General features: G+C 45.4%; 1 protein-coding gene and 31 non-coding genes across 32 annotated transcripts; 31 read left to right on the top strand and 1 right to left on the bottom strand.

Annotated features, from left to right (window-relative positions):
- Nucleotides 1–36346: 36346 nt before the first annotated feature.
- On the top strand, nt 36347–36428 carry trnal-aag (transfer RNA leucine (anticodon AAG)). Its single transcript has one exon. It is a non-coding gene; the product is annotated as a tRNA-Leu (tRNA).
- Nucleotides 36429–38053: 1625 nt separating this feature from the next.
- trnal-aag (transfer RNA leucine (anticodon AAG)) lies at nt 38054–38135 on the top strand. The gene has a single exon. It is a non-coding gene; the product is annotated as a tRNA-Leu (tRNA).
- Nucleotides 38136–39760: 1625 nt separating this feature from the next.
- trnal-aag (transfer RNA leucine (anticodon AAG)) lies at nt 39761–39842 on the top strand. Its single transcript has one exon. It is a non-coding gene; the product is annotated as a tRNA-Leu (tRNA).
- A 1625-nt stretch (nt 39843–41467) lies between these two features.
- Nucleotides 41468–41549, top strand: trnal-aag (transfer RNA leucine (anticodon AAG)). The gene has a single exon. It is a non-coding gene; the product is annotated as a tRNA-Leu (tRNA).
- Nucleotides 41550–43160: 1611 nt separating this feature from the next.
- Nucleotides 43161–43242, top strand: trnal-cag (transfer RNA leucine (anticodon CAG)). The gene has a single exon. It is a non-coding gene; the product is annotated as a tRNA-Leu (tRNA).
- Nucleotides 43243–44887: 1645 nt separating this feature from the next.
- On the top strand, nt 44888–44969 carry trnai-aau (transfer RNA isoleucine (anticodon AAU)). The gene has a single exon. It is a non-coding gene; the product is annotated as a tRNA-Ile (tRNA).
- A 3307-nt stretch (nt 44970–48276) lies between these two features.
- On the top strand, nt 48277–48358 carry trnal-uag (transfer RNA leucine (anticodon UAG)). The gene has a single exon. It is a non-coding gene; the product is annotated as a tRNA-Leu (tRNA).
- A 1625-nt stretch (nt 48359–49983) lies between these two features.
- Nucleotides 49984–50065, top strand: trnai-aau (transfer RNA isoleucine (anticodon AAU)). Its single transcript has one exon. It is a non-coding gene; the product is annotated as a tRNA-Ile (tRNA).
- Nucleotides 50066–53372: 3307 nt separating this feature from the next.
- trnal-uag (transfer RNA leucine (anticodon UAG)) lies at nt 53373–53454 on the top strand. Its single transcript has one exon. It is a non-coding gene; the product is annotated as a tRNA-Leu (tRNA).
- A 1625-nt stretch (nt 53455–55079) lies between these two features.
- trnal-uag (transfer RNA leucine (anticodon UAG)) lies at nt 55080–55161 on the top strand. The gene has a single exon. It is a non-coding gene; the product is annotated as a tRNA-Leu (tRNA).
- Nucleotides 55162–56786: 1625 nt separating this feature from the next.
- trnal-uag (transfer RNA leucine (anticodon UAG)) lies at nt 56787–56868 on the top strand. Its single transcript has one exon. It is a non-coding gene; the product is annotated as a tRNA-Leu (tRNA).
- A 1625-nt stretch (nt 56869–58493) lies between these two features.
- On the top strand, nt 58494–58575 carry trnal-uag (transfer RNA leucine (anticodon UAG)). The gene has a single exon. It is a non-coding gene; the product is annotated as a tRNA-Leu (tRNA).
- A 1606-nt stretch (nt 58576–60181) lies between these two features.
- On the top strand, nt 60182–60263 carry trnal-aag (transfer RNA leucine (anticodon AAG)). Its single transcript has one exon. It is a non-coding gene; the product is annotated as a tRNA-Leu (tRNA).
- Nucleotides 60264–61887: 1624 nt separating this feature from the next.
- Nucleotides 61888–61969, top strand: trnal-uag (transfer RNA leucine (anticodon UAG)). Its single transcript has one exon. It is a non-coding gene; the product is annotated as a tRNA-Leu (tRNA).
- Nucleotides 61970–63594: 1625 nt separating this feature from the next.
- Nucleotides 63595–63676, top strand: trnal-uag (transfer RNA leucine (anticodon UAG)). The gene has a single exon. It is a non-coding gene; the product is annotated as a tRNA-Leu (tRNA).
- A 1625-nt stretch (nt 63677–65301) lies between these two features.
- trnal-uag (transfer RNA leucine (anticodon UAG)) lies at nt 65302–65383 on the top strand. Its single transcript has one exon. It is a non-coding gene; the product is annotated as a tRNA-Leu (tRNA).
- Nucleotides 65384–67008: 1625 nt separating this feature from the next.
- trnal-uag (transfer RNA leucine (anticodon UAG)) lies at nt 67009–67090 on the top strand. The gene has a single exon. It is a non-coding gene; the product is annotated as a tRNA-Leu (tRNA).
- A 3332-nt stretch (nt 67091–70422) lies between these two features.
- On the top strand, nt 70423–70504 carry trnal-uag (transfer RNA leucine (anticodon UAG)). Its single transcript has one exon. It is a non-coding gene; the product is annotated as a tRNA-Leu (tRNA).
- A 1625-nt stretch (nt 70505–72129) lies between these two features.
- On the top strand, nt 72130–72211 carry trnal-aag (transfer RNA leucine (anticodon AAG)). The gene has a single exon. It is a non-coding gene; the product is annotated as a tRNA-Leu (tRNA).
- Nucleotides 72212–73836: 1625 nt separating this feature from the next.
- On the top strand, nt 73837–73918 carry trnal-aag (transfer RNA leucine (anticodon AAG)). Its single transcript has one exon. It is a non-coding gene; the product is annotated as a tRNA-Leu (tRNA).
- Nucleotides 73919–75543: 1625 nt separating this feature from the next.
- On the top strand, nt 75544–75625 carry trnal-aag (transfer RNA leucine (anticodon AAG)). Its single transcript has one exon. It is a non-coding gene; the product is annotated as a tRNA-Leu (tRNA).
- Nucleotides 75626–77250: 1625 nt separating this feature from the next.
- On the top strand, nt 77251–77332 carry trnal-aag (transfer RNA leucine (anticodon AAG)). The gene has a single exon. It is a non-coding gene; the product is annotated as a tRNA-Leu (tRNA).
- Nucleotides 77333–78948: 1616 nt separating this feature from the next.
- Nucleotides 78949–79030, top strand: trnal-aag (transfer RNA leucine (anticodon AAG)). The gene has a single exon. It is a non-coding gene; the product is annotated as a tRNA-Leu (tRNA).
- A 1625-nt stretch (nt 79031–80655) lies between these two features.
- Nucleotides 80656–80737, top strand: trnal-aag (transfer RNA leucine (anticodon AAG)). Its single transcript has one exon. It is a non-coding gene; the product is annotated as a tRNA-Leu (tRNA).
- A 1624-nt stretch (nt 80738–82361) lies between these two features.
- On the top strand, nt 82362–82443 carry trnal-aag (transfer RNA leucine (anticodon AAG)). The gene has a single exon. It is a non-coding gene; the product is annotated as a tRNA-Leu (tRNA).
- A 1625-nt stretch (nt 82444–84068) lies between these two features.
- trnal-aag (transfer RNA leucine (anticodon AAG)) lies at nt 84069–84150 on the top strand. The gene has a single exon. It is a non-coding gene; the product is annotated as a tRNA-Leu (tRNA).
- An 11839-nt stretch (nt 84151–95989) lies between these two features.
- Nucleotides 95990–96061, top strand: trnaq-cug (transfer RNA glutamine (anticodon CUG)). Its single transcript has one exon. It is a non-coding gene; the product is annotated as a tRNA-Gln (tRNA).
- A 1022-nt stretch (nt 96062–97083) lies between these two features.
- On the top strand, nt 97084–97155 carry trnaq-uug (transfer RNA glutamine (anticodon UUG)). Its single transcript has one exon. It is a non-coding gene; the product is annotated as a tRNA-Gln (tRNA).
- A 1947-nt stretch (nt 97156–99102) lies between these two features.
- Nucleotides 99103–99174, top strand: trnaq-cug (transfer RNA glutamine (anticodon CUG)). Its single transcript has one exon. It is a non-coding gene; the product is annotated as a tRNA-Gln (tRNA).
- A 1023-nt stretch (nt 99175–100197) lies between these two features.
- On the top strand, nt 100198–100269 carry trnaq-uug (transfer RNA glutamine (anticodon UUG)). Its single transcript has one exon. It is a non-coding gene; the product is annotated as a tRNA-Gln (tRNA).
- Nucleotides 100270–102216: 1947 nt separating this feature from the next.
- trnaq-cug (transfer RNA glutamine (anticodon CUG)) lies at nt 102217–102288 on the top strand. Its single transcript has one exon. It is a non-coding gene; the product is annotated as a tRNA-Gln (tRNA).
- Nucleotides 102289–116899: 14611 nt separating this feature from the next.
- Nucleotides 116900–120562, bottom strand: LOC137301974 (probable G-protein coupled receptor 139). Its single transcript, XM_067971690.1, has 2 exons — nt 120466–120562; nt 116900–117795 (listed from the first exon to the last, which is right to left on the bottom strand). Exons 1-2 carry the CDS (start codon nt 120560–120562, stop codon nt 116900–116902), a joined length of 993 nt encoding a protein of 330 aa, XP_067827791.1.
- Between the last annotated feature and the right edge of the window lie 22003 nt (nt 120563–142565).

Below are 142565 nucleotides of genomic sequence, written 5' to 3'. Positions count from 1 at the left end.
ATGGAAACAGTTAGCATTGATTCATCAGCGAGGTTTCTTTCAGAAAATAACATTTTGGGTACAGTAGATGAGTAATAAGAGACATGACAGACGGTCAGTGTAACATGCTTGGGAGGGTAAAGGTGATTTTGGATATATGGTTCTCAAAATTTTCCAAACTTAGGGCTTTACTCGCCTCTTGTCTGGGTCTGTGTACATTAATTGATAGAGATTGATTGCTATGATTTTTCGCCATCTCCATTATTGTTGTATCATGCGACTACCGGGAAGGTAGAAGCTGCACTCGATGGAGCTTGGCGTTTTTTGATCTAGCAATTCTTATGTTCCTATACTCCTATCTCTTATGTACATTGAAACATTGGATGGGCGGGATTGATTTCTGTCATTGTATAGATGTTCTTAATGCCTTGAACAAGTGACTATCGACAATGTATGAGCACAGACAATGGGTGTTGTTAGCTCACTATTCCATTCAAAGGGCACCAACGATTCCACCAATCCTCTTCCTCCCAGGGCCCTATTGTCCCTTCCCCATCTCGGGGCATTAAAGCCAGGCATCACCCCAGCAGCTGACGCACACACGCCGCAATTCAAACATGCAAGAATCTCACCTTTTCCTTCCCCCGCTGGCTCAGGTGTAGGTGAGGCCCTTGTTTTCCGTTTGGTTACTTTTGTAATCATTCGAAACTAAGTTTCTGTTTTTAACCATATTTAATTTGATCGCGTTGCTTCACTTATTTGCCGATTAATTGTTCTGATTACCAAGCCCGTCATAGTTAAAATAATCGGATTCCATCACTGGAAGCAGAGCAAAGATGCAAATTTCATACCGCATTTCAGGTTATTGTGAAAAACATTAATGTCCCTGTTCTGTAACCTTATCTTTTATTCCACTGGAAACGCATCAAATTAGTGTTTTTCCTGAGTCTGGTGAATCATTTCCCTATTTCCGTCTTGTTTACAGTTAACGTGATGACGATTGTGATCCTGTCTCGGGGAAAGTGCGGTCTCTCCAAATGTGTCACTCGCTGCCTGGTGGCCAAGGCAGCGGCAGATCAACTGGTCGTTATCGTGGATCTGATATTAAGGCAGGTTCCGATTGCTTATTGGGACGAATTTAGATTTCTTTGGCACGTTGGACTGTGTAATATCCACGCCGTCCTGCTCTATGCAGTCACGGATTGTTCTGTCTGGTTCACGGTCACTTTCACCTTTGATCGATTTGTGGCCATTTGTTGTCAGAAGCTGAAAACTAAATACTGCACCAAGAAGATGGCGGCTGTGGTTCTCGGAACAGTGACTGTGCTGAGCGGCTTGAAGAACATTTTCTGGTATTTTCTGAATACAAATGAATATTGGCTTTCTAATACTCCCTGGTTTTGCCGCGTGAAACCTGACGTCTCTCGTTCGCTGGCCTGGGCGGTTATTGAATTATTCCATTCCATGTTAACCCCGTTTATTTCATTTCTTTTGATTGTACTGTTCAATATATTAACGGTCAGACACATTTTAGTGGCCAGCAGAGCTCGCAGGAGAATTCGGGGTCCGAGCAGTGGGGAGAGTTCCAGTGACCCAGAGATGGAGAACCGAAGGAAATCCATCGTTGTACTGTTTGTTATATCTGGGAATTTAATCCTGTTGTGGGTGTTGTTCATGGTGTGTTCAATATTGAGACGGTTGGATTATTTGGGATATCCTGTTCCCCTGCCCACATTTGTACGAGAAATCGGCTTCATGCTCCAGCTCCTGAGTTGCTGCACGAACACTTTTATTTATGCAGTGACCCAAAGGAAATTCAGAGAGGAGTTGAGGAATGGATTGAAATATCCCCTCGCAATGATGGTCAAATTAATTAGATGAGAAGACCTCACACTTTCTAACTTTATCATGTAATTTTTGTTTCATGTTCATATCTCTTCACATTTCCTGAAACATATCACAATCTGGTCCAGTCTTAAAGGTAGGTTAATGTAGCCATTCTTCACGAGATAGGATACAGACATGATCTCTGTCGAGGACGGTTTTACCATATATTGCCCAAGAGCGGTTAACTGCTTTAGACAGTCCTGTGCTCAGCTCACAATCTGGGGTGTTTTGGAAATGACCCCTTGTTGTGATTATTTCCCAAAAATAATCCAAGTGAACAATGTCCGGTCAGACAGGGGATGTTTAGTACCTCAGTGTTGATAAGTTTTTCTAATCTCTGCCAATGTTGGAAGGAAGACTTTTTGGATGTCAAGATAGACACCAGAAAACAGTCAAGGCATCAGGTGGACTGTGGAGGTTATTAATCTGTGCAACGTCACTGGGACAAAAAGAGAAAAATAATCAATGTTTCTAGATTATTTCCAATCAACCCGTGCGCCTTAGTCTAAGTGTGTTACATTTATTTACCAGTTTCCGTGCGGATGTTGAACTGATTACATCGAATGTATTTAATCGTGTTCAATGTTCTGTATCTTTTACCTGTTGTTGAATAAAGCAGATTGTGAATGGATCTCAAAGACATTTCGCCAAGTGATAAATTGGTCCACCGTTGCAGAGATTGTAAGAGGACAAAGATATCGCTCGAAGATCAATATTGCTCCACTTCCGGGACCCGGTAAAGCACACTCCCGTGTCCCGGCACTGGACACTGAACCATCCCAGTACAGCACACTCCCCGGTCCTGGCACAGCACACTCCCGGGTCCCTGTGTTGCACACTTCCGTGTCCCGGGACAGCACGCTCCGGTGTCCAGGTACAGCATACTCCCGTGTCTCGGGACAGCAAAATCCTGGATCCAGGTACAGCTCAATCACGGGTTCCGGTAGAGCATACTCCCCGCTCCCGGAAAAGCATTCTCCCGTGCACCGGTACAGCAAATTCCCAGGTCCGAGAACAGCACACTCCAGGGTCCAGGTACAATACAGTCCAGAGTCCTGGTATGCACGATCCCGGATCCAGAAACAGCACACTCCCAAGTCCCCTTCCGGCAAACTGCCCGAGTCCGGTACAGCATGGTCCCGGGTCGCAATATAGCACACTCCCAGGTCCCGGTTTATCACACACCGGGGTCCCGGTATAGCACACTCCTCTGTCCCTGTACACCACACTCCCATATCCCAGTTTAGCACACTCATGTCTCGCGGTACATCATATTCCAGTAGACCACAATCCTCGTCTGCCCCATTGAATTTTCGGCACTTAACTTATATTTATATCCTCTAGTTACCAACTCTCCTACCGGTGGAAACAGTTTCTCCTTATTTAGTCTATCACAATCCCTCATCATTTTGAACACATCTGATCAACCTTCTCTTAACCATCGATGCTCTCAGGAGAACAATCCCAGCTTTTCTATCTCTCCACATAACTGAAGTCCCTCATATCTGGTACCATTCCAGTTGATAATACAATTGGTATTTTCCAAAAAGAATCCATTTATTATTGTTGCCCTGTGGACCCTTAGGTTCCTCCAGCCTACGGTGTTACAATAACAGATGAGAGTTTTAAAGCAGCGTTTTAGTGTTACTTGTTTATCGGGGGGAGTGGGGCGATTGGCGACAATTGATTAGGTGAAATGGCAGGCAACAGGTCTTGAAATCTGAAGAACCAAATATACGATTTCTATATTCGTGAAGCAGATATACGTCCCTTTGAACTGTCATGTCGGGAAATTGGGAAGGAAAAGATGCAGCCTGGTGTCATGGTGCAAACGGGTGAAACGACTCAGCTTAGAGTTAATGATCCGCAGAAAGGTCGAGCGGCCTTTTCCAGTTCCCGTGTGGGAAAGGTTTAGCGTTTTAACCACTTGATAAAGTGTTCTTTTTAATTGGTTCTAAACAATGAGAAAATGTTTGTCACAAATGAGAAGATGTGGAACTCATGGGTTATCTGTCCATGTTTCCTACATCAGAAACAGAAACAAGGATTCTCCTGAACACGTTTCTGGGAAATTTGAAAAGGGTCCCTGACGTGTATTTGGACTCTGAAAATTAAGAGGCCACAAATGAAGCGGTTTGATAAAATTCGAATGGGTGTGTGGAGGCTCGTGTTGAGCATAAAAGCTGGAATCAATCAGTTGGGCCGCGTGGCCTGTTTCTCTGCTGTAAATTCTGTGTATTCTTTGCAAACGTGGCGCTGAAATATCTCCGTCTCCAAAGTGAAATGATTAACGAGGCAGTGAACTGACAGTCATCGGTCAAGTCCTTTAAAACAACAACTTGCTTTTGTATATCGCGCCAATAACGTAGTAAAAAGTCCCATGGCGCTTCACAGCAGCGATTAGCAAACATTATTTGACACCAGACCACATGAGGAGATATTAGTACAGGTGACCAAAAATTTGGTGAAAGTGATAGATTTTCACGAGCATCATCAAGGAGGACAGAGAGCTGGAAAGGTTTAGGGAAGGAATTCCAGAACTTATGGCCGAGGCAGCAGAAGGAAAGCCACCAGTGCTGGACCGAAGGGAATTGGGAATATACAAGAGGTCAGAATTGGAGGAACTGACAGATCTCGAAGTGTTGTAGGGTAGGAGGAGGTTACAGATTTGGGACGGGCAAGGCCATCGAGGGAATTGAAAACAACAATGAGAATTTTAAAATTGAGGCTTTGCCGGAACGGGAGCCAATGCAGGTCAGCGAGCACAGGGGTGATGGGTGAACGGGATTTGGTGCGAGCTAAGATACCGTCAGCAAGAGTTTTGGATGAGCTCTATTTTTGGGAGTGTGAAAGGTGGGAGGCCGGAGAGGAGAGTATTTTAGTCGCCGAGTCTGAAGGTAACAAAGGCATGAATGAGTATTTCCGCAGCAGATCAGCTGAGGCAGGACTCTCGGCCAGGAATATTATGGAGCTGGAAGTAGGCAGTCTTCGTGGTGGAGCGGATGTGGGGTCGGAAGCTCGGCTCAGTGTCAAATAGGATGCCAAGATTGCGAACAGCCTGGTTCAGCCTCAGGAGAGTGATAAAACAGCAGACAATTTCTCTCCGTCCGGCCAAGACGCTGCATTGTCAACTCTGGTGAGCAGCTGAGAAAATGGCTTTGTTCTCTGATCAGCACTTTTACCAGAAACATTTGGAGAGTTAGAAAGACAACTTGTATTTGAAATTTGCCAATTGAGTGGTTAATACTGAGTTCGGTTGGGTTGATCTGATTTTTTTTCTCACAAGTCTGATACTTTTTAACACCCACACTCTCACTTCAATCACCATCCGGGTGGGTGATAGAATACAGAGATATTCAGCGCTACAAATCTTTCCGTCCTGTCACTTACTGAAACTCGGCAACGATGTTAACCTTTTCAGCCTCTCAGATACGGGTGTCGCCAGTTGCATCTTGTTCAGCCCGAAGCCAGGGTGATTTTACCGCCACTGAAGTTCACCACTTTCTCTCAGAGAGAGCAACGAAATAGGAAGGAGCAGTAAGAAATTCTCGATTGGTGCAAAAGCAAAATAGTTGCTAAATGTGTAGTTGCAGCGATTCTCTTTTGTCCACTTTTACTCAGTTCAGTAGAAGCACCTTAAAAACAGTCACACTCCACAACTAAATGTACTTCTCCTTTATATATTATCAGCATTATATACCGTATTGCCGACATTACAACCGTGACTTCACTTCAAAAATGTTTCATTTTCTGTAAAGCGCTTTGAGATATCCTCAGGTCGTGGAAGGCGCTATATAAATGCAAATTCTTCCACTCTTTCTTTTACTTCACACACGTCTATTTATTAAGCAAACATCTATCAAAACTCAACGCAAAAATTTGCAGCCCTTCACTTTCATCAAAATTTCCAATTCCGGCATCAATTGGTCAGGCACGGCATATCTTAGGGAAACTTTTCGATTGTAGCCCATAAGCTACAAGAGGAATTTCGGCTTCTTCAGAGTGATTGCTGAGAATGTTGATTCGGAAAATCAAACGGAGCCAAGACTGTGACCAGTTTGACGGCGGAAATTCTCAATCCCCAATATTGGTCCTTCGTCACGGCATTTTACTACATTTTCAGCAAGGAGTCCTTCTCAGTCATGTATCGAGTTACATCGAAACTACAACACAGGAAGAGGCCATTCAGCCCAACTGGTCTATTCATGATGCACACGACCCTCCTCCCTCCTTACTTCATCTAACGCGATCAGGATACGCTTCTATTCCTTTCTCCCTCATGTGCTGATCGAGCTCCCCCTTAAATGCATCTGTGCGATATGCTCAACTCTTCCTTGTGGTCGTGCGTTCCACACTATTTCCATTCTTTGAGTAAAGAAGTTTCTCCTGAATTCCCGATTGGATTTATTCGCGACTATTTTTTATTGATGACCTCTAATTTTGGACATGCTCAGAAACCCAAACCCCTCAACCTTTTCATTTCTGGAGAAAAGTGAGCCAACCTGTTCAGCCTTTCCTGATAAGGATGTGCTCTCATTTTTGGCATCATCCTTGTGAATCTTGTTTGCGCCCTCTCCAATGCCTGTATATCCTTTCTATAGTATGGAGATCATAACTGTGCACAGTACTCCAAGTGTGACCTAAACCAGGTTCTGTAGAAGTTTAACATAACTTCTTTGCTTTTCAATTCCATCCCTCTACAAATGAACCCAATTCCTGATTTACCCTTTTTCTGGTCTTATTAATCTGTGTTCCTACTTTCCGTGAATTGTGCATCAGTGCCCCTTTATTCCGTTATCCCATTTAGACTATTATTAATTAAGCAATATGTGGCCTCCTTAATCTTCCTATCAAAATGCAACATCTCACACTTATCTATATTGAAATTCATTTTCCAATTACATGCCCATTCTGCAAGTTTATTAATTTCCTCTTGAATTTTAATGCAATCTTCCTTTGTTTTAACTATCCCTCCCAATTTGTTGCGGCCCGAAAATTTTGAAATTTTACTTCTGATTCCCGAATCCAAATAGTTAATGTAAATTATGAACAACAATGGACCCACCAGCGATCCCTGTGGAACAACACTGCCGACCTTTGCCTGTGTGAGTAGCTACCCTTAACATCTCTTCTCTGTTTCCTGTTTTGTAGCCAGCTTGCTCTCCATTCGACTACCTGTACCCTGACTCCACATGCTCAGATCCTTGGCCATGAGTCTGCAGTTCGGCATCTTATCTTCTGATGTACCACATTTGAATATCAGCAGATATATCTCAAGAGCACGTTTCCTCACAGGGAGCAGTTCCACAAGTTTGTGTGTGTGCATACGCATGTGTGTATGTGTGTGCTTGTGCGTGCATGTATCTGTGAGCATTTGTGTGTGCCAATTTGATTGTGTGGATGCGTGTGTATGTGTGGCACGTATGTATGTATGCGTGAATGTGTGTATGCGTGTTTTTGTGTCTCGGTGTGAGAGCATGCATGTGAACGCGTTTGTGTGTGTATGTGTGTCTATGTACCTGCTTGTGAGTGCACATCTGTGTGTATGTGTGCATGTCTGTGCGTATGTCTGCGTATGTGTGCGTGTATGTGTGCAGGTGCTGAGAAAGGAGCCAGGATTCTTTGAATAGTGTTTGCTCAACGCAATCCGTGCGTTCTTTGCATGGTGTAATGGTGAGCACTGTGGACTTTGAATCCAGTGATCCGCGTTTAAATCTCTGTGACACCTGTTTTGAGTCGATCTCTATGTTTCCCATATCAAAGAAGACACTTTTTACAATGTGGACACAGGTTGATTCTCGAGTTCAACATTCAAAATTCCTCCCGCCACGTGAGCAGTTACTGCAATCCACGTAATTGGAGTTTTAGTCCAGCGCATTGCGCAATGACGGAATGTTTCCTTGCAGTGAATGTTAATTCTTAAGTTGAAAGGATCCATCTCGGCTCATTATCTGGAATTGTTCTGTTCTCTTTCTTTCTTCCCTCATTGAGCTTCCTGCTCTTCTGGGCTTCATGTGACAGGCGCAGCAGAACCTGGTTTTCGTTCAGTTGAAGCGCTGTATAAGACAGATTTCCTTTCCTGTCGAATCATTGCCGATGAAGAATATTGGAAAATGTCAAATGATTTCTCTTCAAATGCCAGCTGGTGCTCACACTGTGCCATTCCTCTCAGGCTGGATACTTCATTCCAGGCCGATTGATGCCCATTCGAGTCCTGCAAAGAATGGACGCTTTTATTCGTACAGCCGATGGGAGCAATCTCAGTCAGCGAAAATAAACATCTGAAAGCTGTTTTAATCTGCCTTCAAATAGAACTGGCAAGAATAGAACTGAAAATACCGACCAGAACTCACTGGCCCAGAGTGCAAAGGTTCAAATGAAAATGTTCAATGTTTATTGTTCTCCTCTTGTGAAAAGTTCCGAAGCTTTCTTACTTCAAATGACAAAAAAACATTCATGGACTTGAGAATACCTACGAGGTGCCCCTCCAATGAAATGCATATGTAGTAAGCTTTCAGTAGCTCAATAAGATACCTCCACAACAAAATGGCAGTATGGTAAACCAAGGGTTAATATAAGTGGCCCATTTTGCTAGCTAGAATTAGAACAATGAGCTTTTCAAATGAGCTTATCCTTGACCATTCGTTTATGTTATTAATTTCCTGTATGAAAATGTATGCTTTATTATGAATCAAGCAAAGCGATATGATAAGCTGAATTCTGGGGTAAACAGGTGTAGGGAGTGTTGTTTTGCAGCTACTTAATGAATGGATCCTTATTTCGGACAAGGTCGAAAGACATCCCAGGCCTGAGATAAGTGAGACTCCCTTTCCTGTGACCTACGTATGAACAGGTATCACCTGTGAGTGGTCGGTCATTATGTCAGTTAGTATGGCTTGCCCAGACTCAGCTTATGATTGGTTTTAACCCCTTGCTACTCATGTCCCTCCCCACTCTGAAAATGTATAATTGTGTGAACTTTGACTGTGTAATTTGCCTGTTCTATGAGATTGACCAGACTCTGTCACGAGTTGAAATCAATTCTATCGATGGGTCAGCTGCAGCTAATAAAATTGTGTTAAAACTTTCAAGTGTATTCGCTTTCAGCTTTTGCTGAACCAGACTGAGTGTAAAGAATCCGGTATCGTCATTTGGGGGCTCGTCCGGGATCTCAACGGTCGATCACCGAGAGTTCGCGGCGTAAGAGACGAATTGTCTTGGACACGGACGAAGGAGAAGGCGCCCCGGGTGAGGAAACACTTCTTTACCACTCCGGCTTTCCTAAATCTGTCACGTCTGACGACGAATCGTCCCATCGCTAACTCTTGCGTGGCGTCCTTACGAGATTCAGCTTGGTACTCAGTCTGGCGAATACACGGATATAGGTTAGTAATTAATATCACTAAGGTTCAGTCGGCGTACTGAGGGAGTGGTAATCAACACACCACTGGGTCAGGCTTTGATTTCCGGGTGATTGAGTATAAACCGAAACTCTGAAGCGGTAGGTCAGTGATCAACAAACATCACTGAGTCCAGTTCGCGTTCCTGGTCATTGAAAATAAACAGGAAGTGCGAATACGGTGCGTTAGTGATCAAAATATCACTCGGTTCGAGTTCCTGGTGATTGGATATAAACAGGACCTTTGAACACGGTGGGTCAGTGATCAATATCACTAAGGGTTAGGTTTCAAGTCTCTGGTGATTTGGTATAAACCAGTACTTTGAATCCTTGGGGATTGGATACAAACAGGAACTGATTGCTTGTGCTGATCGACTACAGAAGGAAGTGCCTGTCACACACCCCGCCTTAGACTGGTTGTTAAGAGAGGAGATCCTCCACGCGAATTTCAGGACCCTGAAGTGGGTGTAGGCACAAAGGGCACTTAGGATTGTGAGGCACAAGCAGTCAGGACCATCATTAAATCCAGTAAGTAACTGGGTGGCGACATACGGTCGCGTTAACTAGTTGACTTGACTGGGTAGCGACCAATACAGTTGTGTTAACTGGTCGACTAAGGGTAACAAAACAAGATAAGATGGGTAATTGTTTGGATGTCACTACGGAACCGGGAAGTCCCTTACAAATTTTGTGTGAAAAATATCCAGACAAGGTAAAACAATTAAGACAGTTGTCAGGGGGGCTGAATAAAAGACTGGGCAATGAGGAATGGCCATTGGGGGGCAGTAAAAACCTAGATGCCGTCACTGAGGCTGAAGAACTAATTTGGAAAAATAACGGAGGTAAACCAGCCAAAGGGTTAATTGCTTTATGGAAACAGTACTGTCAGGAATTGAGAGGAGCGTCAGTATCAGCCAGCTGGCAAGATAACGCGTTAAAGTTAGGAATAGGACTCACTGAAGGAGGAATAGTTAAGTCTGTACAACTCCTAGAAAAAGAATGTGCTCATGCAGAACGGGAGTCTGAAAAGACTTCGGTCGAGTCCAAAACACTTGATAGGAGTGGATTACGTAATCCAATGGTTGGCATGGCTTTGACCGGGGAAGACGATGAATTGGATGAATGGAACTTCAGGTCCCATGTAACTCCCCAGGGTCCTAGTGCTCCTCCTGCATACAATAGCCTCTATCCCTCAGCAGCTCCGAGACCGGTTGTTCAAACCGCTGTCATAACGCCTCAAATTGTTTCCCCAGTCTCCTCCCGTACCAGAAGTCAAACTAAGGGCTTATTGGCTCCAATTTTTAAACCCTCAGCCAACCCACCTAGTTCCGGACAGCAGCTGAGACTGGACAGTCAGGGACTTAGATACACAGACACGAGAGAGCCGGGTGACGACTTGATATCACTCGACTCAAGACGTAATACTGAGACACTAGTTAGATATGAACCGACCCCTCGTCAGTTACCAATGAGACAGGTGCCGAACCCCGCCTATGTCGCGGCTAACGCCGGAGACGCTGACAACCCCCAAACGATAAATGTGTACTGTCCATGGAGACCCCACGAAATAATGGCCATTCTAACCGGGTTACCGGATAGAAAACAAGCACCTACCTCATTCGTGGACTTTCTTCGGACTACCATTTCCGTCTATAATGCCGAATCAAGGGACTTATGGTCGCTAATACAGCAAGTTTTAACCCCTGCTGAACGTACTAAATTCCTAGCAAAGTTGACCTATCAGAATCATGCCGCACTGGTGGAACAGGTAGCAAATGATGAACACCGCCGGCAGCGTCTTTTTGCTGCCCTTAGTGCTATTCTACAAAAACCAGTTGACATAACCAAGATCTTAGACACCAAGCCTAAAAAGGGAGAGGGAGCAGAAGAATATTTGGAAATATTCTCTGAAATATACCAGAATCACTCAGGGGATGTAGCATACCGTGACAAAAAGGACTCGCCACAGTACTGCGCTATGCTATTGAACTGCCGACCGAGTCAGGTTGCTCAAGCAATTAAGAATAATAATAATATGAACTGGTCAGAGAATACTCCCACCCAGATGAATAGGGCAGTAAAATACTACTGGACGAATAATAAGCACCGGGAAGGTCAAGCCCATGTTAGGGTCAAGACTGAGTATGTGATGAAAAAGGAAGAGCCAAAACTCATAACAGGATATCAGATGGAGCCTCAGTCTTGTGTCCCAGGATGGGTGGACAGGGAAGGGAATGGATATGTTACACATCCTAACGGACCAACCGCCCCTATTTATGGCCCACCCTATGTTCCCCCGAGACGTAATTCTGAACCGAGAAGAGGAGGAGGGAGACAGACAGGGTCAGATGGCTGTTTCAATTGTGGTCAGCGGGGCCACTGGAGCAAGGAATGTCCCTCCGTAGACAACAAAGAGGGGAACAGATGCAGGGGCAGCGAAGAGGAGGTTGGCAAGGGAGTCAAGGACGAGGAAGATATACGGACTTTTCCCAAAATAATCCCTACCCCCAGTATTGACGAGCTAACCTTGTGGTGAACGCGATCCAGTCAGAACAGGAGCCCGTTCTGTCATTAATGATCGAAGGAAACCCACATACATTCTTGGTAGACACCGGAGCAACTATGTCATCTGTCCGATCGGAGCTCAATCTCCCTGAGTCCGGGGAAAGACAGAGTCTGTCTGGTTTCCAGGGACAAGTGAACCAATACCCGATATCTAAACCAGTGGAAGTATATTTTGGAAATGACTCAGTAAAACACCAATTTATAATCACAAATGGACCAGACTGTAACCTCATGGCGAGAGACTTGCTCTGTACATTTCGCCTGAGCATTGAGTGCGGGGACGAAGGACTGACTGTGAAACCATGGGCCCCCAAAAGGCAGTTTTATGTTTCTATCACCCCACAATGGTGGTCTCTAGATTTTAAGGATGAGGGTCCCCTTCATGTAAACTTGGCTTACGATATGAGTGGGAAGAATAAGGAATTGGAGTACTTTTACCGAAGCTATGTAGGAACGGAATGGGAAGTTATCCGTCGAGCTATGGTTACAAGACCAGAAGGGAGAGCAGAGTATGTTGAGATCCCCTCAGAGTTATGGAAGGAAGCACCTATTACAGGTTACATCGCTCGACGTGCTGCAAAAACAATGGGATGGGATCCAGGATACTTTGAAATAAAAGGAGCCCCACATATCACCCGGGAGGTGAATTACCCGCACCATGCGAGGAATCTAGGACCCATGGTAAATCGGGCAGTCAAACAAGCTGATCCAAATAACCGGCAGAAGCAGATCCTGTCAAATGGCCGGACTATTCTGTTTTATCAGACACCAAAGGTTAAAAGGGCACAATTGCACCACCATGTGGGCAAAGAAAAACCAGAATATGTCAATCCGCAAGTGTGGGCAGAGGACCCCACACTGGTAGGATGCGTTAAGATGACTCCTATTCATGTGGCCCTGCAGGACAATGTTGCATTACCCTCTATTCGACAATATCCACTAAAGCAACAGGCAATACCAAGCATTGACAAACTGATCGCTGGATTATTAAAGCAAGGGATTTTGATTAAATGTCAGTCCCCGTGTAACACGCCCATCCTTGCAGTTCCGAAGCCAGCGAAACCAGACCAGTACAGATTAATACAGGACTTACGATCTATTAATGCTATTGTACAATCGCTACACGCACTTGTACCCAATCCGGCCCATATTCTGGCTCAAGTCCCGGCAGCAGCTAAAATCTTTGCAGTAGTTGATCTCCAACATGCCTTTTTCGCCTTGCCGCTAGACCCATCTAGCCAGTATCTTTTTTCCTTCACTTACAAGGGACAGCAATATACGTGGACCCGACTGCCACAAGGCTTCGTTAACTCCCCAACGTTGTTTTCTGGATGCCTACAGGAGCAATTACAGACATTGACTTTAAAACAAGGGTCTGCACTGGTCCAGTATGTGCACGATCTGTTGATAGCCAGCCCTGATGAGCAGAGTAACCGGGAAGACACTGCCCAACTGCTAAATCACTTATCCTCGCTGAGGTACATAGTATCCCAGTCGAAAGTACTGGTGGCCCAACAGAGGGTTAAGTTTCTTGGCGTCTTTCTCTCAGCAATTGAGCGAGGCTTAGAAAGAAGCAGGATTGAACCAATCTGTCAATTCCCTGTACCTCGCACTGCAAAGGAGGTACGGCAGTGGATGGGAATGGTAAACTATTGCATACAGTGGATCCCTAATATTGCCTTGGACACTAAATTATTAACGCCATATCCCAACAAAGAGGGCGAATTTCAACAAGATTCCGAAGCTTTAGAGGCATTCAAGAGATTAAAGGCAGCTTTGTCACAAGCACCCGCATTGGGGAGACCCCTGTACGACAGACCCTTTCAGTTGTACTGTACTATCTTCACTGATTGCTCGACTGCTGTTCTGACTCAAAAACATGGAGACAAGCATAGACCGGTGGCGTACTACTCTTCGAAGCTAGACCCGGTAGCACTGGGACATCCAGTTTGTACTCAGATTTTAACGGCCATTTACAATAGCCTGCAGTCGGCTGCTAATCTGACTTTACAACAGGACATCACTGTATACAGTTCACACTCGGTAACTGCATTATTAGGCCAGCTGCAGACTCAACATCTTACCATGGCTCGACAGAATAAGTATGGGATATATCTGCTGAATAATCCTAAGTTGCAATTTAAACATTGTACTACCATCAATCCAGCATGTTTTCTCACAGAGCCACCCCTTGAACAGACTGATCCAGGACACGATTGTTTATCTTTGATTAAGGAAGACACCTCTGTCAGAGACGATCTGTCTGATGTCCCAATAAAGGATCCAGACTTAACTATGTATGTAGAAGGGAGTGCCTCTGTTGGTTCCTTTGGGGAGAAACTTTCGGGATATGCAGTCGTGAATCAATACCGTGAAACTATTGAATCTGCTGCTTTTGAATTTCCATATTCTGCCCAACAAGCGTAACTGTTTGCATTAATAAGAGCCTGCATTTTAGGAAAAAACTTGAGAGTGAACATCTGTACAGATTCGAGATACGCTTTCGGGGTAGATCACTATTTTGGACAATTATGGAAAAACAGGGGATTTCTGACTTCTGCAGGTACGCAGATTTCCCATCAGAAGTTAGTCTCAGATTTATTACAAGCCCTTATGCTACCAAGACAGATCTCGGTTATGAAATGCAACGCCCACACGACAGGACAGACCTCAGTAGATATAGGGAATAGATATGCTGATCGGGAAGCAAAGGAAGCGTCCCAGACACAGAGGGTGGTTGTCCCTAGAATGATGAGTCAGACTAAAAGCTCAAACAAGAGCAAGTCTCCCTCTGAAAAACAAATGCCAACCATCCAAGACGTCATTAAATTACAGGTGGACGCTCCTGGCTGTGACAAGCAATTGTGGGAACAACTTGGTTGTACTTATGACTGTGTATCTAAATTGTGGGTCACCCCTGCGGGGCAGACTTGTATGTCGGATGAATTAGCAGTATGGGTTATTGAATGTGTACACTTTGCAACTCATTGTGGGGCCAAAGCTGCAAGCGATACACTGCTGGCCACTTGGTGTCATCCTAGGTTGCAAGCCCTAGCCCAGGGCATCAGCAGTCGTTGCCTTATTTGTCAGAAACACAACCCTGGAAAGGCAGTGTCTTGCGAAAAGGGAAAAACCCCTTGACCTGAAGGTCCCTTTGAGACCCTCCAAATGGACTACATTGAGCTGCAAAGATGTCAGGGTTATAAATATGTTTTAGTTATTGTTGATGTATTTAGTAAATGGATAGAGTCCTATCCGACAACGGATAATAAAGCCTCCACTGTTGTAAAAGTTCTGATGAAAGAGATCATTCCTAGATACGGAATCCCAAATCAATTGAGTTCAGATAACGGCCCTCATTTTGTAGGCCAGGTGAATAAGGAATTCTGCACCCAGATGGGCATCAAACAACAGCTACATTGTGCCTACAGGCCACAGGCCGCTGGGTTGGTTGAACGTGCTAACCAGACTTTGAAAAATAAACTGGCCAAGCTGCAGGCTGAGACTGGTACTACTTGGCTCAAACTTCTTCCTATAGCCTTATTTCAGACACGTACTACCCCGGCTGGGGCAATGCGGTTAAGTCCTGCTGAAATTATATACGGTAGACCCCTCAAGACCCCGTGGAATCAAAACGTTCTGAAGACTGTCCATTTTCACCACATGACAACAGACAACAGAAATGACTAACTATGTTTTGTCATTAACTAAGGCATTGAGAAGCCTTCACTCTCGGGTACGAGCTGCCTACATCGAACTTCCTCCTATAACCAGTCCATCTAAAATCGAACCGGGAATGTATGTGTTAATCAGGAATTGGACAAGGAAAGGACTGGAACCTCGTTGGGAGGGGCCCTATCAAGTCTTACTCACCACCCCTACCGCTGTGAAAGTAGAGGGGAAGAGTGCTTGGGTTCACCTCCACCACTGTAAAACTATCAGTCCCACGTTTTAAATTTAAAATGCTAACTTCTCTTTTCTTTCAAGAAATCTTTCCGATACAGGTGTCGTGACCAGCCATGAAAGCCTTACTACGGATCTCCCCTATTCTACTCTGCTTCACCCTGGGAGTGAACAAACAGGATACCTGTCAGCGCGACCAGCCTGAACGCATATACCACCTATGCTCAGGAGACGTACTTCGATGCAACGACCCAGATGGATTCGAAATATGGAACGTCACCCAGGTGGACGCCTCTACCGGGCTCTTGCGGCAGCCCTCCCGGACGCTGATATTGGGAGCACAACAAAGGAACAGTCACTTACCATGTTATCGGACTAAATGCAAATTTGATTTTGTTTGCCACCGAAACGAAAGTGAATTCCCAGCCCCAGATCCATGCTCTAAAGGAGGGATCAGGCGCTCCGTGACTCGGGTGTCTCGGGGACTGTGTTTGAATACTTTTCTCTGTATGTCTCATCTCTATGCCCAAAGCTTAAACATGTCCTCCTGCTGGGTGTGCTCCCATATCCCTACCCATTCCAAGGGAGTTATCCCTCTTAGGCCGATTCCCCTAACTTCCCCAGAAATGGCAGAATGGGTGATAAATCGGAATGAAACTGACGGGAACGGTATTAGAGACAATGGGTATGTACGAGCATACGATTTAACAGTGCCAGTTCCAGTGGGGGAGCAATGGAGAAAATACACCAACCACACCAAGTGTGGGATCAAATTTAAGGGGTGGTACCAACCCAATTACAATCGTACCTATAAGCCAACATTCCTGATGCTCACCAACACGTCAAGGCCTCAGGGGGTAATATGCCTGTCTAAAAACACCACGGGTGGACAGGTAATGGGATGGAGCAGATGTACTCAATACATCAATGTGACAATATACGCCAGCCCCAGTACCATCCAATGGACCGGCTGCGGAAATGGGTCAGTATTGCAGCACAGACTCCGGGGGGTGGGGAACAACCTCTGGGACCTGACGGGGTGTCCCCCATTCACGGAATTGCCCTCCAATCTGATAGCCTACAATGGTACGTATTTCATATGCGGCCATAAGGCATACCCATGGTTGCCTCAGAAATGGAATGGGTCCTGCTTTTTGGGATATGTGGTACCATACATCCATCACTTGCCCTCCCTAGCAGATCATCGCCATTACCGACTCAAAAGGGAAATCACAGAGACAGAACGATACTTCGCTATTTTGTTCCCTGGGTATGGGGTGGGCAGGACAATCAAGGAAATTCGGCTTATCGCTTCCGTCTTAGAACAGGTAGCTAATGAAACAGCAGACGCACTGCAGGACATTAACGCCGAAATGATAGCCATGCGTACAGTGGCCTTGCAAAATCGCATGGCTCTCGACTATCAGTTGGCCGAAAAAGGGGGAACGTGTGCGCTGATTGGATCAGAGTGCTGCACCTGCATACCAGATAACTCAGAAAATATAACTAATCTGGCTAAGCACATACGGGACGAAGTAAAGAAATTACGCCAAACCCCAAGGGAGGGTTGGTTAGACTGGCTTTTCGGTACCTCATGGGGAGCGCATCTAGTGCATGGATTGGTTATCCTAATTGCAGCAATACTCATTTTCGCCATAACCGTTCTTAGCATCAAAATTGTCTGCAAGATAGCCATCAACCAAATCCGAGTAGAGACTTGACCAATCAGAACTGTTGATTGAGCAAAGATTAGTTATCATAAATGATAAAAGGGGGGAATGAGAATACCTACGAGGTGCCCCTCCAATGAAATGCATATGTCGTAAGCTTTCAGTAGCTCAATAAGATGCCTCCATAACAAAATGGCAGTATGGTAAACCAAGGGTTAATATAAGTGGCCCATTTTGCTAGCTAGAATTAGAACAATGAGCTTTTCAAATGAGCTTATCCTTGACCATTCGTTTATGTTATTAATTTCCTGTATGAAAATGTATGCTTTATTATGAATCAAGCAAAGCGATATGATAAGCTGAATTCTGGGGTAAGCAGGTGTAGGGAGTGTTGTTTTGCAGCTACCGAATGAATGGATCCTTATTTCGGACAAGGTCGAAAAACATGCCAGGCCTGAGATAAGTGAGACTCCCTTTCCTGTGACCTACGTATGAACAGGTATCACCTGTGAGTGGTCGGTCATGATGTCAGTTAGTATGGCTTGCCCAGACTCAGCTTATGATTGGTTTTAACCCCTTGCTACTCATGTCCCTCCCCACTCTGAAAATGCATCATTGTGTGAACTTTGACTGTGTAATTTGCCTGTTCTATGAGATTGACCAGACTCTGTCAAGAGTTGAAATCAATTCTATAGATGGGTCAGCTGCAGCTAATAAAATTGTGTTAAAACTTTCAAGTGTATTCGCTTTCAGTTTTTGCTGAACCAGACTAAGAGTAAAGAATCCGGTATCGTCAGACTAATGATTCGAGACCGAATGCTTTATCTGCTGCCTCCCGGTACACGGAACATTGTCTGAAGTTTCGGCCCATTCTTTTCCCAGTTTAAGGGAGTGAAGTGTCTGATCTGCTCTGCTAATTACGGTAGAAAAATCTCGGGTAAATTTGTCACCTCTGAGTGATTCATTGGGGAAGTTTGAGAACATTTCTTAAAGCCTCCGGCTCACTCAGAAACAAACCCAGACACACGGATTGACCCAGAATTAACCAGAGATGGTCACAGGGTTAAACAGAGCCGAGATACAGGCAGTGTTTCGAAACACGTGGAAATAGAAAAGAGAAAGAGAAGGACAAAGCGATTTGATGACAAAAACTTGACTTAAACCCTAAAAGACAGCAACAAGAGGCTGCTAGCGTTTGCAATGACCGGATGCGGTGTCTCGGATGTACTTCAGGGCTCCATGCCTTAGTTGCTTAAAAAGCCTGTCTAATGAGCAGGAGTTCCTGGCATCAAATCCCAGGGGGATCTCATTCTTTTCACCTTGGTTCCATTTCCCTATTTGAGACTTTTAAGCGAGGGCTTTGAGATTCTTCGGAATTCATCAAATACAGCGGTGCCAAACTGCACCTTTAATGTGCGGACAGAATGTATGAAGTAAGATGCTGGAAATCTGAAATAATAAGAGAAACTGCTGGAAAAACTCATCAGGTCAGAGAACGTCTGTGTGGAGACGAACGTGGGATAACCTTCCGGCGAAAGATAATCGATTGAAAAATTATTCTACCTTCCTCCTTTCACAGATGCTGCCTGACCCGTTGAGTATTTCCTGCATTTCCTGTTTTTATCTCAGGGAATGAGTCGACGACGTGTGTCGAGTATCCTCCGCTGGAGAAGTGATTTTACAAACTCAGTTACTTACACAGGATCACAGTGACAGGAGGACGCCATGCAGTCCCTCTGGCCTGTTCCGTCATTCAATCATATAATGGCTGATCTGTACCTGAACTCCATTTAGACGTTTTCAAGCCATTTCCCTTGATACTCTTACCAAACAAATCTCAATTTATCGCATTCTTGAACATTTCAATTGAGCCAGCATCCACTGATTTTCACTGCCATTTGTGTGTCCAACGTGCTTCCTGATATCACTCCTGAACGGCCGAGCTCTAATTGTAAGAATTTGCTCACTTGTTCTATATCGCTGCACCAGAGCTAATGGTTTATATGTAACTACCCTATCGAATCTCTTCACCAGTTTAAACGCCGATTAAATGGCCCTCCCACCGTATAAACTCAAGGGAATACAAGTCAGCTTTATGCAACCTGTCCACATAATTTCCCCTTTTGTGCCCACGTATTCAGTTGAATCTGTGCTACACTCCCTCCAACCCTTCCTGAGTTGCAGTGCCCAAAACTGAACGAAGTTCTCCAGATGGAATATGAACAAGGATCTGTTCATCTGAAGCATCATTTCCTCACTTTTGTTTTCCAGCCGACTTAAGATAAAGGCTTTCACTTCATTAGCCTTTTTGATTGCTTTTTGTACCTCTATAGCAGCTTTTAATGATTTGTGTTCCTTGACACACGAATATCTTTACTCCTTCACACTTCCTAGTCTCTCGCCACAAAGAAAATATTTAGATTTTTCTTTCTTGGATCCAAAGTGGATGACCTCACACTTCCTCAAATTAAGCTCCATCTGCCATATTTTTGCCCACTCTCTTTGTCTGGCAATGTCCGTTCGTAACTTCCTGCTCCAATCTACACACGTTACCATGCCTCCTAATTTAGTGTTACATGAAAATTTGGATATATAACTCTCTATTCCTTCGTTCACCGCCATTTGCCACATTCTGCCAATCAGAATGCATTCATAGAATCATAGCATCATAGACTGATACAGCACAGAAGGAGGCCATTCGGTCTTCGTGCCTGAACCGGCTCTTTGAAAAGTGTCCAATTCGTCTAATTCCCCTGTCCTTTCCACAAATTTTCGCTCGTCAAATATTTATCCAATTCTCTTCTGAAAGTTATTAGTGAATCTGCTTCCACCACCCTTTCATGCACTGCGTTGCAGATCATAACAACTCGCTGTTTTAAAAACAAGTTCTCCTCACCTCGCCTCTGGTTCTTTTGCCAATACTATCAATCTGCGTCCTCTGGTTACAGGCCCTTCTGCCTCTGGATAAAGTTTCTCCTTATTTGCTCTATCAAAACACTTCATGATTAAGAACACCTCCATTAAATCTTCCCTTTACCTTCTCTGCTCCAAGAGAACGGCCCCTCCTTCTTTCGTCTATATACACCGACTCTCTGTCTCCTACCTTTTAACCAATTACGAACATATTTCACAAGCTTACCTCCAATTCCATGCACTTTAAATTTCGCTACCAATCTCTTGAGAGGAACCTTATCAAATACCTTCTGGTATTCCATTTGGACGATATAAGTGGATATTTTGTATTCATTCATGGGATGTGGGAGTCGCTGGCAAGGCCAACATTTATTGTCCATCCCTAAATGTCCTGCTAATAAATGGGGAATAGAGAGGAGACAATGAGACAATAGGCGGGAGTCCAAATTTAAAGCCAGAAGTACCGGAGCAGGGTAAATTTGATGTAGGTATGGTGGAGTCAGCTTGGAGCATCGACAAACTGATGTCCAGTTTCGGAGGCAGGTGGGGAGAGCGAGTGAGTCCAGAAGTTATTTGAAGGGAAGAGTAACAGAGGGGGCATTGCTGGAGGTATTTCTGTGCGAATGAAGAGCTAGGAGGTGTGCACAACGAATCACGGGCAGAAAAACAGTGGGGGAATTGAAGGTCATTAGAAGATGAAGAAACGGCGGAGAAATTGAATGTGGCCCAGGGACTGAATTTATAACCAAGAACCAGGAACTGAAGCAAAATAAAGATAAAAAATAATAGTAGGACCAGTAGGATAGTCATAAGCTCAGCAGCTATTAGCAGTGGTGGAAGGTGGGCATCAATCACAGCAGCTAAGGGTAACAATGCAATCCAGTGCATTCAAGTGCAGTCCAATGGAGTGGCGTCGTCTTGAGGTCCAGGAAATTCCAGGAATTTGGAAGCCAAAGTTGAGCAAAGAACCAGTGCTCACTGATTAAAATAAAGAGCAGACATGGTCGGGGAGTGGGCCCAGGTAACTTTATAGTTGCAGCTTCAACTTGTAGTTCGGGCTAAAATGCACCCACCATCAAACTCACCATGGACTACTCCTCAGAATCGGTTTCTTTCTTGGACACACGAATCTCCATCAAAGACGGGCACCTCAGCACCTCACTCTACCGCAAGCCCACGGACAACCTCACGATGCTCCACTTTTCCAGCTTCCACCCCAACCACGTCAAAGAGGCCATCCCCTATGGACAGGCCCTACGAATACACAGGATCTGCTCAGACGAGGAGGAACGCGATGGACACCTACAGACGCTGAAAGACGCCCTCGTAAGAACGGGATATGACGCTCGACTTGTCGATCGACAGTTCCGACGGGCCACAGCGAAGAATCGCATAGACCTCCTCAGAAGACAAACACGGGACGCAACCAACAGAGTACCCTTCGTCGTCCAGTACTTCCCTGGAGCGGAGAAACTACACCATGTTATCCGCAGCCTTCAACATGTCATCGATGACGACGAACACCTCGCTAAGGCCATCCCCACGCCTCCACTGCTCGCCTTCAAACAGCCACCCAACCTCAAACAGACCATCGTTCGCAGCAAGTTACCCAGTTTTCAGGAGAACAGCGTCCACGACACCACACAACCCTGCCACGGCAACCTCTGCAAGACATGCCAGATCATCGACACGGATACCACCATCACACGAGAGGACATCACCCACCAGGTACATGGTTCATACTCCTGTGACTCGGCCAACGTTGTTTACCTCATACGTTGCAGGAAAGGATGCCCCGGAGCATGGTACATTGGCGAGACCATGCAGACGCTGCGACAACGGATGATCGGACACCGCGCAACAATCGCCAAACAGGAGGGTTCCCTCCCAGTCGGGGAACACTTTAGCAGTCAAGGACATTCAGCCACCGATCTTCGGGTAAGCGTTCTCCAAGGCGGCCTTCGAGACACACGACAACGCAAAATCGTCGAGCAGAAGTTGATAGCCAAGTTCCGCACCCATGAGGACGGCCTCAACCGGGATCTTGGGTTCATGTCACGCTACACGTAACCCCACCAGCAAAAAAGGGGAAACAATTTATATGTTTTTTAAAATTCTCTCTCTCTCTCTGTGCCATTTTGAGTTTCTTTCTGCCTGCCTGTGTAATAGACACAATGTATATCTAGTGTACTGGGACGTGCTGTTCTCCGTGACTGGCCTGTTTGAATAACAACGACACCTTTTGATTGGTGTGATGCTGTCCCAACATAGTATAAGATGTGCGATTTGAGAACCTTTTCATTCATTCATCTGATGAAGGAGATAATCTCCGAAAGCTTGTGATTTTAAAATAAATTTGTTGGACTATAACCTGGTGTTGTAAGATTCCTTACATTTGTCCACCCCAGTCCATCACCGGCATCTCCACATCATGCCCACCAGAAGAGCCAGTGAACGTTAAACAGGGTAAGAGAGGAGATTTGGGGAGAAAGGGATTCGGATGGCAAAGGATGGCCAAGCATCGTGTTGAACAGCAAAGGAGCTCTCCATGGAGCTAACAGCCGAGGAGCCATCTTAAAACTGCCATCTTTATATTTAAATATGGCAATCATCGAGGGGATAAGAAATAACTTGTCCAGAGTAAACTGGACTGCGCTGTTAAAGGGGAACCATGCAGACCAAGGTAGTAAGTATTCATTTGATTATTTGTATAATCCAAAACCAATACACACTGATAAAATGCAAAAACTCTCCTTGTGTAGTTAAGCAACCATGACCAACGGATGAATTAAGAGGCAGCATCGAGCTAAAAGAAAAGTCTTACACAAATACAGGAAAAGTGGAATGGGGGAGCTATAAAAAGCATCAAAATGATACAAGCAAATTAATAATAGGTGCATGAAGCTTTTAGAAACGAGAATGTGGGACAAAGTTAATAGTCGTTTGGACAAGTGTGGATTATTAAAGGAAAACCAGCATGGGTTTGCTAAACTTGATTGCGTATTTTGATAAGGCAAACTGGAGGGTTGATGAGGGCAATGCGGTTGATGTTGTGTTATGGACTTTTAAAACGCGTTTGATAAAGTGCCACTTAATAGGCTTGTAAGCAAAATTGAAGCCGGTGGAATAAAAGGGGCAGTGGCAGCATGGATCGAAATTAGCTAAGTGATAGGAAACAGACATTGTGGTGAACAGTTTTTTTTCGGACTGGAGGACGGTAGACAGTGGCGTGTGAACGGATGGTAGAAGCAGAAACCATCAGCTCATTTATAATACGTGGATGTGCACCTGAAGTGCAGCGACCGACAAGGCTATCAACCAAGTGCTGGAAAGTGGGACTAAGCTGCGTGGCTCACTTTCGGCTGGCGCCGTAAATATTCTATGATTCTACATTCCCCAGGTGTCGTTACTAGGGCCATTGCTTTATATATATATATATATATATATATATATAACTAACTGAAGGCTAGAAACAGAATCCATATGGATTGAAACAAGAGGTAAGAAGGGATCGATCATGCTAATAGGGGTATACGACAGACCACCTTATCGCGGAGAGGAGGTGAAGGAAGAAATATGCAAGCACATTTGTGAAACGAGTAAAGGACATAGAATAATAAGGATGAGAGATTTTAACAATCCCCAGATGAACTGGCAAGAAGAGGTCGGTGAAGTGATACACGGAATGGAGTTTTTACAATGTGTGCTGGACTCCTTTCTTACCCAGTCTGTAAACAGCCCAACAAGAGAGGATGCACTGCTGGGTCTAGTAATGGGAAACGAACAAGAACAGAAAATAGAAGTAAGTTTCCGGGTGCATCAAGGCAATAGCGATCACAACATAATAAGGTCTAAGTAAAGATTGTGAAGCACATAAGTAAGTCAAAGACCATCATGATGAATTGGAAGAACGCACGTTTTCAGGGGATGAGAATGGAAATGGGAAAAATAACCTGTAAAAAATACTGATAAACAAAACAAAACGAACAGAAGTGGAAAATGTTTAAAAATGGTGATATATGGAGTCCAGGAGAAATATATCCTGCTGAAAAACAAGAAAAACCAGCCAGTAATGATACACCATGGAAGAAGAAAGGAATAAGTGCTCAACTGAAACTAAAAAAGGAATACACGAAATACATAGACAACAAAGGAGAGGATGACAAAACGGATTACGGAACAGTCAGGGAAAGGGGATTAATAACAAGCAGGAAGGCAAAGAGAATCTACAAAATTGAATTATTAAGCAATATAAAAATAAATAATTAAGTATTCTACGGACACACAACTGGCAAAAGAAAAATCGGATAGACATAGGGGGACTAAGGTATACACACGATCAACTCACAGGTAATGACAGCAATATGGCAGAAACATGAAATAATTACTTTGCCTCAGTATTTACCAGGGAGACTAACATGGTTAGGATGATATTAGAAGAAGAAATAAAAATGTAAAAAGACATTTAAGATAGAAAGGGGGGAGTTAATTGAAAAACTAACCAAACCTAGAGAGGATACAATCCCTGTTCCAGGTGGATTTCATCCGTGCATCGTAAAAGAAGCAAGGCAAGCAATAGCAGAGGAGCTATTGCATATATATTGAACAAATCATTAGAACAGTGTATATTGTCAGAGGACTGGCAGACAGCTAATGTGATTGCTAAATTTAAAGATGGAAATAGAAGCAGTCCAGGGAACTATAGAACAATTAGCTTAACTTTGATGGTAGTAAAGATAATAGAATCTTTTATTCAAAGATGTAATAGAAAAACATCAGGAACTTAAAATATAAAAAAAGAATAGTCAGCAAGGATTGCAAAAAGGAAGGTCACCTTTGACCAACGTTAATGAATTCTTTGAAGAAGTGACAGAAAGGGTAGACAAGGATAACGTCGACGATGAAACGTATTTGGATTTTCAAAATGCCTTCGATAAGGTACTGCATAGTAGAATCATGACTAATGTCAGAGCATGTGGAGTCAGGGCACAAGTAGCAGGAAGGGTAGCAAGCTGGCGACAGAAAGCAGAGAGAAGGGTTAAAGGTAGTTACTCAGGTTGGCAAAAGGTGGGAAGTGGTGTTCCGAAGGGATGGGTGCTGGGACCACTGATGTGCACCAGTTAAATAAACGAATTGTACTCGGGAATCGGAAGCACAGTTTTAAAATTTTCAGATGACATCATATTTTTTTGGGGGTGGGCGGGGCTGTTATCGTTAATATAAAGGAGGACTGCAACAAAATGCGGGAAGACATTAATAAAGTTGCAGAATGGGCAAGTAATTGGCAAATAAATTTCAATATAGATAAGTGTGAGATATTACATTTCGTTATAAATAATAAGGGGCTACATACTGCTTGGATAATAAGAGTCTAAATGGTCAGAGGCTGGGTATTCTGCGGCGAGTGACTCACCTCCTGACTCCCCAAAGCCTTTCCACCATCGATAAGGCACAAGTTAGGAGTGGATTGAATACTCTCCACTTGCTTGGAATAGTGCAGCTCCAACAACACTCAAGAAGCTCGACACCATCCAGGACAAATCAGCCCGCTTGATTGGCACCCCATCCACCACCCTGCACATTCACTCCCTTCACCACCGGCGCACTGTGGCTGCAGTGTGTACCATCCACAGGATGCACTGCAGCAACCAGTCAAGGCTTCTTTGAGGGTACCTCCCAAACCCGCGACCTCTACCACCTGGAAGGACAAGAGCAGCAGGCACTTGGGAACAACACCACTTGCACGTTCCCCTCCAAGTCACATGCCATCCCGACTTGGAAATATATCCCCATTCCTTCATCCTCGCTGGGTCAAAATCCTGGAACTCCCTCCTTAACAGCACTGTGGGGGAACTTTCACCACACGGACTGCAGCGGTTCAAGAAGGCGGCTCACCACCACATTCTCAAGGGCAATTAGGTATGGTCAATAAATGCCGGCCTCGCCATCGAACGCCCCCATCCCATGAAGGAATAAAAAAAGGATAGAGGAGCAGAGTGATCTGGGCGTACAGATGATTAAAGTAGCGAAGTTGGTTCGTAAGGCGATAAAAGAGCAAACCAAGAATCGGGGTTTATTTCTAGAGGGATGGAATTGAAAAGCAGAGAAGTTATATTAAATTTGTGTAGAACCTTGTTTGGACCATACTTGGAGTATTGGGAAAAGTTCTGGTCTCCATATTATAAAAAAAGGATATAGAGGCATTCGAGAAGAGGCAAAAAATATTTAGTGGGATGAACGGAAGCATACCGACAACTGGACAACGAGGTATACGACAGACGGTTACCCGCAGATCCAAAGAAGGAACACACCCACCACCTCAACAAACTGATCAAGACATTCGATACAGACCTTCAAAACATCCTACGCGCTCTCATCCCACGTACTCCCTGCGTGGGAGACTTCTACTGCCTCCCAAAGATACACAAAGCCAACACACCCGGACGGCCTATCGTATCAGGCAACGGAACCCTGTGTGAGAACCTCTCTGGATACGTCGAGGGCATCCTGAAACCCATCGTATATGGAACCCCCAGCTTCTGTCGCGACACTACAGACTTCCAAGATAAATTCAGCACCCACGGACCAGTTGAATCAGGAACACTTCTCACCACGATGGACGTCTCGGCACTCTACACCAGTATCCCCCACGATGACGGCATCGCTGCAACAGCATCAGTACTCAACACCAACAACAGCCAATCCCCAGACGCCATCGTACAACTCATCCGCTTCATCCTGGATCACAATGTCTTCACCTTCGACAATCAGTTCTTTACCCAAACACAAGGAACAGCCATGGGGACCAAATTCTCACCCCAATACGCCAAAGTTTTCATGCATAAGTTCGAGCACGACTTCTTCACTGCACAGGACCTCCAACCAACGCTATACACCAGATACATCGATGACATTTTCTTCCTATGGACCCATGGCGAAGAATCACTGAAGAGAGGACACAATAACATCAACAAGTTCCATCCCACCATCAAGCTCACCATGGACCACTCCTCAGAATCGGTTTCTTTCTTGGACACACGAATCTCCATCAAAGACGGGCACCTCAGCACCTCACTCTAACGCAAGCCCACGGACAACCTCACGATGCTCCACTTTTCCAGCTCCCACCCTTACCACGTCAAAGATGCCATCTCCTATGTACAAGCCCTGCGAATACAGAGGATCTGCTCAGACGAGGAGGAACGCGACGGACACCTACAGATGCTGAAAGACGCCCTCGTAAGAACGGGATATGACGCTCGACTCGTCGATCGACAGTTCCGACGGGCCTCAGCGAAAAATCGCAGACACTTCCTCAGAAGACTAACACGGGACGCAAACAACAGAGTACCCTTCGTCGTCCAGTACTTCCCCGGAGCGGAGAAACTTGGCCATGTTCTCCGCAGGCTTCAACATGTCATCGATGACGACGGACACTTCGCTAAGGCCATCCCCACACCTCCACTATTCGCCTTCAAACAGCCACCCAACCTCAAACAGACCATCGTTCGCAGCAAATTACCCAGCTTTCAGGAGAACAGCGTCCACGACACCACACAACCCTGCCACGGCAACCTCTGCAAGACATGCCAGATCATCGACACAGATACCACCATCACACGAGAGGACACCACCCACCAGTTACATGGTTCACACTCCTGTGTCTCGGCCAACGTTGTCCACCTCATACGTTGCAGGAAAGGATGCCCCAGAGCATGGTGCATTGGCGAGACCATGCAGACACTGCGACAACGGATGAACGGACACCGCGCAACAGTCGCCAGACAGGACGGTTCACTCCCAGTCGGGGAACACTTCAGCAGTCAAGGACATTCAGCCACCGATCTTTGGGTAAGCATTCTCCAAGGCGGGCTTCGAGACACACAACAACGCAAAATCGTCGAACAGAAATTGATAGCCAATTTCCGCACCCATGAGGACGGCCTCAACCGGGATCTTGGGTTCATGTCACGCTACAGGTAACTCCACCAGCGAAAGAAAGTTATCTGTTTTTAACACAACGGTTCATTCTCTGTCTTTCTCTTCCTTTCGGATGTTTCTCTCTCTCTGTCTGTCTCTTGTTCTGGCCGTTTGTGTATTCGGTCGTGCTGCAGGTCACATCACTCTGTCTCAACACTTTGATTGCCTTGACAACGGGCAGTTGGAAAGATTATCTGTAATCACCAGGTATTGTTCTCTGACTGTAAATACGGTAACCTTCCATGGAATCCCATACTCGCTCACCTGACGAATGAGAAAGCCTCCGAAAGCTTGTGATTTTCAAATAAAACAGTTGGACGAAAACCTGGTGTTGTAAGATTCCTTACGTTTGTCAACCCCAGTCCATCAACTGCATCTCCAAATCACAGATTTAAAATTAACAATGGCGCTAGCATTAACTGTCATTTGCAGAAGAAAGAGCCTACCTGAACCAAACGTTTTCGTGCAGATTTGTTGCCAACTTCACTCCGGAAAGCGCTGGCTCCAATTTATCGACGACGTCCCCGAGTTCTGGAAAAGAGCCAAGTATCTTTGGATGGAGGGTGCGACATTTCTTACGGAATGGGTTCCATGGTGTAATGGTGCGCACTCTGGACTTTGAATCTAGCGATCTGAGTTCGAATCTCGGTGGAATCTGATTTGTTTTTGTCCCATTCGTTTGCAACTGCAGGGCGCAAAAACAAAACGCAGCTGGAATGCACTCCCTGCTGTTTGGAATTTGCTGCCTCAATCAATGACGTTTCAGTTGCTTCTATCGATTTCAGTTCAAAAGCTCAACCGGACTTTTGCTTTCCCAAATCAGCAGAAGAGAACGTTGTTTTTTCTTTGATGCTAAGTTTCACTTCACCAAAGAATGGTGTTTGCTGAGCTATTCTTTGTAATCTGCATTCAGCAGTCAAGCATGTGGAAATTCAAAGCATTGTTTCTTGAAAGGCAGGCATTGCTTGGATCATGTCCTCGGGCAAAGTTTACATTTTCTTTGCAAGAAGTTGCAGTTTTGCTGATGGGAGAGGTTTGTCGGTAGCCTCGAGGTGTCAGTGATATTGCATTATGGCAGTGCTAAGAAAAGAGCCAAGTGTCTTTGACTGGTGGGTGCCGGCAGAAGTAATCAGTTGGATTCCATCGTGCAATGGTGAGCCTTCTGGACTTGTACTCCAGCGATCCAAATTTAAACCTCGAATTTTGTCCGATTCGTTTGCAAGTTTAGGGCAGAATAAGTCAAACGCACTTGAAATCCAATCCCTGTTGGTGGGGATATCGCAGCTTCAATCCGTGAGGATCGAGCTCTTTTCTTTTTAACCCGAACTTCATGCATCAGTGCCTTGCAATGTTTATGCACTGATTATCCAACAAGACGAGCTGCGCTGAGCAGTGTGAAACAGAAGCAGCAACGAGCGAAGCGATGGATTTGACAGCAGCTGTGTGATTGGCAAAGCATCGACACTTATCAAAGGGTAAAGTGGGGAAGCTGAACGTCTGGATGAGAAAGGGCGGAGCCGAAGTGGCAGGTTGGGATTGACCAGGGCTTGCAGTTTTTTTTTATGGCAGAGGTTTGCCAGTGCCCTCGTGCAGTCAACGATGCAGCGCCATGGCGATGCTGATAAACGAGCCCAGTATCTTTGAAGGAAGGTGGCCGCCTGTTTTAATAAATGGGTTTGATGGTGTAATGGTGATCATTCTGTATTTTGAATCCAGCGATCCGAATTCAAAGTTCGGTGGAACCTCAATCAATGAGGCTCGAGCTCCTTGTATAAATTTGGCCTTTTGTTCAAAGCAAATCGTATTGAACTAACTTGATAGAGTTTTTGATGAGGCAACGGAGTGGGTTGATGAGGGCAATGCGATTAATGTGGTGTTTTTTAACTTTCAAAAGGCGTTTGATAAATTGCCTCATAATAGGCTTGTCATCAAGATTGATATCCATAGAATAAAAGGAGCAGTGGCAACATGGATACAAAATTGCCTCAGTAACAGGAACCAGAGAGGATTGATGATCGGTTGTTTTTCGGATTGGAAGGAGGTGTACAGTAATGTTTCCCAAAGGTCGGTACTCGCACCACTGCCGCTTTTGACATTTATTAATGACTTGGACTTGGGTGTACAGGGCACAATTTCCAAATTTGCAGATGAGACAAATCTTGGAAGTATAGTGAACAGTGAGGAGGATAGTGATAGACTGCAAGTGGATATAGGTATTTCACCCAGAAAAATGCAAGGTGATACACCTTGGTCGGAAGAAGGAGGAGAAGCAACATAAATTAGAGTGCTCAAATCGAAGAGGGGTGCTGGAAAAGAGAGATCTGGTGGTTTATGTGCACAAATCGTTGAATGTAGCGAGGCAGGCTGAGAAAGCGGTTCAGAAAAGCAGACGGGATCCTGGGCTTTATAAATAGAGGCATAGAGTACGAAAGCACGTAATTCATGATGAACCTTTATAAAACATGAGTTCGACCACAACTGGAGTATTGTGTCCAATTCTGGTCACCGCACTTTTGGAAAAATGTGAAGGCCTAAGAGAGGGTGCAGAAAAGATGAACGAGAATGATTCCAGGGATGAGGGACTTTAGTTACGTGGATAGACTGGAGAAGCTGGGGTTGTTCTTCTTGGAACAGAGAAGATTGAGAGGAGATTTGAGAGAGGTATTTAAAATCATGAGCGGTGTTGACAGAATAGATGGAGACAAACTTTTCCCATTGGCGGAAGTGTCAAGAACCAGAGGACATCGATTTAGGTGACTGGCAAAAGAACCAAAGCTGACTTGAGGAAAAAGCTTTTTTAGTCAGTGAGTGGTTCGGATCAGGAATGCACTGCCAGGGGGCGTGGTGGAGGCAGATTCAATCGTGGCTTTCAAAGGGGAACTGAAAAATACTTGAAAGGAAAACATGTGCTGGGCCACGGGGACAGGGCGAGGAAGTGGGATTGGCTGCATTGCTTTTGCACAGAGTTGGCAGGACTCGATGTATCGATCGGCCTCCTTCCGTGCTGTAACCTTTCTATGAGTCTCTCAGCTCAGCCTATCTTTTGCTTTCCCAAATCTTCAGAAGAGAAAGTTGCTTCATGTGCAACGCTGCGCGTCACTGCACCAAAGAATGGTGTTTGCTGAATTTTTCTTTGCAATCTGCATTCAGCAGGCAAACATGTCGAAATTCAAAGCACTGTCTCTTGAAATGCAGGCATTGCTTGGATCGTGTCCTCGGGCAAAGTTTGCATTTTATTTTACGCCAATCTTCATGCATCAGTGCCTTGCAATATTTATTCACAGATTATCCGGCAAGATTGTAATAGGAGCAGAATCTGCGCTGAGCAGATTGAAACAGAAACAGTCACGAGGGAAGCAATGGGTTTGACGAGCAGCTGTGTGATTCGCAGAGCTTCGGAACGAAGCAGAAGGGAAAGGGTGGAAGCTGAAGGTATCGATGAGAACGGGCCGAGTCAAAGTGGCAGTTTGGAATTGTCCACTTCTTGCAGTTTTGCTGATGGGAGAGGTTCAGCAACAGTCAGTGATGCAGCGACATGGCCGTGCTGAGAAAAGAGTGAAGTGTCTTTGGATGGAGGTTGCGGCATATTTTCATGAATGGGTTCCATGGTGTAAAGTGAAACACATTAAATTCTGAATCTAGCGAACCGAGTTCGAATTTTGGTGGAGATTGTTATGTTTTTGGTTCTTTTGTTTGAAACTGCAGGACGAAAAAACAAAATGCAGCTGGAATCCACTCACTGCTGGTATGAAGTTGCTGCCTCAATCAATTAGGTTCCAGTTGTTTCAATCGGATTCAGTCCAAAAGTTACTTGTCGAATCTTGTGATCCAGGTGATGGTCACTGAAGAACTGGTTTTTGTTTTGAAGCTTTTGGCTTGTTTCTTTCAGCAGTTGAGTTGCGTGACAGACGGGCAGCGCTGCAGAGCTGTGAATGGCGGTTGACAGGTGCACATTTGGCAAGTTGGGGCGGCGCAGCAAGATCGGAAGTGTTCCGCCTTGGTCTTAATAGTTCTGTTCAAACATGCGATTGAATCAAGCAGAGGATAAATGTAAAGAGAGCTTATGGCGAAAAAGGAGCGATTACAGGCCATGAGCGAAAGTTTTTCAAATTATTGTGCTGCACGACACTGTGTGAGGATTGGGCAGATTTTAAAACGTGTGTCGGAAAGTAAAGTGCGATGTTGTGTGTGCGAAGAGCACAAGAAAGTTGTGCTTGAAGCTGCGCCCTTGAGGAAAGTTTCAGGTTGTCAGCAAAACGGCTACAGTGAAATCTCAAAAATAAATCCAGAAACTGCTGGCAACACTCAGCAGGTCAGGTATTATCTGTGGACAGATACGCGTCAGATACTCGCGAGCAATGCCAAATTCATCCACCGTGGCTTCGGATTGGAGCGAGGCCCAAGACTTCTGGTTGAATTTCAGGAAGGAAACAACACATCAAACGGTAAATGCAATAATGGCGCGGATGAGATACAAAACCATGCGTGCAGAGCACAATGGATTAGGAATCCATCACCTCAAACACTCGGCCACCTCGTCGCATGAATATTGCTCAGAAAGCCCATTCATTCCATTCGTTCAATGGAAAATCCTCGACGCAAAGGTCAAAATGCAAGAAAACCACATTTCAATCACCAGATATCAGATTCTGAAGGCAGAGCTTTGATAGCTGGGACCGTGGCCGAGCGGTCCAAGGCGCTGGATTAAGGCTCTTGTCTCTTTGGGGGCGTGGTTTAAATGCCAACGTGTAAAGTGCTTGCCATTTTTTCCTCATCACCAAACATCCTTCTTTTCCAAGCAGCACCGGGCGCGACATTGCTGTTGTTCGGGCATGACTGCCCCACCTGATGCGCTTCGCCTTGATCGTCTCCTCGTCCATGCTCTGCGTTGAAGTCGCAGTTTGTTCGGTTTCAATACGAGCTACAGTATAGTTTCGATTACCTCTTTTGTTCTCTTCCACATACACGAATAGAATGCAGCAAGAAATCAATCTTTTGCACAAAAAAGAAATATTTTTTGTTGCTGGCAAAAACCTAACCATTCCTTCGAATCCAGCACTCTCACATGCCTGTACTTGATGCTCCACAGTTCAAACTGGCCTGTTTTCCCCACTTTTTCTTCCTTCCACAGCCAATATGCCGCCTTTCCTTTCTTCCTTCCACTTCATGGAAACTATCCTGCGGAATTGCCGACTCCAGCATTCACTTTCATGACCTCACGCGTTTAAATTTGTTCTGCTGTGACCACTGTTTCTATTGGGCAGATGTCCGATTCGCACCAATGTTCATTTGCGCCTTGAAACCAGTCGATACATTTCGATCTGCGTGACCGCTCGACAGACAAACACGATGAAAGCAGGGCTGGCCTCTGGAAAGACAGCCGCCCGATTGTTCACGAATTTTACTTGTCGAATCTTGTGATCCAGGTGATGGTAACTGAAGAACTGGATTTTGTTTTGATGCTTTTTGGATTTTTTCTTTCAGCAGTTGAGTTGCGTGACCGACGGGCAGCGCTCCAGAGCTGCGATTGGCGGTTGAGGGGTGCACATTTGGTAAGTTGGGGCTGCCCAGGAAGATCGGAAGTATTCCGCCTTGATCTTAATAGTTCTGTTTAAACATGGGATTGAATCGAGTAGAGGATAAATGTAAAGAGCGCCTGTGGCGAAAAAGGAGCGATTGCAGGCCAAGAGCGAAAGGTGTTTCAAATTTTCGTGGCGCAGGAAGCTGTGTGCGGATAAGCCAGATTTTAAAGCGAGTGTGTCGGAAAGTAAAGAGCTATGTTGTGTGTGAGTAGAGCTCAAGAAATTTGTGCTTGAAGCTGCGCCCTTGAGTAAAGTTTAAAGTTGTCAGGAAAACGGCTATAGTGAAAGCTCAAAAATAAATCCAGAAACTGCTGGCAACACTCAGCAGGTCAGGTATTATCTGTGGACATATACTCGCTTTACCGGGGCGTCATTGTGCACTTTCTTGATCCTTCAAGTTATTCACATCTTACACTCGCAACACCTCCGTGCACCAATTTTTCCTTGCTGATTTGAGCAGAGATCAGCGAGCAATGCAAAATTCATCCACCGTGGCTTCGGATTGGAGCGAGGCCCAAGACATCTGGTTGAATTTCAGGAAGGAAGCGACACATCAAACGGTAAATGCAATAATGGCGCGGATGAGATACAAAACCATGCGTGCAGAGCACAATGGATTAGGAATCCATCACCTCAAACACTCGGCCACCTCGTCGCATGAATATTGCTCAGAAAGCCCATTTATTTGATTCGTTCAATGGAAAATCCTCGACTCAAAGGTCAAAATGCAATAAAACCACATTTCAATCACCAGATATCAGATTCTGAAGGCAGAGCGGTCTAAGGCGCTGGATTAGGGCTCCAATCTCTTCGGGGGCGTGGGTTCGAATCCCACCCCTGCCAGCGTGTAAAATGCTTGCTATTTTTTCCTCATCACCAAACATCCTTCTTTTCCAAGCAGCACCGGGCGCGACATTGCTGTTGTTCGGGCATGACTGCCCCACCTGATGCGCTTCGCCTTGATCGTATCCTCGTCCATGCTCTGCGTTGAGGTCGCAGTTTGTTCGGTTTGAATACGAGCAACAGTATAGTTTCGATTACCTCTTTTGTTCTCTACCACATACACTAATAGAATGCAGCAAGAAATCAATCTTTTGCACAAAAAATAAATATGTTTTGTTGCTGGCAAAAACCGAACCATTCCTTCAAATCCAGCACTCTCACATGCCTGTACTTGATGCTCCACAGTTCCAACTGGCCTGTTTTCCCAACTTTTTCTTCCTTTCACAGCCAATATGCCGCCTTTCCTTTCTTCCTTCCACTTCATGGAAACTATCCTGCGGCATTGCCGACTCCAGCATTCACTTTCATGATCTCACGCGTTTAAATTTGTTATGCTGTGACCACTGTTTCTATTGGGCAGATGTCCGATTCGCACCAATGTTCATTTGCGCCTTGTAAACAGTCGACACATTTCGATCTGCGTGACCGCTCGACAGACAAACACGATGAAAGCAGGGCTGGCCTCTGGAAAGACAGCCGCCCGATTATACACGAATTTTACTTGTCGAATCTTGTGATCCAGGTGATGGTAACTGAAGAACTTGATTTTGTTTTGATGCTTTTTGGATTTTTTCTTTCAGCAGTTGAGTTGCGTGACCGACGGGCAGCGCTACAGAGCTGCGAGTGCCAGTTGAGAGGTGCACATTTGGCAAGTTGGGGCGGCCCAGGAAGATCGGAAGTATTCCGCCTTGATCTTAATAGTTCTGTTTAAACATGGGATTGAATCGAGTAGAGGATAAATGTAAAGAGCGCCTGTGGCGAAAAAGGAGTGATTGCAGGCCAAGAGCGAAAGGTGTTTCAAATTTTCGTGGCGCAGGAAGCTGTGTGCGGATAAGCCAGATTTTAAAGCGAGTGTGTCGGAAAGTAAAGAGCGATGTTGTGTGTGAGGAGAGCTCAAGAAAGTTGTGCTTGAAGCTGCGCCCTTGAGTAAAGTTTCAAGTTGTCAGGAAAACGGCTATAGTGAAAGCTCAAAAATAAATCCAGAAACTGCTGGCAACACTCAGCAGGTCAGGTATTATCTGTGGACAGATACTCGCTTTACCGGGGCGTAATTGTGCACTTTCTTGATCCTTCACGTTATTCACATCTTACACTCGCAACACCTCCGTGCACCAATTTTTCCTTGCTGATTTGAGCAGAGATCAGCGAGCAATGCAAAATTCATCCACCGTGGCTTCGGATTGGAGCGAGGCCCAAGACATCTGGTTGAATTTCAGGAAGGAAGCGACGCATTAAACGGTAAATGCAATAATAGCGCGAATGACATACAAAACCATGCGTGCAGAGCACAATGGATTAGGAATCCATCACCTCAATCACTCGGCCACCTCGTCGCATGAATATTGCTCAGAAAGTCCATTTATTTGATTCGTTCAATGGAAAATCCTCGACTCAAAGGTCAAAATGCAAGAAAACCACATTTCAATCACCAGATATCAGATTCTGAAGGCAGAGCTTTGACAGGTGGTAGCGTGGCCGAGTGGTCTCGGACGCTGGATTAAGGCTCCAGTCTCTTCGGGGGCGTGGGTTCGAATCCCACCGCTGCCAGCGTGTAAAGTGCTTGCTACTTTTTCCTCATCACCAAACATCCTTCTTTTCCAAGCAGCACCGGGCGCAACATTGCTGTTGTTCGGGCATGACTGCCCCACCTGATGCGCTTCGCCTTGATCGGATCCTCGTCCATGCTCTGCGTTGAGGTCGCAGTTTGTTCGGTTTGAATACGAGCTACAGTATAGTTTCGATTACCTCTTTTGTTCTCTACCACATACACTAATAGAATGCAGCAAGAAATCAATCTTTCGCACAAAAAAGAAATATTTTTTGTTGCTGGCAAAAACCTAACCATTCCTTCAAATCCAGCACTCTCACATGCCGGTACTTGATGCACCACAGTTCAAACTGGCCTGTTTTCCCCACTTTTTTTTCCTTCCACAGCCAATATGCCGCCTTTCCTTTCTTCCTTCCACTTCATGGAAACTATCCTGCGGCATTGCCGACTCCAACATTAACTTTCATGATCTCACGCGTTTAAATTTGTCCTGCTGTGACCACTGTTTCTATTGGGCAGATGTCCGATTCGCACCAATGTTCATTTGCGCCTTGAAACCAGTGGACACATTTCGATCTGCGTGACCGCTCGACAGACAAACACGATGAAAGCAGGGCTGGCCTCTGGAAAGACAGCCGCCCGATTGTTCACGAATTTTACTTGTCGAATCTTGTGATCCAGGTGATGGTAACTGAAGAACTGGATTTTGTTTTGATGCTTTTTGGATTTTTTCTTTCAGCAGTTGAGTTGCGTGACCGACGGGCAGCGCGACAGAGCTGCGAGTGGCGGTTGAGAGGTGCACATTTGGCAAGTTGGGGCGGCCCAGGAAGATCGGAAGTATTACGCCTTGATCTTAATAGTTCTGTTTAAACATGGGATTGAATCGAGTAGAGGATAAATGTAAAGAGCGCCTGTGGCGAAAAAGGAGCGATTGCAGGCCAAGAGCGAAAGGTGTTTCAAATTTTCGTGGCGCAGGAAGCTGTGTGCGGATAAGCCAGATTTTAAAGCGAGTGTGTCGGAAAGTAAAGAGCGATGTTGTGTGTGAGTAGAGCTCAAGAAAGTTGTGCTTGAAGCTGCGCCCTTGAGTAAAGTTTCAAGTTGTCAGGAAAACGGCTATAGTGAAAGCTCAAAAATAAATCCAGAAACTGCTGGCAACACTCAGCAGGTCAGGTATTATCTGTGGATAGATACTCGCTTTACCGGGGCGTCATTGTGCACTTTCTTGATCCTTCACGTTATTCACATCTTACACTCGCAACACCTCCGTGCACCAATTTTTCCTTGCTGATTTGAGCAGAGATCAGCGAGCAATGCAAAATTCATCCACCGTGGCTTCGGATTGGAGCGAGGCCCAAGACATCTGGTTGAATTTCAGGAAGGAAGCGACACATCAAACGGTAAATGCAATAATGGCGCGGATGAGATACAAAACCATGCGTGCAGAGCACAATGGATTAGGAATCCATCACCTCAAACACTCGGCCACCTCGTCGCATGAATATTGCTCAGGAAGACCATTTATTTGATTCGTTCAATGGAAAATCCTCGACTCAAAGGTCAAAATGCAAGAAAACCACATTTCAATCACCAGATATCAGATTCTGAAGGCAGAGTTTTGACAGGTGGTAGCGTGGCCGAGCGGTCTAAGGCGCTGGATTAAGGCTCCAGTCTCTTCGGGGGCGTGGGTTCGAATCCCACCGCTGCCAGCGTGTAAAGTGCTTGCTATTTTTTCCTCATCACCAAACATCCTTCTTTTCCAAGCAGCACCGGGCGCGACATTGCTGTTGTTCGGGCATGACTGCCCCACCTGATGCGCTTCGCCTTGATCGTATCCTCGTCCATGCTCTGCGTTGAGGTCGCAGTTTGTTCGATTTGAATACGAGCTACAGTATAGTTTCGATTACCTCTTTTGTTCTCTACCACATACACTAATAGAATGCAGCAAGAAATCAATCTTTTGCACAAAAAAGAAATATTTTTTGTTGCTGGCAAAAACCGAACCATTCCTTCAAATCCAGCACTCTCACATGCCTGTACTTGATGCTCCACAGTTCAAACTGGCCTGTTTTCCCCACTTTTTCTTCCTTCCACAGCCAATATGCCGCCTTTCCTTTCTTCCTTCCACTTCATGGAAACTATCCTGCGGCATTGCCGACTCCAGCATTCACTTTCATGATCTCACGCGTTTAAATTTGTTCTGCTGTGACCACTGTTTCTATTGGGCAGATGTCCGATTCGCACCAATGTTCATTTGCGCCTTGAAACCAGTCGACACATTTCGATCTGCGTGACCGCTCGACAGACAAACACGATGAAAGCAGGGCTGGCCTCTGGAAAGACAGCCGCCCGATTGTTCACGAATTTTACTTGTCGAATCTTGTGATCCAGGTGATGGTAACTGAAGAACTGGATTTTGTTATGATGCTTTTTGGATTTTTTCTTTCAGCAGTTGAGTTGCGTGACCGACGGGCAGCGCGACAGAGCTGCGAGTGGCGGTTGAGAGGTGCACATTTGGCAAGTTGGGGCGGCCCAGGAAGATCGGAAGTATTCCGCCTTGATCTTAATAGTTCTGTTTAAACATGGGATTGAATCGAGTAGAGGATAAATGTAAAGAGCGCCTGTGGCGAAAAAGGAGCGATTTCAGGCCAAGAGCGAAAGGTGTTTCAAATTTTCGTGGCGCAGGAAGCTGTGTGCGGATAAGCCAGATTTTAAAGCGAGTGTGTCGAAAAGTAAAGAGCGATGTTGTGTGTGAGTAGAGCTCAAGAAAGTTGTGCTTGAAGCTGCGCCCTTGAGTAAAGTTTAAAGTTGTCAGGAAAACGGCTATAGTGAAAGCTCAAAAATAAATCCAGAAACTGCTGGCAACACTCAGCAGGTCAGGTATTATCTGTGGATAGATACTCGCTTTACCGGGGCGTCATTGTGCACTTTCTTGATCCTTCACGTTATTCACATCTTACACTCGCAACACCTCCGTGCACCAATTTTTCCTTGCTGATTTGAGCAGAGATCAGCGAGCAATGCAAAATTCATCCACCGTGGCTTCGGATTGGAGCGAGGCCCAAGACATCTGGTTGAATTTCAGGAAGGAAGCGACACATCAAACGGTAAATGCAATAATGGCGCGGATGAGATACAAAACCATGCGTGCAGAGCACAATGGATTAGGAATCCATCACCTCAAACACTCGGCCACCTCGTCGCATGAATATTGCTCAGAAAGACCATTTATTTGATTTTTTCAATGGAAAATCCTCGACTCAAAGGTCAAAATGCAAGAAAACCACATTTCAATCACCAGATATCAGATTCTGAAGGCAGAGCTTTGACAGGTGGTAGCGTGGCCGAGCGGTCTAAGGCGCTGGATTAAGGCTCCAGTCTCTTCGGGGGCGTGGGTTCGAATCCCACCGCTGCCAACGTGTAAAGTGCTTGCTATTTTTTCCTCATCACCAAACATCCTTCTTTTCCAAGCAGCACCGGGCGCGACATTGCTGTTGTTCGGGCATGACTGCCCCACCTGATGCGCTTCGCCTTGATCGTATCCTCGTCCATGCTCTGCGTTGAGGTCGCAGTTTGTTCGGTTTGAATACGAGCTACAGTATAGTTTCGATTACCTCTTTTGTTCTCTACCACATACACTAATAGAATGCAGCAAGAAATCAATCTTTTGCACAAAAAAGAAATATTTTTTGTTGCTGGCAAAAACCTAACCATTCCTTCAAATCCAGCACTCTCACATGCCTGTACTTGATGCTCCACAGTTCAAACTGGCCTGTTTTCCCAACTTTTTCTTCCTTCCACAGCCAATATGCCGCCTTTCCTTTCTTCCTTCCACTTCATGGAAACTATCCTGCGGCATTGCCGACTCCAGCATTCACTTTCATGATCTCACGCGTTTAAATTTGTTCTGCTGTGACCACTGTTTCTATTGGGCAGATGTCCGATTCGCACCAATGTTCATTTGCGCCTTGAAACCAGTCGACACATTTCGATCTGCGTGACCGCTTGACAGACAAACACGATGAAAGCAGGGCTGGCCTCTGGAAAGACAGCCGCCCGATTGTTCACGAATTTTACTTGTCGAATCTTGTGATCCAGGTGATGGTAACTGAAGAACTGGATTTTGTTTTGATGCTTTTTGGATTTTTTCTTTCAGCAGTTGAGTTGCCTGACCGACGGGCAGCGCTACAGAGCTGCGAGTGGCGGTTGAGAGTTGCACATTTGGCAATTTGGGGCGGCCCAGGAAGATCGGAAGTATTCCGCCTTGATCTTAATAGTTCTGTTTAAACATGGGATTGAATCGAGTAGACGATAAATGTAAAGAGCGCCTGTGGCGAAAAAGGAGCGATTGCAGGCCAAGAGCGAAAGGTGTTTCAAATTTTCGTGGCGCAGGAAGCTGTGTGCGGATAAGCCAGATTTTAAAGCGAGTGTGTCGGAAAGTAAAGAGCGATGTTGTGTGTGAGTAGAGCTCAAGAAAGTTGTGCTTGAAGCTGCGCCCTTGAGTAAAGTTTCAAGTTGTCAGGAAAACGGCTATAGTGAAAGCTCAAAAATAAATCCAGAAACTGCTGGCAACACTCAGCAGGTCAGGTATTATCTGTGGACAGAAACTCGCTTTACCGGGGCGTCATTGTGCACTTTCTTGATCCTTCAAGTTATTCACATCTTACACTCGCAACACCTCCGTGCACCAATTTTTCCTTGCTGATTTGAGCAGAGATCAGCGAGCAATGCAAAATTCATCCACCGTGGCTTCGGATTGGAGCGAGGCCCAAGACATCTGGTTGAATTTCAGGAAGGAAGCGACACATCAAACGGTAAATGCAATAATGGCGCGGATGAGATACAAAACCATGCGTGCAGAGCACAATGGATTAGGAATCCATCACCTCAAACACTCGGCCACCTCGTCGCATGAATATTGCTCAGAAAGCCCATTTATTTGATTCGTTCAATGGAAAATCCTCGACTCAAAGGTCAAAATGCAAGAAAACCACTTTTCAATCACCAGATATCAGATTCTGAAGGCAGAGCTTTGACAGGTGGTAGCGTGTCCGAGCGGTCTAAGGCTCTGGATTAAGGCTCCAGTCTCTTCGGTGGCGTGGGTTCGAATCCCACCGCTGCCAGCGTGTTAGGGGTTGCTATTTTTTCCTCATCACCAAACATCCTTCTTTTCCAAGCAGCACCGGGCGCGACATTGCTGTTGTTCGGGCATGACTGCCCCACCTGATGCGCTTCGCCTTGATCGTATCCTCGTTGAGGTCGCAGTTTGTTCGGTTTCAATACGAGCTGCAGTATAGTTTCGATTACCTCTTTTGTTCTCCACCACATACACTAATAGAATGCAGCAAGAAATCAATCTTTTGCACAAAAAAGAAATATTTTTTGTTTCTGGCAAAAACCGAACCATTCCTTCAAATTCAGCACTCTCACATGCCTGTACTTGATGCTCCAAAGTTCAAACTGGCCTGTTTTCCCCACTTTTTCTTCCTTCCACAGCCAATATGCCGCCTTTCCTTTCTTCCTTCCACTTCATGGAAACTATCCTGCGGCATTGCCGATTCCAGCATTCACTTTCATGATCTCACGCGTTTAAATTTGTTCTGCTGTGACCACTGTTTCTATTGGGCAGATGTCCGATTCGCACCAATGTTCATTTGCGCCTTGAAACCAGTCGACACATTTCGATCTGCGTGACCGCTCGACAGACAAACACGATGAAAGCAGGGCTGGCCTCTGGAAAGACAGCCGCCCGATTGTTCACGAATTTTACTTGTCGAATCTTGTGATCCAGGTGATGGTAACTGAAGAACTGGATTTTGTTTTGATGCTTTTTGGATTTTTTCTTTCAGCAGTTGAGTTGCGTGACCGACGGGCAGCGCGACAGAGCTGCGAGTGGCGGTTGAGAGGTGCACATTTGGCAAGTTGGCGCGGCCCAGGAAGATCGGAAGTATTCCGCCTTGATCTTAATAGTTCTGTTTAAACATGGGATTGAATCGAGTAGAGGATAAATGTAAAGAGCGCCTGTGGCGAAAAAGGAGCGATTGCAGGCCAAGTGCGAAAGGTGTTTCAAATTTTTGTGGCGCAGGAAGCTGTGTGCGGATAAGCCAGATTTTAAAGCGAGTGTGTTGGAAAGTAAAGAGCGATGTTGTGTGTGAGTAGAGCTCAAGAAAGTTGTGCTTGAAGCTGCGCCCTTGAGTAAAGTTTCAAGTTGTCAGGAAAACGGCTATAGTGAAAGCTCAAAAATAAATCCAGAAACTGCTGGCAACACTCAGCAGGTCAGGTATTATCTGTGGACAGATACTCGCTTTACCGGGGCGTCATTGTGCACTTTCTTGATCCTTCACGTTATTCTCATCTTACACTCGCAACACCTCCGTGCACCAATTTTTCCTTGCTGATTTGAGCAGAGATCAGCGAGCAATGCAAAATTCATCCACCGTGGCTTCGGATTGGAGCGAGGCCCAAGACATCTGGTTGAATTTCAGGAAGGAAGCGACACATCAAACGGTAAATGCAATAATGGCGCGGATGAGATACAAAACCATGCGTGCAGAGCACAATGGATTAGGAATCCATCACCTCAAACACTCGGCCACTTCGTCGCATGAATATTGCTCAGAAAGTCCATTTATTTGATTCGTTCAATGGAAAATCCTCGACTCAAAGGTCAAAATGCAAGAAAACCACATTTCAATCACCAGATATCAGATTCTGAAGGCAGAGCTTTCACACGTGGTAGCGTGGCCGAGCGGTCTAAGGCGCTGGATTCAGGCTCCAGTCTCTTCGGGGGCGTGGGTTCGAATCCCACCGCTGCCAGCGTGTAAAGTGCTTGCTATTTTTTCCTCATCACCAAACATCCTTCTTTTCCAAGCAGCACCGGGCGCAACATTGCTGTTGTTCGGGCATCACTGCCCCACCTGATGCGCTTCGCCTTGATCGTATCCTCGTCCATGCTCTGCGTTGAGGTCGCAGTTTGTTCGGTTTGAATACGAGCTACAGTATAGTTTCGATTACCTCTTTTGTTCTCCACCACATACACTAATAGAATGCAGCAAGAAATCAATCTTTTGCACAAAAAATAAATATTTTTTGTGCAAAATAAATATTTTTTGTTGCTGGCAAAAACCTAACCATTCCTTCAAATCCAGCACTCTCACATGCCTGTACTTGATGCTCCACAGTTCAAACTGGCCTGTTTTCCCAACTTTTTCTTCCTTCCACAGCCAATATGCCGCCTTTCCTTTCTTCCTTCCACTTCATGGAAACTATCCTGCGGCATTGCCGACTCCAGCATTCACTTTCATGATCTCACGCGTTTAAATTTGTTCTGCTGTGACCACTGTTTCTATTGGGCAGATGTCCGATTCGCACCAATGTTCATTTGCGCCTTGAAACCAGTCGACACATTTCGATCTGCGTGACCGCTCAACAGACAAACACGATGAAAGCAGGGCTGGCCTCTGGAAAGACAGCCGCCCGATTGTTCACGAATTTTACTTGTCGAATCTTGTGATCCAGGTGATGGTAACTGAAGAACTGGATTTTGTTTTGATGCTTTTTGGATTTTTTCTTTCAGCAGTTGAGTTGCGTGACCGACGGGCAGCGCGACAGAGCTGCGAGTGCCAGTTGAGAGGTGCACATTTGGCAAGTTGGGGCGGCCCAGGAAGATCGGAAGTATTCCGCCTTGATCTTAATAGTTCTGTTTAAACATGGGATTGAATCGAGTAGAGGATAAATGTAAAGAGCGCCTGTGGCGAAAAAGGAGTGATTGCAGGCCAAGAGCGAAAGGTGTTTCAAATTTTCGTGGCGCAGGAAGCTGTGTGCGGATAAGCCAGATTTTAAAGCGAGTGTGTCGGAAAGTAAAGAGCGATGTTGTGTGTGAGTAGAGCTCAAGAAAGTTGTGCTTGAAGCTGCGCCCTTGAGTAAAGTTTCAAGTTGTCAGGAAAACGGCTATAGTGAAAGCTCAAAAATAAATCCAGAAACTGCTGGCAACACTCAGCAGGTCAGGTATTATCTGTGGATAGATACTCGCTTTACTGGGGCGTCATTGTGCACTTTCTTGATCCTTCACGTTATTCACATCTTACACTCGCAACACCTCCGTGCACCAATTTTTCCTTGCTGATTTGAGCAGAGATCAGCGAGCAATGCAAAATTCACCCACCGTGGCTTCGGATTGGAGCGAGGCCCAAGACATCTGGTTGAATTTCAGGAAGGAAGCGACACATCAAACGGTCAATGCAATAATGGCGCGGATGAGATACAAAACCATGCGTGCAGAGCACAATGGATTAGGAATCCATCACCTCAAACACTCGGCCACCTCGTCGCATGAATATTGCTCAGGAAGACCATTTATTTGATTCGTTCAATGGAAAATCCTCGACTCAAAGGTCAAAATGCAAGAAAACCACATTTCAATCACCAGATATCAGATTCTGAAGGCAGAGCTTTGACAGGTGGTAGCGTGGACGAGCGGTCTAAGGCGCTGGATTAATGCTCCAGTCTCTTCGGGGGCGTGGGTTCGAATCCCACCGCTGCCAGCGTGTAAAGTGCTTGCTATTTTTTCCTCATCACCAAACATCCTTCTTTTCCAAGCAGCACCGGGCGCGACATTGCTGTTGTTCGGGCATGACTGCCCCACCTGATGCGCTTCGCCTTGATCGTATCCTCGTCCATGCTCTGCGTTGAGGTCGCAGTTTGTTCGGTTTGAATACGAGCTACAGTATAGTTTCGATTACCTCTTTTGTTCTCTACCACATACACTAATAGAATGCAGCAAGAAATCAATCTTTTGCTGGCAAAAACCGAACCATTCCTTCAAATCCAGCACTCTCACATGCCTGTACTTGATGCTCCACAGTTCAAACTGGCCTGTTTTCCCCACTTTTTCTTCCTTCCACAGCCAATATGCCGCCTTTCCTTTCTTCCATCCACTTCATGGAAACTATCCTGCGGCATTGCCGACTCCAGCATTCACTTTCATGATCTCACGCGTTTAAATTTGTTCTGCTGTGACCACTGTTTCTATTGGGCAGATGTCCGATTCGCACCAATGTTCATTTGCGCCTTGAAACCAGTCGACACATTTCGATCTGCGTGACCGCTCGACAGACAAACACGATGAAAGCAGGGCTGGCCTCTGGAAAGACAGCCGCCCGATTGTTCACGAATTTTACTTGTCGAATCTTGTGATCCAGGTGATGGTAACTGAAGAACTGGATTTTGTTTTGATGCTTTTTGGATTTTTTCTTTCAGCAGTTGAGTTGCGTGACCGACGGGCAGAGCTACAGAGCTGCGAGTGGCGGTTGAGAGGTGCACATTTGGCAAGTTGGGGCGGCCCAGGAAGATCGGAAGTATTCCGCCTTGATCTTAATAGTTCTGTTTAAACATGGGATTGAATCGAGTAGAGGATAAATGTAAAGAGCGCCTGTGGCGAAAAAGGAGCGATTGCAGGCCAAGAGCGAAAGGTGTTTCAAATTTTCGTGGCGCAGGAAGCTGTGTGCGGATAAGCCAGATTTTAAAGCGAGTGTGTCGGAAAGTAAAGAGCGATGTTGTGTGTGAGTAGAGCTCAAGAAAGTTGTGCTTGAAGCTGCGCCCTTGAGTAAAGTTTCAAGTTGTCAGGAAAACGGCTATAGTGAAAGCTCAAAAATAAATCCAGAAACTGCTGGCAACACTCAGCAGGTCAGGTACTATCTGTGGACAGATACTCGCTTTACCGGGGCGTAATTGTGCACTTTCTTGATCCTTCACGTTATTCACATCTTACACTCGCAACACCTCCGTGCACCAATTTTTCCTTGCTGATTTGAGCAGAGATCAGCGAGCAATGCAAAATTCATCCACCGTGGCTTCGGATTGGAGCGAGGCCCAAGACATCTGGTTGAATTTCAGGAAGGAAGCGACGCATCAAACGGTAAATGCAATAATGGCGCGAATGAGATACAAAACCATGCGTGCAGAGCACAATGGATTAGGAATCCATCACCTCAAACACTCGGCCACCTCGTAGCATGAATATTGCTCAGAAAGTCCATTTATTTGATTCGTTCAATGGAAAATCCTCGACTCAAAGGTCAAAATGCAAGAAAACCACATTTCAATCACCAGATATCAGATTCTGAAGGCAGAGATTTGACACGTGGTATCGTGGACGGGCGGTCTAAGACGCTGGATTAAGGCTCCAGTCTCTTCGGGGGCGTGGGTTCGAATCCCACCGCTGCCAACGTGTAAAGTGCTTGCTATTTTTTCCTCATCACCAAACATCCTTCTTTTCCAAGCAGCACCGGGCGCGACATTGCTGTTGTTCGGGCATGACTGCCCCACCTGATGCGCTTCGCCTTGATCGTATCCTCGTCCATGCTCTGCGTTGAGGTCGCAGTTTGTTCGGTTTGAATACGAGCAACAGTATCGTTTCGATTACCTCTTTTGTTCTCTACCACATACACTAATAGAATGCAGCAAGAAATCAATCTTTTGCACAAAAAAGAAATATTTTTTGTTGCTGGCAAAAACCGAACCATTCCTTCAAATCCAGCACTCTCACATGCCTGTACTTGATGCTCCACAGTTCAAACTGGCCTGTTTTCCCCACTTTTTCTTCCTTCCACAGCCAATATGCCGCCTTTCCTTTCTTCCTTCCACTTCATGGAAACTATCCTGCGGCATTGCCGACTCCAGCATTCACTTTCATGATCTCACGCGTTTAAATTTGTTCTGCTGTGACCACTGTTTCTATTGGGCAGATGTCCGATTCGCACCAATGTTCATTTGCGCCTTGAAACCAGTCGACACATTTCGATCTGCGTGACCGCTCGACAGACAAACACGATGAAAGCAGGGCTGGCCTCTGGAAAGACAGCCGCCCGATTGTTCACGAATTTTACTTGTCGAATCTTGTGATCCAGGTGATGGTAACTGAAGAACTGGATTTTGTTTTGATGCTTTTTGGATTTTTTCTTTCAGCAGTTGAGTTGCGTGACCGACGGGCAGCGCTACAGAGCTGCGAGTGGCGGTTGAGAGGTGCACATTTGGCAAGTTGGGGCGGCCCAGGAAGATCGGAAGTATTCCGCCTTGATCTTAATAGTTCTGTTTAAACATGGGATTGAATCGAGTAGACGATAAATGTAAAGAGCGCCTGTGGCGAAAAAGGAGCGATTGCAGGCCAAGAGCGAAAGGTGTTTCAAATTTTCGTGGCGCAGGAAGCTGTGTGCGGATAAGCCAGATTTTAAAGCGAGTGTGTCGGAAAGTAAAGAGCGATGTTGTGTGTGAGTAGAGCTCAAGAAAGTTGTGCTTGAAGCTGCGCCCTTGAGTAAAGTTTAAAGTTGTCAGGAAAACGGCTATAGTGAAAGCTCAAAAATAAATCCAGAAACTGCTGGCAACACTCAGCAGGTCAGGTATTATCTGTGGACAGATACTCGCTTTACCGGGGCGTAATTGTGCACTTTCTTGATCCTTCACGTTATTCACATCTTACACTCGCAACACCTCCGTGCACCAATTTTTCCTTGCTGATTTGAGCAGAGATCAGCGAGCAATGCAAAATTCATCCACCGTGGCTTCGGATTGGAGCGAGGCCCAAGACATCTGGTTGAATTTCAGGAAGGAAGCGACGCATCAAACGGTAAATGCAATAATGGCGCGAATGAGATACAAAACCATGCGTGCAGAGCACAATGGATTAGGAATCCATCACCTCAAACACTCGGCCACCTCGTCGCATGAATATTGTTCAGAAAGTCCATTTATTTGATTCGTTCAATGGAAAATCCTCGACTCAAAGGTCAAAATGCAAGAAAACCACATTTCAATCACCAGATATCAGATTCTGAAGGCAGAGCTTTGACACGTGGTAGCGTGGCCGAGCGGACTAAGACGCTGGATTTAGGCTCCAGTCTCTTCGGGGGCGTGGGTTCGAATCCCACCGCTGCCAACATGTAAAGTGCTTGCTATATTTTCGTCATCACCAAACATCCTTCTTTTCCAAGCAGCACCGGGCGCGACATTGCTGTTGTTCGGGCATGACTGCCCCACCTGATGCGCTTCGCCTTGATCGTATCCTCGTCCATGCTCTGCGTTGAGGTCGCAGTTTGTTCGGTTTGAATCCGAGCTACAGTGTAGTTTCGATTCCCTCTTTTGTTCTCTAACACATACACTAATAGAATGCAGCAAGAAATCAATCTTTTGCACAAAAAAGAAATATTTTTTGTTGCTGGCAAAAACCGAACCATTCCTTCAAATCCAGCACTCTCACATGCCTGTACTTGATGCTCCACAGTTCAAACTGGCCTGTTTTCCCAACTTTTTCTTCCTTCCACAGCCAATATGCCGCCTTTCCTTTCTTCCTTCCACTTCATGGAAACTATCCTGCGGCATTGCCGACTCCAGCATTCACTTTCATGATCTCACGCGTTTAAATTTGTTCTGCTGTGACCACTGTTTCTATTGGGCAGATGTCCGATTCGCACCAATGTTCATTTGCGCCTTGAAACCAGTCGACACATTTCGATCTGCGTGACCGCTTGACAGACAAACACGATGAAAGCAGGGCTGGCCTCTGGAAAGACAGCCGCCCGATTGTTCACGAATTTTACTTGTCGAATCTTGTGATCCAAGTGATGGTAACTGAAGAACTGGATTTTGTTTTGATGCTTTTTGGATTTTTTCTTTCAGCAGTTGAGTTGCGTGACCGACGGGCAGCGCTACAGAGCTGCGAGTGGCGGTTGAGAGGTGCACATTTGGCAAGTTGGGGCGGCCCAGGAAGATCGGAAGTATTCCGCCTTGATCTTAATAGTTCTGTTTAAACATGGGATTGAATCGAGTAGACGATAAATGTAAAGAGCGCCTGTGGCGAAAAAGGAGCGATTGCAGGCCAAGAGCGAAAGGTGTTTCAAATTTTCGTGGCGCAGGAAGCTGTGTGCGGATAAGCCAGATTTTAAAGCGAGTGTGTCGGAAAGTAAAGAGCGATGTTGTGTGTGAGTAGAGCTCAAGAAAGTTGTTCTTGAAGCTGCGCCCTTGAGTAAAGTTTCAAGTTGTCAGGAAAACGGCTATAGTGAAAGCTCAAAAATAAATCCAGAAACTGCTGGCAACACTCAGCAGGTCAGGTATTATCTGTGGATAGATACTCGCTTTACCGGGGCGTCATTGTGCACTTTCTTGATCCTTCACGTTATTCACATCTTACACTCGCAACACCTCCGTGCACCAATTTTTCCTTGCTGATTTGAGCAGAGATCAGCGAGCAATGCAAAATTCATCCACCGTGGCTTCGGATTGGAGCGAGGCGCAAGACATCTGTTTGAATTTCAGGAAGGAAGCGACACATCAAACAGTAAATGCAATAATGGCGCGGATGAGATACAAAACCATGCGTGCAGAGCACAATGGATTAGGAATCCATCACCTCAAACACTCGGCCACCTCGTCGCATGAATATTGCTCAGAAAGACCATTTATTTGATTCGTTCAATGGAAAATCCTCGACTCAAAGGTCAAAATGCAAGAAAACCACATTTCAATCACCAGATATCAGATTCTGAAGGCAGAGCTTTGACAGGTGGTAGCGTGGACGAGCGGTCTAAGGCGCTGGATTAATGCTCCAGTCTCTTCGGGGGCGTGGGTTCGAATCCCACCGCTGCCAGCGTGTAAAGTGCTTGCTATTTTTTCCTCATCACCAAACATCCTTCTTTTCCAAGCAGCACCGGGCGCGACATTGCTGTTGTTCGGGCATGACTGCCCCACCTGATGCGCTTCGCCTTGATCGTATCCTCGTCCATGCTCTGCGTTGAGGTCGCAGTTTGTTCGGTTTGAATACGAGCTACAGTATAGTTTCGATTACCTCTTTTGTTCTCTACCACATACACTAATAGAATGCAGCAAGAAATCAATCTTTTGCTGGCAAAAACCGAACCATTCCTTCAAATCCAGCACTCTCACATGCCTGTACTTGATGCTCCACAGTTCAAACTGGCCTGTTTTCCCCACTTTTTCTTCCTTCCACAGCCAATATGCCGCCTTTCCTTTCTTCCATCCACTTCATGGAAACTATCCTGCGGCATTGCCGACTCCAGCATTCACTTTCATGATCTCACGCGTTTAAATTTGTTCTGCTGTGACCACTGTTTCTATTGGGCAGATGTCCGATTCGCACCAATGTTCATTTGCGCCTTGAAACCAGTCGACACATTTCGATCTGCGTGACCGCTCGACAGACAAACACGATGAAAGCAGGGCTGGCCTCTGGAAAGACAGCCGCCCGATTGTTCACGAATTTTACTTGTCGAATCTTGTGATCCAGGTGATGGTAACTGAAGAACTGGATTTTGTTTTGATGCTTTTTGGATTTTTTCTTTCAGCAGTTGAGTTGCGTGACCGACGGGCAGAGCTACAGAGCTGCGAGTGGCGGTTGAGAGGTGCACATTTGGCAAGTTGGGGCGGCCCAGGAAGATCGGAAGTATTCCGCCTTGATCTTAATAGTTCTGTTTAAACATGGGATTGAATCGAGTAGAGGATAAATGTAAAGAGCGCCTGTGGCGAAAAAGGAGCGATTGCAGGCCAAGAGCGAAAGGTGTTTCAAATTTTCGTGGCGCAGGAAGCTGTGTGCGGATAAGCCAGATTTTAAAGCGAGTGTGTCGGAAAGTAAAGAGCGATGTTGTGTGTGAGTAGAGCTCAAGAAAGTTGTGCTTGAAGCTGCGCCCTTGAGTAAAGTTTCAAGTTGTCAGGAAAACGGCTATAGTGAAAGCTCAAAAATAAATCCAGAAACTGCTGGCAACACTCAGCAGGTCAGGTACTATCTGTGGACAGATACTCGCTTTACCGGGGCGTAATTGTGCACTTTCTTGATCCTTCACGTTATTCACATCTTACACTCGCAACACCTCCGTGCACCAATTTTTCCTTGCTGATTTGAGCAGAGATCAGCGAGCAATGCAAAATTCATCCACCGTGGCTTCGGATTGGAGCGAGGCCCAAGACATCTGGTTGAATTTCAGGAAGGAAGCGACGCATCAAACGGTAAATGCAATAATGGCGCGAATGAGATACAAAACCATGCGTGCAGAGCACAATGGATTAGGAATCCATCACCTCAAACACTCGGCCACCTCGTAGCATGAATATTGCTCAGAAAGTCCATTTATTTGATTCGTTCAATGGAAAATCCTCGACTCAAAGGTCAAAATGCAAGAAAACCACATTTCAATCACCAGATATCAGATTCTGAAGGCAGAGATTTGACACGTGGTATCGTGGACGGGCGGTCTAAGACGCTGGATTAAGGCTCCAGTCTCTTCGGGGGCGTGGGTTCGAATCCCACCGCTGCCAACGTGTAAAGTGCTTGCTATTTTTTCCTCATCACCAAACATCCTTCTTTTCCAAGCAGCACCGGGCGCGACATTGCTGTTGTTCGGGCATGACTGCCCCACCTGATGCGCTTCGCCTTGATCGTATCCTCGTCCATGCTCTGCGTTGAGGTCGCAGTTTGTTCGGTTTGAATACGAGCTACAGTATAGTTTCGATTACCTCTTTTGTTCTCTACCACATACACTAATAGAATGCAGCAAGAAATCAATCTTTTGCACAAAAAAGAAATATTTTTTGTTGCTGGCAAAAACCGAACCATTCCTTCAAATCCAGCACTCTCACATGCCTGTACTTGATGCTCCACAGTTCAAACTGGCCTGTTTTCCCCACTTTTTCTTCCTTCCACAGCCAATATGCCGCCTTTCCTTTCTTCCTTCCACTTCATGGAAACTATCCTGCGGCATTGCCGACTCCAGCATTCACTTTCATGATCTCACGCGTTTAAATTTGTTCTGCTGTGACCACTGTTTCTATTGGGCAGATGTCCGATTCGCACCAATGTTCATTTGCGCCTTGAAACCAGTCGACACATTTCGATCTGCGTGACCGCTCGACAGACAAACACGATGAAAGCAGGGCTGGCCTCTGGAAAGACAGCCGCCCGATTGTTCACGAATTTTACTTGTCGAATCTTGTGATCCAGGTGATGGTAACTGAAGAACTGGATTTTGTTTTGATGCTTTTTGGATTTTTTCTTTCAGCAGTTGAGTTGCGTGACCGACGGGCAGCGCTACAGAGCTGCGAGTGGCGGTTGAGAGGTGCACATTTGGCAAGTTGGGGCGGCCCAGGAAGATCGGAAGTATTCCGCCTTGATCTTAATAGTTCTGTTTAAACATGGGATTGAATCGAGTAGACGATAAATGTAAAGAGCGCCTGTGGCGAAAAAGGAGCGATTGCAGGCCAAGAGCGAAAGGTGTTTCAAATTTTCGTGGCGCAGGAAGCTGTGTGCGGATAAGCCAGATTTTAAAGCGAGTGTGTCGGAAAGTAAAGAGCGATGTTGTGTGTGAGTAGAGCTCAAGAAAGTTGTGCTTGAAGCTGCGCCCTTGAGTAAAGTTTAAAGTTGTCAGGAAAACGGCTATAGTGAAAGCTCAAAAATAAATCCAGAAACTGCTGGCAACACTCAGCAGGTCAGGTATTATCTGTGGACAGATACTCGCTTTACCGGGGCGTAATTGTGCACTTTCTTGATCCTTCACGTTATTCACATCTTACACTCGCAACACCTCCGTGCACCAATTTTTCCTTGCTGATTTGAGCAGAGATCAGCGAGCAATGCAAAATTCATCCACCGTGGCTTCGGATTGGAGCGAGGCCCAAGACATCTGGTTGAATTTCAGGAAGGAAGCGACGCATCAAACGGTAAATGCAATAATGGCGCGAATGAGATACAAAACCATGCGTGCAGAGCACAATGGATTAGGAATCCATCACCTCAAACACTCGGCCACCTCGTCGCATGAATATTGCTCAGAAAGACCATTTATTTGATTCGTTCAATGGAAAATCCTCGACTCAAAGGTCAAAATGCAAGAAAACCACATTTCAATCACCAGATATCAGATTCTGAAGGCAGAGCTTTGACAGGTGGTAGCGTGGCCCAGCGGTCTAGGGCGCTGGATTTAGGCTCCAGTCTCTTCGGGGGCGTGGCTTCGAATCCCACCGCTGCCAGTGTGTAAAGTGCTTGCTATTTTTTCGTCATCACCAAACATCCTTCTTTTCCAAGCAGCACCGGGCGCGACATTGCTGTTGTTCGGGCATGACTGCCCCACCTGATGCGCTTCGCCTTGATCGTATCCTCGTCCATGCTCTGCGTTGAGGTCGCAGTTTGTTCGGTTTGAATACGAGCTACAGTGTAGTTTCGATTACCTCTTTTGTTCTCTACCACATACACTAATAGAATGCAGCAAGAAATCAATCTTTTGCACAAAAAAGAAATATTTTTTGTTGCTGGCAAAAACCTCACCATTCCTTCAAATCCAGCACTCTCACATGCCTGTACTGGATGCTCCACAGTTCAAACTTGCCTGTTTTCCCCACTTTTTCTTCCTTCCACAGCCAATATGCCGCCTTTCCTTTCTTCCTTCCACTTCATGGAAACTATCCTGCGGCATTGCCGACTCCAGCATTCACTTTCATGATCTCACGCGTTTAAATTTGTTCTGCTGTGACCACTGTTTCTATTGGGCAGATGTCCGATTCGCACCAATGTTCATTTGCGCCTTGAAACCAGTCGACACATTTCGATCTGCGTGACCGCTTGACAGACAAACACGATGAAAGCAGGGCTGGCCTCTGGAAAGACAGCCGCCCGATTGTTCACGAATTTTACTTGTCGAATCTTGTGATCCAGGTGATGGTAACTGAAGAACTGGATTTTGTTTTGATGCTTTTTGGATTTTTTCTTTCAGCAGTTGAGTTGCGTGACCGACGGGCAGCGCTACAGAGCTGCGAGTGGCGGTTGAGAGGTGCACATTTGGCAAGTTGGGGCGGCCCAGGAAGATCGGAAGTATTCCGCCTTGATCTTAATAGTTCTGTTTAAACATGGGATTGAATCGAGTAGACGATAAATGTAAAGAGCGCCTGTGGCGAAAAAGGAGCGATTGCAGGCCAAGAGCGAAAGGTGTTTCAAATTTTCGTGGCGCAGGAAGCTGTGTGCGGATAAGCCAGATTTTAAAGCGAGTGTGTCGGAAAGTAAAGAGCGATGTTGTGTGTGAGTAGAGCTCAAGAAAGTTGTTCTTGAAGCTGCGCCCTTGAGTAAAGTTTCAAGTTGTCAGGAAAACGGCTCTCGTGAAAGCTCAAAAATAAATCCAGAAACTGCTGGCAACACTCAGCAGGTCAGGTATTATCTGTGGATAGATACTCGCTTTACCGGGGCGTCATTGTGCACTTTCTTGATCCTTCACGTTATTCACATGTTACACTCGCAACACCTCCGTGCACCAATTTTTCCTTGCTGATTTGAGCAGAGATCAGCGAGCAATGCAAAATTCATCCACCGTGGCTTCGGATTGGAGCGAGGCCCAAGACATCTGGTTGAATTTCAGGAAGGAAGCGACACATCAAACGGTAAATGCAATAATGGCGCGGATGAGATACAAAACCATGCGTGCAGAGCACAATGGATTAGGAATCCATCACCTCAAACACTCGGCCACCTCGTCGCATGAATATTGCTCAGAAAGACCATTTATTTGATTCGTTCAATGGAAAATCCTCGACTCAAAGGTCAAAATGCAAGAAAACCACATTTCAATCACCAGATATCAGATTCTGAAGGCAGAGCTTTGACAGGTGGTAGCGTGGCCCAGCGGTCTAAGGCGCTGGATTTAGGCTCCAGTCTCTTCGGGGGCGTGGGTTCGAATCCCACCGCTGCCAGTGTGTAAAGTGCTTGCTATTTTTTCGTCATCACCAAACATCCTTCTTTTCCAAGCAGCACCGGGCGCGACATTGCTGTTGTTCGGGCATGACTGCCCCACATGATGCGATTCGCCTTGATCGCATCCTCGTCCATGCTCTGCGTTGAGGTCGCAGTTTGTTCGGTTTGAATACGAGCTACAGTGTAGTTTCGATTACCTCTTTTGTTCTCTACCACATACACTAATAGAATGCAGCAAGAAATCAATCTTTTGCACAAAAAAGAAATATTTTTTGTTGCTGGCAAAAACCTAACCATTCCTTCAAATCCAGCACTCTCACATGCCTGTACTTGATGCTCCACAGTTCAAACTGGCCTGTTTTCCCCACTTTTTCTTCCTTCCACAGCCAATATGCCGCCTTTCCTTTCTTCCTTCCACTTCATGGAAACTATCCTGCGGCATTGCCGACTCCAGCATTCACTTTCATGATCTCACGCGTTTAAATTTGTTCTGCTGTGACCACTGTTTCGATTGGGCAGATGTCCGATTCGCACCAATGTTCATTTGCGCCTTGAAACCAGTCGACACATTTCGATCTGCGTGACCGCTTGACAGACAAACACGATGAAAGCAGGGCTGGCCTCTGGAAAGACAGCCGCCCAATTGTTCACGAATTTTACTTGTCGAATCTTGTGATCCAGGTGATGGTAACTGAAGAACTGGATTTTGTTTTGATGCTTTTTGGATTTTTTCTTTCAGCAGTTGAGTTGCGTGACCGACGGGCAGCGCTACAGAGCTGCGAGTGGCGGTTGAGAGGTGCACATTTGGCAAGTTGGGGCGGCCCAGGAAGATCGGAAGTATTCCGCCTTGATCTTAATAGTTCTGTTTAAACATGGGATTGAATCGAGTAGACGATAAATGTAAAGAGCGCCTGTGGCGAAAAAGGAGCGATTGCAGGCCAAGAGCGAAAGGTGTTTCAAATTTTCGTGGCGCAGGAAGCTGTGTGCGGATAAGCCAGATTTTAAAGCGAGTGTGTCGGAAAGTAAAGAGCGATGTTGTGTGTGAGTAGAGCTCAAGAAAGTTGTTCTTGAAGCTGCGCCCTTGAGTAAAGTTTCAAGTTGTCAGGAAAACGGCTCTCGTGAAAGCTCAAAAATAAATCCAGAAACTGCTGGCAACACTCAGCAGGTCAGGTATTATCTGTGGATAGATACTCGCTTTACCGGGGCGTCATTGTGCACTTTCTTGATCCTTCACGTTATTCACATGTTACACTCGCAACACCTCCGTGCACCAATTTTTCCTTGCTGATTTGAGCAGAGATCAGCGAGCAATGCAAAATTCATCCACCGTGGCTTCGGATTGGAGCGAGGCCCAAGACATCTGGTTGAATTTCAGGAAGGAAGCGACACATCAAACGGTAAATGCAATAATGGCGCGGATGAGATACAAAACCATGCGTGCAGAGCACAATGGATTAGGAATCCATCACCTCAAACACTCGGCCACCTCGTCGCATGAATATTGCTCAGAAAGACCATTTATTTGATTCGTTCAATGGAAAATCCTCGACTCAAAGGTCAAAATGCAAGAAAACCACATTTCAATCACCAGATATCAGATTCTGAAGGCAGAGCTTTGACAGGTGGTAGCGTGGCCCAGCGGTCTAAGGCGCTGGATTTAGGCTCCAGTCTCTTCGGGGGCGTGGGTTCGAATCCCACCGCTGCCAGTGTGTAAAGTGCTTGCTATTTTTTCGTCATCACCAAACATCCTTCTTTTCCAAGCAGCACCGGGCGCGACATTGCTGTTGTTCGGGCATGACTGCCCCACATGATGCGATTCGCCTTGATCGCATCCTCGTCCATGCTCTGCGTTGAGGTCGCAGTTTGTTCGGTTTGAATACGAGCTACAGTGTAGTTTCGATTACCTCTTTTGTTCTCTACCACATACACTAATAGAATGCAGCAAGAAATCAATCTTTTGCACAAAAAAGAAATATTTTTTGTTGCTGGCAAAAACCTAACCATTCCTTCAAATCCAGCACTCTCACATGCCTGTACTTGATGCTCCACAGTTCAAACTGGCCTGTTTTCCCCACTTTTTCTTCCTTCCACAGCCAATATGCCGCCTTTCCTTTCTTCCTTCCACTTCATGGAAACTATCCTGCGGCATTGCCGACTCCAGCATTCACTTTCATGATCTCACGCGTTTAAATTTGTTCTGCTGTGACCACTGTTTCGATTGGGCAGATGTCCGATTCGCACCAATGTTCATTTGCGCCTTGAAACCAGTCGACACATTTCGATCTGCGTGACCGCTTGACAGACAAACACGATGAAAGCAGGGCTGGCCTCTGGAAAGACAGCCGCCCAATTGTTCACGAATTTTACTTGTCGAATCTTGTGATCCAGGTGATGGTAACTGAAGAACTGGATTTTGTTTTGATGCTTTTTGGATTTTTTCTTTCAGCAGTTGAGTTGCGTGACCGACGGGCAGCGCGACAGAGCTGCGAGTGGCGGTTGAGAGGTGCACATTTGGCAAGTTGGGGCGGCCCAGGAAGATCGGAAGTATTCCGCCTTGATCTTAATAGTTCTGTTTAAACATGGGATTGAATCGAGTAGACGATAAATGTAAAGAGCGCCTGTGGCGAAAAAGGAGCGATTGCAGGCCAAGAGCGAAAGGTGTTTCAAATTTTCGTGGCGCAGGAAGCTGTGTGCGGATAAGCCAGATTTTAAAGCGAGTGTGTCGGAAAGTAAAGAGCGATGTTGTGTGTGAGTAGAGCTCAAGAAAGTAGTGCTTGAAGCTGCGCCCTTGAGTAAAGTTTCAAGTTGTCAGGAAAACGGCTATAATGAAAGCTCAAAAATAAATCCAGAAACTGCTGGCAACACTCAGCAGGTCAGGTATTATCTGTGGACAGATACTCGCTTTACCGGGGCGTAATTGTGCACTTTCTTGATCCTTCACGTTATTCACATCTTACACTCGCAACACCTCCGTGCACCAATTTTTCCTTGCTGATTTGAGCAGAGATCAGCGAGCAATGCAAAATTCATCCACCGTGGCTTCGGATTGGAGCGAGGCCCAAGACATCTGGCTGAATTTCAGGAAGGAAGCGACGCATCAAACGGTAAATGCAATAATGGCGCGAATGAGATACAAAACCATGCGTGCAGAGCACAATGGATTAGGAATCCATCACCTCAAACACTCGGCCACCTCGTCGCATGAATATTGTTCAGAAAGTCCATTTATTTGATTCGTTCAATGGAAAATCCTCGACTCAAAGGTCAAAATGCAAGAAAACCACATTTCAATCACCAGATATCAGATTCTGAAGGCAGAGCTTTGACACGTGGTAGCGTGGCCGAGCGGTCTAAGGCGCTGGATTTAGGTTCCAGTCTCTTCGGGGGCGTGGGTTAGAATCCCACCGCTGCCAACATGTAAAGTGCTTGCTATTTTTTCGTCATCACCAAACATCCTTCTTTTCCAAGCAGCACCGGGCGCGACATTGCTGTTGTTCGGGCATGACTGCCCCACCTGATGCGCTTCGCCTTGATCGTATCCTCGTCCATGCTCTGCGTTGAGGTCGCAGTTTGTTCGGTTTGAATACGAGCTACAGTGTAGTTTCGATTACCTCTTTTGTTCTCTACCACATACACTAATAGAATGCAGCAAGAAATCAATCTTTTGCACAAAAAAGAAATATTTTTTGTTGCTGGCAAAAACCTAACCATTCCTTCAAATCCAGCACTCTCACATGCCTGTACTTGATGCTCCACAGTTGAAACTGGCCTGTTTTCCCCACTTTTTCTTCCTTCCACAGCCAATATGCCGCCTTTCCTTTCTTCCTTTCACTTCATGGAAACTATGCTGCGGCATTGCCGACTCCAGCATTCACTTTCATGATCTCACGCGTTTAAATTTGTTCTGCTGTGACCACTGTTTCTATTGGGCAGATGTCCGATTCGCACCAATGTTCATTTGCGCCTTGAAACCAGTCGACACATTTCGATCTGCGTGACCGCTTGACAGACAAACACGATGGAAAGTCAGCCGCCCGATTGTTCACGAATTTTACTTGTCGAATCTTGTGATCCAGGTGATGGGAACTGAAGAACTGGATTTTGTTTTGATGCTTTTTGGATTTTTTCTTTCAGTAGTTGAGTTGCGTGACCGACGGGCAGAGCTACAGAGCTGCGAGTGGCGGTTGAGAGGTGCACATTTGGCAAGTTGGGGCGGCCCAGGAAGATCGGAAGTATTCCGCCTTGATCTTAATAGTTCTGTTTAAACATGGGATTGAATCGAGTAGACGATAAATGTAAAGAGCGCCTGTGGCGAAAAAGGAGCGATTGCAGGCCAAGAGCGAAAGGTGTTTCAAATTTTCGTGGCGCAGGAAGCTGTGTGCGGATAAGCCAGATTTTAAAGCGAGTGTGTCGGAAAGTAAAGAGCGATGTTGTGTGTGAGTAGAGCTCAAGAACGTTGTGCTTGAAGCTGCGCCCTTGAGTAAAGTTTCAAGTTGTCAGGAAAACGGCTATAGTGAAAGCTCAAAAATAAATCCAGAAACTGCTGGCAACACTCAGCAGGTCAGGTATTATCTGTGGATAGATACTCGCTTTATCGGGGCGTCATTGTGCACTTTCTTGATCCTTCACGTTATTCACATCTTACACTCGCAACACCTCCGTGCACCAATTTTTCCTTGCTGATTTGAGCAGAGATCAGCGAGCAATGCAAAATTCATCCACCGTGGCTTCGGATTGGAGCGAGGCGCAAGACATCTGTTTGAATTTCAGGAAGGAAGCGACACATCAAACGGTAAATGCAATAATGGCGCGGATGAGATACAAAACCATGCGTGCAGAGCACAATGGATTAGGAATCCATCACCTCAAACACTCGGCCACCTCGTCGCATGAATATTGCTCAGAAAGACCATTCATTTGATTCGTTCAATGGAAAATCCTCGACTCAAAGGTCAAAATGCAAGAAAACCACATTTCAATCACCAGATATCAGATTCTGAAGGCAGAGCTTTGACAGGTGGTAGCGTGGCCGAGCGGTCTAAGGCGCTGGATTAAGGCTCCAGTCTCTTCGGGGGCGTGGGTTCGAATCCCACCGCTGCCAGTGTGTAAAGTGCTTGCTATTTCTTCGTCATCACCAAACATCCTTCTTTTCCAAGCAGCACCGGGCGCGACATTGCTGTTGTTCGGGCATGACTGCCCCACCTGATGCGCTTCGCCTTGATCGTATCCTCGTCCATGCTCTGCGTTGAGGTCGCAGTTTGTTCGGTTTGAATACGAGCTACAGTGTAGTTTCGATTACCTCTTTTGTTCTCTACCACATACACTAATAGAATGCAGCAAGAAATCAATCTTTTGCACAAAAAAGAAATATTTTTTGTTGCTGGCAAAAACCTAACCATTCCTTCAAATCCAGCACTCTCACATGCCTGTACTAGATGCTCCACAGTTCAAACTGGCCTGTTTTCCCCACTTTTTCTTCCTTCCACAGCCAATATGCCGCCTTTCCTTTCTTCCTTCCACTTCATGGAAACTATCCTGCGGCATTGCCGACTCCAGCATTCACTTTCATGATCTCACGCGCTTAAATTTGTTCTGCTGTGACCACTGTTTCTATTGGGCAGATGTCCGATTCGCACCAATGTTCATTTGCGCCTTGAAACCAGTCGATACATTTCGATCTGCGTGACCGCTTGACAGACAAACACGATGAAAGCAGGGCTGGCCTCTGGAAAGACAGCCGCCCGATTGTTCACGAATTTTACTTGTCGAATCTTGTGATCCAGGTGATGGTAACTGAAGAACTGGATTTTGTTTTGATGCTTTTTGGATTTTTTCTTTCAGCAGTTGAGTTGCGTGACCGACGGGCAGCGCTACAGAGCTGCGAGTGGCGGTTGAGAGGTGCACATTTGGCAAGTTGGGGCGGCCCAGGAAGATCGGAAGTATTCCGCCTTGATCTTAATAGTTCTGTTTAAACATGGGATTGAATCGAGTAGACGATAAATGTAAAGAGCGCCTGTGGCGAAAAAGGAGCGATTGCAGGCCAAGAGCGAAAGGTGTTTCAAATTTTCGTGGCGCAGGAAGCTGTGTGCGGATAATCAGATTTTAAAGCGAGTGTGTCGGAAAGTAAAGAGCGATGTTGTGTTTGAGTAGAGCTCAAGAAAGTTGTGCTTGAAGCTGCGCCCTTGAGTAAAGTTTCAAGTTGTCAGGAAAACGGCTATAATGAAAGCTCAAAAATAAATCCAGAAACTGCTGGCAACACTCAGCAGGTCAGGTATTATCTGTGGACAGATACTCGCTTTACCGGGGCGTAATTGTGCACTTTCTTGATCCTTCACGTTATTCACATCTTACACTCGCAACACCTCCGTGCACCAATTTTTCCTTGCTGATTTGAGCAGAGATCAGCGAGCAATGCAAAATTCATCCACCGTGGCTTCGGATTGGAGCGAGGCCCAAGACATCTGGCTGAATTTCAGGAAGGAAGCGACGCATCAAACGGTAAATGCAATAATGGCGCGAATGAGATACAAAACCATGCGTGCAGAGCACAATGGATTAGGAATCCATCACCTCAAACACTCGGCCACCTCGTCGCATGAATATTGTTCAGAAAGTCCATTTATTTGATTCGTTCAATGGAAAATCCTCGACTCAAAGGTCAAAATGCAAGAAAACCACATTTCAATCACCAGATATCAGATTCTGAAGGCAGAGCTTTGACACGTGGTAGCGTGGCCGAGCGGTCTAAGGCGCTGGATTTAGGCTCCAGTCTCTTCGGGGGCGTGGGTTCGAATCCCACCGCTGCCAACATGTAAAGTGCTTGCTATTTTTTCGTCATCACCAAACATCCTTCTTTTCCAAGCAGCACCGGGCGCGACATTGCTGTTGTTCGGGCATGACTGCCCCACCTGATGCGCTTCGCCTTGATCGTATCCTCGTCCATGCTCTGCGTTGAGGTCGCAGTTTGTTCGGTTTGAATACGAGCTACAGTATAGTTTCGATTACCTCTTTTGTTCTCTACCACATACACTAATAGAATGCAGCAAGAAATCAATCTTTTGCACAAAAAAGAAATATTTTTTGTTGCTGGCAAAAACCGAACCATTCCTTCAAATCCAGCACTCTCACATGCCTGTACTTGATGCTCCACAGTTCAAACTGGCCTGTTTTCCCAACTTTTTCTTCCTTCCACAGCCAATATGCCGCCTTTCCTTTCTTCCTTCCACTTCATGGAAACTATCCTGCGGCATTGCCGACTCCAGCATTCACTTTCATGATCTCACGCGTTTAAATTTGTTCTGCTGTGGCCACTGTTTCTATTGGGCAGATGTCCGATTCGCACCAATGTTCATTTGCGCCTTGAAACCAGTCGACACATTTCGATCTGCGTGACCGCTCGACAGACAAACACGATGAAAGCAGGGTTGGCCTCTGGAAAGACAGCCGCCCGATTGTTCACGAATTTTACTTGTCGAATCTTGTGATCCAGGTGATGGTAACTGAAGAACTGGATTTTGTTTTGATGCTTTTTGGATTTTTTCTTTCAGCAGTTGAGTTGCGTGACCGACGGGCAGCGCGACAGAGCTGGGAGTGGCGGTTGAGAGGTGCACATTTGGCAAGTTGGGGCGGCCCAGGAAGATCGGAAGTATTCCGCCTTGATCTTAATAGTTCTGTTTAAACATGGGATTGAATCGAGGAGAGGATAAATGTAAAGAGCGCCTGTGGCGAAAAAGGAGCGATTGCAGGCCAAGAGCGAAAGGTGTTTCAAATTTTCGTGGCGCAGGAAGCTGTGTGCGGATAAGCCAGATTTTAAAGCGAGTGTGTCGGAAAGTAAAGAGCGATGTTGTGTGTGAGTAGAGCTCAAGAAAGTTGTGCTTGAAGCTGCGCCCTTGAGTAAAGTTTCAAGTTGTCAGGAAAACGGCTATAGTGAAAGCTCAAAAATAAATCCAGAAACTGCTGGCAACACTCAGCAGGTCAGGTATTATCTGTGGACAGATACTCGCTTTACCGGGGCGTAATTGTGCACTTTCTTGATCCTTCACGTTATTCACATCTTACACTCGCAACACCTCCGTGCACCAATTTTTCCTTGTTGATTTGAGCAGAAATCAGCGAGCAATGCAAAATTCATCCACCGTGGCTTCGGACTGGAGCGAGGCCCAAGACATCTGGCTGAATTTCAGGAAGGAAGCGACGCATCAAACGGTAAATGCAATAATGGCGCGAATGAGATATAAAACCATGCGTGCAGAGCACAATGGATTAGGAATCCATCACCTCAAACACTCGGCCACCTCGTCGCATGAATATTGTTCAGAAAGTCCATTTATTTGATTCGTTCAATGGAAAATCCTCGACTCAAAGGTCAAAATGCAAGAAAACCACATTTCAATCACCAGATATCAGATTCTGAAGGCAGAGCTTTGACAGGTGGTAGCGTGGCCCAGCGGTCTAAGGCGCTGGATTTAGGCTCCAGTCTCTTCGGGGGCGTGGGTTCGAATCCCACCGCTGCCAGTGTGTAAAGTGCTTGCTATTTTTTCGTCATCACCAAACATCCTTCTTTTCCAAGCAGCACCGGGCGCGACATTGCTGTTGTTCGGGCATGACTGCCCCACCTGATGCGCTTCGCCTTGATCGTATCCTCGTCCATGCTCTGCGTTGAGATCGCAGTTTGTTCGGTTTGAATACGAGCTACAGTGTAGTTTCGATTACCTCTTTTGTTCTCTACCACATACACTAATAGAATGCAGCAAGAAATCAATCTTTTGCACAAAAAAGAAATATTTTTTGTTGCTGGCAAAAACCTAACCATTCCTTCAAATCCAGCACTCTCACATGCCTGTACTTGATGCTCCACAGTTCAAACTGGCCTGTTTTCCCCACTTCTTCTTCCTTCCACAGCCAATATGCCGCCTTTCCTTTCTTCCTTTCACTTCATGGAAACTATGCTGCGGCATTGCCGACTCCAGCATTCAGATTCATGATCTCACGCGTTGAAATTTGTTCTGCTGTGACCACTGTTTCTATTGGGCAGATGTCCGATTCGCACCAATGTTCATTTGCGCCTTGAAACCAGTCGACACATTTCGATCTGCGTGACCGCTCGACAGACAAACACGATGAAAGCAGGGCTGGCCTCTGGAAAGACAGCCGCCCGATTGTTCACGAATTTTACTTATCGAATCTTGTGATCCAGGTGATGTTAACTGAAGAACTGGATTTTGTTTTGATGCTTTTTGGATTTTTTCTTTCAGCAGTTGAGTTGCGTGACCGACGGGCAGCGCTACAGAGCTGCGAGTGGCGGTTGAGAGGTGCACATTTGGCAAGTTGGGGCGGCCCAGGAAGATCGGAAGTATTCCGCCTTGATCTTAATAGTTCTGTTTAAACATGGGATTGAATCGAGTAGACGATAAATGTAAAGAGCGCCTGTGGCGAAAAAGGAGCGATTGCAGGCCAAGAGCGAAAGGTGTTTCAAATTTTCGTGGCGCAGGAAGCTGTGTGCGGATAAGCCAGATTTTAAAGCGAGTGTGTCGGAAAGTAAAGAGCGATGTTGTGTGTGAGTAGAGCTCAAGAAAGTTGTGCTTGAAGCTGCGCCCTTGAGTAAAGTTTCAAGTTGTCAGGAAAACGGCTATAGTGAAAGCTCAAAAATAAATCCAGAAACTGCTGGCAACACTCAGCAGGTCAGGTATTATCTGTGGACAGATACTCGCTTTACCGGGGCGTAATTGTGCACTTTCTTGATCCTTCACGTTATTCACATCTTACACTCGCAACACCTCCGTGCACCAATTTTTCCTTGCTGATTTGAGCAGAGATCAGCGAGCAATGCAAAATTCATCCACCGTGGCTTCGGATTGGAGCGAGGCCCAAGACATCTGGTTGAATTTCAGGAAGGAAGCGACGCATCAAACGGTAAATGCAATAATGGCGCGAATGAGATACAAAACCATGCGTGCAGAGCACAATGGATTAGGAATCCATCACCTCAAACACTCGGCCACCTCGTCGCATGAATATTGTTCAGAAAGTCCATTTATTTGATTCGTTCAATGGAAAATCCTCGACTCAAAGGTCAAAATGCAAGAAAACCACATTTCAATCACCAGATATCAGATTCTGAAGGCAGAGCTTTGACACGTGGTAGCGTGGCCGAGCGGTCTAAGGCGCTGGATTTAGGCTCCAGTCTCTTCGGGGGCGTGGGTTCGAATCCCACCGCTGCCAACATGTAAAGTGCTTGCTATATTTTCGTCATCACCAAACATCCTTCTTTTCCAAGCAGCACCGGGCGCGACATTGCTGTTGTTCGGGCATCACTGCCCCACCTGATGCGCTTCGCCTTGATCGTATCCTCGTCCATGCTCTGCGTTGAGGTCGCAGTTTGTTCGGTTTGAATACGAGCTACAGTATAGTTTCGATTCCCTCTTTTGTTCTCTACCACATACACTAATAGAATGCAGCAAGAAATCAATCTTTTGCACAAAAAAGAAATATTTTTTGTTGCTGGCAAAAACCGAACCATTCCTTCAAATCCAGCACTCTCACATGCCTGTACTTGATGCTCCACAGTTCAAACTGGCCTGTTTTCCCAACTTTTTCTTCCTTCCACAGCCAATATGCCGCCTTTCCTTTCTTCCTTCCACTTCATGGAAACTATCCTGCGGCATTGCCGACTCCAGAATTCACTTTCATGATCTCACGCGTTTAAATTTGTTCTGCTGTGACCACTGTTTCTATTGGGCAGATGTCCGATTCGCACCAATGTTCATTTGCGCCTTGAAACCAGTCGACACATTTCGATCTGCGTGACCGCTCGACAGACAAACACGATGAAAGCAGGGCTGGCCTCTGGAAAGACAGCCGCCCGATTGTTCACGAATTTTACTTGTCGAATCTTGTGATCCAGGTGATGGTAACTGAAGAACTGGATTTTGTTTTGATGCTTTTTGGATTTTTTCTTTCAGCAGTTGAGTTGCGTGACCGACGGGCAGCGCTACAGAGCTGCGAGTGGCGGTTGAGAGGTGCACATTTGGCAAGTTGGGGCGGCCCAGGAAGATCGGAAGTATTCCGCCTTGATCTTAATAGTTCTGTTTAAACATGGGATTGAATCGAGTAGAGGATAAATGTAAAGAGCGCCTGTGGCGAAAAAGGAGCGATTGCAGGCCAAGAGCGAAAGGTGTTTCAAATTTTCGTGGCGCAGGAAGCTGTGTGCGGATAAGCCAGATTTTAAAGCGAGTGTGTCGGAAAGTAAAGAGCGATGTTGTGTGTGAGTAGAGCTCAAGAAAGTTGTGCTTGAAGCTGCGCCCTTGAGTAAAGTTTCAAGTTGTCAGGAAAACGGCTATAATGAAAGCTCAAAAATAAATCCAGAAACTGCTGGCAACACTCAGCAGGTCAGGTATTATCTGTGGACAGATACTCGCTTTACCGGGGCGTAATTGTGCACTTTCTTGATCCTTCACGTTATTCACATCTTACACTCGCAACACCTCCGTGCACCAATTTTTCCTTGCTGATTTGAGCAGAGATCAGCGAGCAATGCAAAATTCATCCACCGTGGCTTCGGATTGGAGCGAGGCCCAAGACATCTGGCTGAATTTCAGGAAGGAAGCGACGCATCAAACGGTAAATGCAATAATGGCGCGAATGAGATACAAAACCATGCGTGCAGAGCACAATGGATTAGGAATCCATCACCTCAAACACTCGGCCACCTCGTCGCATGAATATTGTTCAGAAAGTCCATTTATTTGATTCGTTCAATGGAAAATCCTCGACTCAAAGGTCAAAATGCAAGAAAACCACATTTCAATCACCAGATATCAGATTCTGAAGAAAGAGCTTTGACACGTGGTAGCGTGGCCGAGCGGTCTAAGGCGCTGGATTTAGGCTCCAGTCTTTTCGGGGGCGTGGGTTCGAATCCCACCGCTGCCAACATGTAAAGTGCTTGCTATATTTTCGTCATTACCAAACATCCTTCTTTTCCAAGCAGCACCGGGCGCGACATTGCTGTTGTTCGGGCATCACTGCCCCACCTGATGCGCTTCGCCTTGATCGTATCCTCGTCCATGCTCTGCGTTGAGGTCGCAGTTTGTTCGGTTTGAATACGAGCTACAGTATAGTTTCGATTACCTCTTTTGTTCTCTACCACATACACTAATAGAATGCAGCAAGAAATCAATCTTTTGCACAAAAAAGAAATATTTTTTGTTGCTGGCAAAAACCTAACCATTCCTTCAAATCCAGCACTCTCACATGCCTGTACTTGATGCTCCACAGTTCAAACTGGCCTGTTTTCCCCACTTTTTCTTCCTTCCACAGCCTATATGCCGCCTTTCCTTTCTTCCTTCCACTTCATGGAAACTATCCTGCGGCATTGCCGACTCCAGCATTCACTTTCATGATCTCACGCGTTTAAATTTGTTCTGCTGTGACCACTGTTTCTATTGGGCAGATGTCCGATTCGCACCAATGTTCATTTGCGCCTTGAAACCAGTCGACATATTTCGATCTGCGTGACCGCTTGACAGACAAACACGATGAAAGCAGGGCTGGCCTCTGGAAAGACAGCCGCCCGATTGTTCACGAATTTTACTTGTCGAATCTTGTGATCCAGGTGATGGTAACTGAAGAACTGGATTTTGTTTTGATGCTTTTTGGATTTTTTCTTTCAGCAGTTGAGTTGCGTGACCGACGGGCAGCGCTACAGAGCTGCGAGTGGCGGTTGAGAGGTGCACATTTGGCAAGTTGGGGCGGCCCAGGAAGATCGGAAGTATTCCGCCTTGATCTTAATAGTTCTGTTTAAACATGGGATTGAATCGAGTAGACGATAAATGTAAAGAGCGCCTGTGGCGAAAAAGAAGCGATTGCAGGCCAAGAGCGAAAGGTGTTTCAAATTTTCGTGGCGCAGGAAGCTGTGTGCGGATAAGCCAGATTTTAAAGCGAGTGTGTCGGAAAGTAAAGAGCGATGTTGTGTGTGAGTAGAGCTCAAGAAAGTTGTGCTTGAAGCTGCGCCCTTGAGTAAAGTTTCAAGTTGTCAGGAAAACGGCTATAGTGAAAGCTCAAAAATAAATCCAGAAACTGCTGGCAACACTCAGCAGGTCAGGTATTATCTGTGGACAGATACTCGCTTTACCGGGGCGTAATTGTGCACTTTCTTGATCCTTCACGTTATTCACATCTTACACTCGCAACACCTCCGTGCACCAATTTTTCCTTGCTGATTTGAGCAGAGATCAGCGAGCAATGCAAAATTCATCCACCGTGGCTTCGGACTGGAGCGAGGCCCAAGACATCTGGCTGAATTTCAGGAAGGAAGCGACGCATCAAACGGTAAATGCAATAATGGCGCGAATGAGATACAAAACCATGCGTGCAGAGCACAATGGATTAGGAATCCATCACCTCAAACACTCGGCCACCTCGTCGCATGAATATTGTTCAGAAAGTCCATTTATTTGATTCGTTCAATGGAAAATCCTCGACTCAAAGGTCAAAATGCAAGAAAACCACATTTCAATCACCAGATATCAGATTCTGAAGGCAGAGCTTTGACACGTGATAGCGTGGCCGAGCGGTCTAAGGCGCAGGATTTAGGCTCCAGTCTGTTCGGGGGCGTGGGTTCGAATCCCACCGCTGCCAACATGTAAAGTGCTTGCAATTTTTTCGTCATCACCAAACATCCTTCTTTTCCAAGCAGCACCGGGCGCGACATTGCTGTTGTTCGGGCATGACTGCCCCACCTGATGCGCTTCGCCTTGATCGTATCCTCGTCCATGCTCTGCGTTGAGGTCGCAGTTTGTTCGGTTTGAATACGAGCTACAGTGTAGTTTCGTTTCCCTCTTTTGTTCTCTACCACATACACTAATAGAATGCAGCAAGAAATCAATCTTTTGCACAAAAAAGAAATATTTTTTGTTGCTGGCAAAAACCTAACCATTCCTTCAAATCCAGCACTCTCACATGCCTGTACTTGATGCTCCACAGTTCAAACTGGCCTGTTTTCCCAACTTTTTCTTCCTTCCACAGCCAATATGCCGCCTTTCCTTTCTTCCTTCCACTTCATGGAAACTATCCTGCGGCATTGCCGACTCCAGCATTCACTTTCATGATCTCACGCGTTTAAATTTGTTCTGCTGTGACCACTGTTTCTATTGGGCAGATGTCCGATTCGCACCAATGTTCATTTGCGCCTTGAAACCAGTCGACACATTTCGATCTGCGTGACCGCTCGACAGACAAACACGATGAAAGCAGGGCTGGCCTCTGGAAAGACAGCCGCCCGATTGTTCACGAATTTTACTTGTCGAATCTTGTGATCCAGGTGATGTTAACTGAAGAACTGGATTTTGTTTTGATGCTTTTTGGATTTTTTCTTTCAGCAGTTGAGTTGCGTGACCGACGGGCAGCGCAACAGAGCTGCGAGTGGCGGTTGAGAGGTGCACATTTGGCAAGTTGGGGCGGCCCAGGAAGATCGGAAGTATTCCGCCTTGATCTTAATAGTTCTGTTTAAACATTGGATTGAATCGAGTAGACGATAAATGTAAAGAGCGCCTGTGGCGAAAAAGAAGCGATTGCAGGCCAAGAGCGAAAGGTGTTTCAAATTTTCGTGGCGCAGGAAGCTGTGTGCGGATAAGCCAGATTTTAAAGCGAGTGTGTCGGAAAGTAAAGAGCGATGTTGTGTGTGAGTAGAGCTCAAGAAAGTTGTGCTTGAAGCTGCGCCCTTGAGTAAAGTTTCAAGTTGTCAGGAAAACGGCTATAGTGAAAGCTCAAAAATAAATCGAGAAACTGCTGGCAACACTCAGCAGGTCAGGTATTATCTGTGGACAGATACTCGCTTTACCGGGGCGTAATTGTGCACTTTCTTGATCCTTCACGTTATTCACATCTTACACTCGCAACACCTCCGTGCACCAATTTTTCCTTGCTGATTTGAGCAGAGATCAGCGAGCAATGCAAAATTCATCCACCGTGGCTTCGGATTGGAGCGAGGCCCAAGACATCTGGTTGAATTTCAGGAAGGAAGCGACACATCAAACGGTAAATGCAATAATGGCGCGAATGAGATACAAAACCATGCGTGCAGAGCACAATGGATTAGGAATCCATCACCTCAAACACTCGGCCACCTCGTCGCATGAATATTGTTCAGAAAGTCCATTTATTTGATTCGTTCAATGGAAAATCCTCGACTCAAAGGTCAAAATGCAAGAAAACCACATTTCAATCACCAGATATCAGATTCTGAAGGCAGAGGTTTGACACGTGGTAGCGTGGCCGAGCGGTCTAAGGCGCTGGATTTAGGCTCCAGTCTCTTCGGGGGCGTGGGTTCGAATCCCACCGCTGCCAACATGTAAAGTGCTTGCTATATTTTCGTCATCACCAAACATCCTTCTTTTCCAAGCAGCACCGGGCGCGACATTGCTGTTGTTCGGGCATGACTGCCCCACCTGATGCGCTTCGCCTTGATCGTATCCTCGTCCATGCTCTGCGTTGAGGTCGCAGTTTGTTCGGTTTGAATACGAGCTGCAGTATAGTTTCGATTACCTCTTTTGTTCTCTACCACATACACTAATAGAATGCAGCAAGAAATCAATCTTTTGCACAAAAAAGAAATGTTTTTTGTTGCTGGCAAAAACCTAACCATTCCTTCAAATCCAGCACTCTCACATGCCTGTACTTGATGCTCCACAGTTCAAACTGGCCTGTTTTCCCAACTTTTTCTTCCTTCCACAGCCAATATGCCGCCTTTCCTTTCTTCCTTCCACTTCATGGAAACTATCCTGCGGCATTGCCGACTCCAGCATTCACTTTCATGATCTCACGCGTTTAAATTTGTTCTGCTGTGACCACTGTTTCTATTGGGCAGATGTCCGATTCGCACCAATGTTCATTTGCGCCTTGAAACCAGTCGACACATTTCGATCTGCGTGACCGCTCGACAGACAAACACGATGAAAGCAGGGCTGGCCTCTGGAAAGACAGCCGCCCGATTGTTCACGAATTTTACTTGTGGAATCTTGTGATCCAGGTGATGGGAACTGAAGAACTGGATTTTGTTTTGATGCTTTTTGGATTTTTTCTTTCAGCAGTTGAGTTGCGTGACCGACGGGCAGCGCGACAGAGCTGCGAGTGGCGGTTGAGAGGTGCACATTTGGCAAGTTGGGGCGGCCCAGGAAGATCGGAAGTATTCCGCCTTGATCTTAATAGTTCTGTTTAAACATGGGATTGAATCGAGTAGACGATAAATGTAAAGAGCGCCTGTGGCGAAAAAGGAGCGATTGCAGGCCAAGAGCGAAAGGTGTTTCAAATTTTCGTGGCGCAGGAAGCTGTGTGCGGATAAGCCAGATTTTAAAGCGAGTGTGTCGGAAAGTAAAGAGCGATGTTGTGTGTGAGTAGAGCTCAAGAAAGTTGTGCTTGAAGCTGCGCCCTTGAGTAAAGTTTCAAGTTGTCAGGAAAACGGCTATAGTGAAAGCTCAAAAATAAATCCAGAAACTGCTGGCAACACTCAGCAGGTCAGGTATTATCTGTGGATAGATACTCGCTTTACCGGGGCGTCATTGTGCACTTTCTTGATCCTTCACGTTATTCACATCTTACACTCGCAACACCTCCGTGCACCAATTTTTCCTTGCTGATTTGAGCAGAGATCAGCGAGCAATGCAAAATTCATCCACCGTGGCTTCGGATTGGAGCGAGGCCCAAGACATCTGGTTGAATTTCAGGAAGGAAGCGACACATCAAACGGTAAATGCAATAATGGCGCGGATGAGATACAAAACCATGCGTGCAGAGCACAATGGATTAGGAATCCATCACCTCAAACACTCGGCCACCTCGTCGCATGAATATTGCTCAGAAAGCCCATTTATTTGATTCGTTCAATGGAAAATCCTCGACTCAAAGGTCAAAATGCAAGAAAACCACATTTCAATCACCAGATATCAGATTCTGAAGGCAGAGCTTTGACAGGTGGTAGCGTGGCCGAGCGGTCTAAGGCGCTGGATTAAGGCTCCAGTCTCTTCGGGGGCGTGGGTTCGAATCCCACCGCTGCCAACGTGTAAAGTGCTTACTATTTTTTCCTCATCACCAAACATCCTTCTTTTCCAAGCAGCACCGGGCGCGACATTGCTGTTGTTCGGGCATGACTGCCCCACCTGATGCGCTTCGCCTTGATCGTATCCTCGTCCATGCTCTGCGTTGAGGTCGCAGTTTGTTCGGTTTGAATACGAGCTACAGTATAGTTTCGATTACCTCTTTTGTTCTCTACCACATACACTAATAGAATGCAGCAAGAAATCAATCTTTTGCACAAAAAAGAAATATTTTTTGTTGCTGGCAAAAACCTAACCATTCCTTCAAATCCAGCACTCACACATGCCTGCACTTGATGCTCCACAGTTCAAACTGGCCTGTTTTCCCCACTTTTTCTTCCTTCCACAGCCAATATGCCGCCTTTCCTTTCTTCCTTCCACTTCATGGAAACTATCCTGCGGCATTGCCGACTCCAGCATTCACTTTCATGATCTCACGCGTTTAAATTTGTTCTGCTGTGACCACTGTTTCTATTGGGCAGATGTCCGATTCGCACCAATGTTCATTTGCGCCTTGAAACCAGTCGACACATTTCGATCTGCGTGACCGCTCGACAGACAAACACGATGAAAGCAGGGCTGGCCTCTGGAAAGACAGCCGCCCGATTGTTCACGAATTTTACTTGTCGAATCTTGTGATCCAGGTGATGGTAACTGAAGAACTGGATTTTGTTTTGATGCTTTTTGGATTTTTTCTTTCAGCAGTTGAGTTGCGTGACCGACGGGCAGCGCTACAGAGCTGCGAGTGGCGGTTGAGAGGTGCACATTTGGCAAGTTGGGGCGGCCCAGGAAGATCGGAAGTATTCCGCCTTGATCTTAATAGTTCTGTTTAAACATGGGATTGAATCGAGTAGAGGATAAATGTAAAGAGCGCCTGTGGCGAAAAAGGAGCGATTGCAGGCCAAGAGCGAAAGGTGTTTCAAATTTTCGTGGCGCAGGAAGCTGTGTGCGGATAAGCCAGATTTTAAAGCGAGTGTGTCGGAAAGTAAAGAGCGATGTTGTGTGTGAGTAGAGCTCAAGAAAGTTGTGCTTGAAGCTGCGCCCTTGAGTAAAGTTTCAAGTTGTCAGGAAAACGGCTATAGTGAAAGCTCAAAAATAAATCCAGAAACTGCTGGCAACACTCAGCAGGTCAGGTATTATCTGTGGATAGATACTCGCTTTACCGGGGCGTCATTGTGCACTTTCTTGATCCTTCACGTTATTCACATCTTACACTCGCAACACCTCCGTGCACCAATTTTTCCTTGCTGATTTGAGCAGAGATCAGCGAGCAATGCAAAATTCATCCACCGTGGCTTCGGATTGGAGCGAGGCCCAAGACATCTGGTTGAATTTCAGGAAGGAAGCGACACATCAAACGGTAAATGCAATAATGGCGCGGATGAGATACAAAACCATGCGTGCAGAGCACAATGGATTAGGAATCCATCACCTCAAACACTCGGCCACCTCGTCGCATGAATATTGCTCAGAAAGCCCATTTATTTGATTCGTTCAATGGAAAATCCTCGACTCAAAGGTCAAAATGCAAGAAAAACACATTTCAATCACCAGATATCAGATTCTGAAGGCAGAGCTTTGACAGGTGGTAGCGTGGCCGAGCGGTCTAAGGCGCTGGATTAAGGCTCCAGTCTCTTCGGGGGCGTGGGTTCGAATCCCACCGCTGCCAACGTGTAAAGTGCTTACTATTTTTTCCTCATCACCAAACATCCTTCTTTTCCAAGCAGCACCGGGCGCGACATTGCTGTTGTTCGGGCATGACTGCCCCACCTGATGCGCTTCGCCTTGATCGTATCCTCGTCCATGCTCTGCGTTGAGGTCGCAGTTTGTTCGGTTTGAATACGAGCTACAGTATAGTTTCGATTACCTCTTTTGTTCTCTACCACATACACTAATAGAATGCAGCAAGAAATCAATCTTTTGCACAAAAAAGAAATATTTTTTGTTGCTGGCAAAAACCGAACCATTCCTTCAAATCCAGCACTCTCACATGCCTGTACTTGATGCTCCACAGTTCAAACTGGCCTGTTTTCCCCACTTTTTCTTCCTTCCACAGCCAATAGGCCGCCTTTCCTTTCTTCCTTCCACTTCATGGAAACTTTCTGGCGGCATTGCCGACTCCAGCATTCACTTTCATGATCTCACGCGTTTAAATTTGTTCTGCTGTGACTACTGTTTCTATTGGGCAGATGTCCGATTCGCACCAATGTTCATTTGCGCCTTGAAACCAGTCGACACATTTCGATCTGCGTGACCGCTCGACAGACAAACACGATGAAAGCAGGGCTGACCTCTGGAAAGACAGCCGCCCGATTGTTCACGAATTTTACTTGTCGAATCTTGTGATCCAGGTGATGGTAACTGAAGAACTGGATTTTGTTTTGATGCTTTTTGGATTTTTTCTTTCAGCAGTTGAGTTGCGTGACCGACGGGCAGCGCTACAGAGCTGCGAGTGGCGGTTGAGAGGTGCACATTTGGCAAGTTGGGGCGGCCCAGGAAGATCGGAAGTGTGCCGCCTTGATCTTAATAGTTCTGTTTAAACATGGGATTGAATCGAGTAGAGGATAAATGTAAAGAGCGCCTGTGGCGAAAAAGGAGTGATTGCAGGCCAAGAGCGAAAGGTGTTTCAAATTTTCGTGGCGCAGGAAGCTGTGTGCGGATAAGCCAGATTTTAAAGCGAGTGTGTCGGAAAGTAAATAGCGATGTTGTGTGTGAGTAGAGCTCAAGAAAGTTGTGCTTGAAGCTGCGCCCTTGAGTAAAGTTTCAAGTTGTCAGGAAAACGGCTATCGTGAAAGCTCAAAAATAAATCCAGAAACTGCTGGCAACACTCAGCAGGTCAGGTATTATCTGTGGACAGATACTCGCTTTACCGGGGCGTAATTGTGCACTTTCTTGATCCTTCACGTTATTCACATCTTACACTCGCAACACCTCCGTGCACCAATTTTTCCTTGCTGATTTGAGCAGAGATCAGCGAGCAATGCAAAATTCATCCACCGTGGCTTCGGATTGGAGCGAGGCCCAAGACTTCTGGTTGAATTTCAGGAAGGAAGCGACACATCAAACGGTAAATGCAATAATGGCGCGGATGAGATACAAAACCATGCGTGCAGAGCACAATGGATTAGGAATCCATCACCTCAAACACTCGGCCACCTCGTCGCATGAATATTGCTCAGAAAGCCCATTTATTTGATTCGTTCAATGGAAAATCCTCGACTCAAAGGTCAAAATGCAAGAAAACCACATTTCAATCACCAGATATCAGATTCTGAAGGCAGAGCTTTGACAGGTGGTAGCGTGGCCGAGCGGTCTAAGGCGCTGGATTAAGGCTCCAGTCTCTTCGGGGGCGTGGGTTCGAATCCCACCGCTGCCAACGTGTAAAGTGCTTACTATTTTTTCCTCATCACCAAACATCCTTCTTTTCCAAGCAGCACCGGGCGCGACATTGCTGTTGTTCGGGCATGACTGCCCCACCTGATGCGCTTCGCCTTGATCGTATCCTCGTCCATGCTCTGCGTTGAGGTCGCAGTTTGTTCGGTTTGAATACGAGCTACAGTATAGTTTCGATTACCTCTTTTGTTCTCTACCACATACACTAATAGAATGCAGCAAGAAATCAATCTTTTGCACAAAAAAGAAATATTTTTTGTTGCTGGCAAAAACCTAACCATTCCTTCAAATCCAGCACTCTCACATGCCTGTACTTGATGCTCCACAGTTCAAACTGGCCTGTTTTCCCCACTTTTTCTTCCTTCCACAGCCAATAGGCCGCCTTTCCTTTCTTCCTTCCACTTCATGGAAACTTTCCTGCGGCATTGCCGACTCCAGCATTCACTTTCATGATCTCACGCGTTTAAATTTGTTCTGCTGTGACCACTGTTTCTATTGGGCAGATGTCCGATTCGCACCAATGTTCATTTGCGCCTTGAAACCAGTCGACACATTTCGATCTGCGTGACCGCTCGACAGACAAACACGATGAAAGCAGGGCTGGCCTCTGGAAAGACAGCCGCCCGATTTTTCACGAATTTTACTTGTCGAATCTTGTGATCCAGGTGATGGTAACTGAAGAACTGGATTTTGTTTTGATGCTTTTTGGATTTTTTCTTTCAGCAGTTGAGTTGCGTGACCGACGGGCAGCGCGACAGAGCTGCGAGTGGCGGTTGAGAGGTGCACATTTGGCAAGTTGGGGCGGCCCAGGAAGATCGGAAGTATTCCGCCTTGATCTTAATAGTTCTGTTTAAACATGGGATTGAATCGAGTAGAGGATAAATGTAAAGAGCGCCTGTGGCGAAAAAGGAGCGATTGCAGGCCAAGAGCGAAAGGTGTTTCAAATTTTCGTGGCGCAGGAAGCTGTGTGCGGATAAGCCAGATTTTAAAGCGAGTGTGTCGGAAAGTAAAGAGCGATGTTGTGTGTGAGTAGAGCTCAAGAAAGTTGTGCTTGAAGCTGCGCCCTTGAGTAAAGTTTCAAGTTGTCAGGAAAACGGCTATAGTGAAAGCTCAAAAATAAATCCAGAAACTGCTGGCAACACTCAGCAGGTCAGGTGTTATCTGTGGATAGATACTCGCTTTACCGGGGCGTCATTGTGCACTTTCTTGATCCTTCACGTTATTCACATCTTACACTCGCAACACCTCCGTGCACCAATTTTTCCTTGTTGATTTGAGCAGAGATCAGCGAGCAATGCAAAATTCATCCACCGTGGCTTCGGATTGGAGCGAGGCCCAAGACATCTGGTTGAATTTCAGGAAGGAAGCGACACATCAAACGGTAAATGCAATAATGGCGCGGATGAGATACAAAACCATGCGTGCAGAGCACAATGGATTAGGAATCCATCACCTCAAACACTCGGCCACCTCGTCGCATGAATATTGCTCAGAAAGACCATTTATTTGACTTTTTCAATGGAAAATCCTCGACTCAAAGGTCAAAATGCAAGAAAACCACATTTCAATCACCAGATATCAGATTCTGAAGGCAGAGCTTTGACAGGTGGTAGCGTGGCCGAGCGGTCTAAGGCGCTGGATTAAGGCTCCAGTCTCTTCGGGGGCGTGGGTTCGAATCCCACCGCTGCCAACGTGTAAAGTGCTTACTATTTTTTCCTCATCACCAAACATCCTTCTTTTCCAAGCAGCACCGGGCGCGACATTGCTGTTGTTCGGGCATGACTGCCCCACCTGATGCGCTTCGCCTTGATCGTATCCTCGTCCATGCTCTGCGTTGAGGTCGCAGTTTGTTCGGTTTGAATACGAGCTACAGTATAGTTTCGATTACCTCTTTTGTTCTCTACCACATACACTAATAGAATGCAGCAAGAAATCAATCTTTTGCACAAAAAAGAAATATTTTTGTTGCTGGCAAAAACCTAACCATTCCTTCAAATCCAGCACTCTCACATGCCTGTACTTGATGCTCCACAGTTCAAACTGGCCTGTTTTCCCCACTTTTTCTTCCTTCCACAGCCAATATGCCGCCTTTCCTTTCTTCCTTCCACTTCATGGAAACTATCCTGCGGCATTGCCGACTCCAGCATTCACTTTCATGATCTCACGCGTTTAAATTTGTTCTGCTGTGACCACTGTTTCTATTGGGCAGATGTCCGATTCGCACCAATGTTCATTTGCGCCTTGAAACCAGTCGACACATTTCGATCTGCGTGACCGCTCGACAGACAAACACGATGAAAGCAGGGCTGGCCTCTGGAAAGACAGCCGCCCGATTGTTCACGAATTTTACTTGTCGAATCTTGTGATCCAGGTGATGGTAACTGAAGAACTGGATTTTGTTTTGATGCTTTTTGGATTTTTTCTTTCAGCAGTTGAGTTGCGTGACCGACGGGCAGCGCTACAGAGCTGCGAGTGGCGGTTGAGAGGTGCACATTTGGCAAGTTGGGGCGGCCCAGGAAGTGTGCCGCCTTGATCTTAATAGTTCTGTTTAAACATGGGATTGAATCGAGTAGAGGATAAATGTAAAGAGCGCCTGTGGCGAAAAAGGAGCGATTGCAGGCCAAGAGCGAAAGGTGTTTCAAATTTTCGGGGCGCAGGAAGCTGTGTGCGGATAAGCCAGATTTTAAAGCGAGTGTGTCGGAAAGTAAAGAGCGATGTTGTGTGTGAGTAGAGCTCAAGAAAGTTGTGCTTGAAGCTGCGCCCTTGAGTAAAGTTTCAAGTTGTCAGGAAAACGGCTATAGTGAAAGCTCAAAAATAAATCCAGAAACTGCTGGCAACACTCAGCAGGTCAGGTATTATCTGTGGACAGATACTCGCTTTACCGGGGCGTAATTGTGCACTTTCTTGATCCTTCACGTTATTCACATCTTACACTCGCAACACCTCCGTGCACCAATTTTTCCTTGCTGATTTGAGCAGAGATCAGCGAGCAATGCAAAATTCATCCACCGTGGCTTCGGATTGGAGCGAGGCCCAAGACATCTGGTTGAATTTCAGGAAGGAAGCGACACATCAAACGGTAAATGCAATAATGGTGCGGATGAGATACAAAACCATGCGTGCAGAGCACAATGGATTAGGAATCCATCACCTCAAACACTCGGCCACCTCGTCGCATGAATATTGCTCAGAAAGCCCATTTATTTGATTCGTTCAATGGAAAATCCTCGACTCAAAGGTCAAAATGCAAGAAAACCACATTTCAATCACCAGATATCAGATTCTGAAGGCAGAGCTTTGACAGGTGGTAGCGTGGCCGAGCGGTCTAAGGCGCTGGATTAAGGCTCCAGTCTCTTCGGGGGCGTGGGTTCGAATCCCACCGCTGCCAACGTGTAAAGTGCTTAATATTTTTTCCTCATCACCAAACATCCTTCTTTTCCAAGCAGCACCGGGCGCGACATTGCTGTTGTTCGGGCATGACTGCCCCACCTGATGCGCTTCGCCTTGATCGTATCCTCGTCCATGCTCTGCGTTGAGGTCGCAGTTTGTTCGGTTTGAATACGAGCTACAGTATAGTTTCGATTACCTCTTTTGTTCTCTATCACATACACTAATAGAATGCAGCAAGAAATCAATCTTTTGCACAAAAAAGAAATATTTTTTGTTGCTGGCAAAAACCTAACCATTCCTTCAAATCCAGCACTCTCACATGCCTGTACTTGATGCTCCACAGTTCAAACTGGCCTGTTTTCCCCACTTTTTCTTCCTTCCACAGCCAATAGGCCGCCTTTCCTTTCTTCCTTCCACTTCATGGAAACTTTCCTGCGGCATTGCCGACTCCAGCATTCACTTTCATGATCTCACGCGTTTAAATTTGTTCTGCTGTGACCACTGTTTCTATTGGGCAGATGTCCGATTCGCACCAATGTTCATTTGCGCCTTGAAACCAGTCGATACATTTCGATCTCTGTGACCGCTCGACAGACAAACACGATGAAAGCAGGGCTGGCCTCTGGAAAGACAGCCGCACGATTGTTCACGAATTTTACTTGTCGAATCTTGTGATCCAGGTGATGGTAACTGAAGAACTGGATTTTGTTTTGATGCTTTTTGGATTTTTTCTTTCAGCAGTTGAGTTGCGTGACCGACGGGCAGCGCGACAGAGCTGCGAGTGGCGGTTGAGAGGTGCACATTTGGCAAGTTGGGGCGACCCAGGAAGATCGGAAGTATTCCGCCTTGATCTTAATAGTTCTGTTTAAACATGGGATTGAATCGAGTAGAGGATAAATGTAAAGAGCGCCTGTGGCGAAAAAGGAGCGATTGCAGGCCAAGAGCGAAAGGTGTTTCAAATTTTCGTGGCGCAGGAAGCTGTGTGCGGATAAGCCAGATTTTAAAGCGAGTGTGTCGGAAAGTAAAGAGCGATGTTGTGTGTGAGTAGAGCTCAAGAAAGTTGTGCTTGAAGCTGCGCCCTTGAGTAAAGTTTCAAGTTGTCAGGAAAACGGCTATAGTGAAAGCTTAAAAATAAATCCAGAAACTGCTGGCAACACTCAGCAGGTCAGGTGTTATCTGTGGATAGATACTCGCTTTACCGGGGCGTCATTGTGCACTTTCTTGATCCTTCACGTTATTCACATCTTACACTCGCAACACCTCCATGCACCAATTTTTCCTTGCTGATTTGAGCAGAGATCAGCGAGCAATGCAAAATTCATCCACCGTGGCTTCGGATTGGAGCGAGGCCCAAGACATCTGGTTGAATTTCAGGAAGGAAGCGACACATCAAACGGTAAATGCAATAATGGCGCGGATGAGATACAAAACCATGCGTGCAGAGCACAATGGATTAGGAATCCATCACCTCAAACACTCGGCCACCTCGTCGCATGAATATTGCTCAGAAAGACCATTTATTTGACTTTTTCAATGGAAAATCCTCGACTCAAAGGTCAAAATGCAAGAAAACCACATTTCAATCACCAGATATCAGATTCTGAAGGCAGAGCTTTGACAGGTGGTAGCGTGGCCGAGCGGTCTAAGGCGCTGGATTAAGGCTCCAGTCTCTTCGGGGGCGTGGGTTCGAATCCCACCGCTGCCAACGTGTAAAGTGCTTACTATTTTTTCCTCATCACCAAACATCCTTCTTTTCCAAGCAGCACCGGGCGCGACATTGCTGTTGTTCGGGCATGACTGCCCCACCTGATGCGCTTCGCCTTGATCGTATCCTCGTCCATGCTCTGCGTTGAGGTCGCAGTTTGTTCGGTTTGAATACGAGCTACAGTATAGTTTCGATTACCTCTTTTGTTCTCTACCACATACACTAATAGAATGCAGCAAGAAATCAATCTTTTGCACAAAAAAGAAATATTTTTGTTGCTGGCAAAAACCTAACCATTCCTTCAAATCCAGCACTCTCACATGCCTGTACTTGATGCTCCACAGTTCAAACTGGCCTGTTTTCCCCACTTTTTCTTCCTTCCACAGCCAATATGCCGCCTTTCCTTTCTTCCTTCCACTTCATGGAAACTATCCTGCGGCATTGCCGACTCCAGCATTCACTTTCATGATCTCACGCGTTTAAATTTGTTCTGCTGTGACCACTGTTTCTATTGGGCAGATGTCCGATTCGCACCAATGTTCATTTGCGCCTTGAAACCAGTCGACACATTTCGATCTGCGTGACCGCTCGACAGACAAACACGATGAAAGCAGGGCTGGCCTCTGGAAAGACAGCCGCCCGATTGTTCACGAATTTTACTTGTCGAATCTTGTGATCCAGGTGATGGTAACTGAAGAACTGGATTTTGTTTTGATGCTTTTTGGATTTTTTCTTTCAGCAGTTGAGTTGCGTGACCGACGGGCAGCGCTACAGAGCTGCGAGTGGCGGTTGAGAGGTGCACATTTGGCAAGTTGGGGCGGCCCAGGAAGATCGGAAGTGTGCCGCCTTGATCTTAATAGTTCTGTTTAAACATGGGATTGAATCGAGTAGAGGATAAATGTAAAGAGCGCCTGTGGCGAAAAAGGAGCGATTGCAGGCCAAGAGCGAAAGGTGTTTCAAATTTTCGTGGCGCAGGAAGCTGTGTGCGGATAAGCCAGATTTTAAAGCGAGTGTGTCGGAAAGTAAAGAGCGATGTTGTGTGTGAGTGGAGCTCAAGAAAGTTGTGCTTGAAGCTGCGCCCTTGAGTAAAGTTTCAAGTTGTCAGGAAAAGGGCTATCGTGAAATCTCAAAAATAAATCCAGAAACTGCTGGCAACACTCAGCAGGTCAGGTATTATCTGTGGACAGATACTCGCTTTACCGGGGCGTCATTGTGCACTTTCTTGATACTTCACGTTATTCACATCTTACACTCGCAACACCTCGGTGCGCCAATTTTTCCTTCCTGATTTGAGCAGAGATCAGCGAGCAATGCAAAATTCATCCACCGTGGCTTCGGATTGAAGCGAGGCCCAAGACGTCTGGTTGAATTTCAGGAAGGAACCGACACATCAAACGGTAAATGCAATAATGGCGCGGATGAGATACAAAACCATGCGTGCAGAGCACAATGGATTAGGAATCCATCACTTCAAACACTCGGTCACCTCGTCGCATGAATATTGCTCAGAAAGCCCATTTATTTGATTCGTTCAATGGAAAATCCTCGACTCAAAGGTCAAAATGCAAGAAAACCACATTTCAATCACCAGATATCAGATTCTGAAGGCAAAACTTTGACAGGTGGTAGCGTGGCCGAGCGGTCTAAGGCACTGGATTAAGGCTCCAGTCACCTCGGGGGCGTCGGTTCGAATCCCACCGCTGCCAGCGTGTAAAGTGCTTGCTATTTTTTCCTCATCACCAAACATCCTTCTTTTCCAAGCAGCACCGGGCGCGACATTGCTGTTGTTCGGGCATGACTGCCCCACCTGATGCGCTTCGCCTTGATCGTATCCTCGTCCATGCTCTGCGTTGAGGTCGCAGTTTGTTCGGTTTGAATACGAGCTACAGTATAGTTTCGATTACCTCTTTTGTTCTCTACCACATACACTAATAGAATGCAGCAAGAAATCAATCTTTTGCACAAAAAAGAAATATTTTTGTTGCTGGCAAAAACCTAACCATTCCTTCAAATCCAGCACTCTCACATGCCTGTACTTGATGCTCCACAGTTCAAACTGGCCTGTTTTCCCCACTTTTTCTTCCTTCCACAGCCAATATGCCGCCTTTCCTTTCTTCCTTCCACTTCATGGAAACTATCCTGCGGCATTGCAGACTCCAGCATTCACTTTCATGATCTCACGCGTTTAAATTTGTTCTGCTGTGACCACTGTTTCTATTGGGCAGATGTCCGATTCGCACCAATGTTCATTTGCGCCTTGAAACCAGTCGATACATTTCGATCTCTGTGACCGCTCGACAGACAAACACGATGAAAGCAGGGCTGGCCTCTGGAAAGACAGCCGCACGATTGTTCACGAATTTTACTTGTCGAATCTTGTGATCCAGGTGATGGTCACTGAAGAACTGGATTTTGTTTTGATGCTTTTTGGATTTTTTCTTTCAGCAGTTGAGTTGCGTGACCGACGGGCAGCGCTGCAGAGCTGCGAGTGGCGGTTGAGAGGTGCACATTTGGCAAGTTGGGGCGGCCCAGGAAGATCTGAAGTGTTCCGCCTTGATCTTAATAGTTCTGTTGAAACATGGGATTGAATCGAGTAGAGGATAAATGTAAAGAGCGCTTGTGGCGAAAAAGGAGCGATTGCAGGCCAAGAGCGAAAGGTGTTTCAAATTTTCGTGGCACAGGAAGCTGTGTGCGGATAAGCCAGATTTTAAAGCGAGTGTGTCGGAAAGTAAAGAGCGATGTTGTGTGTGAGTAGAGCTCAAGAAAGTTGTGCTTGAAGCTGCGCCCTTGAGTAAAGTTTCAAGTTGTCAGGAAAAGGGCTATCGTGAAATCTCAAAAATAAATCGAGAAACTGCTGGCAACACTCAGCAGGTCAGGTATTATCTGTGGACAGATGCTCGCTTTACCGGGGCGTCATTGTGCACTTTCTTGATATTTCACGTTATTCACATCTCACACTCGCAACACCTCCGTGCACCAATCAGGACCTTGCTGATTTGAGCAGAGATCAGCGAGCTATGCAAAATTCATCCACCGTGGCTTCGGACTGGAGCGAGGCCCAAGACTTCTGGTTGAATTTCAGGAAGGAAACGACACATCAAACGGTAAATGCAATAATGGCGCGGATGAGATACAAAACCATGCGTGCAGAGCACAATGGATTAGGAATCCATCACCTCAAACACTCGGCCACCTCGTCGCATGGATATTGCTCAGAAAGCCCATTTATTTGATTCGTTCAATGGAAAATCCTCGACTCAACGGTCAAAATGCAAGAAAACCACATTTCAATCATCAGATTTCAGATTCTGAAGGCAGAGCTTTGACCCGTGGTAGCGTGGCCGAGCGGTCTAAGGCGCTAGATTAAGGCTCCAGTTTCTTCTGGGGCGTGGGTTCGAATCCCACCGCTGCCAGCGTGAAAAGTGCTTGCTATTTTTTCCTCATCAACAAACATCCTTCTTTTCCAAGCAGCACCGGGCGCGACATTGCTGTTGTTCGGGCATGACTGCCCCACCTGATGCGCTTCGCCTTGATCGTATCCTCGTCCATGCTCTGCGTTGAGGTCGCAGTTTGTTCGGTTTGAATACGAGCTACAGTATAGTTTCGATTACCTCTTTTGTTCTCTACCACATACACTAATAGAATGCAGCAAGAAATCAATCTTTTGCAAAAAAAAGAATTTTTTTTTTTGCTGGCAAAAACCTAACCATTCCTTCAAATCCAGCACTCTCACATGCCTGTACTTGATGCTCCACAGTTCAAACTGGCCTGTTTTCCCCACTTTTTCTTCCTTCCACAGCCAATATGCCGCCTTTCCTTTCTTCCTTCCATTTCATGGAAACTTTCCTGCGGCATTGCCGACTCCAGCATTCACTTTCATGATCTCACGCCTTGAAGTTTGTTCTGCTGCGACCACTGTTTCTATTGGGCAGATGTCCGAATCGCACCAATGTTCATTTGCGCCTTGAAACCAGTCGATACATTTCGATCTGCGTGACCGCTCGACAGACAAACACGATGAAAGCAGCGCTGGCCTCTGGAAAGACAGCCGCCCGATTGTTCACGAATTTTACTTGTCGAATCTTGTGATCCAGGTGATGGTAACTGAAGAACTGGATTTCGTTTTGATGCTTTTTGGATTTTTTCTTTCAGCAGTTGAGTTGCGTGACCGACGGGCAGCGCTACAGAGCTGCGAGTGGCGGTTGAGACGTGCACATTTGGCAAGTTGGGGCGGCCCAGGAAGATCTGAAGTGTTCCGCCTTGATCTTAATAGTTCTGTTTAAACATGGGATTGAATCGAGTAGAGGATAAATCTAAATAGCGCCTGTGGTGAAAAAGGAGCGATTGCAGGCCAAGAGCGAAAGGTGTTTCAAATTTTCGTGGCGCAGGAAGCTGTGTGCGGATTAGCCAGATTTTAAAGCGAGTGTGTCGGAAAGTAAAGAGCGATGTTGTGTGTGAGTAGAGCTCAAGAAAGTTGTGCTTGAAGCTGCGCCCTTGAGTAAAGTTTCAAGTTGTCAGGAAAACGGCTATCGTGAAAGCTCAAAAATAAATCCAGAAACTGCTGGCAACACTCAGCAGGTCAGGTATTATCTGTGGACAGATACTCGCTTTACCGGGGCGTCATTGTGCACTTTCTTGATACTTCATGTTATTCACATCTAACACTCGCAACACCTCCGTGCACCAATCAGGACCTTGCTGATTTGAGCTGAGATCAGCGAGCAATGCAAAATTCATCCACCGTGGCTTCTGATTGGAGCGAGGCCCAAGACTTCTGGTTGAATTTCAGGAAGGAACCTACACATCAAACGGTAAATGCAATAATGGCGCGGATGAGATACAAAACCATGCGTGCAGAGCACAATGGATTAGGAATCCATCACCTCAAACACTCGGCCACCTCGTCGCATGAATATTGCTCAGAAAGCCCATTTATTTGATTCGTTCAATGGAAAATCCTCGACTCAACGGTCAAAATGCAAGAAAACCACATTTCAATCACGAGATTTTATGCACAACCTGCAGTCACCTGACTCCAATTAAAAGAACCGCTGTTTTGATCCGATTGGCTGCCTTTCGGACACTCCAGAGGGCAGTGAAGAGTCAACCTGGCTTCTCTTCCATCCCACACACCTGAGCTGAGCGGAAAGGCGAAAAAAAATAAAAAGCTGTTTTTGAGACAACTCATTTTCTTTAGGATCCTCCTTTCATTCAATCACGTCCATTGTCCTATTTCATGAGTTTCTTTTCTTCATTTTCACCTGCTGTTTGTTTTTCTGTTGCTTGTCTGTTTTTAACCTGTCTTCCGATGATTTCACCCCATGCTCCCCATCTGTTCTGCTCGTTTCTCCCAATCTGCACCATTCCTTTTTTGATCCCCAGATTTCCACACATTCCCATGTCCCCTTGTAACGCCGTGCAGTCTGCAGCCGATGGAAATGTCCCTGTGCTTCACTCAGCCTGAGTCTCTCTCTGTCCGTGTGAGTCACTGCACCACATGTTTTTAATCAGCCGTCTCATTGACCATTTGCATCACACAGAACAGAGCGGATCGAGTGACACATGGAGACACCAGCAGAGGGAGGTAGAGAGCGGTGTAACTGAGCACAGAGATGCAGAGAGACATCAGCAGAGGGAGTGAGAGAACGGTGTTACTGAGTACAGAGATGCAGACAGACACCCGAAGAGGGAGGAAGAGAGCGGTGTAACTGAGTCCAGAGATGCAGAGAGACACCCGAAGAGGGAGGTAGAGAGCGGTGTAACTGAGTCCAGAGATGCAGAGAGACACCCGAAGAGGGAGGTAGAGAGCGGTGTAACTGAGTCCAGAGATGCAGAGAGACCAGGACATTGCGATTGTGAGAGGCATAACTCAGTGAAGAGATATGGAAAGACATCAGCAGAGTGTCCAGCAAAGCCACCTTGTATCTGAAATATTTGGCGAGATCTAATCTGCACTGAGTAGAGGAAGCATTTTGTGTATCTAAACTGTGTTGTACCTGCCCTGGGAGTGTTTGATTTAACAGTGTAGAGGGAGCTTCATTCTGCATATAACCCGTGCTGTACCTTTCCTGGGAATGTTCAATGGGGCAGTTCAGAGGGAACTTTAATCTGTACCTATCCCGTGCCGTGCCTGCCCTGACAGTGTTTGATGGGACATTTTGCCAGGAGCTTTAATCTGTATTTAACCTGTGATGTTACTGCCCTACTGCAACTGGAAAGTTTCTCCTTATTTACTCTATCAAAACGCTTCATGATTTTGAACATCTCTATCCAACCTCCCCTTAACCTTCATTGATCTGAGGAGAACAACCCCAATTCTTCAGTTTCTCCACACAACTGAAGTCCCTCATCCAAGGCACCACTCTAGTAAATCTCCTCTGCATCCTCTCTAAGGCCTTTACATCCTTCCTAATGTTTGGTGCCCAGAATTGAATAGAATACTCCAGCTGAGGCCTAACCAGTGTTTTATCAAGGTTTAGTATTAATTCCTTGCTTTTTATCCTATGCCTCAATTAATAAAGAGAAGGACCCCATTTGCTTCATTAACATCCTTCTCAACTTGTCCTGCCACCTTCAAAGATTTGTGTACATGCATCCCAGGTCTCGCTATTACTGCACTCCCTTTGAAATTGCACCATTTAGTTTATATTGGCTCCCCTCATTCTTCCTACCATAATGTATCATTTCACAATTCTTAGCATTACATTTCATGTGCCATGTTTCTGCCCATTTCGCCAGTCTGTCTATGTATTACTGAAGTCCTTCACTATCCTTTACGTTGTTTTTTACACTTTTGAGTTTCGTGTCATCTGCAAATTCTTTGAAATTATCCCCTGTACACCCAAACCCCGTTCATTAATACATATCAAAAAGAGCAGTGGTCCTATTTCCGAGCCCTGGGGAACACCACTGTTTCCTTGCCGCCAGTCTGAAAAACAACCGTTCACCACTACTCTCTGTTTTCTGCCCCTCAGCCAATTTTGTGTCCACGCTGCAATTGACCTTTAATCCCATGGGCTTCAATTTTGCAAACAGGTCTATTGTGTGATACTTTATCCTCACTTAATCTCTCCCTGCATAGAAACTCCCCGACGCATATTCACGGCCACCCCTTCGACCTTGCCATCTCACGTGGCCTCTCTACTCCTGATCGTGTCAATCATGGATAAGGTTAACTCTGAATACTTCCATGTATCCCTCTCAACCCACATGGAATCATAGAATCATAGAAGGGTCACAGCACGGAAGGATGTCATTTGACCCATCGAGTCAGTACCGGCTCTATTCCTGAGCAATCCACCTCGTCCCACTGCCCCAATGCACATCACCGAATGAACGCGGGAATCCCACGCCACTTTCAAAGAGCGATAACAGGCTGCGGCTATGGTTCAGACCGGGACCCGGAGCTGAGGCTGTGGTCATCAGTTACTCTGGGAGTGGCACAGTGTGGTTCATGACTAGCCAGGGGTGAGAGTAATACCAGGGAGTCAGGCTGGTGTTTGGTTGGGTGTGGGTTCCAGCTCCAGTTCCAGCTCTGGGATATGTGATCCAGGCTGACTGTGTCGTGCTGAGAGGGAGCTACATTGTGAGAGGTGCTGTCATTTGAATGAGCTGTTTAATGTGGGTCCCTTCTTTCTGCTCCGAGGTGCAAAGGTCCCGTGTCAATTTGTGAAGATCAGAGAATTCTACCGGTTTCCTGGCCAACATTCTTCCCTCAACCATCAACACCCAACAAACAGGAGCTCTGCTCAATATCTCATCACGGTTTATGGGATCTTGCTGTACACAACGAGGCTGCTGCGTTCTCTTATAAAACGATAATGATTGAACTTCCAGTGAAGTGAGTTGGGATGCCCTGAGGATGTGAAAGGTCCTGTGCAAATGCAAGTTCTTTTTTTCTCACAGGGGGCCGTGTCTCGTTCCTCGTCACATTGAGGCTCTCAGTTAATTGGTCCGTTCTCTCCACAGATGGGGCCCGACTGGCTGAGTGTTTCCAGAATGTTCTGTGTGTGTTTCACTGAGACTCAGATTTTACAGTAAATGATAAAAGGATTGTAGTCAAACACTTGGCCATGAACTGCTGCTTCACTTCAGCTTTTGGTTTTGGGTTTTTGGTCACTTTAATAGCTGTGGTCTGCCTCATTTCTGAGTGTGATTGTGGGACAGACACAGAAGCGAGGGAGGAAAAAGCAGCCACAGCCCACACTGCAGGCAAATTGGAAGGCTGGGGCGAAAAGTTGACGAATCCAACACCTGGAGTCGAAATCGCGTTAATTGGATACCAACAAGGAGCCCGAACCGGAAGACAATATGAGAACCGATGGAAAAGCCACCAGGAACGGCACTGAGACTACACCCAGAAGGTTATGGTGCGATTTAATGGAGCTGTTCACAATTATGAAAGGTTTTGATAGAGTAAATAAGGAGAAACTGTTTCCAGTAATGGGAGCTTCAATAACCAGAGGACACACATCTAAGATAAATTGGAAAACAGTCACGGTGGGATGAGGAGAGATTTTCTTCAACGAAGTGAGTGCGAGAAGCTCAGAGACTTCTTTGTCACTACGATTGAGACCATCAGTACAGCTGCCTCTGCCACTTCCCTCCCTTCCCCGAGCCCACGAAGTTTCTCTCCTCTCTCTCCTCATGCCCTCTCTGAGCTCATTTTGAACATGAGACCCACCTCCTGATGCTTCGAAATTATTTCCACCAAACTGTTGGACACCCAACCTCCCTTCCTGGCCCCATGTGAGCTGACACTGATAACGGTTCGCTCTCCTCAGGGACTGTCCTCCTCCCTATCAAATCTGCTGTCATCACCCTCCTTCTCAAAAGACGCACCTTGACCATCTGACCATGCAAACTACCACACCATCTACAACCTCCCTTTCCTCTCAAGTCCTTGAACGTGTTGTCATCTCGCAAATCCGTGTCCATCTTTCCCACACATCCGTCCAATCAGGTTTCCACCCCTGCCACAGATCTGAAACGGCCCTTATCAAAATCACAAATGACATCCTCTGTGACTGCATAGAGGGAGATTTAATCTTGATCTGACCCTTGTTGCACCTGCCCCCGCAGTGTTTGATGGCACAGTGTAGAGGGAGCTTTACTCTGCCATGCACTGTACAGTATCAGTCTGTGATGGAGAAGAGCCCTGCTCTTCAATAAAAATCATTCTTTCGATGAGCCACTGAGCCCCAAAAGCAGCCTCCGAGACGAAAAGCCTGTTTTCCATCCGACAATTCCAGCAGTTTGCGAGGACTGGGCCACGTTAACAGCAGCTCTCTGTTCCTGGTCAGGAGCTGAGGTGTTGTGTATTGTCCCTGACACAGGGACCAGACGGCGAGCTGCTGGTTCCTATTGTTCTGGGATCATTCCCTGCTGCTCTGTTCTCACCTCTTCACTGTCTCTCAGATTATTAACAGCCATCTTCCTGATCAATAAACAATCGGCAGTCTGACCGCGGAGATTTGAGATGAGTGAAACATTTCAGAGAGCCAGGAGATGTGTAACTGAGCCAATCCCCCAGGGTGTGTGGCACTCAGCACACTGACCAAAAACAGCCTGGGCCCTGCACAGTGTGTGGGAGTCCCGCTACCCTTCCTGTGAAGATGTGTTTCCTGACATCACCCCTGAAAGGCCCTGCTCTAATTTTAAGGTTAAGACCCCTTGTTCGAGACACCCCCGAAGGAAATTGCCTCTCTCTCTCCACCCTATCTTTTTAAACATTACAATTAGATCACCCCTTAATCGCCTATAATCAAGAAACGACACGTCTCGTCTGCACGACCTGTCCTCATAATTTAACCCTTTTAGCCCCAGTATCATTCTGGTGAATCTATTCTACACCCCATTCAAGGCCAATATGTCCCTCCTGGGGTACGGTGCCCTGAACTGAATGCTGTACTCCAGGTGTGGTCTAACCATAGCTTAATGCATCCGCAGCATAACTTCCACGCTTTTTATTCCAGCCCCTTGAGATGAAGGCTCACATTCCATCAATTATTTTTTGTACTTGTCTGCTAGTTTTTAGTGCTTTATGGAGATAGACCCCTGAACCACTCTGCCCCTCCATCGTTCCTAGTTTCTCGTCATATAGAAAATACTCTGATTCAGATCTTTTTAAGGTTCCAAGTGGATTATATCACACTTCTCCACATTGAACTCCATCTGTCATTGTTTTACCCTCTCATTTAATCATCAATGTCCCTTCACTACTTTCTGCTCCCATCTACACGACTTACTGCGCCACCCAACTTGCTGGTTTAAGATTGAAAACTGCCCTCCGCTTCACTGTAAGTGCAAGAGACAACTTTCGAAATGCCGTGTAGTATTACAGACCGGCTCGTTGGACCTGCTCGTTTCATCTCATCTCAATTTCATCAAACCGGAATATGACTGAAATAGACGATGATAAATCATAGCTCGAGAAACCGATCCCCTCTACCAATGGGGACTGCGACTTCCAACAAGTAGGCATTCATGGACAAGGTGATTCTGCTGCTCAGAAATAATACAGCACAGATCATCACTCGTGCCAGCTTCACACCCTTTAGTTTGGAAAAGTAAACTGATGGTGGACAGCTGCTGTCGTAAAATGATTTCCAAAACTAAAATCAAATGGATTTGTTCTGTGTTGTGAATTACTATTTGTCTGATTCGGGTAATCAGAGCAGTGGGGACTGCATTTTGTACATTTCCAATACCAACCACCAATCACGTGAGCCTGTCGTTCCTTTCCCGTCCAAAGTCCTCTTTTAAATTTCGATGACTTTCCCGAACTTTGCTTGGAGGACTGTTCGAATCGCAGTCCAGCCCTTCCCACTGTCGCATCTTCTAAATCTCCACCCAGGATTTTCACTGGTGCAACTTTCATCAACTTGGGCTACACTTTAATTTCAAAAGCAATGTGCTGGAAATCTGAAATATAAACAGAAAATGTTGGATACATTCAGCCAGTCAGGCAGCATCTGTGGAGCGAGTTCTGATGAAAGGTCACCGACCTGAAAGGTTCCCTCTGTTTCTCTCTCCACAGATACTGTCTGACCTGCTGAGAGTTCTCAACATTTTCTGTTTCTGCTTTTTAATTTGTTCTTCGTGTCGACCCATTGCGCGGCATCTGGTGGTTTGGATTCGGGGATTTTACCGCCGCGGTGTGGGTCGATTCCCGGTCAGAAAAATAATTTTCACAGAACAGTGATGAACTTTATGAAATGAATGCACGAAACTGATGAAACCCTGTGAAAGATAAATAATTGTTGTAATCGCTGTGAATGAAGCGATAACGTTCTGCAAACTGGCTGACGAAAATACGAACATGGTTACCGAGTGAGAGTGACACGTGAGTCAGTTATTGTGTTTGCATGTGATGAACTTTCATCCGTTCTCATTTTCAATACTGTGTTTTAAGAGTCTGGTTAAAATGTTCAGTGTTTATGACACCAGGAAAGTGGTGCAGCCGTTGCTAAATTTAAAAGGAACAACGAATTATCACCCCCTTTTCACAAGAGCAAATTCCCAAATAACGTTCCCGCCTGCGATCAAACCAGAGACTTTTCACATGTGAGGTGAACGTGATAACCGCTAAACTGCGGAAACCGTTGCTTTTGACATGGCATCGTGTGGCTTCTCCGTTAAACAGCGGCTTTCAGCATCTGGATTCGAGAGTGGGGATCCTGAGCTGTTCGTGAAGCGGTCTGGTTGCATCTCGCTCTCCCTGTTGGTGGGGAGTTCGCAGATTCAATCAGTGAGGAGTCTTACAACATTAGGTTATAGTCGAAAAGCTTTATTGGAATCACAAGTTTGTGATTCTAATAAAGCCGTTGGACTATGACCTGGTGTTATCAGAGTCTTGACATTTGTCCAACCCAGTCCATCACCGGTATCTCCACATCCATCAGTGAGGATCGAGCTATTTTCTTTTCACCCCGAACTTCATGCATCAGTGCCTTGCAATGTTTATGCACTGATTATTCAACACGACAAGCTGCGCTGAGCAGTGTGAAACAGAAGCAGCAACGAGGGAACCGATGGATTTGACAGCAGCTGTGTGATTGGCTCAGCATTTATACTTTTCAGAGGGAAAAGTGGGGAAGCTGAAAGTATGGATGAGAAAGGGCGGAGCCAAAATGGAAGGTTGGGATTGACCAGTGCTTGCAGGTTTGCTGATGGCAGACGTTTGCATGAGCCTCGTGCAGTCAATGATGCAGCGCCATGGTGATGCTGATAAAGGAGCCCAGTATCTTTGAAGGGAGGGGGCCGCTTGTTTTAAAAAATGAGTTACATGGTGTAATGGTGAGCAGTCTGGACTTTGAATCTAACGATCCGAATTCAAATCTCGGTAGAACCTTCTCATTTGTTTGTAATTTATGGGGAAATAAATAAGAGGCACCCGGAATCCCATCCCTGTTCCTGGGCAATTCGCAACCTCAATCAATGAGGCTCGAGCTCCTGGCAGAAATTTGGCCTTTTGTTCAAGGCAAATCGTATTGAACTAACTTGATAGAGTTTTTGATGAGGTAACGGAGAAGGATGCTGAGGTCAATGCGATTGATGTGGTGTATGTAAACTTTCAAAAGGCGATTAATAAAGTGCCTTATGATAGCCTTGTCATCAAGATTGATACCCATAGAATAAAAGGAGCAGTAGCAATATGGATACAAAATTGCCTCAGTAACAGGAACCAGAGAGGAGTGATGAACGGTTGTTTTTCGGATTGGAGGGAGGTTTCGAGTAATGTGCCCCACAGGTCGGTGCTCGCACCACTGCCCCTTTTGATATTTATTAATAACTTGTACTTGGGTGTCCAGGGAACAATTTCCAAATTTCAAGATGACACAAACCTTGGAATTATAGTGAACAGTGAGGAGGATAGTGATAGACTTCAAGAGGATATATCAATTGAACGCAGAAAAATGCAAGGTGATACATCTCAGTGGTCGGAAGAACGAGGAGAAGCAATGTAAATAAGAGGGCTCAATTCGAAAAGGGTACAGGAGAAGAGAGATATGGGGGAAAAGTGCACAAATCGTTGAATGTAGCGAGGCTGGTTGAGAATGCGGTTCAAAAAGCATACGGGATCCTGGGCTTTATAAATACAATTGTAAACAATTTTACAACACCAAGTTATAGTCCAGCAATTTTATTTTAAATTCACAAGCTTTCGGAGATTTCCTCCTTCCTCAGGCAAATGTTTCAAGAGCTCCTTGAAGCCTACGCATTTATACATATAGAACAATACATGGTGTTTACAGACTGCCCCTGCAACTGCCCGTTGCCAAGGCAATCACCGTGTTCAGACAGAGAGGTGTCACCTGCAGAACCCCCGAATACACATTCAACAAAAAAACAAACAGGGAAAAAAAAGAGAAAAAAAACACAGAGAGAGGCAGAAACCTCCGGAAGGCAGAGAGAGCCAGCAAATGACCCATTATATGAAAAACAGATCACATTTGTTCGCTGGTGGGGTAACGTGTAGCGTGACATGAACCCAAGATCCCGGTTGAGGCCGTCCTCGTGGGTGCGGAACTTGGCTATCAATTTCTGCTCGACGATTTTGCGTTGTCGTGTGTCTCGAAGGCCGCCTTGGAGTACGCTTACCCGAAGGTCGGTGGATGAATGTCCATGACTGCTGAAGTGTTCCCCGACTGGGAGGGAACCCTCCTGTTTGGCGATTGTTGCGCGGTGTCCGTTCATCCGTTGTCGCAGCGTCTGCATGGTCTCGCCAATGTACCATGCTCTGGGGCATCCTTTCCTGCAACGTCTGAGGGAGACAACGTTGGCCGAGTCACAGGAGTATGAACCATGCACCTGGTGGGTGGTGTCCTCTCGTGTGATGGTGGTATCTGTGTCGATGATCTGGCATGTCTTGCAGAGGTTACCGTGGCAGGGTTGTGTGGCGTCGTGGACGCTGTTCTCTTGAAAGCTAGGTAGTTTGCTGCGAACGATGGTCTGTTTGAGGTTGGGTGGCTGTTTAAAGGCGAGTAGTGGAGGTGTGGGGATGGCCATAGCGAGGTGTTTGTCCTCATTGATGACATGTTGAAGGCTGCGGAGATAAATACAGGCATAGAACACTAAAGCACGGAATTCATGATGATCCTTTATAAAACATTAGTTCGACCACAACTGGAGTATTGTGTCCAGATCTGGGCACCGCACTTTAGGAAAAATGCGAAGGTCTAAGAGAGGGTGCAGAAAAGATGAACGAGAATGATTCCAGGGATGAGGGAATTTAGTGGCGTGGATAAACTGGAGAAGCTGGGCATGTTCTTCTTGGAAGAGAGAAGATTGAGAGGAGATTTGATAGAGCTATTTAAGCTCATGAGGGGTATTGACAGAATAAATGTAGACAAACTGTTCCTATTGGCGGAAAGGTCAAGAACCAGAGGACATAGATTTAAGGTGACTGGCAAAAGAATCAAAAGTGACTTGAGGAAAAACCTTTTTTACACAGTGAGTGGTTAGGAAATGCAATGCAATGCCAGGGGTTGTGGTGGAGGCAGATTCAATCGTGGCTTTCAAGAGGGAACTGAAAAATACTTTAAAGGAAAACATGCCGAGGGCTACGGGGATAGGGCGAGGGAGTGGGATTGGCTGGATTGCTGTTGCATAGAGCTGTCAGGACTCGAAGGGCCGAACGGCCTACTTCCGTGCTGTAACCTTTCTATGAGTCCATAAGCTCAGCCTGTCTTTTGTTTTCCTAAATCTTCAGAAGACAAAGTTGCTTTATGTGCAACGCTGCGCTTCACTGCACCAAAAATGGTGTTTGCTGAATTTTTCTTTGCAATCTGCATTCAGCAGGCAAACATGCAGAAATTCAAAGCACTGTCTCTTGAAATGCAGGCATTGCTTGGATCGTGCCCTCGCACAAAGCTTACATTTTGTTTTAGGCCAATCTTCATGCATCAGTGCCTTGCAATATTTATTCACAGATTATCCGGCACGACTGTCATCGGAGCTGCGCTGAGCAGATTGAAAGAGAAGCAGTGACGAGGGAAGCGATAGGTTTGACTCGCTGCTGTGTGATTGGCTGAACATCGATACTAAGCAGAATGAAAAGGTTGGAAGCTGAAGGAAGAGATGAGAAAGGGTCAAGTCAAAGTGGCAGTTTGGAATTGTCAAGTTCTTGTAGTTTTGCTGATGGGAGCGATGTGGCAACAGCCTCGAGAAGTCAGTGATGCAGCGACGTGGCCGTGCTTAGAAAAGAGCCAAATGTCTTTTGATGGAGGGTGCGACTTTTGTTAACAAATGGGTTCCATGGTGTAATGGTGAGCACTCTAGACTCTGAATCTAGCGATCCGAGTTCGAATCTCGGTGGAACCTGATTTGTTTTTGTCCCATTCGTTTGCAACTGCAGGGCAAAAAAAACAAAATGCAGCGGGAATCCACTGCCTGCTCGTGGGAAGTCACTATCAATCAATGAGGTTACAGTTGCTTCTATCGGTTTCGGTTCATCAGCTCAACCGGACTTTCGCTTTCCCAAATCAACAGAAGAGAAAGCTGTATTTTGTTTAATGCTGAGTTTCACTGCACCAGAGAATGGTGTTTGCAGAACTTTTCTTTGTAATCTGCATTCAGCAATCAAGCATGTAGAAATTCAAAGCATTGTTTCTTGAAAGGCAAGAATTGCTTGGATCATGTCCTCGGGCAATGTTGACATTTTCTTATCAAGATGTTGCAGTTTTGATGACGGGAGAGGTTTGTCGGTAGCCTCGAGGTGTCAGTGATGTGGGGTTAAGGCAGTGCTGATAAAACAGCCAAGTGTTTTTGACTGGTGGGTGCCAGCTGAAGTAATCAGTTGGTTCACACAGTGCAATAACAAGGGCATTCTGGACTTGGATTCCAGCGATCCAAATTCAAATTTCGATCAACCTTCGAATTTTGTCCTTTTCGTTTGCAAATTGAGGGCAAACAAGTTAAAATCACTTGGAATCTAATCCCTGTTGGTGGGGAGTTCGCAGCTTTAATCAGTGAGGATCGAGCTCTTTTCATTTCACCCCGAACTTCATGCATCAGTGCCTTGCAATGTTTATGCACTGATTATCCAACAAGACGAGCTGCGCTGAGCAGTGTGAAACAGAAGCATCAACGAGGGAAGCGATGGATTTGACAGCAGCTGTGCGATTGGCTGAGCATCTCTGCTTATCAGAGGGAAAAGTGGGGAAGCTGGAAGTATGGATGAGAAAAGGCCAAAGTGGCAGGTTGGGATTGACCAGTGCTTGCAGTTTTGCTGATGGCAGACGTTTGCCAGTCGCCTCGTGCAGTCAATGATGCAGCGCCATGGCGATGCTGATAATGGAGCCCAGTATCCTTGAAGGGAAGGGGGTCGCATGTTTTAATGAATGGGTTTCATGGTGTAATGGTGAGCACTCTGGACTTTGAATCCAGCGATCCGAGTTCAAATCTCGGTGGAACCTCAACTTTTGTCCCTTTCGTTTGTAACTTTTGGGGAAACAAATAAAAGTCACCTGGAATCCCATCCCTGTTCGTGGGAAGTTCGGAGCCTCTGTCAATGAGGTTCGAGCTAATTGTATAAATTTGGGCTTTTGTTAAAGGCAAATCGTATTGAACTAACTTGATAGAGTTTTTGATGAGGTAACGGAGAAGGATGCTGAGGTCAATGCGATTGATGTGGTGTATGTAAACTTTCAAAAGGCGATTAATAAAGTGCCTTATGATAGCCTTGTCATCAAGATTGATACCCATAGAATAAAAGGAGCAGTAGCAATATGGATACAAAATTGCCTCAGTAACAGGAACCAGAGAGGAGTGATGAACGGTTGTTTTTCGGATGGGAGGGAGGTGTCCAGTAATGTGCCCGACAGGTCGGTGCTCGCAACACTGCCCTTTTTGATATTTATTAATGACTTGTACTTGGGTGTCCAGGGAACAATTTCCAAATTTCAAGATAACACAAACCTTGGAATTATAGTGAACAGTGAGGAGGATAGTGATAGACTTCAAGAGGATATATAAATTGAACGCAGCAAAATGCAAGGTGATACATCTCAGTGGTCGGAAGAACGAGGAGAAGCAATGTAAATAAGAGGGCTCAATTCGAAAAGGGTACAGGAGCAGAGAGATATGGGGGAAAAGTGCACAAATCGTTGAATGTAGCGAGGCTGGTTGAGAATGCGGTTCAAAAAGCATACGGGATCCTGGGCTTTATAAATAAAGGCATAGAACACTAAAGCACGGAATTCATGATGATCCTTTATAAAACATTAGTTCGACCACAACTGGAGTGTTGTGTCCAGATCTGGGCACCGCACTTTAGGAAAAATGCGAAGGTCTAAGAGAGGGTGCAGAAAAGATGAACGAGAATGATTCCAGGGATGAGGGAATTTAGTGGTGTGGATAGACTGGAGAAGCTGGGCATGTTCTTCTTGGAAGAGAGAAGATTGAGAGGAGATTTGATAGAGCTATTTAAGCTCATGAGGGGTAGTGACAGAATAAATGTAGACAAACTGTTCCTATTGGCGGAAAGGTCAAGAACCAGAGGACATAGATTTAAGGTGACTGGCAAAAGAATCAAAAGTGACTTGAGGATAAACCTTTTTTACACAGTGAGTGGTTAGGAAATGCAATGCAATGCCAGGGGTCGTGGTGGAGGCAGATTCAATCGTGGCTTTCAAGAGGGAACTGAAAAATACTTTAAAGGAAAACATGCCGAGGGCTACGGGGATAGGGCGAGGGAGTGGGATTGGCTGGATTGCTGTTGCATAGAGCTGTCAGGACTCGAAGGGCCGAACGGCCTACTTCCGTGCTGTAACCTTTCTATGAGTCCATAAGCTCAGCCTGTCTTTTGCTTTCCTAAATCTTCAGAAGACAAAGTTGCTTTATGTGCAACGCTGCGCTTCACTGCACCAAAAATGGTGTTTGCTGAATTTTTCTTTGCAATCTGCATTCAGCAGGCAAACATGCAGAAATTCAAAGCACTGTCTCTTGAAATGCAGGCATTGCTTGGATCGTGCCCTCGCACAAAGTTTACATTTTGTTTTAGGCCAATCTTCATGCATCAGTGCCTTGCAATATTTATTCACAGATTATCCGGCACGACTGTCATCGGAGCTGCGCTGAGCAGATTGAAAGAGAAGCAGTGACGAGGGAAGCGATAGGTTTGACTCGCTGCTGTGTGATTGGCTGAACATCGATACTAAGCAGAATGAAAAGGTTGGAAGCTGAAGGAAGAGATGAGAAAGGGTCAAGTCAAAGTGGCAGTTTGGAATTGTCAAGTTCTTGTAGTTTTGCTGATGGGAGCGGTGTGGCAACAGCCTCGAGAAGTCAGTGATGCAGCGACGTGGCCGTGCTTAGAAAAGAGCCAAATGTCTTTTGATGGAGGGTGCGACTTTTGTTAACAAATGGGTTCCATGGTGTAATGGTGAGCACTCTAGACTCTGAATCTCGCGATCCGAGTTCGAATCTCGGTGGAACCTGATTTGTTTTTGTCCCATTCGTTTGCAACTGCAGGGCAAAAAAAAACAAAATGCAGCGGGAATCCACTGCCTGCTCGTGGGAAGTCACTATCAATCAATGAGGTTCCAGTTGCTTCTATCGGTTTCAGTTCATCAGCTCAACCGGACTTTAGCTTTCCCAAATCAACAGAAGAGAAAGCTGTATTTTGTTTAATGCTGAGTTTCACTGCACCAGAGAATGGTGTTTGCAGAACTTTTCTTTGTAATCTGCATTCAGCAATCAAGCATGTAGAAATTCAAAGCATTGTTTCTTGAAAGGCAAGAATTGCTTGGATCATGTCCTCGGGCAATGTTGACATTTTCTTATCAAGATGTTGCAGTTTTGATGATGGGAGAGGTTTGTCGGTAGCCTCGAGGTGTCAGTGATGTGGGGTTAAGGCAGTGCTGATAAAACAGCCAAGTGTTTTTGACTGGTGGGTGCCAGCTGAAGTAATCAGTTGGTTCACACAGTGCAACAACAAGGGCATTCTGGACTTGGATTCCAGCGATCCAAATTCAAATTTCGATCAACCTTCGAATTTTGTCCCTTTCGTTTGCAAATTGAGGGCAAACAAGTTAAAATCACTTGGAATCTAATCCCTGTTGGTGGGGAGTTCGCAGCTTTAATCAGTGAGGATCGAGCTCTTTTCATTTCACCCCGAACTTCATGCATCAGTGCCTTGCAATGTTTATGCACTGATTATCCAACAAGACGAGCTGCGCTGAGCAGTGTGAAACAGAAGCATCAACGAGGGAAGCGATGGATTTGACAGCAGCTGTGCGATTGGCTGAGCATCTCTACTTATCAGAGGGAAAAGTGGGGAAGCTGGAAGTATGGATGAGAAAAGGCCAAAGTGGCAGGTTGGGATTGACCAGTGCTTGCAGTTTTGCTGATGGCAGACGTTTGCCAGTCGCCTCGTGCAGTCAATGATGCAGCGCCATGGCGATGCTGATAATGGAGCCCAGTATCCTTGAAGGGAAGGGGGTCGCATGTTTTAATGAATGGGTTTCATGGTGTAATGGTGAGCACTCTGGACTTTGAATCCAGCGATCCGAGTTCAAATCTCGGTGGAACCTCAACTTTTGTCCCTTTCGTTTGTAACTTTTGGGGAAACAAATAAAAGTCACCTGGAATCCCATCCCTGTTCGTGGGAAGTTCGGAGCCTCTTTCAATGAGGTTCGAGCTAATTGTATAAATTTGGGCTTTTGTTAAAGGCAAATCGTATTGAACTAACTTGATAGAGTTTTTGATGAGGTAACGGAGAAGGATGCTGAGGTCAATGCGATTGATGTGGTGTATGTAAACTTTCAAAAGGCGATTAATAAAGTGCCTTATGATAGCCTTGTCATCAAGATTGATACCCATAGAATAAAAGGAGCAGTAGCAATATGGATACAAAATTGCCTCAGTAACAGGAACCAGAGAGGAGTGATGAACGGTTGTTTTTCGGATGGGAGGGAGGTGTCAAGTAATGTGCCCCACAGGTCGGTGCTCGCAACACTGCCCTTTTTGATATTTATTAATGACTTGTACTTGGGTGTCCAGGGAACAATTTCCAAATTTCAAGATAACACAAACCTTGGAATTATAGTGAACAGTGAGGAGGATAGTGATAGACTTCAAGAGGATATATAAATTGAACGCAGCAAAATGCAAGGTGATACATCTCAGTGGTCGGAAGAACGAGGAGAAGCAATGTAAATAAGAGGGCTCAATTCGAAAAGGGTACAGGAGCAGAGAGATATGGGGGAAAAGTGCACAAATCGTTGAATGTAGCGAGGCTGGTTGAGAATGCGGTTCAAAAAGCATACGGGATCCTGGGCTTTATAAATACAGGCATAGAACACTAAAGCACGGAATTCATGATGATCCTTTATAAAACATTAGTTCGACCACAACTGGAGTATTGTGTCCAGATCTGGGCACCGCACTTTAGGAAAAATGCGAAGGTCTAAGAGAGGGTGCAGAAAAGATGAACGAGAATGATTCCAGGGATGAGGGAATTTAGTGGCGTGGATAGACTGGAGAAGCTGGGCATGTTCTTCTTGGAAGAGAGAAGATTGAGAGGAGATTTGATAGAGCTATTTAAGCTCATGAGGGGTATTGACAGAATAAATGTAGACAAACTGTTCCTATTGGCGGAAAGGTCAAGAACCAGAGGACATAGATTTAAGGTGACTGGCAAAAGAATCAAAAGTGACTTGAGGAAAAACCTTTTTTACACAGTGAGTGGTTAGGAAATGCAATGCAATGCCAGGGGTTGTGGTGGAGGCAGATTCAATCGTGGCTTTCAAGAGGGAACTGAAAAATACTTTAAAGGAAAACATGCCGAGGGCTACGGGGATAGGGCGAGGGAGTGGGATTGGCTGGATTGCTGTTGCATAGAGCTGTCAGGACTCGAAGGGCCGAACGGCCTACTTCCGTGCTGTAACCTTTCTATGAGTCCATAAGCTCAGCCTGTCTTTTGCTTTCCTAAATCTTCAGAAGACAAAGTTGCTTTATGTGCAACGCTGCGCTTCACTGCACCAAAAATGGTGTTTGCTGAATTTTTCTTTGCAATCTGCATTCAGCAGGCAAACATGCAGAAATTCAAAGCACTGTCTCTTGAAATGCAGGCATTGCTTGGATCGTGCCCTCGCACAAAGTTTACATTTTGTTTTAGGCCAATCTTCATGCATCAGTGCCTTGCAATATTTATTCACAGATTATCCGGCACGACTGTCATCGGAGCTGCGCTGAGCAGATTGAAAGAGAAGCAGTGACGAGGGAAGCGATAGGTTTGACTCGCTGCTGTGTGATTGGCTGAACATCGATACTAAGCAGAATGAAAAGGTTGGAAGCTGAAGGAAGAGATGAGAAAGGGTCAAGTCAAAGTGGCAGTTTGGAATTGTCAAGTTCTTGTAGTTTTGCTGATGGGAGCGGTGTGGCAACAGCCTCGAGAAGTCAGTGATGCAGCGACGTGGCCGTGCTTAGAAAAGAGCCAAATGTCTTTTGATGGAGGGTGCGACTTTCGTTAACAAATGGGTTCCATGGTGTAATGGTGAGCACTCTAGACTCTGAATCAAGCGATCCGAGTTCGAATCTCGGTGGAACCTGATTTGTTTTTGTCCCATTCGTTTGCAACTGCAGGGCAAAAAAAAACAAAATGCAGCGGGAATCCACTGCCTGCTCGTGGGAAGTCACTATCAATCAATGAGGTTCCAGTTGCTTCTATCGGTTTCAGTTCATCAGCTCAACCGGACTTTAGCTTTCCCAAATCAACAGAAGAGAAAGCTGTATTTTGTTGAATGCTGAGTTTCACTGCACCAGAGAATAGTGTTTGCAGAACTTTTCTTTGTAATCTGCATTCAGCAATCAAGCATGCAGAAATCCAAAGCATTGTTTCTTGAAGTGCAAGAATTGCTTGGATCATGTCCTCGGGCAATGTTGACATTTTCTTGTCAAGATGTTGCAGTTTTGAGATTGGGAGAGGTTTGTCGGTCGCCTCGAGGTGTCAGTGATGTGGCATTATGGCAGTGCTAATAAAACAGCCAAGTGTCTTTGACTGGTGGGTGCCAGCTGAAGTAGTCAGTTGGTTCACACAGTGCAATAATAAGTATTCTGGACTTGGATTACAGCGATCCAAATTCAAATCTCGATTAACCTTCGAATTTTGTTCTATTCGTTTGCAAATTGAAGGCAAACAAGTTAAAATCACTTGGAATCTAATCCCTGTTGGTGGGGAGTTCGCAGCTTTCAGGAATTAGGATCGAGCTCTTTTCTTTTCACCCCGAACTTCATGCATCAGTGCCTTGCAATGTTAATGCACTGATTATCCAACAAGACGAGCTGCGCTGAGCAGTGTGAAACAGAAGCATCAACGTTGGAAGCGATGGATTTGACAGCAGCTGTGTGATTGGCTAAGCATCTCTATTTATCAGAGGGGAAAGTGGGGAAGCTGGAAGTATGGATGAGAAAAGGCCAAAGTGGCAGTTTGGGATTGACCAGTGCTTGCAGTTTTGCTGATGGCAGACGTTTGCCAGTCGCCTCGTGCAGTCACTGATGCAGCGCCATGGCGATGCTGATAAAGGAGCCCAGTATCTTTGAAGGGAAGGGGGCCGCATATTTTAATGAATGGGTTCCATGGTTTAACGGTGAGCCCTCTGGACTTTAAATCCAGCGATCCGAGTTCAAATCTCGGTGGAACCTCAACTTTTGTCCCTTTCGTTTGCAACTTTTTGGGAAACAAATAAAAGGCACCTGGAATCCCATCCCTCTTCGTGGGAAGTTCGCAGCCTCAATCAATGAGGTTCGAGCTCCTTGTATTAATTTGGGCTTTTGTTAAAGGCAAATCGTATTGAACTGACTTGATGGAGTTTTTGATGAGGTAACGGAGAGGGTTGCTGAGGGCAATGCGATTGATGTGGTGTCTGTAAACTTTCAAAAGGCGTTTGATAAAGTGCCTTCTAATAGCCTTGTCATCAAGATTGCTACACAAAGGATAAAAGGAGCAATAACAACATGTTTCGAAAATTGCCTCAGTAACAGGAACCAGAGAGGAGTGATGAACGGTTGTTTTGGGGATTGGAGGGAGGTGTACGGTAATGTTCCCCACAGTTCGGTGCTCGCACCACTGCCCTATTTGATATTTATTAATGACTTGGACTTGGGTGTACAGGGCACAATTTCCAAATTTGCAGATGACGCAAACCTTGGAAGTATCGTGAACATTGAGTAGGATAGTGATAGACTTCAAGAGGATATCGAAATTTATCGCAGAAAAATGCAAGGTGATACATCTCGGTAGGAAGAACGAGGAGAATCAATATAAACTAAAGCTCACAATTCTAAAATGTGTCGATGGACGGAGAGGTCTGGGGGTATATGTGCACAAACCGTTGAATGTGACGAGGTAGGTTGAGAAAGCGGTCAACAAATCATATGGGATGCTGGGCTTTATATTTTGAGGCATAGAGTACAAAAGCAAGGAGGCTATGATGAAGGTTTATAAAACACTAGTTCGACCACAACTGGAGCATTAGGTCCAGTTCTGAGCACCGCACTTCACGAAAGATGTGAAGGTTTTAGAGAGGGTGCAGAAAAGATAAACTAGCATGATTCCAGGGATGAGGGACTTTAGTTCCGTGGATAGCCTGGAGATGCTGGGTTTGTTCTTCTTGGAACAGAGAAGATTGAGAGGAGATATGACAGATTTACTTGAAATCATGAGGGGTGTTGACAGAATAGATCGAAATAAACTGTTCCTTATGCCAGAGGATCAAGAACCAGAGGAAATAGATTTAAGGTGACTGGCAAAAGAACCAAAGGTGACATGAGGGAAAACCTTTTTTACACAGTGAGTGGTTAGGATCTGGAATGCACTTCCAGGGGTCGTGGTGGAGGCAGATTCAATCGTGGCTTTCAAAAGGGAACTGCATAAATACTTGAAAGGAAAGCATGTGCAGGGCTCCTGGGATCGGTCGAGGGAGTTGGATTGGCTGGATTGCTTTTGCATCGAGCCGTCAGGGCTCGATTGGCTGAATGGCCTCTTTCCGTTCTGTTACATTTCTATCAGTCTCGAAGCTCAGCCTGTTTTTTGCTTTCCCAAATCTTCAGAAGAGAAAGTTGCTTTTTGTGCAACGCTGCGCTTCACTGCACCAAATAATGGTGTTTGCTGAATTTTTCTTTGCAATCTGCATTCAGCAAGCAAACATGTCGAAATTCAAAGCACTGTCTCTTGAAATGCAGGAATTGCTTGGATCGTGTCCTCGGACAAAGTTTCCATTTTGTTTTACGCCAATCTTCATGCATCAGTGCCTTGCAATATTTATTCACAGATTATCCGGCAAGATGTAATCGGAGCTGCGCTGAGCAGAGTGAAACAGAAGCAGTGACGATGGAAGAGACAGGTTTGACTTGTAGCTGTGTGATTGGCTGAGCATCGATGCTTAGCAGAGGAGAAGGAGTGGAAGCTGAACATGTGAGTGACAAAGGGCCGGGTCAAGATGGCAGTTTGGAATTGTCCATTGCTTGCAGTTTTGCTGATTGGAGAGGGTTGGCAACAGCCTCGAGAGGTTGACCCAAAGGAAATTCGGAGAGGAGTTGAAGAATGGAGTGAAATATCCTCTCGCAATGATGGTCAAATTAATTAGATGAGATGGAAAATAAATGAAAATTAAATAAGCAAATGGCAGACTTGTTCAATAATTCCTTGAGAGGAAGGGGATAATATTGATGACATTCCAGGGAAACTAATAATGAATCAATGACTGAAACTCACTGAAGTTATGCTAAGCAAGAAAACAATATTAGAAAAAATAATCGGCCGGATTCTGGCATATACATATCGCTGAGGCTCACAGCGCTCCGCGTTATTAATGTGCAAATCGGAAAGCGACTGCTTGCGAGTGCACATGCGCAGTTAAAAGCGCAAATGCAGAAGCTCCTCTCCAAAATGTGATTCTTCGCCCAACTGTTTCTCGCCGGTTGGCTCCCCGTTCAAATATATTGAACCACGTGAAGTTCCTGGACTGAGGTCGCAGCGACAAACTAATCTCGCCACAAAAAATAAGTCAAGTCAGTTGAAGTCTAAGTATCGTTTTAACGGCGTGGTATGTCTCAATTACTGCCAAACAACCTCTCTGGCACTGAAATTTAACTTTTAAAAGGGTGGAGTATATTTACTTCAGATTTTAATTGTTGTTGGATGTTAAAGCAATAATTAAATGAATTATTTTCCATTTTTCTTATTGCCTCTTTTATATCTGTCTCATAATACAAACGTTTTGCCGTCTCTTGATTTTGCTTTCGTTGCCTGATTTAATATTGAATTCATTATTCTAACTTATACTTCCTGGTTCTGACTGCTCAGTTATTAACAATGCTTCATTGTGATTTGTTAAGGAAGTACAAAGCTGCTTGCCCCACGCATTCATCCTGTCTATTCTCTTATTCCTATACTCACTCGCACGTGGCACCGGTAGGAATCCAGAGATCACTGCCTTTGAAGTCCTGCTTTTAAATTTATCTCCTTACTCCTTAAATTCACCTTGCAGGACCTCAGCCCCTTTTTTACCAATGTCGTTTTTACCAATATGGATCACGACTACTGGCTGTTTACCCTCTCCCTCCAGAATGCCCTGCAGCCGCTCCGTGGCATCCTTGACCCTAGCACCAAGGAGGCAACATACCATCCTGGAGCCACGTTTGAGGCCGCATAAACGCCTATCTGTTCCCCTTACAATTGAATCCCATATCACTCTTGCCCTGCCACTCTTCTTCCTCCCCTCCTGTGCAGCAGAGCCACCCGTGGTGCCCCGAACCTGGCTCTTGCTGCATTCCCATTTCTGATCTGGAATGTAGTGCATGAAACAAAAGCGGAAGCAGATTCAATAATAACTTTCAAAAGAAAATTGGATAAATATTTGCCAAAGGAAAATGTGCAGGGCTTTGGGGAAAGGGCAGGGGAGTGAGACGAATTGGATTGCTTTTCAACGAGCCGCTCATCATCGAAGACCGAATGGCCTCCTTCTGTGCTGTACCATTCTATGATGCTATGATTCTATGAATATATTCTGACTGTCAAAATGTGGCAAATGGCACATAACACTAAATTAAGAGGCACAGTAAGGTGTGTAGATGGGAGGAGGAAGTTTCGAACGGACATTGCCAGACTTAGCGAGTGGGCAAAAGTGTGGCAGATGGAGCTGAATTTGAGGAAGTGTGAGGTCATCCACTTTGGATCCAATAATGAAAAATCGAAATGTTATTAGGAAATGTGGAGGAGTAAAGATATCCGGATGTCAAAGAACATAAATCATTAAAAGCTACTGTACAGATACAAAAAGCAATCAAAAAGGCTAATGAAGTGTAAGCCTTTATCTCAAGGCGGCTGGAAAACAAAAGTGCTGAATTATGCTTCAGATGTACAGATGCTTGGTCAAATTTCATCTGGAGAACTTGGTTCAGTTTTGGGCAGTTCAACTCAGGAAGGATATATTGACGTTGGAGGGAGTGTAGCACAAATTCAATTGAACACGTGGGCTTAAAAGGGAAAGTTATGTGGACAGGTTGCATAAACCTGACTTGTTTTCCCTTGGGTTTGAACGGTGGGAGGGCCATTTAATAGAGGTGTTTAAAATGATCAGGAGATTCGATAGGGTAGTTTCTGAGAAACTATCAGCTCTGGTGGAGCGATATAGAATAAGTGAACATATTCCTGCAATTAGAGCTAGGCCGTTCAGGAGTGACATCAGGAAGCACCTTGGACACACAAAGGGTAGTGGAAATCTGCGGATGCTGGGTCAATTGAAATTTTCAACAATGCGATTAATAGATTTTTGTTTGGTAAAAGTATCAAGAGAAATGGCTCAACGACGTGTAAATGGAGGTCAGGTACAGATCAGCCGTGATATGATTGACTGGCAGAACAGGCTGGAGGGGCTGCATGACCTACTCCTGTAACTATGATCCTGTGTAAATAACTGAGTTTGTAAAAACACTTCTCCAGCGGAGGATACTCAACACACGTCATCGACTCAATCACTAAGTTAAAAACAGGAAATGCTGGAAATACTCAGCGGGTCAGGCAGCATCTGTGGAGAGAGGAAGGTAGAATAATTTTTCAACCGATGACCTTTCGCCAGAACGTTATCCGACCTTCGTCTCTACTCAGACGTTGTCTGACCCGTTGAGTTTATCAGGCATTTTCTGTTATTATTTCAGATTTCCAGCATCTCACTTCATACTTTCTGTGAGATGTCTGTCCGCACATTAAATGTGCAGTTTGGCACCGCTGTATTTGCTGAATTCCGAAGAATCTCAAAGCACAAATAGGGAAATGGAATCAAGGTGAAAAGAATGAGATCCCGCTGGGATTTGATGCCAGGAACTCCTGCAGATTAGACAGGCTTTTTCATCAACTAAGGCATGGAGCCCTGCGGCACATCCGAAACACCACATCCGGTCACTGCAAACACTAGCAGCCTTGTTGCTTTTTTTTGAGGGTTTAAGTCAAGTTTTTGTCGATAAATCACTTTGTCCTTCTCTTTCTCTTGTCTATTCCCATGTGTTTCTTCATACTGCCTCGGGCTGTGTTTATCTCTGTGTCCATCTTTTGGTTAATTCTGGGTCAATCCCTGTGTCTGGGTTTGTTTCTGAGTTAGTCGGAGGCTTTAAGAAATGTTCTAAAACTTCCCCGATGAATCACGCAGAGGTGAACAATTTACTCGAGATTTTTCTACCTTAATTAGCAGAGCAGTTCAGACACGTTTCTCCCTTTCACTGGGAAACGAATGGGCTGAATCTTCTTACAATGTTCCGTTTATTGGGAGGCAGCAGATAAAGCATTCGGTCTCGAATCATTCGTCCATTCATGTTTATGTCATCTGACGCGAGAGAGCTGTGAAAATTGTCACAAGAGGATAACAACAAGCATTGGTCATTTTCATTTCCATTCCAGGCCAGCTAGTTCTGATCGGTATTCTCAGTTCTATTTTGCCAGTTCGATTTGAAGGCAGATTAAAACAGCTTTGAGATGTTTATGTTCGCTGCATGACAGCACTCCCATCGGCTGCACGCATAAAATGTGTCCATTCTTTGCAGGACTCCAACGGTCACCAATCGGCCTGGAATGAATCATCCAGCCTGAGAGGAATGGCACAGTGTGAGCACCGGCTGCATTTGAAGAGCAGCCATTTATCCTTTTCCAATATTCTTCATCGGGAAAGATTAGACAGGACAGGAAATCTGTCTTATCCAGCGCTTCAACTGAACGAAAACCAGCTTCTGTGCGCCAGTAAAATGAAGCCGAGTAGAGCAGGAAGTTCTCTGTACCCCTTAATGAAGAAAGGAAGAAAAAGAGAACGGAACCATCCCAGGTTATGAGCGGAGATGGATATTTTCAACTCAAGAATTCACATTCACTGCAAGAAAACAATCTGTCATTGCACAATGAGCTGGATTAAAGCTTCAGTTACGTGGATTGCAGTCGCTGCTCACGTGGCTGGCGGATTTGTGAATGTTGAACTCGAGAATCGAGCTGTGAACACATTTTTAAACGTGTCTTCATTGATATGGGAAACATAAGGATCGACTCCAAACAGGTTTCACCGATATTTAAACGCGGATCACCGGATTTAAATTCGACAGTGCTCACCATTACACCATGTAAACAACGCAGAGATTGCGTTGAACACACACCATTCAAAGAACCCTGGCTCCTTTCTCAGCATACACACACATACACACACAAATACACGCACACATACGCAGACATACGCACAGACGTGCGCACATACACACAGATGCGCACTCAAAAGCCCGCACATAGACACACATACACACATAAACGTGTTCACATACACGCTCTCACATCGACACCAAAAAGCACACATACACGTTCGCCACACATACACACGCATCCACACTCAATCAAATTTACACACACACACGCTCACACATACATGCACGCAAAAGCACACACCGACACACGTGCGTCCGCACGCACACAAACTTGTGGAACTGCTTCCTGTGTGGAAACGTGCTCTTGAAATATATCTGCTGATATTCCAAAGTGGTACATCAGCAGATGAGATCCCGCATTGTAGATTCCTGGCTAAGTTCTGAGCATGAGGCGTCAGGGGACAGGTCGCAGAATGGATAGCAAGCTGGCTATAAAACAGAAAACAGAGAGTTGTTGTTAAAGCGAGCTGCTCAGACTGGCAAAAGGTGGGCAGTGATGTTCCATAGGGATCACTGCTGGGTCCATTGTGCTCACAATTTACATTAATATTTGGATTCGGGAATCCGAAGTACAATTTCAAAGTTTGCGAGCGGCGTGAAATTGTGAGGTATAGTTAATAAAAAGGAAAAATGCGTCAAAATGCAAGAGGACATTAATAAACTTGCGTAATGAGCATGTAATTGGCAAATGAATTTCAATGTAGTTAATTGTGAGGTGGTGCATATCGACAGGAGGATTAAGGAGGCCACATGCTGCTTGGTTAATAACAGTCTAAATGGGATAACAGAGCAGAGGAATTCATGGTTACCGATACACAATTCACTAAAATTAGCAACACAGATTACTAAGACCATAAAAAAAGTAAATCAAGCACTGGGGTTTATTTATCGAGGGATATAATAGAAAAGCAAAGATGATATGTTAAACTTCCACATACCTTGGGTGGGCCACAGACTGAGGTCCAGTATTGGAGTTTGAGAATTGGCACAGTTAGAGTACTGTGCACTGTTCTGGGCTACATACTATAGAAGGATATCGAGGCTTTGGAGAGGGCGCAATCAACATGAACACGCATGATGCCAGAAATTAGAGGACATCCTTATCAGGAAAGGCTGAACAGATTGGTTCACTTTTCTCTAGAAAAGAGAAGGCTGAGGGGTGACCTGGTAGAGGTCTTTAAAATAATCATATGGTTTGATAGGTTAGACCGAGAGAACATATTTCGACTTCTGGGCATGTCCAAAACTAAAGGTCCTAAATATAAAATAGTCGCAAATAAATCGAATAGGGAATTCCGGAGAAACTTCTTTACCCAAAGAATGGTAATAATGTGGAACACACTACCACAAGGAAGATTTGAGGCAAATCGCATAGATGCATTTTAGGGGCAACAAGATTACAACATGAGGGAGAAATGAATAGACGCGTATCCTGATAGGGTTAGATGAAGTAAGGAGGGAGGAGGGTCATGTGCAGCATAAATAGACCAGTTGGGCTGTGTTGTAGTTTAAATGTAACTCGATGCAACTCGATACATGACTGAGAAGGACTCTGTGCTGAAAATGTGGTAAAATGCCGGGACTGAGGTCCAATATTGGGGTTTGAGAATGGCCGCAGTCAAACTGGTCAGAGGTTTGGCTCCGTTTGATTTTCCGAATCAACATTCTCAGCCATCACTCTGAAGAAACCCAATTTCCACTTTTAGCTGCTGGACTACCATCAATAAGTTTCCCTATGATATGCCATGCCTGACCAATTGATGCTGGAATTGGAAATTTTGGAGAAAGCGAAGGACTGCAAATTTTTGCATTGAGTTTTGGTAGATGTTTGCTCAATAAATAGACGTGTGTGAAGTAAAATAAAGAGAGCTTGCATTTATATCGCGCCTTTCACGACCTCAGGATATCTCAAAGCGCTTTACAGACAATGAAATATTTTTGAAGTGTAATTATGGTTGTAATGTAGGCAATACAGTATATAATGCTTATAACATATATTGTAGAAGTACATTTAATTGTGTTGAGTGACTGTTTTTAAGGCGTTTCTACGAAACTCAGTAAAAGTGGGCAAAACAGAGTCACTGTCGCCACACATGAAGCAGCTATTTCGCTTTTGCACCAATAGAGAAATTCTTACTGCTCCTTCCTATTTCGTTGCTCGATCTATGAACAGACTTTCGGGAAAGTGAAATGAATTTCAATGACAGTAAAACGACCCTGGCTTCAAGTTGAACAAGGTTGAACTGGCGACACCTGTATTTGAGAGGCTGAAGTGGTTTACATTTCTCCCGAATTTCAGTAAGAGACAGCACGGAAAGATTGGGAGCGCTGAATGTCACCCGGATGGTGATTCATAGAATCATAGAAGTTACAACATGGAAACAGGCACTTCGGCTCAACATGTCCATGTCGCCCAGTTTATACCACTAAGCTAGTCCCAATTTACTGCAATTGGCCCATATCCCACTATACCCATCTTACCCATGTAACTGTCCAAATGCTTTTTAAAAGAAAAAAAATTACCCGCCTCGACTACTGCCTCTGGCAGCTCGTTCCAGACACTCACCACCCTTTGAGTGACAAAATTGCCCCTCTGGACCCTTTTGTATCTCTCCCCTCTCACCTTAAATCTATGTCCCCTCGTTATAGACTCCCCTAACTTTGGGAAAAGATTTTGACTATCTACCTTATCTATGCCCCTCATTATTTTATAGACTTCTGTAAGATTAGTTAACCTCCTACTCTGCAGGGAAAAAAAGTCCCAGTCTATCTAACCTCTCCCTATAAGTCAAACCATCAAGTCACGGTAGCATCCTTGTTAAATCTTTTCTGCACTCTTTCTAGTTTAATAATATCCTTTCTATAATAGGGTGACCAGAAATGTACACAGTATTCCAAGTGTGGCCTTACTAATGTCCTGTACAACTCCAACAAGACATCCCAACTCCTGTATTCAATGTTCTGACCAATGAAACCAAGCATGCCGAATGTCTTCTTCACCAACCTATCCACCTGTGACTCCACTTTCTAGGAGCTATGAACCTGTACTCCAAGATCTATTTGTTCTATAACTCTCCCCATCGCCCTACCATTAATGGAGTAGGTCCTGGCCCGATTCGATCTACCAAAATGCCATCACCTCACATTTATTTAAATTAAACTCCATCTGCCATTCATCTGCCTACTGGCCCAATTTATCAAGGTCCCGTTGCAATCCTAGATAACCTTCTTCACTGTCTACAATGCCACCAATCTTGGTGTCATCTGCAATCTTACTAACCATGCCTCCTAAATTCTCATCCAAATCATTAATATAAATAACAAATAACAGCGGACCCAGCACCGATCGCTGAGGCACACCGCTGGACACAGGCCTCCAGTTTGAAAAACAACCCTCTACAACCACCCTCTGTCTTCTGTCGTCAAGCCAATTTTGTATCCAATTTGCTACCTCACCTTGGATCCCATGAGATTTAACCTTATGTAACAACCTACCTTGCGGTACCTTGTCAAAGGCTTTGCTAAAGTCCATGTAGACCACGTCTCCTGCAAAGCCCTCATCTATCTTCTTGGTTACCACTTCAAAAAACTCAATCAAATTCGTGAGACATGATTTTCTTCTCACAAAACCATGCTGACTGTTCCTAATCAGTCCCTGCCTCTCCAAATGCCTGTAGATCCTGTCTCTCAGAATACCCTCTAACAACTTACCCACTGCAGATGTCAGGCTCACCGGTCTGTAGTTCCCAGGCTTTTCCCTGCCGCCCTTCTTAAACAAAGGCACAACATTTGCTACCCTCCAATCTTCAGGCACCTCACCTGTAGCTGTCGATGATTCATATATCTCTGCTAGGGGACCCGCAATTTCCTCCGTAACCTCCCATAACGTCCTGGGATACATTTCATCAGGTCCCGGAGATTTATCTACCTTGATGCGCGTTAAGACTTCCAGCACCTCCCTCTCTGTAATATGTACACTCCTCAAGACATCACTATTTATTTCCCCAAGTTCCCTAACATCCATTCCTTTCTTAACCGTAATTTGAAGTGAGAGTGTGGGTGTTAAAAAGTATCTGACTTGTGAGAGGAAATAAATCAGATCAGCCCAACCGAACTCAGTATTAACCATCCAATTGACAAATTTCAAATACAAGTGGTCTTTTTAACTATCCAAATGTTTCTGGTAAAAGTGCTGATCAGAAAACAAAACCATTTTCTGAGCTGCCCGCCTGAGTTAACAATGCAGCGTCTTGGCTGGATGGTTAGAAATTGTGTGCTGTTTTATCTCTCTCCTGACCACTGCCTGAGGCTGAAGCAGACTGTTCGAAAACTTGGCATTCTATTTGATTCTGAGCTGAACTTCCAACCCCACATCCGCTCCATTACTAAGACTGCCTACTTCCAGCTCCATAGTATCTCTGGCCTCCAGTCCTGCCTCAGCTGATATTTTGCTGAAATCCTCATCCTTGCCTTTGTTACCTCTCGACTCGGCGTCTAAAATACTCTCCTCTCCGGCCTCCCGCCTTGCACACTCCCTAAAATAGAGCTCATCCAAAATTCTTGCTGCCCGGATGTTAACTTGCACTAAATTCCCTTCACCCATCACCCCTGTGCTCGCTGACCGACATTGGCTCCTGTTCCGTCAAAGCCACATTTTTAAAATACTCGTCGTTGTTTTCAAATCCTTACATGACCTTGCCCCTCCCTATCTCTAACCTCCTCCGACCCTACAACCCTTCGAGTTCTCTGCGTTCCTGCAATTCTGTCCTTTGCACATTCCCAATTTCCTTCGCTCCAACATTGCCTTCAGCTGCCGAGACCATAAGTTCTGGAATTCCGTCGCTAAACCTCATCACCTCTCTCCGCCTTGTGACGCTCCAGAAAATCTCTCACTTTCACCAAGCTTTTGATCGCCTGTACCAATATCTCCTCATGTGGCCCGGTGTCAAATTATGTTTGATAATCGCTGATGTGGCGCCATGGGGCTTCTTACCACGTTATTGGCGCGATAGATAAAAGCAAGTTGTTGTTTTTAAGTATTTGAACCGAGTACTGTCAGGTATCTGTCTCGTTGAGCATTGTACTCGAGGGACAGAGATATGTCAGTACCACGTATGCATAGATTGCAATGAAATTACAGCACAGGGATAGGCCATTCGGCCCAACTGATCAATGCCAGCTTTTATGCTCAACACAAGCATCCTCCCACAATTTCGAATTTTATCAAACTGCTTCATTTGTGGCCTCTTAATTTTCAGAGTCCAAATACACGTCAGGGACCCTTTTCAAAATTCCAAGAAACGTGTTCAGGAGAATCCTAGTTTCTGTTGTACATGATGTTGGAAACATGGACAGTTAATCCATGAGTTCCACATCGTCTTGTCTGCGACAAACATTTTTTTTTCATTCGTGAGAACCAAATAAAAAAAGCACTTTATCAAGTGGCTAAAACGGTGAACCTTTCCCACACGGGAACTGGAAGAGGCCGCTCGACCTTTCAACGGATCATTAACTCTGAGCTTAGTCATTTCACCCGTTTACACCATGGCACCAGGCAGCATCTTTCCCTTCCCAATTTCCCAACACGACAGTTCAAAGCGACGAATATCTGCTTCACAAAAATAGGAATTTTGCATTTGTTTCTTTTCGATTTAAAGACCTGTGGCCCGCCCTTTCACCCAATCAATTGTCGCCAATCGCCCCACTCCCTCCTTAAAACAAGTAATACTGAAACGGTGTTTTAAAACTCTCATCTGCTATTGTAACACGGTAGGCCGGAGGATACTAAGAGTCCAGAGGGCAACACTAAAAATGCATTTACGAACACACCAATTTTATCGTCAACTAGAATGGTACAGATATGAGAGACTTCAGTCAGTGGAGGAAAGAGAGAAGCTGGGTATGTTCTCCTGAGAGCAGCGATGTTTAAGGGAAGGTTGATCAGATGTGTTCAAAATGATGAGGGGTTTTCATAGAGTAAATAAGGAGAAACTGTTTCCACTGGTCGGCGAGTTCGTAAGTAGAGGACAAAAATATAAGAAAATTGACAAAATAAACACGGGGCAGACGACGAGTTTGGTCTCTCGGGACAAGGAGTGGCCTGTAGCGAGACAGAGGAGTGTGCTATAGCGGGACCCGGGAATGTGATATACCGTGATCTGGGGCTGAGCTATATCGGGACCCGGGAGCATGATGGATCGGGATCGGGGAGTTTGCCTTAAGGCGACCGGGGATCGTGCTGCATCTGGACCTGGGAGTGTGCTATTCCTGGATCCGGGGCCGTGCAGTACCAGGACTCTGGATTGTCCTGTACCTGGATCCTGGAGTATGCTTATCCGGGACCCCGAGTGTGCTGTACAGGGTCCGGAGAGAGTGGTTTTCCGGGAGCGGGGAGTGTGCTGTGCAGAAACCTGGGAGCATACACTATTGGGACCCGGGAGTATGCTATGCTGGGACTTGTGATTTTGCCGTACCGGGACCGGGAATTTGCCGTATTGCGACAATGGAGCATGCTGTACCTGGATTTGGGACTGTGCAGTATGGAGACTTTGGACTTTATTGTACCTGGACCTGGGATTTTGCTGTAGCCGGACCTGGGAATGTGCTGCCCTGGACCCGGAAGTGTGCTGCACAGGGACCCGGGGGTGTGCTGTACCAGGACCGGGGAGCATGCTGTACCGGGGCGGTTCAGTGTGCAGTACCGGGAAGCGGGAGTGTGCTTCACCGGTCCCGGGAGTGGAGCAATATTGATCTGCTACCGATCTATTTGTCCTCTTACAATCTCTGTAACGGTGGACCAAGTTATCACTGGGATAAGTGTCTTTTAGTTCGATGAACAACCTGCTTTATTCAACCACAGGTAAAAGATACAGAACACTGAACACGATTCAATACATTTGATGCAATCAGTTCAACATCTGCACGGAAACTATGACAAATAAATAGAACACATTTGGACTAAGGCGCACGGGTTGATTTGAATTAACATTGATTCTTTTTCTCTATTTGTCCCAGTGACGCTGCACAGATTAATAACCTCCACAGTCTACCTGCTGCCTTTACTGTTTTCTGGTGTCTATCTTGGTATTCAAAAAGTCTTTCTCCAACGATTGGCAGGGATCAGAGAATCTTATCAACACTGAGATACTAAACATCCTCTGTTTGACCGGACTTTTTTCACAAATGCATTATTTTTTGGAAATAATCAAAACAAGAGGTCATTCCCAAAACACCCCGGACTGCGAGCTGAGCACAGGACTGTCTAAAGCAGCTAACCGCTATTGGGCAAGTGCACGCTCAAACCGCATCTGTCGACAGATCATGCCTGGGTCGTATCTGGTGAAGAATGGCTACATTAACTTACTGTTAAGACGGGACCAGAGCGTGAAATGTTTCACAAAATATTAAGAGTTAAAGATGCCCAATATTGGATTCTATAGAATATGAAACAAAATCCCTGAGAATGTTAGAAAGTGTGAGATCTTCTCATCTAATTAATTTGACCATCATTGCGAGGGGATAGTTCACTCCATTCCTCAACTCCTCTCTGAATTTCCTTTGGGTCACTGCATAAATAAAAGTGTTCGTGCAGCAACTCAGGAGCTGGAGCATGAAGCCGATTTCTCCTACAAATGTGGGCAGGGGAACATGATATCCCAAATAATCCAATCGTCTCAATACAGAACACACCATGAACACCACCCATAACAGGATGAAATTCCCTGATATAACAAATAGGACAACGATAGATTTCCTTCGGTTCTCCATCTCTGGGTCACTGGAACTATCCCCACTGCTCGGACCCCGGATTCTCCTGCGGGCTCTGCTGGCCACGAAAATGTGTCTGACCGTTAATACATTGAACAGTACAATCAAAAGAAATGGAATGAATGGCGTGAAAATGTAATGCATTAATTCAATGACCGCCCAGGCCAGCGAACGAGATACTTCGGGATTCACGCTGCAAAACCAGGGACTGTTGGAAAGCCAATACTCATTTTGATACAGAAAATACCAGAAAATGTTCTTCAAGCCGCTCAGCACGGTCACTGTTCCGAGAACCACAGCCGCCGTCTTCTCGGTGCAATATTTAGTTTTCAGCTTCTGGCAACAAATGGCCACAAATCGATCAAAGGTGAAAGTGACCGTGAACCAGACTGAAAAATCCGTGACTGCATACAAAAGGACGGCGTGGATATTACACACTCTAATGACCCGCAGAAAACTAAATTGTTCCCAATAAACAATAGGAATCTGCCTTAACATCAGATCGATGATAACGACCAGTAGATCTGCCGCTGCCATGACCACGAGGTAGCGAGTGACACATTTGGAGAGACCGCACTTTCCGCGAGACAGGATAACAATCGTCACCACGTTAACTGTAAGCAAGACGGAAATAGGGAAATGATTCACCAGACAAAGTGAAAAAAACTAATTTGATGCGTTTCCAGTGAAATAAAGGAAGGATCAGATGATAGAACAGGGATATTAATGTCCTTCAAAATAAACTCAAATGCCCGAAGAATTTGCGGCTTGACTTTGCCTTCAGTGATGGAATCTGATTATTTTAGCTGTGACGGGTTTTGCAATCAGGGTAATGAATCGGCAAATACGTGAAGCAACGGGATCAAATGAAACATGGTTAAAAACAGAAATTTAATTTCGAATGAATACAGAAGTAACCAAATGGAAAGCTAGAGCCTCACCGACACCTGAGCCAGAGGGGGAAGGAAAACCTGAGATGTTTGCATGTTTGAATTACAGTGTTTGCGCATTAGCTGCTGGGGTGATACCTGGATTTCATGTCCCGAGGTGGGGAAGGGATATAAGCACCCGGGGTTGAAGAGGAATGATGGAATCGCTGATACCCTTTGTGAGGAATAGAGAGCGAACAACACCCATTGTTTTTGCTCATACACTGACTCTGGTCACTTGTTCAAGGCATTAAGAACATCTGTACAATTTCACAAATCAGAACCGTCCACCCAATGTTTTAATATACATAAGGGATTGGAGTATAGGAACACAGGAATTGGTAGATCAAGAAACACCAAGGTCCATCGAGTGCACCTTCCACCTTCCCGGTAATCGCATGATGCAACGATAATGGAGTTGGCGACAAATCATAGCAATCAGTCTCTGTCAATTAATGTACAACAGACCAAGACAGGAGGAGAGGAAAGCCCCATGTTTGGGAACCATAGAAGCAAAATCACCTTTTTCCCTCCCAAGCATGTTAAACTAACCATACGTCATGTCTCATATTACTCATTTACTGTCCCCAAAAATTTATTTTCTGGAAGAAACCTCGCTAATGAATCAATACTAACTGCTTCCACTGCCTCCCTAAGGAGCCTGTTCCAGAGATTGGCCACTGAAACACAGAAATATTTTTTTTGCAGCTTACTTTTGACTTTATCCCCCAAACTCACCCTTCAATTGCAGGCCTTGCCCTCTACTGTCCTATCGTTGTGGACAAGGTGAAACGGAAACAGCCTGTCGTCGTCCGCATTATCTAGTCTTGAGATAATTATTCCACTTTTCCTCTCCTGGTCAAAAATACTAAATATTTCAATCCCTGTTCGTTTTATATATTAGAAGTGAGGTCCAGTCTGATACTCTGCTCCCTGATTCCCAATGATCAATCATTGGATGAACGGAGTTACAGTCACGCTTTGCTCCGTGATCGGCAATTAGATAGTCAGGGTCATGTGTGATGCTCCGCATCAAAAATACAAATGTAGAAAATGATAATATAATGTCGTTAATTTTGCAGGCAAGTTTTATAATTACATTAAAGGTAACATTTGTAACAAAGAGCATTTAAATTAAATTGTGGATTAATATGACTTGTAATATAATACACCATAGAATCATAGAATCATAGAAAGTTACGGCACAGAAGGAGGCGATTGGGCACATCGTGTCCATGCCGGTCGAAGCGAGTTAACCAGCTTAATCACACTTTCCAGCACTTGGCCCGTAGCCATGTTGGTTACCGCACTTCAAGTGCAAATCTCTCCTGTTTAAATGAGTTGAGGGTTCTGCCTCCACCACCCTTTCAGGGAGCGAGTTCCAGTCTCCCATGATCCTCCAGGTGAAAATAAGTCTCCTCAGTTCCCCTCGAATCCTTCATACCTATCTGTGATTACAAATCGATCTGAATTCTCGTCAAAAGTGTTAATCTTGCTCTTTCCCTTCAGTAGTGCGAATTTAATAAACTTCCAATTCATACAGGGATTAATGCACAATAAAATATTGAATGAGTTTCACTATCAGAATGCGATCCTTAAATTGATTGAGGGTCCCGATCAGAGAAACGAAGCACTGTACCTGACAGGCACGGGATTAGATTTTAATGCAGATTAATTATTAGAAATGAAACCATTAAATGATTTGAATAAAATAAATAGTAGCTCACTGAACCATTCTAATTTAACCATTCAGAGACAGTGACACCAATGTAGACCATGGAGCGGTGGAAAGCGAAAGAGTTGAACCAGATTGGATCATCAATGCATTCGTCATTTATCTGGTAGGACACATCTGTACAACTAAATAACTAACTATATCTGCCAAAATTGCAGACCGTGTGAGATAATAAAACATTTCTCACTTGTCAGTCGGACTCAGTATTTACAGCAGAATGCACACTTTTAATTAACAGAAAGATCCAGTCACATGACGTGTGCTGCAGTCTGAAAAAAGACCGGGATCTTAATAAGATCGCCTGGAATGTTACTAATAATGGCAACTAAGGGCACACTTTTCATTGAACTGACACCAATGAATGGGAATTCACATCAGTGGACCATGGGCCATTATCAAACACACACAAGAGTAACGGAAAGAAAGAAATAATTGCCCTTTAATAGCGTCTTTCACAATCTTAGAACCTTCCAAAGTGCTTCACAACCAATGAAGTTGGCAGTGCAATCACTGTCGTAATGTAGGGAAAGTAATAAAATAAAGAGATGAACAGGCGGACAAAGAAGCCGCGTGCAGATAAACTCGGCTTCCTGAAGTACCAGGTGCAGATAGTAACTTACCCGGGACACCGAACGCAGTCAGGATAGGGTAGTAAATCTTTTGTATGTCATTAAGCGCCCATAGAATCTGAAGCTTGATCATAAAACTCAGAGACATTATTTCCCCTCCAGTAAGAAGCGATGATTCAATGGTTGGTCCTGATGCTGGGATCAGTTCTCCGAGTGACAACTGAGTGGATTTTCCTTAATTATAGCAGAGCGAATTCAACCGTTCGGAAAATGAGGTCCCGCGCTGACTGGGTTTAATTACAGTCACTGAACAAACACACTGTTTACACAGGAGCTACTTCAGAACTTGTCTTCCTGGGGACGTGAATGTTCACGAAAAACAGACAGGCTGGGTGAGTGGGCGGAGATTTGGCAGATGCAATATAATATTGGAAAATGTGAGGTTATGCACTTTGGCAGGAAAAATCAGAGAGCAAGTTATTTTCTTAATGGCGAGAGACTGGAAAGTACTGCAGTACAAAGGGATCTGGGGGTCCTAGTGCAAGAAAATCAAAAAGTTGGTATGCAGGTGCAGCAGGTGATCAAGAAAGCCAACGGAATGTTGGCTTTTATTGCTAGGGGGATAGAATATAAAAACAAGGAGGTATTGCTGCAGTTATATAAGGTATTGGTGAGACCGCACCTGGAATACTGCATACAGTTTTGGTCTCCATACTTAAGAAAAGACATACTTGCTCTCGAGGCAGTACAAAGAAGGTTCACTCGGTTAATCCCGGGGATGAGGGGGCGGACATATGAGGAGAGGTTGAGTAGATTGGGACTCTACTCATTGGAGTTCAGAAGAATGAGAGGCGATCTTATTGAAACATATAAGATTGTGAAGGGTCTTGATCGGGTGGATGCAGTAAGGATGTTCCCAAAGATGGGTGAAACTAGAACTAGGGGGCATAATCTTAGAATAAGGGGCTGCTATTTCAAAACTGAGATGAGGAGAAACTTCTTCACTCAGAGGGTGGTCGGTCTGTGGAATTTGCTGCCCCAGGAAGCTGTGGAAGCTACATCATTAGATAAATTTAAAACAGAAATAGACAGTTTCCTAGAAGTAAAGGGAATTAGGGGTTATGGGGAGCGGGCAGGAAATTGGACATGAAGCTGAGTTCGGATCGGTCAATGCCCTGTGGGTGGCGGAGAGGGCCCAGGGGCTATGTGGCCGGGTCCTGCTCCGACTTCTTGTGTTCTTTAGATTTGTGGTTGGGATCAGATCAGCCATGATCTTATTGAATGGCGGAGCAGGCTCGAGGGGCCGATTGGCCTACTCCTGCTCCAATTTCTTATGTTCTTATGTTCTTATATCGGTTGGTGATACTGGGCAACCACGAAAAACCTAGATATGTAGACTGGCTGCATCAACATACCCCTGTAAATCCAGATATATCAACTGGTAATCCCAGTAAACCCCGATAAATACAGATGTACAGGCTGGTGATCCCAGTAAACCCTGATCAACTCAGATATATTGGCTGGTGATCCCAACAAACCCTGATAAACCAGAAATACATGTTGTTGATCTCAGTGAACGCCGATAGACTCCTATATATAGGCTGGAAAACCTGATAAGCCCTGAAACTAATATATCCAGATATGCAGTCTCGTGTGTCAGCAAACTGTGATAAACCCAGTGATAGGAAACAAAGAGTCGTGGTGAACGGTTGTTTTTCGGATTGGACGGAGGTGTACATTGGTGTTCCACAGGGGTCGGTTCTGGGACCACCGCTTTTCTTCATATATATAAATTAATTAGAATTGGGTGTGCAGGCCACAATTTCAAAATTTGCAAATGACACAAATCATGGAAGGGTAGTAAACAGTGAGGAGGATAGTATTAGACTTCAAGAGGATATAGGCAGGCTGGTGGCATAGCGGACACGTGGCAGATAAAATTTAACGCAGAAAATGCGAAGCAATACACATTGATAGGAAGAGCGAGGAAATGCAATATAAACTAGAGGGTATAACTCTAAAAGAGCTACAGAAAGAGGGAGATCTGAGAGTATATGTGCACAAATCGTTGAACGTGTCAGGGCAGGTTGAGAAAACGGTTTAAAAAGCAGACGGGATCCTGGGCTTTTTAAATGGAGGCATAGAGTACAAAAGTATGGAAATCATGATGAAACTTTATAAAAGACTGGTTCTGCCACAACTGGAATATTGTTTCCAGTTTTGGGCACCCCACTCTCGGAAAGATATGAAGGCCTCAGGGAGGGTGCAGAAGAGATTTCCCACAATGAGTTCAGGGGTTTTAGTTGCATGGTTAGGCTGGAGAAGCTGGGGTTGTTCTCCTTGGAACAGAGACAGTTGCGAGAAGATTTGATGGGCGTATTCAAAATCATAAAGATTCTAGACAGAGTAGATAGAGATAAACTGTTCCCATTGGCGGAAGGAACAAGAACCAGAGGACATACATTTAATGTGATTGGCGAATGAACCAAAGGTGACATGAGGAAAAACATTTTTTTTCACAGCGATTGGTTAGGATCTAGAATGCAGTGTCCAAGGAGGTGGTGGAGGCAGATTCAATCATGGCCTTCTAAAGGAACTGGATAAGTACTTGAAAGGAAAAAAAAATGCAGGGCTGCGGAGACAGGACGTGAGCTGGATTGCTCTTGCATAGAGCTGGCGTAGATTCGATGGGCCAAATGGCCTCCTGCCGTGCTGTAATCTTCCTGTGATTCTATGACTCTATATTGTTCACAGTAATCGGTAATAAACTACGATATACACGGTGATGATTAAAGTTAACCACAATCAATCAATATAAATATATATTTATATATATATATATATATATATAAATATATATATATATATGTGTGTGTATATACATATATAGAAGTATATACATATGTTTCGGCTGGTGGCCCCCGCAAAACCTGATAATCCGAGGTAGAAAGCCTGGTAATCCCATTGAATCCAGTGATAAACCCAAATATATAGACTGATCATCCAAGAAAACCCACAGATGAAGCCAGATACATCGGTGGTTATCCTAGTAAACCCTACAAGCCCGGATATATAAACTGGTGACCCAAGTAAACCCTGATAGACCCAGGTTTATAAGCTAATGATGCCAGTAAACCCGATTAACCGAGATATGTCGGCTGGTGATTTCAGTCAGCACACGAATCAACCCAAATATATAGATTTGTGAGCCCAGTAATCCGTCATAAACACAGATATAGAGGCTGGTGATCTCAGTAAACCCCGATAAACCGAGATAAATATGCTGGTAATGCCAGTGAACCCCGACAAACGTAGATATATGTTGATGATCCCAGTAAACACCAATGAAGCCATATAAATATGCTGGTGATGGCAGGAAAGGGCCTTTTTAAACACAGATATATAGGCTGGTTATCCCAGCAAATGCCAATAAACGCCAATATGTAGGCTGTTTATTACAGCAAATACCGATAAAGCCCGACATATACGTTGGCGATCCCATTAAATTCATCCCCTTCCGCCACCACCTCAATGAATTTCGAGCTCGACATTTTGCTGAGCTCTTCTTCCGTCGCCTTTGCCTCCGCGCCCACTTCTTTGGACAGTAATCCCCCCCCCCCCCCCGCACAGCGGACCTTTTCTCCCCTCTTCAGAATTCTCGTTCCACTTGGACCCCTTCCTCTGGCCTCTTACCCTCTCTTGAACTTTTCCTTCGGAACTGCCAGCGTGACATCGGCCGTTTGTAATTCTCTGCTTCTCCCATTCACTCTAACCGACCTCCACCTGAACTTACAGAACTCCGTTTTTTCAGGTCCAACCCTCACATTGTCATTAAATCTGCTGAAAAGGGCAGCGCTGTTGTTGCGTGGCGAACAGAACTCCAACTTGAGGAGGCTGAACGACAACTCTCCGACACCTCCTCCTACCTTCCCCTGGACTCCGACCCCACCGCCAAACACCAAGCCATAGTTTGCTGGACCGTCAATGACCTCATCTCCTCTGAGAACTTTCCCACACGTCATCAAACGTCATATTCCCCCAACCTATTTCCCACGATCGACGAACAGGACTGCCCCGGGAGATGCATCATTTCAGACTGTTCTTCCCACATGCATCTTATTTCTTCTCAGCTCGACTCTAATTTTTCTCCCCTTGTTCAATCTCTTCCGACTTACATCCGCGTCTCCTCCGACGCCCTCCGCCACATTAACAGCTTTTCGTTCCCAGTCCCGAATCATCTCCTTTTCACCATGGATATCCAGTCTCTCTACTCCTCCATCCCCCACCTTGATGGCCTGCGGGCCTTCCGCTTCTTCCATCCACCACCACACTTCTCCGATTGACTGAACTTGTTCTTTCGTTGAACAACTTCTCCTTTGACTCCACTTAGTTCCTCCAAATAAAAGGTGTCGCCATGGAAACCCGTATGGGTCCTAGCTCTACCTGCCTTTTTGTGGGATACGTGGAGCATTCCTTGTTCCAGTACTAATCAGGTCCCAACTCTCAACACTTTTCCGGTACATTGATGACTGTATCAGTGCCATTACCTGCTCTCGCCCCGAACTGGAAAAATTCATTAAGTTTGCTTCCAACTTCCACCCTTCCCTCGACTTCACACGGTCCATCTCCGACTCCTCCCTCCCCTTCCTCGGCGTCTTCATCTCCATTTCCGGGGATCGGCTGTCAACCAATATCTGTTATAAGCCCACCGATTCCAACAGCTACTTTGATTACAGTTCCACCCACCCCGCTTCCAGTAAGGATTCTATTCTCTTCTCCCAGTTTCTCCATCTCAGTCGCACCTCTTCTGATAATGTCACCATACACACCGATGCTTCTGATATGTCTTCTTTTTTCCTCAACCGAAGACTCCCCTCCACTGTCGTTGACAGGGCCCTCGATCGTATCCATCCCATTTCGCGCAATTCTGCTCTCAACCTTTCCCCTCCCTGCCAGAACCATGATAGGGCCCCCCTTGACCTCACCTTCCTCCCCACCAGTCTCCACATTCAACATATCATCCTCCGCCATTTCCTCCACCTCCAGCGCGATCCCACCACCAAACATATCTTCCCCTCCCCTCCTCATTCAGCATTCCGAAGGAACCGCTCCCTCGTCCACTCTTCCATCACCCACAACGCCCGCTCTCCTCCCCACTGCACCTTCCCTTGCGAGTGCCGGAGATGCAATATCTGCCCTTTAACCTCCTCCCTTCCCACCGTCCAGGGCCCCAACCACTGCTTCCAAGTGAAACAGCAATTTAATTACACTTCTTTCAATTTAGTTATACTGTATTCGCTGCTCACACTGCGGTCTCATGTACACTGGGGAGACGAAACGTAGATTGGCTGATCGCATTGCTGAACATCTCCGTTCTGTCAGCAAGCGTGACCCTGCCGGTCCTTGCCATTTTAATCCCCCGTCCAACTCCCACTTTGATCTCTCTGTCCGCGGCCTCTTATACTGTTCCAATGAAGCTCAAAGGAAGCTCCAGGAACAGCACCTCATCATTCGTTTCGCCACTTTAAAACCTTCTGATTTCAACATTGTTTACAATAATTTCAGACCGGAACCACTGCTCCCATCTTTTTATAAATATATGTATAATTTAATGGACTGCAGCTGCTGATCATGTTTCTGCTGTTGCCATTTACAGCTACTCCATACCGATCTTTTGCTTCTTAACTTGTCCCATTAAAACCCACCTTGCCTGGCACCATCATCGCTTTTGTCATTTAATCACTCTTACCCTCTATATCCAATCACGGACCTTCCCTTTTGTTCTTTCCTCCCCTCCTCTCTCTCCCCACTTTCCCTGGCTCTGTACTGGCTTAAAAACTTAACTCTTTAACATCTTCAAGTTGTGACAAAAGGCCTTCTACCTGAAAAGTTCACTCCGTTTCTTTCTCCACAGATGCTGCCTCACTTGCCGAGCTTTTCCACATTTTCTGTTTCTATTTCCGATTTCCAGCATACGCAATGTTTTCATTTCATGGCTTCGACATTGCCTTCCTGAGAAAAGAGCCAAATTACTTTGAATGGTGGGTGCTGAATGAATCAATGTCTGGTTTCCATGTTGTAATGGTGAGCACTCTGAACTCAATTCTTTTGTCACATGTGTTTGACACTTCGGGGCAAACATGTAAAAGACATCCAGGATTCAATCCCTGCTGTTGGTCAGTTCGCTGCCTCAATCAATGCGGATCGAGCTCCTGATTAGGATTTCCGTTCATTTGCTCAGCCAGTCTTTTCCTTTCCCGAATCAGCAGAAGAGAAAGTTGTTTTTTATGCAATGTTGCTTTTCACTGCACCAAAGAATGTTGTTTGCAATTTTTCTTTGCAATTTGCATTCAGTAGGCAAACATGTCGATATTCAAATCATTATTTCTTGAAATGCAGGCATTGCTTGGATCGTGTTCATGACCGCGTGCAAAATTGACGTATTCGTTTGACGCCCAACTTTATGCATCAGTGCTTTGCAATGTTTATACACTGATTATCTGGCAAGACTGTAATACGAGCTGCATTGAGCAGTGTGAAACAAAAGCAGCGACGAGTTAAGCGATAGATTTGACAGTCGCTGTGTGATTGGCTGAGCATCGATATTTAGCAGAGGAGAAAGAGAGGAAGCTGAAGGTATGGATGAGAAAGGGCAGAGCATAAGTGGGAGGGTGGAATTGTCCAGTGCTTGCAGTTTTGCTGGTGGGAGAGGTTTGCCAGTAGCCCCGAGTGTTCAGTGATGTATCGACATTGTCGGGCTGAGGAACGAACCCCCTGGGTACTGACCTCCCAACCCCGCCGCAGGGCACTAACACCGCAGGCTCTGACGCTGCACCTCGCTTCTCTGACACCCCAGAGCACTGACTCCTTGGACACTGATCCCCCGGGACATTGATCGCTAGACACTGTCCAATCCCCCCACGGACACTAAACCCGCCCTTTACACTGATCCCACCTCCCCACCCCCCACCCTCGGACACTGGCCACCTCCGGACATTGGCCTCCCCCTCCCCCTGACATATATCAAGATGGAAAACTATAATTGGACAGAGACTTGAGAGACTGAGATTTTCCACTGGAGCAGAGAAGGCGACGTGGTCCTTTAAAAGGGATGACTGAAATAATGAGTTGTTTTGATGAAGTGGACGTGGAAAGAGTATTTCCTCTGTTTGGAGAGGCAACGGTTTAAAACATGTCAATTAGAGAGTTTGGAGGGGGTTAGGAGAAATTTTCTTTCACAAAGAGCACACAATGGAATGTTTTCCAACAGTTCCTGGGCAAGATTGACACAGTGGGATTAATTTTGGAACTTAGGAATAGGAAGAGGCCATTCAACCACCTGAGCCTGTTCTGCCATTAATTTAGATCATGGCTGATGTGTATCTTAACTCCATTAACCTTAGGAAGGATGTCATGGCACTAGAAAGGGTACAGCCGAGGTCTACTAGATTGTCAGCAAGGATGAAGGACTTGAGTTATGTGGAGAGACTGGAGAAGCTGCGGTTGTTCTCCTTGGAGCAAAGGCGATTAAGATAAGACTTAATAGAATTGTTCAAAATCAAGAAAGGGTTTTGAGTAAATCGGAAGAAACTGTTTTCAGTGGCAAAAGGTTTGCCAAACAGAGGACACAGATTTAAAGTACTTGGCATAGAATCAGAGACGAGATGAGAAGATTGTCTTTAAGCGGTGAGTTGTCATGATCTGGAATGCACTGCCAGAAAGGAAGTTGCAAGCCGATACACAAATAACTTTCAAAAGGGAATAAATACTTGAAGATTAAAAATTTGATGGGATATGGGGAAAGAGCAGCGGAGAGGGACTAATTGCATATCTCTTTCAAAGAGCCGGCACAGGCAAAATGGGCCGAATAGCCTCCGTTTGTTCTGTATCATACTTTGATTCCATGATTCTATTCTGTGATTTATCCGTCTTGGTTCCATTTCCATTAAAAATTTTAACTCACAAAAATCTATCAATCTCAGATTTGAAAGTTTCAATTGACCTCCCTCATGAACTGCCTTTTGTGGGAGAGAGTTCCAAATTTCCACTAACCTTTGTGTGAAGAAGTGCTTCCTGCCATCATCCCGCAATGGCCTAGATCTAATTTTAAGGTTATGCTGCCGTTTTCTCGACTCACTCCCCGACCACCGAGGATAGGTTTCTCTCTACCTACCCCCTCAAATCCTTTAATCATCTTAAACACCTCACTTAGATCACCCCTTTACTTTTTTTTTTCATTCGTTCATGGGATGTGGACGTCGCTGGCAAGGCCAGCATTTATTACCGATCCTACTTGCCCTTGAGAAGGTGGTGGTGAGCCTTCTTCTTGAACCGCTGCAGTCCGTGTGGTGAAGATTCTCCCACAGTGCTGTTAGGAAAGGAGTTCCAGGATTTTGACCCAGCGACGATGTCGGAACGGCGATATCGTTCCAAGTCGAGATGTGTTTGACTTGGAGGGGAACGTGCACGTGGTGTTGTTCCCATGCGCCTGCTGCCTTTGTCATCTAGTTGGTAGAGGTCGTGGGTTTGGGAGGTGTTGTCGAAGAAGCCTTGGCGAGTTGATGCACTGCATCCTGTGGAAGGTACACATTGCACCAACTGTGCGTCGGTAGTGGTGGGAATGAATGTTTAGGGTGGTGGATGGGGTGCCAATCAAGCGGGGTGCTTTGTCCTGGATGGTGTCGAGCTTCTTCAGTGTTGTTGGAGATGCATTCATCCAAGCAAGTGGAGAGTATTCCGTCACACTCCTGACTTGTACCTTGTGGATGGTGAAAGGCTTTGGGGAGTCAGGTGGTGAGGCACTCGCCGCAGAATACCCAGAATCGGACCTGCTCGTGTAGCCACTGTATATATGTCGCTGGTCCAGTTAAGTTTCTGGTCAATGGTGACCCCCAGGATGTTGATGTTGGAGGATTTGGAGACGGTAATGCCGTTGAATGTCAAGGGGAGGAGTTTAGATTCTCTCTTGTTGGAGTTGTCGTGCCTGAAAGTTATCTGGCGCGAATGTTACTTGCCACTTATCAGCCCAAGCCTGGATGTTGTCCTGGTCTTGCTGCATGCGTGCACGGACTGCTGCATTACCTGAGGGGTTGCAAATGGAATTGAGCACTGTGCAATCATCGGCTAACATCCCCATTTCTGACCTTATGATGGAGGGAAGGTCATTGTTGAAGCAGCTGAAGACGGTTGGGCCGAGGGCTCTGCCCTGAGGAACTCTTGCAGCAATTTCCTGGGGCTGAGATGATTGGCCTCCAACAACCACGACCATCTTCCTCTGTGCCGGATCTGAATCCAGCCACTGGACAGCTTTACCCCTGATTCCCATTGAATTCAATTTCACGAGGGCTTCTTGGTGCCACACTCGGTCAAATGCTGCCTTGATGTCGAGGGCAGTTACTGTCACCCCACCCCTGGAATTCAGCTTTTTTGTCCATGTTTGAACCAAGGCTGTAATGAGGTCAACAGCTGAGTGGTCCTGGCGGAACCCAAACTGAGCATCGGTGAGCAGTTTATTGGTGAGTAAGTGCCGCTTGATAGCATTGTCGACGACACGTTCCAACACTTTGCTAATGATTGAGAGCAGACTGATGGGGCGGTAATTGGCCGGATTGGATTTGTCGTGCTCTTTGTGGACAGGACATACCTGGGCAATTTTCCACATTGTCCGGTAGATGTCAGTGTTGTGGCTGTGCTGGAAGAGTTTGGCTGGGGGCGCGGCTCATTCTGGAGCACAAGACTTCAGCATGACAGCCGGGATGTTATCGAGGCCCATAGCCTTTGTTGTGTCCAGTGCACTCAGCCATTTCTTGATATCAATTAGAGTGAATCGAATTGACTGAGGACTGGTTTCTGTGATGGTCGGGATACCGGGAGGAGGCCGAGATGGATCATCTTCTGTACTCATGGGAATATTAAAATAGACTAGGCAATCTGTCCTCATAATTTTACCCTTTAATAGTTACTATCTTCTCGCCATTCAGATAATTCGAAAACACTCTGATCTGTCTTTCTTAGGTCCAAAGTGGATGGCATCGCACTTCTCCACATTGAACTCCATCTGCCAGTTTTGCGAACTCACTTCTTGTATCAAGGTCTCTTTGGAACTTTCTACTCCCATATACATTACTTATTGTGCCAACTAACTTGTTATCATCAGCAAACTTGGAAATAAGGCTCTCTATTCCTTCATCCAAGTCAGTTATAAATATAGTGAATAGCTGAGGCCCCGGTACAAACCCCTGGGAGACGCCATTTCGCATCCTGCCATTTGGAGCGTATATCCCTATCCCATTATCCCTACTCTCTGTCTGTTATTTTTTGTTAACATTCTCAGATAACGAATCTTATCAAAGTCCATATAAATAACAACTATAGACTCACCCACCATCAATCAATGGCGGTAACCCATCAAGAGGCGGATCCCTGCTGGAGGCCATTTCCACACTGACGGATTGTTGACGATCACTACGCCTGGACTGGAGGCTGTTGCGTTATCCGACGTTCCTGCTGACAGTGTTACTGACCCAGTGCTTGGTTAACTACTTTCTGCTTTTCTTTTGCAGTAATTACACGTACAACAAAGAGCCCCCAGATCGATAATGTGTCCAAGAAATGTCTGAGACGGTTGACAATTTCGTCTGAGGGGTTGGGGAGTTCCTTTGATTCATCGCTTGCGTTGGTGCTTGGACTCATGTTAGGACAGCTCACGGGATGAAATTCCAGCCCCACATATCTCCTTTGCCGAGGATTAGTAAGTACTAGACGCGGTGTCACCGCGGGGCAAATGGGACTTTGTACACATCGATCAATTCAAATTCGAATGGCACAAAAGCGCTATTTTGTTTTCTTTTCCTTTATTGCCTTTTGTTCAATCCGATAGTAATCAATTAAACGCGGAAAGGTGATGAACCTGCTCCTCTCCCGCGAGGGATTAATCGAAAGGAGACAGGAAACAGAGAGCAGAGGTGAGTGTTTGTTTTTTGGATTGGAGGAAGGTATATAATGGTGTTCCCAGGGGTCGGTACTAGGACCAGTGCTCTATGGATGCATATACATATTTATATGGCTTGGACTTTTGTGTGCAGGGCAGAATTTCACAATTTTCAAATAACGCAAAACTTGTTAGTGTTCTAAGCAGTTAGGACGATAGTAATAGATTTCAGGAGGACATGGACAGGCTGGTGGAATGGGCGGACACATGGCAGATGAAATTTAATGCAGAGTGATATATTTTGGAAGGAAGAACGAGGACAGGCAATATTATCTAAACGTTACCATTTTAAAGGAGCAGATAGAACTGGGATATATGTGCACAAATCTTTGAAGGTGGCAGAACAAGTTGAGAAACCGATTAAAAAGCATACGGGATCCTGGGCTTCATAAATGGAGAAATAGAACACAAACGCAAGGAGGTTATGATGAACCTTTATAAAACACTGGTTGGTCCACAATTGGAGTATTGTGCCAAATCATAGACACCTCACTTTCGTAACGATCTGAAGGACTTATAGTTGGTGCAGGAAAGTGCAGAACAGATTTACGAGAATGGTTCCAGGAATGAGGGAATTCAATTACGTGGACCGAATGGATAAGCTGGGGTTGTTCTCGTTAGAGAAGAGGAGGTTGAGAGGAGATTTGATTGGCGTGTTCAAAATCATAACGGGTTTAGATAAAGTAAATAATGAGAATTTGCTCCGATTGGCGGAAAGGTCAAAAAAAACAAATGACACAGATTTATGGGGATTGGCAAGAAACAAACCAAGGTGACGTGAGGAAAAACTTGTTTTCCGCAGTGAGTAGTTTTGCTCTGGAATGATTTGCCTGAAAGGGCGGTGGATACAAATTCAATCGTGGCTTTGAAAAAGGAATTGGATAAATATTTGAAGGAAAACATTTGAAGGCTACGGGGAAAGAGCAGGGGAATGAAACTAACTGGATTGCTATTACAAAGAGCCGCACAGGATCGAATGTCCACCTTTTGTGCTGTAACGATTCTATGATTCTATAATAATTGAAGAAGAAATAAAACCGTCAAGAATAAACAATACATTCCGAATGTTTCATTGCAGCCAGTGTCAAAGAGAGGGAGTCGGCCAAATCAAGACTAGGCTTGCGTTCCTTGGAATATGGAAGGTTAAGAGTTGATGTGGCTGAGGCTTTTAGGATTTTGAAAGGAATTGATAGGGTAGATGGAGAGAAACTTTTGTCGCTCGTGGGGGAGTCTCGGACAAGAGTACATAACCGGAAAATCAGAGCCAGGTCATTCAGGAGAGGTTAGGAAACACTTTTACATGCAAATGGTGGTAGAAGTGTGGAACTCTCTCTCTCACAAAAAGCAGTAAATGTTAGCTGAATTAACAATTTTAAATTTGAGATCGATAGATTTTTGCTCGCCATATGTATTAAGGAATATGGAGCAAAGGCCGGTGAGGGGAGTTAGGATACAGTTCAGCCATGATCTCATTGAATGGCAGAACAGGCTCGAGGGGCTGTATAGCCGACTCTTGTACCTCTGTTCGTAAAAGAGCAATCAGAGCTGGGCATTCTGGGTAAGTCTATCTGCAAATTCAAGCAGGAGCATTCAATCCATTGTATATTGGAACTCTCTGGTCTAAGTTGTACATAAGAGACACAGGAGACCGTTGGCAACAATGAGAGCGGAACGAATTGGAGGCAACGTATTGACATGTGTAGAGAATTAGTTGGGAGGTGGGAGACAAAGAGTAGGGATAATCAGTACGCACTCCAATTGGCAGGATGTGACTAGTTGTGCCGCCTAGAGACCTGTACTGGGGCTTCAGCGTTTGACTATATTTATCAATGACTTAGATGAAGGAAAGAGGGCCATGTATCCAAGTTTGCTGACCTCACGTGGGTGGTTGTTAGGACCATTGCTTTTTTTGGATATCTATTAATGACCTGGGCTTGGGTATATTGGACACAATTTCAAAAGTTTGCGGAAGACACAGAGCTTGGAAATGTAGTGAACAATGTGGAGGATCGTAACAGACTTCCGGATGACATGGACAGACTGGTGAATTGAGTAGACGTACGGCAAATGAAATTTAATGCACACAAGAGTGAAGTGATGCCTTTTGGAAAGAAAAATGAGGCGAGGCAATCTAAGTTAATTGTTGCAATGTTTAAGAGGGTGCAAGAATAGGGAAACCTGGGGATGCACTTACACAAATCTTTGCACGTGGCAGGACAAGTTGATAACGCTGTTAAAAAAAAACCATCCGGGATCTTTGGCTTTAAAAATAGAAGAAAAGTGTACAAAAGCCAGCAAGTTATGCTAAGCACTGACGCCCTGGATACTCAACACATCCCCGGACGCTGAACCCCACACCCAGACACTTCTCACCACAGTCAATGATCACCCCTGATAATTATCCCTTCCGGACACAGATCCCCCGCAGACACTGACCTCCTCACAGACATGACACCACCGTACACTGACGTCCTCCTGACACTGATCCCCCGGGATCATGATGCACCCCTGCTGACACTGACCGCCCCCACCCGAAACTGCCCCCCCCCCCCCCCCACTCCCGGCACACAGAAAGCATCCAAGACAGTGACTCCTCCCATGCACTGTCCGCTTCATGTACTGACACCACTGGACACTGATCGCCCAAGTCAGTGACACCACACAGACATTGACACTCCGGACACTGATCATCCCCTGGACATGACCCCCACAGAAACTGATCCCAAGACGTGCTCTGGCCCTCAGCGCACTGACAGCGCCTGGACACTGATAATAACAACGGACGCTGTCCGATCCCCGCCCTCCTCTGACACTGTTCCTCCCCAGACAATGACAACATCCGGGCACTGACACATCTGACATCGAACACCCCGCACACTGACAGGCCCGCACACTGACCCCTCTACTGGACAATGATTCTTCCAGACACTGTTACCCCACGGACACTGAACACCTCCCCCCACCCCGTACAGTTCTCTCCACGGACACTGAACGCAACACCCCCCCCCCCCCCCACCAATACCTTTCTCCCACGAATATTGACACAACGGGCACAGTTCTCAAATGTGCACTGACTCATCCCGGGACAATGACGCGCCCCTGGACACTGACCCTACCCCCGCCCAGGGCACTGAACGCCCGGGCACTTGCCCGCATCCGCGGAATAATGATCCCGCGGCAGTCGCTAACAGGGCACTGACCCCGCCCCCCAACCTCACCCTCCCCACCCCGGGCATTGCCTCCACGCTGGACACTGAAATTCCCCGCAGGGCAATGATCACTAAGACACTGTCCTCTCCTGACACTGACCCCCAGACGCTCACTGCCCCTTCCCCCGGACACTGACCCTCCCAACCCATCTCAGACACATGCCAAGAATCGGAAACTATAACTGAGCGGAGACTTGAGATACCGAGACTTTCCACTGAAGCAGATAAGTCGAAATGCTGATTTAACAGATGTTTTAAATTATGAACTGTTTTGATGAAGTGAATAGGGAAAGAAGTGCTTCCTAACATCACCCCTGAAGGGCCTCGCTCTAATTTTAAAGATATGCCTCCTTGCGGTCTGAATATAGCTTATAAATTCCTTTTATCACGTTAAACACCTTAATTAAATCACCTCTTGATCTTCAGCACTCAAGGGAATACAACGTGGTCTATGCAACCTGTCCTCATAATTTAACCCTTTTAGCCGCGAAATCATTCCGGTCAATCTGTGCTGCAAACCCTCCAAGTTCAATACAGTTTATCCTTCCTGAGATGCTGTGCCCACAACTGAGCGAAGTGTTCCAGATGAAATCCAACCAGAGCTCTGTACAGCTGTAACATAATTTCCACCCCATTTTATTCCATCCTCTCTGAGATAAAGGCCAACCGCCTTTAAAACTATTGTTTGTATTTGTCCACTTGTTTTTGGTGATTTCCGGGTTTGACCCCCTAAATCTCTCTGTCCATCAACAGTTACTAACTTCTCGCCATTTAGACAACTAGAAAATACACTGATCTATTTTTCTTAGGTCCAAAGAGGATGACCTCACACTTTACCACATTGAACTCCAGCTGCCACAATTTTGCCCAATAATTTAATGTATCAATGTCCATTTACAAGTTTCTGCCCCCAACTACAATCTGCCAGCTAACTTGGTATCATCGGCAAACTTGGATATACAGCTGTCTATTCCTTCATCCAAGTCATTTATAAATATAGTGAATAGATGAAGCTCCAGTACAGATACCTGGGGGACACCACTCGTCACATCCTGCCACTTTGAGTAGGTATCTTCCACGGCATACTGGATAATTTCCTTTATTTGCCGAGGCGTAGAATATAAGAGCAGGTAGGTTATGGTGGAACTGTATAAAGCACTAATTAGGACTCAGCTTTAGCACTGCGTACAGCTCTGGTCACCAAATTACAGGAAAGGTGTGATTGCACAAGAGAGGGCACAGAGGAGATTTACGATTATGTTGTCTGGGCTGGATAACTTTAGCTATGAGAAAAAATTGAATCGGCTGGGGTTGTTTTCTTTGGAACAATGGAGGCTGAGTGGAGATTTAATTGACGTGTATGGAATTATAAGGGGCCTAGATAGAATGGATAGGGAGGACCTATCTCCCTTTAGCAGAGGGGTCAGTGACCAGGGGGCATAGATTTAAATTAATTGGTAGAATGAATAGAGGGGAGCTGAAGAGAAACATTTTCACCCAAATGGTGGTGGGGTCCGGAACTCACAGCCTGAAAGAGTGGTAGAGGCAGAAACCGTCAGCTCATTTCAGAAGTATTTGGATGTGCACTTGGCCTCGGACCAAGTGCTGGAAATTGGGATTAAGCTGGAAAACCCTTTTTTGGCCGGCAAGGACACGATGGGCTGAATGGCCTCCTTCTGTTCCGTAACTTTCTATAAATATAGAGAATAGCTGAGACGGCGGTACAGATCCCTGGGGGACACCACAAGTCACATCCTGCCATTTTGAGTATATATCCCTATCCCATTATCACTACTCTCTGTCTGTTAATTTTTGTCAACAGTCTCTTATGCAGAAACTTATCAAAGTCCATATAAATAACATCGAAATACTCACCCACCATCAACAAATGTGGTGTACCCCATCAAGATGAATAAATATTTGAGAGGCCAGGGTTGTTTCCTCTGGAACAGAGGAAGCAGAGGGGAGATTTAATTGAGGTGTGTAAAATTATGAGGGACTGGATAGATTGGATTGGAAGGACCCATTTCGCTTTGCAGAGGGGTCAGTGACCAGAAGGCATAGATTTAAAGTAATTGGAAGAAGAATTAGAGGGGAGCTGAGGAGTAATGTTGTCGTCAAGAGGGTGGTGGGGGTTTGGAACTCACTGCCTGAAAGGGTGATAGGGGCAGAAAACCTAATTGCATTTAAAAAGTGCTTGGAAATGCACATGTCGTGTCGTAACATGCAAGGCTACGGACCAAGAGCTGGAGAGTGGAATTAGGCTGGAAAAGCTCTTGTTCGGCCGACTCAGACACGATGGGAAAAAAAGGCCTCCTTCTGTGCCTTAAATTTCGATAATTCTCTGACAATTCTCACTGAAGTGGAATCAGGAGAGATTTTAACGGCTGTTAATGGTCGGAGAGCTGTCGAAAGCAGAATTTTCTGAGATCCAAGAGTTTCGCTTCGATCGTGTAATGGTGAGCACGCTGGATATTGAACCCAGTGATCAGAGTTCAAATTTCGGTGGAACGTCCATTCTTGTTAACTCATCTGTTTGAAAATATGGGACAAATAAATAAAAGACACCGGGTTGCCAATCGCTGCTGCTGGACAGATTGCTGCCTTAATCAATGAGGGTTGAGCACCTTTTCCAGATTTCAAGTCATCAACTCAGCCTGACTATTATATCAGTTTCATAGTAGGTGCAGCTCTGGATGGCGCCATTCATCCGATTGTGCCAGTGCCGGCTATTTGGTAGAGCTATCCAATAAGTCCCACTCCCCTGCTCTTTCCCATAGCCCTGTAAAGTATTTCCCTTCAAATATTTATTCAATTCCCTTTTGAAACTTAGTATTGAATCTGCTTCTGCCACCCTTTCAGACAGTGTAATCCGGATCATAAGAACTCGCTGTGTAAAAAAATGTTTCCTCGTGTTGCCTCTGGTTGTTTTGCCGATCACCATAAACCTGTGTCTTCCGGTTACCGACCCTTCTGGCGCTTGGGCGGTTTTTCTTCATTTACTCAATCAAAACATTTTATGATTTTGAACTCCTCTATGAAATCTCCTCTTAATCTTCACTGCTCTAAGGAGAACAACCCCAGCTTCTCCGGTGTCGCCACTGAAATCCCTGACCACTGGTACCATTTTATCCTCGGCACCCTCTCTAAGGCCTTGACATCATTCTTAAAGTGTGGAACCCAGAATTGAACACAATACTCCAGCTGAAGCCCAACCAGTGTTTTATAAAGTTTGGCAGAACTTCCATTCTTTTGTTCTCTATGCCTCTGTTAATAAAACCCAAATGCAATATGCTTTTTAACAGCCTTCTCAACTTGTCCTGCCACCTTCAAAGATGTGTGTACATACACCCCCTGGTCCCTCCGTTCCTGTGGCCCTTTTGAAATTGTACCATTTACCTGGAAATGTTTCTCCTCATTCTTCCTACCAAAATATATCACTTCACAGCTCTCTGCGTTAGATTCCATCTGCTATGTGTCTGCTCGTTTTCTATCAGCGAAAAGTGTTGGTTCCATAATGTAATGGTGAGCATTATGGGCTTTGAATCCATAAATCCTAGTCCAAATTTCGGTGGTGTCTCAATATGCTTGTTTTCTCAGCTGTTTGAAAATTTGTCACAAAAACAGCAAAAGGCCCCTGAAAGCCAATCACTCTTGTTGGGCGGTTAGCTGCCTTAATCAAGGAGGTTCCAATTCCATGTCTCGATTTCAGTTCATAAGTTCAGCCTGTCTTCCCATTTCCCAAATCAGCAGAAGAGAAAGTTGTTTGTTTTTCAATGCTGCGTTTCGCTGCATAAAAGAATGTTATTCACTGAACTTTAGTTTGCAATTTGCAACCATCAAGCTAACTTGTAGAATTTCAAAGCACTGCTTCTTGAAACGTACACATTGCTTGTATCGTGTTCTTGTCCTGCGGCAAACTTTATGTTTTCAATTTACGCCAAACTTTATGCATCTGTGCCTTGCCAAATTGGCCTCGGGACAAACATATTTGATGGTTAAATGCTTGGCTGATAGCGTGGTGTGGGAAGCAGGTGTTTCAATTCTTGGGGCACTGGCACCAGTACTGGGGACAGTGGGAGCTGTTCCGTTTGGACGGCCTCCACTTAAACCGAGCTGGGACAATTGTCAGGGCAAATGGAATAACTGGAGCGGTAGATTGGGCTTTAAACTAACAAGTGGGAGGGAGGATTCAGGTAAGGGCAAATTTGTAATTCTAAAGAAAAATGTAAAGTCTGTAGAGCTGATTAGGTTGTTGCACCTGCATGCCAACTTTCTGTTTTTTCTTTGTACAATGACACCCACATTTATCTGAACACCCACATTTCATAGTTTTTCACCATTTAAAAATATTCTGCCTTTCTATTCTTTCCACCAAAGTGAATAACCTCACATCTCCCCACACTATACTCCATTTGCCACCTTCTTGCCCACTCACTTAACCTATCTATATCCCTTCGCAGACACGTTGTATCCCCCTCACAGCTTACTGTCCCACCTACCTTAGTATCGTCACCAAACTTGAATACATCACACTCGGTCCCATCATCTCAGTCATAAATGTCGATTGTAAATTGCTGAAGCCCCTGCACTGATCATTTAGGCACCCCACTAGTTACAGCCTGCCAAACTGAAAATGGCCTGTTTATCCATGCTCTCTGTTTTCTGTCCGTTAACCAATCCTCTATCCGTGCTAATACATTAACCACAATCCCATGAGCCCTTATCTTGCAGAACAACCTTTTATGTGCCACATTATCGAATGCTTTTTGAAAATCCAAATATATTACATCCATCGGTTCTCCTTTATCTTCCCTGCTAGTTACATCCTCAAAAAACTCTAATAAATTTGTTATACACGATTTCACTTCCATAAAACCATGTTGACTCTGGCTAATCATATTATGATTTTCAAAGTGCCCTGTTACCACTTCCTTAATAATGGATTCCAGTATTTCCTGACGACTGATGTCAGGCTTACTGGCCTGTATTTCCCTGTTCTCTCTCCCTCCTCTCTTGAATAGCGGGTATACATTTGTTACCTTCCAATCTGCTGGGACCGTTCTAGAATCTATTAAAGTTGGACGATTACAGCCAATGCATCCATTATCTATGCAGCCACCCGTTTTAGAACTCTCGGATGTAGGCCATCAGGTCCATGGGATTTTTCAACTTTCAGTCAGATTAGTTTCTCTAGTACTTTTTCGCCACTGATATTAATTGTTTTAAGTTCCTGACTCTAATTTGCCCCTTGGATCACCACTATTTCTGGTATGTTATTTCTGTCTTCGAATGTGAAAGCAAAAAGACATTATTTGTTTAACGTCTCTGCCCTTTCCATATTCCCCATTATAATTTCTCTAAGGAAAAAATGTTTACTTTTGCTACTCTCCACCATTTTGCATACCTGTAGAAGCTCTAACAATCTGTTCTTATATTTCTTGCAAGTTTACACTCATATTATTTTTTCTCCCTTTTATTCAATTTTTTGCTCTTCCTTTGCTGGTTTCTAAAACTCTCCCAATCCTCAGGCTTACTAATATTCTTTGCAACATTATCAGCTTCTTCGTTTAATCTAATACTTTCCTTAACTTCTTTCGTTAACCACGGATGGATCGCTTTTCCGGTGGAGTTTATAGCTGTCAATGGAATGTATATTAGTTGAGAATTCTGAAATATTTCTTTCTGTCACCACTTAGCTACCATCATACCTTTTAATCCAATTCTCGCAATCTACCATAACCAACTCGCCTCTCATGCCTGTCGTATAGTAATTGGCGTCATTTAAATTTAATTCTCTAGTTTGGAACTTAAGCACGTCACTCACAAACTCAACGTGAAATTCTATCATATTGTGATCACTCTTCCCCAGAGGATCCATTACTAAGAAATTAATAATTAACCCTGCTTCATCCAACACTACACGTTCTAATAGTTCTAAAAACACTGGTTTGGCCACAACTGGGGTATTATGTCCAATTGTGGACACCACACTTTCGGAAGGAAGTGACGGCCTGAGAGAGGGTACAGAACAGAAGTACTAGAATCGTTCCAGAGTAAACAACTCTTTTGCTTCTAAACATTACGACCGGAGTTGGCCGGTTGTGTTCCAAAATCCATCTGTTGTGTTCCAAAATGCATCGACTTATTAGCTCTGTGGAAAATTAGGTTTCTCTGACCTACTGTACTGACCTACAACAGCAGGTGAGTTTTAAAGCAGCCATTTGCTCATACTTGCTAATATTATGGAGGGAGCGGGGTGGGTTTAATGGGTTGGCGGTGGTGGCATGGGGTGGGGGATGAGGGTGGCAATAAGCTGATTGGGTAAAGGGCTTGCAAGAGATGTTTCAATTTAAATTACCAAACATACATCTCCTATTTTAGTGAAGAAGGTATTTATTGGTTTGATGCATCGAGTTGGGAAAATTCGACAGTGAAAGATTTTGCCTGGTGTCATGATGTAATGAGTGAAATATTCAGTTTACAGTTGTTGATCCGCCATAAGGTCGAGCGGCCTTTTCCAGTTACTGTGTGGGACAAGTTTAGCTTTTTAGACACTGGGTGAAGTGTTATTTTCTTTAACTTGGTGCTCACGAACGACAACACATTTGGTGCAAAGGGGAAGATGTGTAACTTAAGGGTTACTGAGCTACACACTCGATCACCTCTCCATTTCTATGGTCAGAGCCCTACTATAAGGCACAAAGAGAAATGAGATTATTCGCAGTTAAATTTAACAGTGGCAATGAAGCAAAGTAAAATCTTTATGATTGATAATGAAATGAGCTGAGATATTGAGCTGTAGATTTGGAAATGCATCGCTTTAACCTGCTCAGGATGTAGTTAACTGCTAAGAGGCTGAATTTCTTTATAATAAAATCAGCATGTCTGGTGTTAAAATAATGCACCATTTTGCTGTGCGACACAGAAACACTGTAACAGATTGAAGTAAACTCTCTGCCTCCACACAAACACACATACACAGGCACACTCGCGGACACGCGCGCGCGTGCACACACACACACACACACACACACACACGCACAGTTCATTGCTGTAGTGAAATGGTCCATCCGCAGTAAAATCTCTGTCGATATCTCAAATGAACTCCTACTGATCCATCACTCACAGCTCAGTGCTCCTCATTCAGGCTGCGCCACTTTCTTAAAATTTTAATAATTAAATAAAGTGTCGATTTCCCAGTAGGAATTAACTGCGCAACAGCACTTTCTCAATTCTTATCACCACCTCCAAATTAGCACGGTCAGGATTATTGAATTCGGACTCCCCCCTGCCCACATTACATGCTCTGAACCTCCACCATTCATTTTAACGAGTGCAGCCTTGATCTAGTTTTAATTTGCCCTGGGCATTCACTGCGCTCAATCTCTGTTTTGTTTTCCTCGGATTTGCAGTGAAGTGGAGACAAATGTCGGATTAAACCAGCACCTGTCGTTTTCCAATAACACGGCAGATTCCAGTTCTTACACAGTTCAGGAAATTATCCATTATTTAAATTGTGAACTAAGTACCGCATCTTCTTCCAATGCTCTGGAAGATCATGCAACGTGATTCTGTACTGACAAATATCTTCATATCTTCTTTGTGCAAGTTGTCCGCCTAAATTCAGAATCAAGAGGCAAAGGGCTCGTCGAGGATTTGAACCCCAGACCTCTCGAATATTCTCAATGCAAAATCCCGAAACGAAAAGATAGACTACTGGACCAACGATGGAGGCCACTTCCCTGTCATTCTCTCGCCATTTTTACATGAGCTAGTGTATAATTGATTGGTGCTGATTTGTGCTTTTAGTGGAGGTGAGCAGAGAGTATGAACCCAGACACTGGTGACTTTGCATTCCCGACATTACAACAGTGACTATACTTCGCAATTACTTCATTGATTGTGAAACGTTTTTCGACATCCTGTTGTCTTGAAGTGCGCCACATGAA

Source organism: Heptranchias perlo, chromosome 35 (genome assembly GCF_035084215.1).
Source record: "Heptranchias perlo isolate sHepPer1 chromosome 35, sHepPer1.hap1, whole genome shotgun sequence".
Classification (NCBI taxonomy): domain Eukaryota; kingdom Metazoa; phylum Chordata; class Chondrichthyes; order Hexanchiformes; family Hexanchidae; genus Heptranchias; species Heptranchias perlo.
This window is presented reverse-complemented; position numbering and strand designations above follow the sequence as displayed.

Coding starts and splice junctions, on each gene's coding strand:
- LOC137301974 (XM_067971690.1), bottom strand. CDS start 120,562: ATGTCTCTGAGTTTTATGATCAAGCTTCAGATTCTATGGGCGCTTAAT. Junction 117,796..120,465: donor GACTGCGTTCGGTGTCCCGG/GTAAGTTACTAT, acceptor TCTTGCTTACAG/TTAACGTGGTGACGATTGTT.